Here is a 143,870-nt window from a genome sequence, read left to right on the forward strand (position 1 = left end):
AATAATTTAAATGAAAAATATACTAATTTATTTTGACATATGAATTGAATTCTTTCAAGAGTAAAATATTTATAATTGTTATAATTTATCATTTTCTATTTTTAAAATATTAATTTAATTTAATTTCAATTATACTTTGATAATTTATGTTAAATACATTATACGCTAAGGATTTTTGTTTTACTTTAAATGCATAAGAATTATGAATATATCCTCAACGAAATATACATAAATTAAAAAAATTGGTATTATTTAAATATTTTTGTTCATTCAAAGATTGTTGGCGCATCACGAGTCACGAGGCAGTGAGTCTAGAAAACGTCTGTACAAAGGGACAAAAGAGGTGGAAAATAAACGAAATGTATATCGTAAAGTAATTTGGTATAGCATACTTTCATTGCATATATCACGACTTTAATTATCAAATATATCAACGCACTGAAAATTTGATATCTAAAGAAAACGATTTTTTTTTTGTGAATTTAAACAAAACGATATGATGTTATACAAAATGAAAAATAAAATCTTAAAAAATTGTATGATGCACAATAGTAAAAAAAAAAAAACTTTTATAATATATATATAAACTGATTAATTTGTCACACAACCGCAATTAAAACATCTATGTCGCCGACAAGTTTGACAAGTTTTTTTCAGCTGAATATATTTTCCACCTTTTTCTTTTATTTAATTATTGTAACCTGAATTCATGGTCATTGTTCAATTTTTTCTTTCGAACTCTTTCCCCGAAAATAACGTTTGATTAATATGAGATGCTTTTATAAGCACATTAATTGACTTGTATAATTTATCTGTATATTAAATGAAATTGAAATGTAATTCTAAGGGTATTTTGCATTTTTAATGTATTCTCTTTAAAAGAAATGCATGTTATATATTATTATTATTTTTTAATTAATCACATCTTTTTTATCTTTTCATTTTATTTTATACCTAAAATTATCATATTTTCACAACTTTGAATACTTTTTTAGGAGTCTTGAGGGAAGGAAAATCAAGTAGGCTCTTGAAAATCAGTTTGTCTTTGGTTAGGCAAACAAAATTTTTGGATGTTGTTCCTAGTTATATTTTAAATGTTGTTTTACCAAATGTAATATCCACCTTAATTATTTTCTCGCTGTTTCCAGTGTTCTTAGATTATTTTTTTTCGTTTTATTAAAAAAAAGGAGAAATGCTATTTAATTCGTTATCATTTTCTGAAATCTGTAAAATTAAGAAAGATAAACATTAAATATGATGCCAGATTTATAAAATAATATTATTTTTAATAAATTTTAATAATTGAGAAAACAAAAAAATAATATATTTTAAAAAAATGTGTTAGAGTGTACGTGTTCCTATAATATTATATATATATATAAAGTTAATTTACAGTTTATTTAGTTATTTAGCTATTAAACGTATTCCATTGATATGAAATAGTCAGAACAAAATGGTGGAGAAAAGTCAATATATTTAAAACTACAGACGTGGCTATGCAATTTTTATTCAAGGCTACCCATAGATAGACAGTAATGTCTAAGGCATTTTTGGCATAATGGTAAGAGTTCTTATTTTGATAGTGAAAGATAATGAAGATATGTTATGGCGGTTCTTGTCTGTAGAATTCAACCAGCTAGCCTTTGACCAAACAACCAAACTAGAGAGAAAGTAAACCAATGGCCTATGTGGTTTAGAAAATAGGAGGATTCTAGGGTGAGGTAGTGATCATGCATGTGTTCTTGATGGACCACTTCAAAATATTTTTTTAACAATATTAATCAATATTAACCTTAAAGATGAATAAATAAATAGATATTTTTAATGTTGTTATTTAGTTCACCTCCTTTGTGAGATATTCTTCCTTTGAAAATTAGGACTCTCAAAGTCATTGCTCTCCACCTTCATGATTAATTGCCTCGTCGCTCCCAACCATGCATCTTCCTATTCCTTCGTTGAAGAAGCATACAAAAATAAATGGGTAATGAGAATGTGACCATCATGCTATCGAAATTATTGTTCTCTCCGCAATTGAAGTTGTTCGAAGATGTCAAGTGAGCATATTAAGTGGAAATCAACACAAACAAAAGTTGTTCAAAGAAATGACAAGTAAATATGTAGAATGTAACCGATAAAAAAAATGTTCATACTTCATAGTCTCTACTGGCGGAGAAGACAAAAGCATGATAAGAAGAAAAGAATGAATGCTACCAGAGTTTTTGACATAACTGATAGGGAAGCAGGAACAAAGACAAAGAAGCATCTAATTTTTGAACCTTTTTTCCTTTGGCTTCATAACCATTGTTGCCCCCACAACTTTCACTTTTCAAAACTTGTTTCCATGATAAAAGGGAAACACACAAAGAAAATTCCACTTTATTTTTGTGGCAACAACTATCATATCAAACGGGTTCGAGAAGCAAAAGTGCATGTTTGCTTCCAAATTTTTTTAATGTGATTATCCACGTCCAATTGAAGCAGCTCCCCCTAGCTGCTGCGAAAAATTTGAAATGGACGTGAAAATGTTTAGGAACGTGCATAAAAGACGTGCAATCAAACATGCTATAAGTATACATATTCTGAAAGAGAGTATGCTATCAACAGGAAGGGAAACTTTTGGGTTATGATTTGAGTATTTCAATGATTTCGATCACTGATATCACTCTTTATCCAGATAATGTCAGTTTATGATCTATATATTTAACGCACCATATATATTAAGGAAAGCTATTGATTGGTAACTTTCCAATGAGCTGATTTGTTTCAACAACTGATTGACAACGAAAGCTATTGTTTGGTTATAGCAGGGCTATGGCATTGAAGTGATCTGGTGAATCTTAATTGCTGGGTACAGTTATTATCCAATGAATTGAGGGATATATTGCCGTAGGACTCAGGAAAAGTTTTTGGTTCAGGTTTTTGTAGTTAGCATTTATTTAGGTCTTCTTTGGAGTTAAGTAGGTGCTAAACACGGTAAACTTGCTGTGTTTTGTTTGTTCTCTCTGTATATATGGGTTATGGTACCCTTGTACCATCATCAATATACCTTTTGCTTATTAAAAAAAACCCATATAAATTAAGGATCATCAATCAATTAACTCAAATACACTAATTTTGAAAAATAAATACAATTATAATACACACATAAAAAGGACAAAACTAAGAATTTCAAAGCCAAAAATCATTGGTCACTTTCATGACCACTCCATATTATCATTGTAAATATGTATTTAATAAAAATTGAAATAAAATTGATGATAAGGCAATTTAGATTATCCAAAATTACCATAGCATGAATAATGCATGTTTGGATTTATGTTAGATTTAGGTAACTTTTCACATATTTTTATGTTTAATAATTAATTATGAGTTTAAACTTGATTTTGGATTTAAACAATTTTAGATAATTTTTGTGTTAAATCATAATTTTATACAGGTTTTTTAATAACAAATAGTAACGTGCTTTTAGAATAATATCCCATCATAAATTACTTTACTTCAAACTCATTTTTAATTAAATTAAATTAAACACTCATCCAAATACACACTTAGCCATACCCTTAATATGAAATGATCTTTTTTCAATGTTGATTCTTGAAGTCCTTTGTCATTGTCCTTACAAAGTTGATTTCGTGATTTTTCTTCTTTAATTAAATTTAATGCTTAATGATCAACAAACAACTAAAATAAAACAAACTCATAAATAGAAAATGATATTTTTAAGTCCGATCCGTGGTTAAGTGAATTTTATTTGCACAGTAGTTTAAAATGTATTTATTGAGATACCAGTAACCACCCAAATCAATACGTATATGAGATTTTTGTAAAAAAAACATAGTGATGTGTCATTTTAATATTGGTTGTGTCCAATAATAATAGAGTGAGTATTTGTCTATCAATTTTTTTTTTTCGACATAGACTATCCATCACTACATGTTAAGAGACAAATTATATACCAACTATATCACACTATGTAAATCCAAGTACTTCAATATTCGTGCATATAAGTAGAAACTGAATCCTAACTAAGATCCATCCTTAAATAAAATTTACTTAATTATTTTTATACATAAGAATGAAAATATTATATGAAAGTAAAATTAGTATTCAATTAAATAGTCAAAATTTGAAAATGTGAAATATGATATATATTTATCTTTTATTTTAATAACTTAAAATATTTTAATAAAATAGTCAGGAAATATTCAAAAGTGTAACAAATATGTTGAGCTCTTTCACTCTTCACCAATAATAAATATGTTGGGCTCTTTTATTTATATAATAGATTGTGACTAATTATTATAATTTTAAAAAAAATTATAATAATTAATATAATGTTACAATGTTTATTTTGATAAATTCCTACAATATTTATTTTAGATAATTTCGATTGTGACAAATAAATTATGATTGATAATCAATATTATCTTATTATTAAGTTTGTTTTAAATTATGTTTGCCAATATATTTTTAAGTAAATATTGTAATGTTATGTTTTTAAAGATAAAAAATGACGAAAATTTACCCTAAAATTATATTTTATTTTTAATAAAACAAAATTTTAAATTTAACAAATTACTCAAATATAATCATAGGTCTAATAAAAAATTATTAACATTTTCCTCTAATAAAAAAAATTAACATTTCCGTCCAAAAATAATTAATGACATTTGCAAAACATGATATCTTATACATATTTTTGTCTAATGTAGTTAGGATGATCATGTTGGTCATTGATATAGGAAGAAAGTTAATGAGAAGATATAAAACTCTGGTGAGGAAATTACAATCTCTCATTTCAGGCAGTCTTTTGGGGTTTAACCGTGTACCTCTCACTTCTTCTACGACCATCATCTTCCTTCCTTCCTTCAATCGTTCTAACTCTTAGCAGCCATGGCGAGCACCAAAGTTCAGAGGGTTATGACTCAGCCCATTGTACCATTCTCACTTACTATTTTGCTTTCAATTTTATTTTTGCTGAAACTCTAACCTAACCTAATTCCTTTCATTTCATGGTTTTGTCAGAACTTGATTTTCAGGTTTCTTCAGAGCGTAAGTCCTCTCCCACTCTCATTCTGTTTGTTAATTCCTTTTGGGTTTTCCCTAATTTCCCGTACCCTAATCTTAATTTACGCAGAAAGCACGCATTCAGATTTGGCTATTTGAGCAAAAGGATTTGAGGATTGAAGGCCGAATCATTGTGAGTCTTATTTTTTATGCTTGTTTGTTACATGGGTGTTCATCAAAATTGTGTTTTCTCGACTTTAAAATGTCTTGCGAGGAGATGGAAAATCTTCATCAGGTGGGAAGACCTCGAGATGTTTTTTTTTTTAAAAAAAAAAAATTGTGTGAATACATATGTGTGCTGTGATTATCATTGTATTGGATTGTTAGGGAATTTAGTTTAACAGTGGTGTTTTGTTGTTCCTTTAAAAAATTTCTCACAGAAGTTTTCTAATCATACACTTAAATTTACCCAGTACTATTTATTCCATATTCTCAAAAAAGTGTGGATTGTCCTTATGCATTCTGTGATTTGAGCTCATATCTAAAACTTTGTGATCTGAAATTTGTTTACTTCAGGAAATTTTGTGAACTTTTTCTGTTCTCTGGGGGAATTAACTGTGGTAGGGTAGTTGTATACAGCACGCTGTTGTTAAAAATGTTGGTCATTTGAGCAATTGAGCTGTTAGTCTAAGGATAATGTGATTTTATTGTTTTTCAAATAGGGTTTTGATGAATACATGAATTTGGTTCTTGATGATGCTGAAGAAGTGAACATCAAGAAGAAGAGCAGAAAAACATTAGGTATGCTTCAGTTTCTCAAATTTTGTTCTATGTGTGTTTTCCGTTCATGCATTTCTGAAGAATTTTTTTTTTTAATCAGGGAGGATCCTTCTTAAAGGAGATAACATAACTTTAATGATGAACACGTAAGTGAAATTAAATTGTACCTTCATATTTCTCATGATTTTTTTTTTATATTTAGTGAAATAATTCTCTTACAATTTTGTCTTATTAATTCCAGGGGGAAATGATGAACACTCCTTGACAGTTGTAAACTATGTTCCTATCAAACAAGAAGGCATAATTATCTTTCCCTTGGGTTTGTATTCATCTAACAAACTCTCAAACCGGAAGCTGATGATTTTATGATTAAGGAAGTATAGTACCAATATTACAACATTTCCCTCATTTGTTAGCTTTCTCCTTTTATTATGTTTATTTTGTATCTTATTCAATCCTTTATAGAAGTTTGTTTGATCAATTTCTTTGGGATGTCTTTTTATTGTATTTGCCAAGGTTTTGCAAGAGGCAAATGTCTATTATGCTGGATATTTAATATTGCATTTTGATAACATTCACTTCTATTGATTTGGACTGCTTCCAAATACTGTGAGTCTGTGACAATTACTAGAAGATGACCTCAATTATCGAATAGTTCTAATAGCATTTATGGTGAGGAAGTTGCACAGTTAATATATTCTATTAGGCTATTCTTGAATTTTCCTACTCATCATCTTATTCTCTTAGGCTATGCTACAGTTGGTAGGAAGAGAAATGAAATGGTTGGGGATGTAATGGAATCTCATCAGTTGACATTGTTTAAATTCTTAAAAGACAGAACAGGCTGGTTGAACTCTATTGAGTCTATTCCATCTCATTCTACCCAATGCCCAATTTTTCTTCTCTAATTTGGGAGGACAAAGCTAACTCATTTATTTTGAATAATTATTAAATTATGCTTTTGTCCTTAACCCTGCATAAAGTGGGTAAGTGTTATCCCCATAGTTCATTTTGCTGGCTCCTTGCTTTGTGGCTTTATCATTATTCGCTTGTTCTGATTCTGATTCCTGATTCTCTTCTTCCTCGGCTAGGTTTACCCTCATTCCTTGTATGGTATATTTCCTCATTTGTGGATTTGTTCTTGTAATTTATCTCTCCATTCAAAACACATACATCTCTCTCATGTTTGCCTTTGTGTTTCTTTGTGTATGTCACCTTTGGCATAAGATTGTTGTGTTACCTATAGACTGTAGTCAATGGATCTTATACCAAATTGTTAATAAAAAAATGTCATGTGATTTGAAAAAATCATGACTCTAATCATTATTTGGTAGGCATGATTTAGATAAGCAACAATTGCAGTATAGTTATTTTGAGTCTCCATAAATTTCAGTAATGATTCCTTTCTGAGTTTGCATTCTGTTCATAACTCCATATGCTTGTAAATGAATTCTTGATGCATTCATTGCATTGTCTACTGTATTTGGGATATGGAATTTGTTGTCTCTACCCAATGCACTGTTTGGTTATCTTGTGTGATTTGTGTTCTTTTGGCATGCTATGGCATTTTGTGCCTCTTATTTGAATTTGAAACTGGGTTTAAAATATTTTCATGACATTCACTTCAAGTAATTGGTTCTTTTGAAAAAAAATATATCTTTTTGGTCCTTTCCAATTTTGGGGGGCATTGGCTTCATAGAGTGAGCTTTATTTTTGTGGATAATGGATATATGGCAGTACATCAGATATTGGTTTCTGTTTTGGGTTTCATGACTAGTTGTTGAGTGAACCCGCTACTGTTTACTCAGTCTTTATCTTCAATGTAAAAGCTTATTGTTATATTTATATAGCTTGATAAACTAGCTTCACTTTCTACCACACATTAAATTTAACAACCTTCTGGTTCAGGGTTTCAACTTTTCACCTCATTAAAACTCGTCCTTTTTTCTTTTCTCCTACTTGATAGATTTAATCCTATAGATTGGGATTAGTTGCTTGGTTTTTAATTTCTTCCAAAACCTTTAAAATTTTGGATTGATGTCTGGGAGAAAACCATTTTAGTTATTTCAAGGGCAGCTTAAATTGTGCATGCCAATATCAGTCTCCTTACATCCAGGGTTTTAAGTAGCACATTATAGTGCTGTTATAGTGGCTTTGCGGCCCCTGGCTGCTACAGGGGCTGCTGCCATAGCATAGCAGGTGAGTGTAGTGGCCCCCACAGACAGTATGGTAGGCGAAATAGCAACTGACAGGATAGTGACACTGTGGGACGATTCCAAAAAAGCCCTTTGAACAGACATTAGAGCCTTTTATTTGGGGTGATTTTAAATTTTTAAGGATTTCATTTCCAAAAAAATATTTGGCTTTTAATATGTCAATCCAACACTCTTTTCTCTGTTTTCTCAACCTCATTTCTTCTCAAACCTTGCTCGGCCTTTTTCTGATGAACTGCGTCTGGTGTCTCAACCTCATTTCCAAAAAATTATTTGGCTTATAATATGCCAACCCAGCCCTCATTTCTCTGTTGTTTCGATCTCGTTTCTTCTCAAACCTTGCTCAGCCTTTCTCTGATGACTGTGTTTGGTGTCTCTGGCAAATGCTTCTGCAACACTGGCACCCGCTAGAGAGTTCTGTTGTCTCTGGTGAGTGCCTCACTGCCTCTCGACTCTGTAGTGAGTGCAACTGTTTTGTTCTGTCTTCTCTCTGCAGTGAGTTGCTGCCATTGTTGTTTTTTATTTGTATGTTTTAAGACACCTATGACTTTTTATTGTTAATGTCATGAATTTTGAGTTTTTTTTTTATCATTTCTCTGAATTTATATGTATGTAGTATTCATTTAATAAACTATATAAAAATCTTCAGAACAGCAACTATCTGCTATCTTGCTGCAGTGTTTTTGGGATCAGCTGCTTGCTGCAGTGTTTTTGGGATCAGCTGCTATGTGCCGCTATCTGGCATTTAAAACACTACTTACATCTTTCAAATGACACAAACAGAATTATTCAGGAAGTGGGAAAAGTATCTTATGTAGAATCAAAGCTTAAACCAATGAATGATGGTATGAGTTCCTGTAGTTGTCTTTGCTTAAACTAAGGAATAGTATCTGATGCATCTTATTAGGAAATTTGACATGTGCAGTAAACTCAGGAAGGATGGTACGAGTTCCTGAATTTTAGACGAAGCTAGCAGATTCCAACTGAGACTTATTCCTGTCAAATTAGGCATACATTTTACAATTACATCTAAATCACACTCATTTTCTCGGTTTTCCGCTGTTATAAGATCGAAAGATCATAATCTTATTTCAACTGCCTGACTATTGACAAGTATTTTCTTAAAACAACAGTTGTTCCTTCTTGAATTTGTCTTTTCTTTGCTTGGTCTTCTAAACTGGATCCATCTGTTTCTTTACTTTTGTCTTGTGCTTCTGTGGCTTGTTGCCTTAGAGTCTTGGTTTTTATGATATTTTGATTCGTTTATCTCTTTCACTCAATATGTAAAACAGAGTTAGGTGGGAAGTTTATTTTTGCCTGCCAATGTTTTTAAATTCGATTTTAACAACCTGCTGAGAATTACAAATATGTATACTATCAAGACACTGAATGCCAACGGTAATAATTATTTGAGCTGGTTATTTTTGGAGACATCAATTTGCATTGGACTTTCGCATTTCCTTTCGTAATTTCATCTATTTATTTATGTTGGAATTTTATGTGCACTGTTGGTAATATAAGCACTTTTTTGGCATTGCCTTGCTTTTTGTTAAATCGTGACAATAACTGACGCATTTTTCTTCATTATTTTTTGAGCAAAAAGTGTTCATGTTTGCTTAAATATCTTTGAACTAAGTAATACATAAGACCCATAAATTTAGATTTTGTTATGTTTACACTTATTAGATAAATATAGTGGAAAATTTTCATTTCATTAAAAATATTCGAGATGGTAATTTATTTTATTTTATTTGTATTTAAATTTTAGTTTGCCAATCATCTTTAGATGGGCTTGATGTTGAAAATATTAATTTATGATCTTCGCTAATAGTTTGGGTGTGTTTGATTTTTTTAACTTAAAAAATTATGTTAAATGACTTCAAAATTGACCCCCAAAACCTTAAAAGGTTTGTATAACAATGTTTTTGATAAAAAGTTGATAATGTGTTCCTTTAAAACTTGAAAATTAACCCCAAACTTGGATGTATAAATTAAGGTTGTTGTTTCAGTAGATTAGTATGATAAGTAATCCATAATAGATCATAATTTTACTCTGTTAAATTAATCTTACATTAGTAGTGGTCTAATGGATCATATTTTTCATTGTTAGATTAATATTACATCAATAGGTCATTTCACTCGGGATCCCTCATCTCCTCTTAGCAATTGTTGTTTGTCGTTGGCGACGATTTTAGCAATGACATTTTTTTCCTTGTCACCTCAACCCTCATCTTCGAAGATCTATTCGGTGCTGATGTGAATCTCATAGATCTAAAATCATTGGAACTTTTACCTTCTCAATCGTTGATAAAACATGAATGGTTCATCAAATCCAAGATAAAACAACTCAAAATGCAAACAAATAATAACAAAATCCAAAAAATAAGAAGAAATCATCACAAGATCGAGAAAACGCAAACAAATTATAACGGCATCGAGAAACGCAAACAAATCAGAACAAAATCAAATCTCTCTCCTTCACCATCAAAGAAAGAGATGAATAGAAGGATGATCGCAACAAGGATTTCATGTGGGAGTTGATCTTGGTGAAGATTTGGTGGATAAAGGCATCGTCATTGTGCCAGCCGACGAGGTGGAGAGCCTTGCCAGGCGTGGAGATGGGACAGTGGTCAATGTGTTTGATTGCGGTGGTCGACTAACCAGGAAAGGGATTGTGGACAAAGGAATTTTGGTAATAATCTTGATGTGAATTAAATCTTTAAAATATTTGATTTTTTTGTTTGATAAATTTTACATAGATTTTATGGTTAAATGAAATTTAAATTTAAATTTAAATTTAAAAATATTTTAATCTTAATCTTTCATTTTAATCTAATGATTGAGATTAATCATTTTCATTCTCACATAAGATGGTCATTTTTGTGTGTGTATTGTGATCTTTTGTATAATTATTGTGGATTTTTTTACATATATTGGATAATACAGAAATATAAGCAAAAATAATTTATTTTGAACCACCTCAACTTAAAGACATTGGTTAAAGAATTAATAAATATAAATTATTTGTTGAATACTACTGTGTGTATTGATAATATTAGAAAATCGCTTTTCATTATTTAAGCACAGTCTTCTAATTATTAATAAACTAATTATTAATACAAAGTTGTTTTGGTGTAACAAGTAACTAAAATTAAACTATTCTTAATAAACCTAAATACTCTTTCTCCAACATTAGTATACCCAACTATATTGGGTGTTGCGATAAGAAAAGTGACCGCAATGGGTATTCCGTACTATAAAAAAGTAAACAAAAGGAAAATATAAATCATAACAAAGAGAAGAAAAAATAGATTATATTTATATATTTTTTTTAAATTATTGTATAAAGAGAAAAAAGAAAATATGTATGATAAGATAATTAGTGTTAATTAAAAATAGAAAGAAAGAAAAATATTGTAAAAAATGTTATATAAATATGTCAAATACTTATTAATGTTCTTAACGTATTAGTTAAAAGGTAATTTTTTATTATTAAAATGCATAAAATTATACTGTTTATAATCTTTTATACTATTTTATAATTTTAACAATAAATACTTTTTAACTAATATGCTAAGAAAACTTGTTTGCAATAACCTATAAATAAAGCATGTCAAAAAGAAAAAAAGTGAAGACTATATAGACACCGGACTATCCCAAGAAATAGGAATAAAAGGATATTTCTGGTCATCCCAACTCCTAAACGAGGGAAGGAATGGGTTGGAGCTATGGAGCTTTCATGTGATTAAGACACATCAGAATGGTGTGACTACGACAGGTCGCGTAAATGGGTATATATATATCTGTGGCCAACTCTATATAGGGCATTCCAATTGAACACAGAGCTGGTACTGGTAGCAATGCAATTGCAAGCTAGGGACCCTCGATCAATTATATTCACATTGTCGTCAGCTAACTATTTTTATGTCTCCCCATCACCAGACATGTGTGCTGTTCATCATTTGTTATTTTATACCCACTACTCCTACTGATCATCCAGTCATCCTCCACACATATCATATCCTACCTTTCACACTCATATACTATGCGTTGTTTTGTTTTGTTTCCTTTCTGTTGTTTCCTAAGTAGTACTATACTATAGTACCTTATAATTATATTCCTTATCTTGGGAAGTGTAACACATAGGACACGGTAACATTAGGAAAGCTGGTGTGCTGTGTCTAGTGTCCACCAATACCACACCTGAGTGGCTAGGTCAGATTTTTTTAATCACGCATTTCAATTTGTCACATATATTATGATGATATACTAATTTCGTAGTAGTAGTACAATATTTACAAATCCCCCTGAAGTGACAAGTTTGCTATCTACTGTCTTTGTGGGATATTTACGAGGCTATTATTGTTAGTGAGATTGTGTCGTTTTTTTCCTGGTGATGCACCACGGGCACGAATATTACTCTGTTGAGTCTAGTGGTGGGTGGTACCAGTTCTCGTAACTGCTTGCGACTAGTGGGGAATGAATGATTGCAGAGGAAAAATGAAATATTCATAATTGGAGTGCAGTTGCTGTGGCCAGTGAATATGATAGCTACATGGCTTAGGTTGAAAAATGAAACCACCCCAGAAACGAAATGACCCTAGTGCAGCCCCGCACTTTTCTGGGTTCTGATGCTCTTTCTTTTAGCCTCAGATCATGAAGTGATCGCCATGATCATCATATCTGGCCATGAAGGGAAATTGAAACTCTGGAGGTATTAAAGTTTAGAAGATCAGGTTTTGATAAACTGTCGGGATGATTTACCAAGGAATATTGCTCTTTATCATTATAAGTTAATGCCCGAGTTAATTTGTTCAATGTGCCTGCAGCGAATCTTTATATACATCGAGTCTTTAACTTTCTCCACCATACATCATGTGAGCTTTGATCATTCAAATGGAAAATGAAAACCTACCGTCGAAAATGAAAAAAAAAAGGTAGTATTGTAAAATTAAGTTATATAGTATAACACAAATATTATTCCTACAACATATTTCCACAGCACTATATATATATCACATCACTTATCTTATCAAAGATTTTCTCTCTTTCTCTTTTTATCTTTTTTGTATAAATCTTTGTTCAAATTTGTTGTTGAAAAATAATTTCCCACATTTATTTTTTTGGCTTTCCAATTCTTAATCTGTCTCTTCATGTTGACCAGAAAAACGACAACATGTCCTACGGCAGTTATTCACAATCTGAAGTGGTAGAAGCAAAGACTTGCCATTGTTTCTGTTTATTATTCTCATTCTTTATTCATGAGATTTTTAGTCTGCAACAAGAATATATATATCTGTATCATCGCCATGTTAGAATTAATGTCTCATGTGAGAGGCATATGACTTAGTAGGGACTAATAAATAAATAATTAACAATTAAGGGCTAAATTGTAATTGGGCTTAATAGGAGAAGTTTCTAGATTAACTGCTACTTGATGGGAGTAGTGGTTATAAAAGGGGCTTAATACCCATTAATGTGAAATAAGGTCCCCTTCCTGACCAGAAAGTGCTCTTTTCTCACCCATAGCCATCACGAACGGAGAGAGACAGAAAAGAAAGGCCAAAGGAAGTGAAATCCTATTTCTCTCATTTTCAAGTGCACCAGAGAAGATCCTATGGAGAAAGGTACACATAATTATCTATTATTCTTTATTGATTGTTTTGTGAGAACCATAAATCTCAAGATCCTGTTGGTTTTCTATAATTGATAATCTAGGAAACCCTCAAAAATTTTTACATGTGGTATCAGAGCGTGTGTTATGAAATTTATGATTCTCCTAGAATGATTTAATTTCTCCCAATCATGCATAAACCCTAATTATGAAATTTAGGGATTTTTAATTTATGTTACATGTATTTTCAATTACATGTTTTTGATAACGTGTCTTTCGTGTTAATTATATTTTCCGCTGCAAAGTATGAAATTCTAGATATATAAAATTTCATGAGAAGGAAAGCCATGAAAGCGGTATAATTTTTGGAAATTTTGTTTTTGAGAAAGAAAGCCAGAGTGATCTTTACTGGACTTCCAATTCATGTATTTTATTGGAATTAGAGATGAAAATTATATATTATAATAATAATAATAATAAATACTAATTACGTTTTGGAGAAAGCCATATACCGCTACGTAACCGCAAGTTTCATGTTATGGAGAAAGTGCCTATTGTTAATTCCAATTTTGAAGAGTGCTGCCATGTACGTTGCAATTTGGCCGTAAGGAAGGATTCTTTTTCGAATTTCTATTTGCAAACCCCTTTCTGCTATTTACAATCCCACTTGCCTATTTTTTTTTTCAAAAAAAAAAATGATCATTAAACATGATTAAAGGATTGAAAGTTTATGTTCTATAATTAAATTAATGTGAATGTTTTGCAATTATTGGTAGCATTAAAATATATGTATATACTATATATTTGCTTGAACGTATTAGAATGTAAAACACAAATAAATGCAAATATTATTTTATGGCCTAGAATGGAATTAATGGAATGGCTATGAATTGTTAATAGCAATAAGTATGTGCAGGCCATATATATTTGGTTGGAATTAAATGTATGTTAAATTTGTTAGTCACCAAAGTGGCCAAATTTGTAAGGTTATTTAATTCTAAATTAATAATTATTTCAATTACTCATAGAATAATGGATGCTAAATTATATGATTGTTGGCTTATGGGTAATTGAAATTCATTGTTATAAGGCATTTATGGATCGCCCAAAGGTTGATTAGTTGTTCTTATAATTAATGAATATTATTGTAGGCGATTTGTGTGTATCATTAGTTTTATTTATATACCCAAAGGAAATAGATACTACTAATTGGTGCATATTTAATTGTCAAATAATGTTAAAATTTTATTAGCATCATCATGTTTGTATGTTGTGTGTTGGTGTGTCACCCAAAGGAGAACATCAATATACATTGATTTTTATCTGAGTAAATTATATGTATGACTTGTGTTTCATGTACCAAAATGCTTATGTGAAGTTTTATTATGCAGTACCTGTTCCCAACTCATTGAATTCTCATGTATCATCTGTACCAATTTTTAATGGGCTTAACTTCTCTGATTGGAATGAGCAAGTCCAATTTCATCTCGGTGTTTTGGATCTTGACCTTGCTATATTGGAAGAGAAGCCTGCTACTATTACTGATGCTAGTAGCAATGAACAGAAAGCTCATTATAAAGCTTGGGAAAGATCTAATAGACTCAGCCTAATGTTCATGAGAATGACTGTTGCAGACAGTATTAAGACAGCGCTCCCTAAAACCGATAATGCTAAAGAGTTTATGGGGTTAGTGGGAGAGCGCTCTCAAACAGCTGATAAGTCTCTTGCTGGGACATTAATGAGTACACTAACCACCATGAAGTTTGATGGTTCACGTACTATGCATGAACATGTCATTGAGATGACAAACATTGCAGCAAGACTTAAGACCTTGGGAATGGCTGTGAATGAGAACTTCCTTGTTCAGTTTATTCTAAACTCATTACCGTCTGAGTATGGCCCGTTTCAAATGAGCTATAATACCATGAAAGATAAATGGAATGTGCAAGAATTGCACAGTATGTTAGTTCAGGAAGAAACGAGGCTTAAGAATCAAGGAAGTCACTCAATCCATTATGTAAGCCACCGAGGGAATCAAGGAGCTGGAAAAAAATTTGTAAAGAAACATGATAAAGGCAAAGGACCATTAAAGATCAAGGACGGTCCTGTGCAAATCCAGAAGAAAGCATCAAAGAACAATAATTGTCATTTTTGTGGAAAATCTGGACACTTCCAGAAAGATTGCCCAAAGCGTAAGTCTTGGTTCGAAAAGAAAGGTGAGCTCAATGCTCTTGTATGTTTTGAATCAAACTTAACTGAAGTTCCCCATAATACATGGTGGATTGATTCTGGATGTACAACTCATGTTTCTAATACTATGCAGGGATTCCTTACAATCCAGACCATAAGCCCAAATGAGAAGTTTGTTTTCATGGGGAATAGAGTGAAAGCTCCAGTGGAAGCGGTCGGGACTTATCGTTTAAAACTCGACACTGGACATCATTTAGATTTACTGGAAACTCTTTATGTACCTAGTTTATCTAGGAATTTGGTTTCATTATCTAAACTTGATATTACTGGATACTCTTTTAATTTTGGTAATGGATGTTTCAGTTTATTTAAGTATAATCATCTCATTGGTACTGGTGTTCTTTGTGATGGTTTATATAAATTGAAATTGGATGGTTTGTATGTTGAAACCGTTTTAACTCTGCATCATAATGTTGGCACTAAACGCAGTTTAGTGAATGAACGATCTGCTTTCTTGTGGCATAAACGTTTAGGTCACATTTCTAGAGAGAGGATAGAAAGATTAATAAAGAATGAAATTCTTCCTGATCTAGATTTTACGGATCTAAATATTTGTGTGGATTGTATCAAGGGAAAACAAACAAAACACACAAAGAAAGGAGCCACAAGAAGCACTCAGCTTCTTGAAATTGTGCATACAGATATTTGTGGACCTTTTGATGTTAGTTCTTTCGGAAGGGAAAGATACTTTATCACCTTTATTGATGATTATTCACGTTATGGTTATGTCTACTTACTGCATGAGAAATCTCAGGCAGTGAATGCTTTGGAAATTTACTTGAATGAAGTAGAAAGACAATTAGACAGAAAGGTGAAAATTATTAGATCTGATAGAGGTGGTGAGTATTACGGAAGATATGATGAAACTGGGCAACACCCAGGTCCATTTGCTAAGCTCCTTCAGAAACGAGGCATTTGTGCGCAATACACAATGCCTGGTACGCCACAACAAAATGGTGTATCAGAAAGGCGTAACAGAACTTTAATGGATATGGTTAGGAGTATGTTAATCAATTCAACCTTGCCCGTATCTTTGTGGATGTATGCTTTGAAAACTGCCATGTATTTGTTAAATAGGGTTCCTAGTAAGGCAGTTCCAAAGACACCTTTTGAACTGTGGACAAATAGGACACCTAGTATGAGGCACCTGCACGTTTGGGGTTGCCAGGCAGAAATAAGAATTTACAATCCGCAAGAAAGAAAATTGGATGCAAGAACAATCAGTGGATATTTCATTGGTTATCCAGAAAAGTCAAAGGGGTACATGTTTTATTGTCCTAATCATAGTACGAGAATTGTCGAAACTGGAAATGCAAGGTTCATTGAAAACGGTGAAATCAGTGGGAGTACAGTTCCACGAGAAGTGGAAATTAAAGAAGTTAGAGTGCAAGTCCCTTTATCTTTTGCCTCTAGCAGTAAGGTGATTACTACTTCAGTTACTGCTACAAACAGTAATGAAGAAGTACAACACAATGATGAGCCCATGATACATAATGAACCCATTATGGAAGAACCACAGGAAGTAGCATTAAGGAAGTCTCAAAGAGAAAGAAGACCAGCTATTTCGAATGACTATGTAGTATACTTACATGAAACAGAAACAAACTTAAGCATTAATGATAATGATCCAGTTTCATTTTCACAAGCTATAAGTTGTGATAATTCTGAGAAGTGGTTAAATGCCATGAAAGAAGAGATAGATTCCATGAAACATAATGATGTTTGGGACCTTGTAGAATTACCAAAGGGTTGTAAGAGAGTTGGTTGTAAGTGGGTCTTCAAGACTAAACGTGACTCTCATGGCAACCTTGAACGTTACAAGGCTAGACTTGTTGCTAAGGGATTTACTCAGAAAGATGGCATTGATTATAAAGAGACGTTTTCACCAGTCTCACGAAAGGATTCTTTCAGGATTATCATGGCATTAGTAGCCCATTATGACTTGGAGCTACATCAGATGGATGTGAAAACTGCCTTTTTGAATGGAGATTTAGAGGAGGATGTTTATATGGACCAACCAATGGGATTCTCAGTTGAAGGGAAGGAACACATGGTGTGCAAATTAAAGAAATCAATATACGGTCTTAAGCAAGCTTCCCGCCAATGGTATTTGAAATTTAATGATACCATTGTTTCCTTTGGATTTAAGGAAAACACTGTTGATCGGTGTGTATATCTGAAGGTCAGTGGGAGTAAGGTTATGTTTCTAGTCCTGTATGTTGATGATATATTGCTTGCAACTAATGATCTTGGTCTTCTTCATGAGACTAAAAAGTTTCTTTCTAGTAACTTTGAAATGAAGGATATGGGTGAGGCAAGCTATGTGATAGGGATAGAAATATTCCGAAATAGATCACAAGGATTGTTAGGCTTGTCTCAAAAGGCATATATCAATAAAGTACTAGAGAGATTTAGGATGGAAAAGTGCTCAGCATCTCCCGTTCCAATTCAGAAAGGAGACAAATTTAGTCTCGCACAATGTCCTAAAAATGATCTGGAACGGAAGCAAATGGAAGCAATTCCGTATGCATCAGTTGTTGGGAGTATTATGTATGCTCAGACCTGCACTCGACCAGATATAAGCTTTGCAACCGGAATGTTGGGAAGATATCAAAGTAATCCAGGAATGGAACATTGGAAAGCTGCAAAGAAAGTTCTGAGATACTTACAGGGAACAAAAGACCACATGCTTACATATAAGAGGTCTGATCACCTAGAGGTGATTGGATATTCAGACTCAGACTTTGCTGGATGTGTGGATACAAGAAAATCCACTCTTGGCTTTGTATTTCTCTTAGCCGGAGGAGCAATATCATGGAAGAGTGCAAAACAATCAGTTGTTGCTGCATCCACCATGGAAGCTGAATTTGTAGCATGTTTTGAGGCTACAATTCAGGCTAATTGGCTGCGGAACTTTATTTCAGGGCTTGGAATTGTCGACAGTATTGCTAGGCCGCTGAAAATGTATTGTGATAACTCCGCAGCAGTATTCTTTTCTAAGAACGACAAGTACTCTACGGGTGCTAAGCATATGGAATTGAAGTACTTTGCCGTGAAAGAAGAAGTTCAAAAACAAAGAGTGTCAATAGAACATATTAACACAAAGCTTATGATAGCTGACCCTTTGACAAAGGGATTACCGCCCAAGACATTTATAGAACATGTTGAAAGTATGGGCATTATTGTTATTGATGATCATTAAGTGTAATTTACCTTATGTAATTTTGCTGACACTCTGAGCTCAATTATGATATGTTTCTGATTACCTGTTCTCTATGTTTGCATGCATGTTTGTGTTAAAGTAATGTTAACAGGTTTTGTCTTGAATGAAGACATTATGTTGGACCAATTATGTACTCCTAACTAATGGTCATATTAAGGAGAAGACTAATTTGTAGTACATGGAAGGGACTATGTCGATTAGATGATGTACAACCGCCATGACTCGAATTGGTTCCTATTCTTAATCATGAAATTATGATGTACCCAATGTGTAAAACAATTTAGTCAATTTTTAATGCGCATTATGTTAGTTAATCTATTTATTTATTTAGTCCATAATGTTTATTAATGTCACATGAGCCAAGTGGGAGAATGTTAGAATTAATGTCTCATGTGAGAGGCATATGACTTAGTAGGGACTAATAAATAAATAATTAACAATTAAGGGCTAAATTGTAATTGGGCTTAATAGGAGAAGTTTCTAGATTAACTGCTACTTGATGGGAGTAGTGGTTATAAAAGGGGCTTAATACCCATTAATGTGAAATAAGGTCCCCTTCCTGACCAGAAAGTGCTCTTTTCTCACCCATAGCCATCACGAACGGAGAGAGACAGAAAAGAAAGGCCAAAGGAAGTGAAATCCTATTTCTCTCATTTTCAAGTGCACCAGAGAAGATCCTATGGAGAAAGGTACACATAATTATCTATTATTCTTTATTGATTGTTTTGTGAGAACCATAAATCTCAAGATCCTGTTGGTTTTCTATAATTGATAATCTAGGAAACCCTCAAAAATTTTTACACGCCACACTCATATATCGTTAAACCCACTAGGATTGGCCTAGTGGCAGGTTATGGTGGGGTTAAGATAAAATATACGAAGACATAGATTCAAACTTTAGTGTGACTATTATAAAAAAAAAAAAAAAACTCCAGACTAGTCTAGTATCTTATTCTTTGTGAAAAAACTCAGGCAATCCAACTTGCCGTTGCTTCTAGATTTGGATTAGCCAAGGCAACTAATTGGAGTCTGAAAAGTAATAGCAAGAAATGGTGCAAGTGGAACATATATGAAGTTAATGTCATGATGCATAACATTATTAGATTCGTGTGCCATTGCAAGTAAGAAAAAAGAAGAAGTAGAGGACAGACCTTATGTGTCAATGCCGACACGCTCATTACCTCTCGTCAAATTTGGAATCATAGACGGGGCCAGGATGCCACCAACAGACCATTAGTGCTCTTCAGACTCAGCTTATAATTATGTTATTATATTATTCTTTTGAGTTTTGATTGCCCAATGTTCTTTACAACCAATTTAATAGGCTAGTAATAAGAGTTATTTTACGTTGTGAAACTGATTTGGATATTTTGGGTTGCAAATTTTGGGCACACAAACAAGCCAGGCAAGCATGTTGGAGAACATTGTTTAGTCATAGTGGTGGACTAGGACCCTGTCAATGCTATTGGTTAACAAAAATAATTAGTGACACCTTCATATGACATAATAATAAGTCATGTGATAAAAAAATATAAAACATTAATTAAATATTTAAAATGAAGAGATATTTATCAATTAGATTTAAATAAATTTTTATTCTTTAAATTTGGATTAAGTTTGCTTTTAATTTCTCAAATCTTAAAGTGATTTTTTGTCTTGGTGATACAATAGTGGTGGTGACAATGACGGTGATGGAAGTGGTAATATTGGTGATGTCGGTGGTGATGGTGACGCACGTGGGTGGTAGCGATAATAGGAGTGACAACCACTAATGAAGATATTGGTGATGACAATGATGATAATACTGATGATAATAATAATATCACGAGCGTGATAATGATTGTGGTGGCGATGACAAATGTGGTATTGATGGTAGTGACAATGACGGTGATAGTTACTGTGTAAATGGTGGTGGTGATGAAAGAGGTGATATTAGTAGTGATGACGGTAATAGTGACATTGATGGTAGTGATGATAGCGGTGTTTTTTAACACTAAACCAAATTCACAAAATCTATTTTCTTAATTTTAAAGATGAGTATAAAAGTATTTCAAAAATGATTTAAAATCTATTTTAACTTCATTTTTTTCAAACACATTTTATTTTAAAAATTATATTTGAAAATAAAAATAAAAAACTTGCAATTACACTAAGACCTTTAGTTTTCTAAGTTGAAAATAATATACTTTTGGTCTTTATCAGCCACAAAAAGAAAAAAATTACAAAATGTACGAAAAAGAAATACAAAATATGAATCAAAAGCAAACTATTTCTAAATTAGAAGACTAAAATAAATTATTTTAAAATAAAGAGAAAAAAATATTTTTAAACCTATCAATTATTACTCATTTGTAAATAACTGCCTTGTTTCAGCCTCTCTATGAGGTGAGCTCAACCGAAACTACCATATGTTCAATTGATAGGAAATTTGCATCACATCAAAATTTACCTGAACACAGAGAGATTCTTACTTATATTATATATATACTAATAATATTCCACTATTTTACTAAAATTAGAACTTTTTAACACCACATAATCATACGTATGGTTAAATGACAAATACAATATTGTTGAATTAATTTTTGGATGATTGCAAAATTACACGAAATATTTCTCTTAAATTTATTCTAATTCTTGTCCTAATCATGCTGGGTTTGGTTCTCTTTCAACGATATTCTCCAATTCGGCTTGATTCCCGAAGACAAGGAATTAAGTTTTGGATCAACGAGGACGTCACTGGTGAAGCTGTGCACTGTGAAGAAGCAACCTCGTATTTGTTGAATGAAGCGGCTAAATTTTCTTAGACACGCTAGGATTAAGACTTGAAAGCAAAGAACAGTTACAGATCGCTTAACGCCACTAAAGTGACACTTCAACTTGAGTTAGCAAATTGTAATAGGAGAAAAAAGAAGATAAAATTTGGAACTGTATCACCCAGTTACTGCCACCTTGTCAACCTATTTAGTATTCCTAATGGCTAATACATCCCTAGTAATTAACTTTTATTTTAAAGAAATGTTTGTTTCAAATTGTATCAAAGCTTTATTTATGCGAAATTGAGAATAAATGTCATGTAGTAACTAGTAATAATAAATTGTAATAATTAAGGAAACATGCATTTTAACAAATTTATTATCTGTAACTTTGTATTTTTATCAAAATTTAAATTGACAATTAAATTTTAAAATTCATAATTATTTATTTGATTTTTATGTTTGTATTTCATTAAATTCAAACAGTTAATTTTTAAGTGATCCTTGATGTCGGACTTTATTTTTAAATTAAAGTACACACTGCGCTTTAGAGAATCTTAATAATTTTTATTTAACATTGGTTTTAAAAAAAACTTAGCTTGATCAATGTTATTTTTGAAAGAACAGATAAATAAAGTAATGTAGTTTAAACAACCCAAGATAAAAGTATACTGCAATTAACTTTTTTTTTTTGAAGTTTAAGACATATAGTTCTTGAGTTCTCATTTGTCCATTATGGCCAAAAAAGCCTATATATATACCAATAAAATCAGACAAATTAACACTCTTAAGAGGGATAATGATTAAAATTTAACTAGATCAATACCAGTACCCGAAATCACAGAATATCAATACTTGAAGTGGAATGAGGAACCTTTTTCATGTTAGATCAATCAAATTACGAGAGAGAGAAAGACATAATTGTAATTAGACTCATCAATCATCATTATATATTGACTTTATTAGTTTATTTTTATGTATTTTTTATTTGTCATATTACTGATTGACAAGACATAATCCAAATACTAGCTTGAAGTGTACGGCTTTCAATGTTTCTATGTTTCTATGTTCTACTATATGCAATTAATCAATCATTGAATTCTACGCCTGCTTTTACTGTGATAGTCAATAAAGTCAATAAAGTTTCTAATAAAACGTGACAGCAGAACAACTCTTCCATCTTAAAAATGTCGTTAGTACTTTTTATTTAAGTTGGCTGCTAAAATAATAGTGCGGCAAGCAGAAGATATTAGTTGTTTTTTTTTTCCTTTTTAAGTTTTTTTTAAATCCATTCTTTTCTGCTTTAATAAATTGGTCTATATACTCTCAAAAAAAAAAAAATTGGTCTATATAATTGAAAAGTCAAATAATTTTGTGGTGTTTGCTCCTATTGATGATAGACCGGTCTACACGGAATACGAACCGCAACACTCTGCATAGCTTGATCTCTTTGCCATCTAAGTTAAGGATCGACAGTGATTGCGGTTCCGGCATCAAGAAACCATGTTTATATTGCCAGCAGCTTAAAGATTGCAAAAGTTGAAGACAAAATACTTTTGCACATTATTTTCTACGTATTTTTACATTATTACACTTTATATACATATTATATATTATATACTAGTATATTTTTTTGGCACATATTGGATTAGTATTTTTTACAAGATTATTGGATTATTATGTAATATTCAAATAAAAAGTTGTAATTAATACAGAAAGTCATGATGTTGATCCCTTTGCTTCACAATGTCATGGCACTCCCTTTCTTCCCGGGTCATTATCTGCTTTTTTTTTATAGTCAGTATTGCTTTCATCTTTTCCATTCCTTATTTATACTCATAGTGATGGTGTCATATACTCATATTTTGTTTTTAATATATATATATATATATATATATATATATATATATATATATGAGTGATTAAATTTATCTTCATCTTAATCATTTATTTTTTTAAAAATTTAATAATAATGATCATATACTTAATATAATCATTAAATTTAAAAAAAATAATAAAGAATTACTTAAGTTAATTATTTCTCATATATATATATATATATATATATATATATATATATATATATATATATATATATATATATATTCTCGAGAACTAACGAAGTCCTCAGCAATTTATTTAAGGATGTATTTGAAATTTACGCATTATTTAGATTTTACAACATGCCAGCATCTTATGCAGTATTACTCAACACATTGATTCAGATGATGGTGGGATTCATGAGTAGAGTGAGAGAGGGGGAGGGGGGAGGAGGATTAGTGACTTGGTGGGAACATGGCAGTGACATCCTCCAATTTTAATATCGGCATTTATTAGTGGGGATCAGTATCAACAACTTCCTTACTTCTCCCTCCAAGTTAAGTTGCTGTTCTTCAAAACAAGCCAAACCCCAACATGACCACTGCACCTAATCAACTTTTACTTCGCTCATTGTTCAAACAAAACAAATAACTATTTGCTTTTATTATCCTTTTTAAAAGCGGTCTTATTGAGTGATTTTCTTTCTCTTTTTGAGGTCTTTAATTTGGTGGTTTTGCACCTTTCATTTTTTTTTTGTCGTCTTGTCTCATAGTTCAATTCTACAAGTTTAATTGAATGTGTCATCACATCATATATGACAAAGAAATAATATATATATATATATATATATATATATATATATATATATATATATAAACAATGAAAAAACTCGAATTTGACTGAAAAAAAAGGACTTTTTCTTCTTAACTTTATTGAAAAATATTTGCATATTCAGTTAAATATAAAATAAATCCTTAAATTCAAGTGGTTTTTTCTTCTTAATAGTGTGCTCTACGTATATAATAATTCAGGGATACTTCTTTTTGTTGTAGATATAATTTCATCTAAAATAATTTAAAATGATTTTGCTGGAACTTAGGCTTAAAGAATCAAAATAAAAACTAAAGACCGACAATCATTGAAGAAATTGAAAAGGATTAAACACTTTACAACTTTCTTTGTATTGTGTTCTCCAAATAACAACTCTTTTTCAAAATCTCTAAATATGCTGTAGTTTTGGAGGAACTTTTTTTTGGAGAATTAAATATGCATATAAAGGACTAAACGAGTGGCATTCACTACCAATATAATAAATGTGATTATTATGATTATGATCTGCGACTATGTGCACGGCATATGTACGGATTAGATTTTCCCCTTAATACAGTTACGGGTCAGATTTAATGTACTAATTAATTAGGCAGCTATAATATTTTCAAGAGACATCCTTTCTAAAGCAGCTCACGACAAAGAACATCAATAATTAAGCATGTAACTTTTTTGTGTGGTTCCTTTTAGAATTTAATTTTATGTATTCTGATGAGCACACACATATGTTTAATTAGTTTCTTCGTGCATATATATACATTGTATACCACTTTATTCATCTAATATAATAGGTGGGTGTGCGCATTTTCTTTTATATAGTATCTAGCCAAAGTGATAATCAAATCCTACGTGTTTAACTTAGAACATCTTCGTTAAGATTAAACAAAAGCTTAGCAAAGCTAAAACAACAAAACTATGAGATTAGGGGAACGGCCAAAAGTGAACATTTTCCTCCGAGAAGGGAACAAGTACTCTTCACTTGATTCCATTTTGTTTGCGTTTTATGTTGTGGCAATAGATTTCAACATTTTCCCATTCATTTCAGTAGGTATCTACAACTTTATTAGTTAGGCTTGCGACACTTATGCCCTCTGATTTGGATGAATTAATTTATATATAATGTCACATAAGTATGGCCCGTGCCTAAGCGCCCCAGTGCTTCCACTAAAATTCCTTATCCATTGTTTATTTTATTATGTATCATAAAAAGAACCGTCAACTAATTAACGTATATAATAAATAAAAAGTTGAAATTATGGCCTAATCCCTTTGTTTAACCTGTGGATTTGGACACCTCAGGCTATATTAATTAACAATTGGTTGAAATCAAAGGAAAGATGACTGACATGAAGGCATCAAGGTTTGGGTGTAATCCCACTTTACATAGAATAATCCAGTAATATATATGCAACTACTGGATTCATTATCAGGGAGGTTTTATTTGGAGCAATCAGTCTCTTTACAAGCTCTGTTTGTTTTCATTATTTATTTTTATTTTGATGAAAAGAAGTATGACTAATTGAAAAGTATATGATGTTTGCGTTACAATGATACCCAATTTTATTTTTATTTTTTGAAAATTGACAGGTTTGCCACGCGAGTTTATCCTATATTTTTTGAAATAGCTAGAGATGGAAATGTAGGGCTATAGCCTATAGGCTCTGAATGTTGATGGCAAAGTAAAACTAACTAGAAAAAACGACGTCGCTCGATCTCATCCTCACCAAAGAAGCGGAAAGCTGTAAAGCATAGGTATCATTGTCATTTCCATCGTTAAGCTCCTTTCAAGCTTTTTGAGTAAACTTTGACTCCTTTATCTTTTCGTTCATAGTATTTAAGACCTTGCTATGATTGTCCACAAGTCCATTCCAATTGATGAAATTTGGCTTGATCATTTCAGATTTGAACCTTTGCACGTCTTATACTCCCTTATCTATTTAAACACAACTAATTCGATCTTTTGGTGTTTGAAGTTTGCATTAAATTAAAAGTTTTGGATAAAGTACTGAAACTACAAGCCACCAACTTTGCCCTCCCGTCATTTTCCACTTGCGTAAAGGCTTGGTTGATACTATTGAGCCAATATTTATAGAAGCATAATAATCAATTTATAATTAACCAGCTCATTAAATATTAATATCCACGTGAGTTCTTTAAAATTATTATGATAATGCATAACATATTAATTAAAAGTATAAACGAATTAAAAGAGTTTAAGTTTCATGGAATGTTAGCAGAAAACTTTCTTACACTGTTACTTAATTAATTTTGATATCTACAAGTCAACAACTGCATGAAATGTCAAATTTATTAATTAAATAAAGTGACAAATATATTCAAATATAAATGATAAAAAAATATATAAACTATTTTTTTATATTAATAGCATTAAAAATTAATTTTGTTAAAATAAAAAGTATAAGAGGAATGTGTTTCACATATTAAAATTTTAAACAAATTAATTATATTTTGTAAGAAAACAGATTAATTATTGAGATTGAAATTATAACTATTAATTATTAAAATTAATCCTTTCATAACCAAACTGGTCACACCAAACCAAAATATAAAGATGTTAAAGTGTATAAATAAAAGTAATAAAAAAAATAAAATCAAGGGTAACAAAATAATCTATTTATGCATGATCCAACCCATTTGTGTAAATTTCAATTTATATCTAATTAATACTTAATAAATTAAAATTGATCGAAAATATTTTTAAAATTTAAATTTTTCATAAAATTATTAAAAAGTTGACACCTATTTTTCATTAATATGGGTGTTCAAAGGTCATTTGATTTTAAGGAATAGAGAGGAACCAATCCAAATTATTTGAACTTTTAATGAAATTTAAAGGATATATTAATAGGCTTATGAAAAAATATTAATAGGTCTATTTGATACCCCTCAATAAAATATTGCTTTAAAAATATTTAAAATTAATAACAAAATAATTTATATGTAATTTTTAAAAAACGTTTGTCACTAAAATTTTATCAACTCTATATTAGTGATGAAAAAGTAACTTTTGTCATTAAATTTAGCCACTATTATATTGATTTTTTTATTCTGTATATTTATCATACAAATAAGCCTTAAACTAAATGTAGTATACTAGTAATATATAACTGGCCTGATTGTATAACTTCTACTACTTATAATAAGTAAAAAAGAAGAAGAGGAGAAGTAATTAAAACTTCTGATTTTGTATGGTCCCATGTAAAATGAGTTTAAAAAGACTAACGTTCTATTAATTTAAGTGACAAAATCTTTTTCCAAAGAAAAACTTTGGATTTAAGTCTCAACTATAAATGGAAAAAATAATAGAAATTTATTTATTTATTTTTACTTGAGTAAATTTTTTATTAAAAATATATAAATAAAAAATTAAAATTAAAAGAGGAATCTGCATCATAACTTAAATGTATAAGAAAAATATAAATATATAGTTAAATTTAGAAAACAAAGATCATATTTTTATAAATTTTAAAAATTTAATAATATAAGTAGTTGAAATTTCAGATAAAGAAAAACTTAATATAACAAATTTAAATTAATTAACTATGAAAAATTAGGTTAAAATTAATGTAATAAATATTAAAAGTAATTAATGATTTAATTTTTTTAGAAATTCTTAATGATAAAAATACATTGTGTCATTAAGAGGGAGAAAAGTGATATTAAAAATAATAGACTATAATAATGGTAATAATCATGGTGGTGGTTATTAAGATAAAGGTGATAATGATTTTAATGATGATACTTGTTGTGAGATCTTAACGTAAATTAAATCTTTAAGATATTTAATTTTTTTAATAAATCTTATAATTTTATTATTAAATTTTTAATTTAAATTTAAAATATTTTAATTTTAATATTTTATTTTAATCTAACCGTTGAAATTAATTATATTATTCTCATATTCTCATGATACACGTCATCTGTATAGATATATATACATTTAAGATTAAAAAAAATATAAATTTATAAATGGGCAAATTTTTTATTGTTCCAATAAAATATCAATGAATATTTGATCATTTGATTCTCTAATATAATTAATCCATCTTATCCATCCACAGGTTTTAAGACCGTACGTCATAAACTAATCATGAAAGTTAGAAGGGAAGATATATATATCCAACTGTTTCAAAGTCAATCGATTAGCGAGATAAAATTTCACTTTTTTATGTGTTGTCTTGGTAGAATTTTTATTTCGACGCTTACTTTAGGTAGTGGGTTTTTTAATTACTGATAATAAAAGAGAAATTGTATTTATATAGTCTTTTGTACAGTGAAATAAACGATAAAGAAAACTAAAAAGTAAATAAAACGTGCAATATAACAATTAATGTGATAGAGATAAAAAAAAAAAAAAAGAACTAAGGAGATAATGTTATAAAAGTTGTTGTAAAAAAATATTACATGAAAACTCTTGTAAAAATATACTAAAAAAGACAATATGAACCATTCTAAGAAAGTGACATACGTGTAGTTCACTTAATCATGATTTAATAAATGTAATTAGTGGGATTTGGTTTGGATTTATACGTCAAATCCATTCTCAGCTCAGCGCATTAATTTGTTTATTTGGCTTGTTGTTATCTTATTGGTAGTGACTTAGCTAGAATAATCTTAGTGGGAGGTGAGTAAGTGAAGATTAAACAGAAATAAAGGGGGAATGTGGAACTTATACATAAAATAACATAGAATTGAATATGTGTTTAGAGGAAGTGTCGTATATGGGAAAAGAATATCGTAGTATCCCTGTTCAATGTTGTCCTTGGCGTGTACGTTGGGTGGTGGAAGGTGACGATTGAGGACTCTTGAAATGGGGCCCAAATATACCTTACACCTCACCTCAGCTGTTTCAATGACTACTTTTTGTTAGTTTTTTTACTGCCTTTCCTGTTAAGACAAATGATAAGGTTTGAAATTTGCATTCTTCAGCTTTACTATCGTTATTCTCTTTTATATATATATATATCCTTTAGGCACTAGCTTTTGGAAAATAATGCAAGTTACAAGCATGTGACGAAGATGGATAGATGATCATTAAGCTACCAAGAATTGGTTTGAAATTTGATCATGCTATAGGTATATATGATCCACAAATCACAAGACAAACATAAGTTTAAAGGTGTGCATAATGAATGGGAAACCTAGTGCAAAATGTGTGGCAGGCAAATCATATATAGTGGAGGAACGGGGTGGAGGGCGATTCAATATTGTTCCAATTTTTTATATTTTTTTTTATCTATATGTCCCTCCAAAACAAGAGGTCCATGTCACCAACCAATTTAGGGCGTGTGGCACTCCTTGTGAAAGATCTTTCATGATCCGAGTCATTATTTTTTGCATTATTTGAAATGCATTATTATTACATGAGCATCTCTCTTGGTTACGGTTGTGAAATATGCATTAATTCTAGTTGGTTCCATTATGTATATATATATATATAGGTCATCTAGTCATGTCATTTGTTAGGTTGTTAACTGAAAGCTGATCAGCATTCATGCGTATACAATAAGTATAGCCGAAAAAACAGAAGGCTCATTAATTCAGACAGAATGGGAAGAGGAACAAGAAACTACGTGGGGAGACTGCATACACATCAGCAACAAACAACTACTTCCGTCTTCCCTGTCTGAATCTCTTGTTATCAATTCAATTACTCATAGTTAATTATGAATATGAAAGACTACATTAGTTGAATTTATCTGTAATTTAAGCTAATTATATAAGAATTAAAAATTGTTAAATAAATTTAATTATTAAAAAATATGCAACTACAAAATAAAGGTTGATTGGAAATATTAATACTTCTTTTTAAAAAAAATTAAAAAGTTTAAATATTTTTTTTGAAAGCATGTAATATATTTTTTAAAATATAACAAAATTGGTTTTTCAATGCGTTTCCAATACAAAATTATTTTCATTGGGAGGTGGAATCTAACTTTTTTTTTGGAAATTTTTTAATAAACCTTATGAAATACCAAATGAATATCAAAACATATTACGTCAGATTATCAAGAGGTTTTAAGGAATACTTGGATCCATAGAATTTAATCAATACGCAGCGAAATCTTGCAGCAGTCATGAACAATTGGTTTAATGACCTTCCTCAACCAAATCATCTTCTTCCTTATGAGACTTTCATTTTCTCTTCATGGGGAGAGGAAGAATTGTTTCTTGATTTGGTGTCTTAGGGACCATAAACATACCTTAGGTTTTAACCTATTAGGGTTCTCATTATTTCTTAATGGACTAAACTGTTCGCTCATTAAGCCTATATTAATTTTCTATTGACCGTCTAATCGGCTCATTGAATTAGATCCCATTATAAATAACTAATATAAATCTTATAATATAATATATAGCCCATATTAATTAATTAGGAATTATAAAATTCTTAACATTTTTTAGTTAAAAATATTATTATAGTAAAAATATCATATTATTCTTATTAGATCATTTGATATGACAAGCAATTTTTTATATAAAAATACATGTTAATTTTTTTATCCCCGGACAACTTTACATAAACATTTATAAGAATATTTATTTTTGTCATTCCTATGATTCATATTCATGAAGAATATGATTCTTACATAAGAAAAAAACTTTCCTTGTATCAAATACCCTTTAAGTGTTTGTTTGTAGTGATTTCCTGTTTTTTTTTTAGTTTTAGATATAATTTTCAAAATAAAATACATTTAGCTAAAGTGGAGCTGAAATTGGTTTTAGCTCTATTTTAAAAAAATTACATACATTTTCAAAAAACAAATTGTGAATATAATTTTTAATTTTAAAATACATATTCTAGCTACCTTTAACAATAATACATCTTCTTATGTTATCACTATCAACATTATTATGATTATCATTGACATTATTATTGGCATTAACGTTAACATTGTCATCGTTATTATTAACACTATCATCATCATCACTACTATCACTAATTGTACTAGCAATGTCCTAACATTATTTCTACTATCATGTCATTACTATTGTTGTCTTCATTATCACACAAATACACTTTTAAATTAATTTCAATAGGATAGATAACTTTCAAAGTGGTTTATCTCAAAATTACAAATTAAAGAAAAAAAATTAAAATTAAAATTTAAAATATGATAAGTTATTTTATCACTCAAAGAAATTTATGTTTTTTAATCCAAGTTCCCATTTACTTTTTTTAAGTTTCAACCAAGGATACATTTGAATGTATGATTAATATTTTTTTTTAAAAAAGAGTATAGCTATATTGGAGTATTGATGAGGGGACCCTCCTTTTTATATTTGTTTTTGTTTTTAAGTCAGCAGCTTTTTGAAAAAATGAAACCGTTACCACCTTTCGACCCACTTAATTTATTAATGATACATTGATACACAGATTTACTCACACACCAAGCTATGAGAAATAAAATAAAAATAAAAAAATAAAAAATGGGGAACGAAAGATTCCGTGAGGAAGGAGTACACCGTGGGCACTCCCGTCACGGCATGCATGCGCCCAGCCGTTTCGGGACGGATGGCGTTTATTTAAGTACAAAATGAATCTTCTTCAGTTCTTCTTTATTAATCGAACGGCTGAAACAGAATCTCCTCTCACTAGAGTAGAGTAGAGTAGAGCACATACGATTTATCCCATACTCATCAGGTGCTCTACACATCAACAACCTTACCATAAATCCATATTGGAGCCCTATCTTAATCCATATGATGTCACATGGTCCTATGTTGCATTACATTTTTCAGAAAATAATATAAGTATAGTATATGTTGTAGGGTACGGCACCCTAGGCCGCATCCCAATTAAATGGTTCAATTAGAATTTTGAAATACATGGATAAAACATCCTAATCCCAAACAATTAAGTATGGGAATCCCTTTTTAGATATCATTATTCCACGTTAAATTCTTAATTGCCAAGGAGCAAATCACAAGGTTCCCAAGTCGGAATCTCCATATCCAAATTGAATTTACAATTCCGATATGCGCTCAAACGAAAGTAAGACATCTAAAGCCTAATTTGAGGCATTTTGCTTTATGTTTATCTAAAGATCATGTATAAACTTTTATCAGATTACAATAACCCAATCTCGTGAAACATGCATGCATTTGTACATTATTTAGAATTAGAATGAGGTCACACAGTTACATGTCCTTTAACAACTTTTTCATCATATAAATTCGATCAGAAGAGGAAATTCGCCACTGTAATTCTCGATCTTATAATCTGTAACCGATACAAAGTATTAATAACTCATTTAAAGAATTAAAAAAATACTATATTATTAATTCTTGCAGCCTTTTGGGTAAATTTTTTTTTATCTCTCTTCATTATTACATATATTAAAATTCATATTTTATAATGAGAGAATAATGAATATCCATGTAGCAGCATTTGATTTCTTTATTTTTGTGTTTGTTTGTTGCGAAACATGCAAGAGGATCATATTCTCTCCTATTGTGAAATTGACATGACCAGTTCACCCCTGAGTGCGCGATGATAATCCTATCCTCTACGGGGAAACTCATAAAAGGTAGAGCCCACAGAGAGGAGGGGGGTGGGTCCCACAGCTTCTTCCTACTCAAGAAAAATGACGACACTAATCACCTATCTCCCCATAATCAAAACCTCTCTATAAATACCTTTCCACCCCACCATCCACCTCCCAACCCAATTAATCTTTCTTTACAATTCCTTCTCTCAATAATTCTCCTCTGTTTTTCACAAAGCAACATGGCTGCATACAGAGAACCCATGAACATGAACATGAGCGACAGAGCCCCGGTTTCTCCGCAGCAACCACACTCTCCGTGGCATTCCCCGGTTCCGTACTTGTTCGGAGGGTTAGCGGCGATGTTGGGTCTCATAGCCTTCGCTCTATTGATCCTTGCATGTTCCTACTGGAAGCTCTCAGGGTACCTCGAAGGGAACGGGGAAACAGAACGGGACCTAGAAGCTGGCGAAACGGAGCAGGACCAGAAACCTGCGAAACCATACGAGGAGAAGATCTTGGTGATCATGGCCGGGCAAGAGAAGCCAACATTCTTAGCAACTCCGAGTGTTTCGAGTTGCAGCACTAGCAGGTCCTCTTCCTTCGGCGACAACACCAGCACGTGCACCTGCGAGGAGAACCGAAAATCGCTTGAAATGGCACAGGCTGGGACTGGGACCACCGAAACCGCACACTCCTCGTCGGATTAGAACCCTTGATCGGGCCAAACATGGCCACCTGTTGGGGGGTTTTGTTTTGTAGCCAGGTTGCTTTCGTGAAAAAGCAAAGCTCGTGACACCCGGGTGTCTCTCTAGGTTGCATGTTCAACAATTGGTGGTGATATGGGAATTCTCTTTTCTTTTTTCTTTTCTTCTTCTCTTTCAGTTCTCGTCTGTACATTATTCCGGGAATGTAAATTCTTTGAGGTGGAATTGAGCCCTTGCTGTTTCACAAATCACAATTTTGTTTTTTTTTTTTTGGTTTATGTTTTCTTCCTTTTTACTAGATGAGATTTGTAAACCTGGAACAAAAACCGAGGGGAGAAAACAGAAAGAAAAAAATGGGGGACAGAGAGAATTTAACACTCAGAGTAGTTTTTCTGATTGATTTTAAGACGTGGAGAGGTGGTAGATGTTGTGGTGTCGAGTTAAGGAGAAGGTAACGTGTACAAGAGAGTGTGGGAAAGTGGTTTTATTTATGTGTGATGTGTCTGATGCGGCGAGAAGAAGCTGTGATTCAATCAATGCAGTGGCTGCACTGTTTGTTCCTCGTGCCACTCGCCTAATAAGCTTCAGTTTAGTTCCTTCTATTTATTCATTATTCTCTTTTTTTGGTGTTTTTTCTGTTTCTGTTTACGACATCCCATTCTCAATTTCCGGGATAAAACGGCCCCTGGAAATGCTCAAACAGCCCCTAGAAATAGAATCATGGTTTTGGCTTGGTTTCATTGTTTCAACTTTCCTTCCAAACAAAACATTTTACATAAGTTACTCGTCCCTGCCCTGCGTCTGAAACGGTTTTAGTATTATGCTCTAGATTTTATAAGTACTGCAGTTTCATTATAAAAATAAATAAATATAGGTGAAACATTTTTTTTTAATTTTTTCTTTTATTCATTTTAATACATTCTTTATTTTTTTTTTCTTGTGAGTGTAAATGTGCCAATGTGGTATGAATAATATTTTGGTAATGAAATATACTTTCTTCTTATTTATACTAGACTGCTTTATTAGTTGTCGTGAGGTCTAGAATAACCTTTTCATCGGGGTCCTTTTATTGATTGATATTCATTGAAGTATAGTGGGGTAAGGGTGACGGTATTGTGGGTTTAATGTATGTCCATAGCGTGTCTCCAAAATCATGATAAACACTAAACAGAATTGTTGGTATTGGTACTTATGAATGTGAAGTGGAGTATATCAACTAGTATTACTCGTACAACAGTTTCTTTTTTATTTTATTTTTACTTTTTTCTATTATCTTATTATTTTTCATTGAATTATATATATATTTTTTCTATTTATATAACCTGAAAAATGGGATGTACATTTTACCGTTTTCCTTTCTATTTACAGCAGTGCAAATTATAAAAGAAAAAATTGCCTCTAAAGGTGAATTTTTTTTTACCACTATTTTCTTCCCTTAAGATGAGATGAATTTCTTTTAAATTTATTTTTATCAATTCTTCTGTTATATTTGAGTACATATATATAGAACCGTGCAGTTATGTGTTTTTTTTTCAGTGTGTGATGTTCAACATATGCATTCACATATTAGACTATTCCTCAATAATTTGATTAGGACAGGAAATATTTAATCATATCTAGGGACTTTGTAGATTGACAGGAGAAATAATCTAAATAAACTTAATAGTACTATAATAGAAATGGGTGCTTTGTATTTAACGCAGTTATACAGGATTATCTGCTTCATAACAATCACCACATGCCAAATAATAAAGAATTATACAATTTAAATTATAATTGTTTACAGCACGTTCAATTTTTTTTGTCTGTTTTTAATTACATCATGTTATTGTACTACATATTTCTTTTTATTCCTTTTTATCTCTCTCTTTCGTATAAAATGTTACACAAAATTAATGTAAACCAACATTTTTCAATAAAAGAAATCTCTATGGAGTACAGGTTATACAATTTTATATGTATGATTAAAGATTTAAAGTAATTAATACTGATATTGATACCAGCACTTTTCAATAAAAGAAATCTCTATACAGTACAGGCCATACAATTTTATATATATGATTAAAGATTTAAAGTAATTAACACTGATATTGATACGGATGAACTAAGTGACAAACACAAATACGTGGTACTTAATAGTATTCCATAAAAATGTTAATGGTAAAGTGTGGGGAGAAAAATATATAAGAAACATAATCCTTTAATTTTTGTAGGTTTTCGACCAAAGCAAAAAAGAAAATATAAAGGAATCTCTGTACAATAATGCGGAATAGGTGAGCTGAGTCCATTCTTTCCTATTCTTTCCCTCAAGCAACTCTAATACTTGCCAAGTGTATGAGGGCACTTTGTCTGCCTCGCTTTCGTTAAAGCAACACCATAGACATTTTTTTTTTAGAGTTAATTATGTCACAAGGTAGTCTTAAAAAAATGTTATTAGCTAGCAATACTCTTGCATATCCATGAAAAGAAAAAAGATAAAAAGATGATGACAACGCTTCCATTGTTGTTTGACTTGAGCTTCTATACTTTTTTTCACATAGAAAATGCGTCCTCAATTGCATAGTGTAGCGCACCATATGCCTTTAGGGGTAGACCTTGATGTACTCGTTGACCAAAAATACTGTTCATCTACTATCTTCATGGTCTAAATCATGCACAGGCTATTTCTTAAAAATATATTTATAATTGTAAGCGACTGAGTTATCCTTTGTATCAAAAGTAAAACCATTAAACTTCTCCGGTTCATCTTTCAGTTTACACTGGCCGCAAGATGTTCAAGAACTCTACGAATTGAAATTGAAATTAAAACCAATACCAATATGCACCAGACGATAGCAAAGATATGTTCCGTGTGTTATTAAATTAGGTTCCACAATAAGAAAACACACACACATAAAACAAAATGCTTTAAAGTTGACAAATTATTGCTGTTGTCATATTTTGTTAACTGTATTGCTCTAGAAATTGGATTTAGGGAAAGGAAAATGCTAATTTTAAGTGATATGGCGTGAAATGCTAACAATATTATAAAGTATATCCATTTCCCGAACCAAGAAAAACTTTCACTGTAACATTTTTCCTCCTTTACAACTTATGGAATTATGGAAATTCGTCTTTAAAATTCAAAACTATGATGTTACATTTCACCCTTTTCTTTTTCATGTTGGATATTTTACACTTTGCCCCTTTCTCCGTATTGTACTCAGGATATGATGAAATTCTTCAATGGGCTCCACTTTTACCTTCAAACATATGCAGCATCATTGGATCAATGTCTTCTCTTTGGGAGGGTGAGTTTGTTACAGATTTTGAATGGCTATGTTTTCCTTAGGTTGACAGCCTCCCCCATCTCTTTCCACATATAAAAAATTGTATGATTCAGTCATTGAACTTAGGCTGAGAAAGAAAAGTCAGTTTTTCAAATAATAGACATTAATTTTATAAATATATTTTTTGAATGTGAAGTTGTTTTTCAAAAAGAAAATTGAGGAAAAAGGTGAAAAGCTGCATATACCTACCAATGATGAAAGAAATTAAGAAGCTAATTATCTTTTTTCTCTATATATGTATAACATTGCAATTTGAAGAGTTAGGGTGAAAGAAGCAAAACTATATCAGAGGAAGTAACATCTACCAATGACAATGACAACTTATTGTTATTGGGATAAATATGGTCCTATGCGGCTAGCTGGTCTAGCTTGTATGGTCTTCAAATCGAATAACGCTCATTGTCGTTGTTGAGGCTTTATTGACATTGATACAACGAAATTGTCTGTATTAATAAATCTTGCATTATTAAAGGAAGCTATCTATATGGTATCCATAGAAAGAAAACTTAAATTGCATATCAAAAATACAAAGAAAATGAAAATTGAAGAATATCTTGTTGCCGTATATAGAGCTAGCGTAAAAGTCATAGAGGGTAAAATTTAGTAAGCTAGACATCAATATTGATATCATAGACAATAATTTTAATCTTTATTTTTGTATCCGTTACACATCTACAAAAATATATGAATAAAATTAATAAATCAATAAAAATATATTAATTAAAAATTACTATAAGTCAATTAAAATTTTACTCTTAAATAATCAAAGCATAACATTAAAAACATTGACCCATATTATTAAAAAAAACAAACATAACATTAATTCATCCAAACTTAAGTCATAAATAATCAATATTATAAAAATAATCATTCAACGTTCAAAGAAAAGTTATTAAATAGGTATAAATCTTCACTATTAATTTAAAGCATTAAATATCACAAAATATTGATTCACAATTGAAAATTCATCTTAAAAGAATTTGTCAATAAAGTCATAAATTTATAAATAAAAAAAATACTAACTCAGTATTTTTAAATAAAATATGAAACAAATTTAATATAAAATACATCTTAAATTAAAATTCATTATTCTATGTTGAATTATTATTGATAGTCATCAAGTTAGAAAAACATAATTATTAATTTTTTGCAAAAGAATATGTATATAATATAGATTATTTACTTTAAGTAACATATTTTAATTATATTAATATATGATATGTGTGGGACAGGACAAATGAATATCATAATTTCATACACAAAAGTTAAAGATAAATATTTATTTTCATCTCCAACCAATAGATAATTACTTTTTCCATTTACTAATATCTTTCTGAATACCCATAGCATCTGCCTCCGGTTTGTCATCTTAATCCCCTCTTTCCTTATCTATAAAGATGTCGTCATGTAACTATTAAATTCATTTAGTAGTAATTCTATATATCCATATCCATACATGTAATTGAGCATCATCATTTTCCTCACTCATCAATGTTGGTTAATATCTGATTGGTCAATATGTATGTATTTATGAGGGGGACACCAACTTCCTCTCACAATAGCAAAATGTGATAAAAGCAACTATATTTGCATACACCTGAACAGCTCAATGCAAAATGCGATTACAGTAACCTCCATTAGGGTGAGCGCCCCACCTATTCACTCTAATATGGGCCAACGTAGTGCTACTAATCATGGTGTGTCTCACATCCTCCATGGGATGGCCTAAGTCAAAGTAATTAACTCTGATATTCACATTACATGAACTCAATTTCATTCTTTTAACAATGTTAAATAATTGAAGAGAGATTACATCAATATTCCAATATATTATAACGAAATAAATCGATTGGTTATGATGTCTGGAGATTCTTGTGGGGGTGCGGTTGTTTGTAAAGAGAAAAGTTGTGAATTCAACGAGGATGAGGGTACGAATAATTGTGAGTTGCCCATTTAGCTACTTGATGTCAAATCAAAACATTCCCAAATATAAATCATGTCAACAGACAGTGTAGCCAAGACTTGAACTTTAATTTGTTTACGTTTATTTTTTCCCTACCACGAGAAGAGTCACAACTCTTTGGGGGGCTGTGTATATGGGTAGATAAGGCCAGTGTCAATGATTAAATAAATGACTTCTCACCTTAATTAAGGTTTTCTTGGTTATTCTTCAAGGTGGTACATTTTAGAGGTAGCTGTTGAAGCTTAGTGCATATTCATATGATCATAATTTATCAACATCACATGTGGGTACATTGTTACGCTGTGAGAAAGTGTACCCAACTGTTTCAAGTTATAATAAAATAAATTAGAATATTGTTCTCAGAGATATGTTAATTATATGTCGTTATTTTGTAATTACTTAAATTAACACATTTTCATTTAGCATATACGAGCTTTAACATATTTTGAAAATATGTGTCCTTAATTAATTTATAGTTATTTATGGCTGATTATCCTATTATTAGTATTGTTAATTGTGGAAAAGCTTCAAACAAAAATGACTATTATTATCATTATTATTGTTGTTAGTGATAACAATAAAGGAAAAATAAAAAGCTAAAAACAATTAAGTTTTAAAGTTGTCATAATCTGTGTTCTAAAATTCAAGAAAATGTTACATTTAATTAACTACTTTCTATTACAATTTATTGTTATTTTTTAATTAAATTATATAAAAATTATTATTATGATTATTACCTCCTCAATGTAAAACATTTTTGTAGGTACATTTAGTGGAAATTTATTTCATCTTCACATCATGTTAACATGAGAACAAAAGGTTATACAATAATGATGTAAAATAATGTTACATTGTTATTTAATAATAAATCATCATGTTTGATAAATTTATTAATTTTTAAAAAATTACCTTAAAAGTCACACCAACAACTATTTATAATTAAATGATAGTATAAAAATATTTTATACAATAAATTATTAACATTAAACTCTATTAATTAATGAAAATGATGACAAAATAAAGTAGTCAAATCTTATTAGACATCTATGAAAAATATTTCATACTAACAATATATATAAATTAAACTTTATTTTTTATTATTTAGTGAATATTTTTAAACAATATGGACACACTTTATATTTAAAAGAATCCACATAAATTCACAAATGATCAAACTATTAAAAAAATATTTATCCAATGGATATGATTCACTTGATAACTCACACTAAGCTTGTAGGAGGGAACCTGAATTTCACAAAACACGTCCTTAAAGAGGGATAAGAAATTTTAAATATAACTAAATTTCAGATTAAGTAATAATCTCGCAACCAACTCAAAAGATTGAAATTTATTAAAATACATAATGATCTTGTCATAGATACAAACTCTAACTACATTGATTAAAGGAATACTTTAATATTGCTGTAAAAAAAAACTTTAATATATCGTTGTTAACTTAAAATAATAAACATCATCATGGTGATTTTTTTGGTTATTGGGATCCAAAAATATCATGGTGCTTGAAAGGTTTTTCGACCCATCCTGATATGCTGAGTGTTTGTCTTTAGATTCAGCCGGGTAATGGGCCTTGGTAGCAAACTCGATTTTTTTATTTGGCAAATAAAATGCAGCAACCCTCATGTCCACCAATTTATAGCCATGGCATGGGTACCTCACACCCGCACAAACCAGACCTTCATCCTGGGTTGATGGAGAAATGTAGGACGGTACAACACAAATCTCCTCTTAATCATAAAATTCAGGCCTGAGGGTTGAATGTATAAGAATTATTTAAGGTGTGTTTGGTTTGCATTTTAATTTTCTGTTTTTATTTTTTAAAAATTATTTTTATTTTCAAAAGATTAGAATTTGAAAATATGTTTGATTTTATTTCTTGTTTTCTGTTTTCAAGAAATAAAAATATCACAAATATGTTTTCAAAAGAAAATGTATTTTTAGATTTGTTTAAAATTACATCTCTTGCCACCGCATTTTCATTTTATCCAAAATGAGTTTCTTGGTTTTAATTAAAAACGAGATTTTATTATTTTCAGTTTTTGGTTCGTTTAAAAAAATATTTTCACCGAAAATATTTTCAAAAATCTAACCAAACACATTCTAATTATATTTTTTTCCAATAAAAATGAAAATAGAAAACAGATAAACCAAACACCTCCTTAAATAGCTTGAAAGTGAGCCTTTTGGTCCAAAATGGTGACAAATATCATCTTGATAAGATCTGTTATCAAAAATAATTTGTGTTAATTGTTGAATATCCGAAAGGATTACTTTTTTAGTATGTCGTTTGGAATTTGGAATGGGATGACATTAATAATTTTATAAATTTTGAAATTCAATGACAGAGATACCAAAGAAAGTTTTCTCCGCAAATACGTAAAAGATGAAATTAATCCAATAAAATACACAAACATACAAATGTAACCATATCAAGTTTGAATGTCATTTAGTAATGTTGGTAGATCACCGAAGTTGACTAATATTTTAATTTTGTGCCGCATACGATTTCAACTTGAAAAAAAAATCTGAATTTTTAATATTAGCAAAAACTTGCACTTCGTCCAATTGGCATGTTAACACGAGTTTGGTTTTCTTTTTATATTATTTTTCCAAATTTGCCAAGAAGGAACTTGAGATCAAATATCAAAGCTTACAACTTCGTATCACATCAAGCTTAAAAAAAAATTAACTAACTGGGGAAAAGTTTCCGAGTAAAATAAGTCATGAAAAAGTAAAAGACTTGATGTCAATTCAGTAACTTGTGACCCTAGATGAGACTCGAGAGAAACTTGTTTAGATTTGGTTTGGCTGTAGTAACCAATGTTATCAAGAGGCATTACAAGTGATCTCATGATACGCGTGCATTTTGCTAAAATAAAATAATGGCTTAAATATATTTTATTTAGTATTTAGTATTTTTTTATTTTTTTAATCTTCGTAAAATGTATTTATTTTATTTTTTATTCCTAAAACACTTTAGGTAATATTTTTTCACTATTTAAAATATTATCTAAAGTATTTCAAAGACAAAAAAACAAAACAAATATATTTTGTAAGGATTAAAATAATTTTTTTATATGGAAGAAAATAAAAAATATTAAATGCTAATGATAAGAATACATTTTAACCTAAAATAATAATAAAAGAATGAATTGAAGGGAAGGTATTATTTTGGAACAAAATGATAAATGAGGTTAATGCCAGTAGTAATGAGAGCATAATCTTTTTTCTTGTAATAAATTATGTTTAAGTAGTAAATAAATAATTACCAAATGATTATGTCAGTGTTCTTGGACCATTTATAATTCTAAGGTTGTGTTTGATATACACTAAAATACAAGATAATAAGAATAATGCAAAATAAAAACACAAATAACATTTTTTTTATTTCCTACATCATTTGATAAATAATGGACAACACATGTAAATTAATCTTATTTTTTTAAAATATCTAATATTAATTCTCTTAATACAATTTACATCAAATTTTAAAATGATTACAATGATTAATTACTATTTCTTTGGTTATTAAAGAGATGAAAGTAGGGATACATATTCCTTGTTAAAATTAGGATTTTGTTTGATCTTCATCTACTTGATTTGTTTTTTCCCTTAATCCTTTTTTTCAAATCCAACATAGAATAAAAATATTTATCATGTTCAGTAGCATAGTATTGAAAGAATCAAGTGAACCCTAAATCTTTCTTTTACTACCTATGATTTAGACATTTATACTTTTTCAGCCAAGAAAAATCTACAACAAACTGAAATCAATAGGATTCAAGAGTAACAAAATTATATATATAATAGTTTTTGTGGGCGTGAAGATAATAGTCTTTCATCCAGACATGCGTTTCATTTACATTCATGACGTCATTGTCTCTTCTTTTTTTTTTTTCTTTGAGAAGATCAAAGCCGAAGAAGTAATTGGTTTCTTCAAATGACCTAGATTTCCTTCCAAATCTTTAAGCCATGCATTTTTTTATGTATACTCGTTATATTGCCTCCACGTAATAAATCTCATGTTGATTGTATAGGGATGATAATGGGGTGGGACAAGTTTGACTATACCGATCTCCACCCCCGCAAATGTCAGGACACGTTCAGGTTTATAAAAGACATGGTAAAAAAAATGAAACTCAACCTTATCTCCATCAGGTTGTATCAGATTCAAGGAAATTCATCTCATGTTTATTTTTATTTGTTTGTTAGATATAATTTAAATAAATCATAGATTAAGTTAATAATTATACTTTAATTCAAATAATATATATATATATATATATAAATTATTAAGTAATAAATAACATAAAGATATTTAAGAATTAAATGATATTTTTAGTGAAATGTACAATTTTTAATTTTATTATTTAATTAGTAATATAATTATAATCTTATTTATTTAAATATTAAAATAATTATAAAAATAAAATAAGAAAATAAATACATGATTAATAATTACATATTATATATAATAATAGAATTATATATAAATGCATAATTATATTACTAATAATTATAAACATATAGATGGCGGTTGGGTATGATAGCGGGTGAAAGATCTTATTTTTCGTAAAATAAATAAAAAGAGCTTTAATTAAAAATTAATAGAGTTTTTAGAAGTTAAATAAATGAGAGAAAAGGGTTTTGGTTAATTAAAATAAGAGTTTTATAGTATTAAAAAATAAATAGAGTAAAATGATGTTCTAGAAAATAAAGTGATGTTTTAATTGGTTATTTAGTTAATGAAATAGTAAAATAGAGTTCTTTTTTGTAAAATAATAAAATAAACAAAATAAAATAAATAATAGACTCGGAGTATCTTAACTATAAATAGAAATATATTATATCAATTTTTACATTTATGATATGTTTTAGCTCTCTATTTCTCTCAATTTCGTTCTCTCTTCTTCATCTTTCAAAATTCTCTTTTTTTCGCGTATACACCTGAACTCATTCCAGTAAAACTTTGCTCTCATACTCTTTAACCGTTGGAGCATCCTGAAATTTGAACACCTCCCTTGGAACTCATTTTCGCACATTCTCATCGTTAGGATTTGCAAAATAACACCTGTAGAGAGAGCAATGTCTCTCGCACGGAGACAATGAAATCGAGGTTTCGATCCCTTCTTGTTCTCTCTAACACTTAAAAACTCTAACAGAGCAACCAAAGTAAAAGCTTAATGAATTTTAGAGAACCACTAGAGACGTCGCGCTATTAGACTATACATGTGAGCCCGCTGAGAGGTAAGGGATGAGTTACTCACACTTGGGGATTACAATTAACATGTGTTGGGATCCCTAGAGGATAAATTTTGGGTTATTTTGGATTGTTTTATGAATTTCAATTTTGTTCTTATTTTTTTATTTGCGAATTGATTGTGTTTGATAGACTAATTGATGTTCCAATGTGAAATTATTATGAATTTGGTATATTCTTGTGTTGAGTGTGAAACCTAGAAATTAGCGTGAATTGATGAAATTAAATAAGGATATATTTACCATAAGAGAGAGTGAGATATTGTTTATTTTATTTTTTTCCTTTTCGTGCTTTTTAGGATTTTTTTATATATAGCTTGAAATTAATATTATAATTTGAAATTAGAGTAGGCTAACAGAATGAAATTCTCGATTATTGTTTGAGTTTTAATATTTAGTATGATTTTATATAATGTTTCATATTGTTATTCTTTAAAATTGGCCAAAGTTTATTTAACTATAAGGTTCTCCAAAAGTTTTAGTGAATCCTTGGTGTAATTTTGTTTGACTATATTTCACTTTGTAAATTCATTATTAGAATATTTGCGTGTTTAGTTATTTATGTACTCAATGTGTTTATATATGTAATACTATTTGTATATTATGAATTGTGATTGAGGTTGACTATAAGTAGCAAGTTGAGCATGGGTTAATTTGTGAGATACACGTGAACATGTGATGGGGGATTGTGACGGGGAGGTATTAAATTGTGAACATGTGATATGATTGTGAATAAGTATGTGGTTAATACTTGATGTGATTAACATCTTTTTAAAAACTAAAAATAAAGAAAAAAACCAAAACTCAAAACTGATTTTATTTTTTAAAAATTTCAAACTAAAAAAAAAGAAATCACCCCAAACAAGACATAAAGAATTAGAATAATGCTACTTCGTATCTTGATTGATTTCCAGATGATATTAATGAAGCTATTAATCATTAATAGCTCAATCAGCTTCATTCTATTATTTAAGTATTTAAGAATAGACGTCTAGTTAAATTCACATTAACTTGAATTCTTATACGTATTTATATTTATACATGCTTATGTACACCATAAAAACGTATACATGCATAATTTTTAATTTGTTCATAAAATGAGGAAGAAGAAAAAAACAGTTTAGTGGAATTAACTCCCTGTAGACAAATACTCTAGTCCTGAGGAATTCGAGTACAACTGTTAAATAAGGATTCTTAAGGGCATATTATCTTATGTTACAATTAGTCAATTACACCCATATTTGTATATCTATGATTTTAAAAAGTGCCTGTTATTATAATATATATTCCATCCCCTTTGTTATAGTTGTTCAAGCAAACTTAATATGAAAAGTTGAGTTAGCCGGCCAAAGTCGTTCGGCCGGCATTAATTACATGTGTGATTTGAGAGGACCAAATTCAACCACTGTAGTATACTTTAAAAAGAAAAAAAAAAATCATTTGGGCACAAGCTCCTTAAGTTGAGCACTTCATTATTCCATAACATTGTGCCAATTATGGGATCCTCCATCAGTTGCTGCGGCTCGGAGAGGGTAGAAGAAGTGTATGTGAAATTACGTTTCTCCGTTTCTGTTTTATGATTTCAATGTTAATTATGTGAATTAGTTATTGGCTCTCATTTTAGTTGTTGGCATGATCATCAATCTTACTTGGCCATCATAATTGTACATGTAATTTTGTATAGACCAACATCATTTGGCGTAGTTCACAATTCATGGAGAATATTCACATACAAGGAGTTGCATGCGGCCACCAACGGATTCAATGATGATAATAAGCTTGGTGAAGGTGGTTTTGGAAGTGTCTATTGGGGAAGAACCAACGATGGTCTTCAGGTAAAAATAGAAATCATAGCATTCATTATTGGGTTTGTCAATGACAGTGCAAAATTCATTATATATGGCTAACTCTTAATGGCAGATAGCGGTGAAGAAACTGAAAGCAATGAACTCAAAGGCAGAGATGGAATTTGCTGTAGAAGTTGAAGTTCTTGGAAGGGTTAGGCACAAAAATTTGCTGGGTCTTAGGGGTTATTGTGTTGGAGATGATCAACGGCTCATAGTCTATGATTACATGCCAAATCTCAGCCTGCTTTCTCATCTGCATGGCCAGTTTGCTGTTGAAGTGCAACTCAACTGGCAAAGGAGAATGAAGATTGCAATTGGCTCTGCGGAAGGCCTTCTGTAAGCTTCCACCTGACTCATTCAACAATTTATTTTCCTCATCATTAAACATTTAACTGAATTATATTGACTAGAATAAGCTTTTACTCGCAGTATGATGTATCAATAATACATAAGTATATAACAATAAAATTATCTATTGGTATTTGGTATGATGCATCATACTATTATTAGTCACTGTAAATTAATAATTAAGAGACTTTATAATCAAGGCATGCTTGGTAGGAGTAAGAATACTTGAGAATGAAGATACCATCTATATATTCAGACATACTTTCTGTTAACACACAATTAAGGTTGCATTTACCCTCCGATAAAGTACCCAAAAATTACAATGGCTAAACATCATTTCTTGTGAAAGGGTGCATGCAAGGGGGTTCTCCGCTCTAGCCTCAATGGGCAATTTTCACTTTTGAAATACCTTATTCTAAATGATATATGAGCATACGACTTCTTTTCAGCGAATATGACTGCAAAATTGACCTTACTTTTGAAGTGCTACATCTATAGTAGCATGAATAGCTTGTGTGGCATATATAGTAAATTACAATTTAATGTAGCTATGCCTGTTTGAAATTTTAAAGTTGGATGTTATTGCTAGGTACTTACACCGTGAGGTCGCACCCCACATCATCCATAGGGACATCAAAGCAAGTAACGTGCTTCTGAATTCAGACTTTGAGCCTCTAGTTGCAGATTTTGGGTTTGCAAAGCTAATCCCAGAAGGAGTTAGCCACATGACTACCCGTGTGAAGGGTACATTGGGATACTTGGCACCTGAATATGCCATGTGGGGAAAAGTCTCCGAAAGTTGTGATGTTTATAGCTTTGGAATTCTTCTCTTAGAACTTGTAACCGGTAGAAAGCCCATAGAGAAGCTCCCAGGTGGGCTCAAAAGAACAATAACTGAATGGGCCGAGCCCCTAATAACCAACGGAAGGCTCAGGGACCTTGTTGATCCAAAACTAAGAGGGAACTTTGATGAAAACCAAGTCAAGCAAACAATCAATGTGGCTGCTCTTTGTGTCCAAAGTGAGCCCGAGAAACGGCCCAATATGAAGCAAGTGGTTAACCTTCTGAAAGGGTATGAATTTGAAGAGAAGAAAGTCACTGCCATGAGAATAGATAGTATCAAGTATAATGAAGAATTATTGGCACTTGATCAACCTAGTGATGATGATGATCATGATGATGCAACAGCTAGCTATGGTGTTTTTAGTGCCATTGAAGTTCAAAAGATGAAGGATCCATACATGCGCGGTGATAACAAGAATATAGGCTAAAGCCCAAAGATTATATATATATATATATATATATATAGAGAGAGAGAGAGAGAGAGAATTTATTTGTTTTGTGAAGCCTTTATATCTATTGGTAATGTAATCAACTTTCAACTTCTAAGTATAATTTTCCCGTAATGACTAACTATTCTATCTTATTCTTTTAAAGCTAGTTCTTGTTTTATAGAATCTTTCATCAAATTGATTTTTCTCGATTCTCCCTCGCAATAACCGGGACAAAAAGATATCAAGGATGTGTTAAATTCTTATGACATAATGTCTTATACCATAAATTTGATCATTTTATATACATAGGATAAGATAATAATGTATGATCTAATAATTAAATTGATAAAATTTCATTTTCTTAAAAGTTATTGAAAGTGTTATTTTATAGAATTTAGTATCTAGTTTCAATGCAAAAGGATATTTGGAGAAGGAAAAAAACAATTTACTTACAATAAAAGTATAAATTAAATATAAAATATAATTATTTAATATTTTTAGTGTAGAATTCAAATTATTTTAATTATTAGTGAATTTGTAAATATCGTAATGTATTTAATATTTATTAAAGAAACTTAAGTTTTGATTAAAATCATTAAAGGAACTTATAACAAATATTTAAATAATCAATTAACTCTTTTTAGAATCCCTGGAGGGTATCTTGAATGATTATGACTCTTCATGAAATGGTCTGTGACTCTTCATAAAAGAGTGAGTTGAATCATTGTGATTGTTAATGAAAAGATATGTCGCTTCTCCGATTTCCCTATAAACATGTCTTGGGATTATGTTTCAGAAACATTCAAAGGCATTCAAGTGTACAATAAGAACATTAGAGAAAAATCAACAATGAGGGGTAAATACAATAACCTTATTTTATTATTTTGATGTTCAGATACCTTGAACTAAATTAATTTTATAATATAAGGATCAACAGACTCAGAGTTACGTCTTTACTTTTGCTATGTAGAAAAAACAAAACGAAGTGTCTTTATGACGTGGGGATTAGATCAGCTTTTTTGAATTTTATTTAATAGAAAAATAACGATAAATTGGTAAAATGTGGCAAGCATTAGTGACAAAATAATTGCAACATGTGTTGAATTTAGATCAAACTTGTACGATTATTTGTTCTTTATTTATAACAACTTACAATGACTCTTACAATGAAGTATGTCTTTACAGTACTCTGCAATTATAAATTCAGCCATAATTCTAATTAATGTCCTGAAAATTTCGAATCAGAGTAGCAATGGTTTGATGTTTGAAAAGAAGATGTGTTAACGAACTTGAACCGAATATCTTTTCTTGCTTGAAATTAAGGCATTCTTATTATCTTTCAATTTTCCCCCCAAAAAAGTAAACCACATGAAGTGTAAGTTTATGGTGAAATTGTTGTTTAGTGTGGGGTTTGAAAGATGGATTATCCATGTCTTGGCAGTTCCCTAATCCAAATCGAGCCTCGCCTTCACACCTCCACCGTTAGGTATGGCAATCCGTTGTCACGTCTTATGTTATTTGGATGCTAGCAACATATTTGGATCCTATCTATCTGAATTGCAAAAATTCTGTCATTTTAGCTTAGACTATATAAAGTTTTGTCAAATCATCAAAAGATTAACTTCGTTACACATTTCTTTATGCGTTTGGGATCCACTTGTACATTAGTAGTACATTTTAGCGTCGCTTCAAAAAATTGAGCAACAAATAACGCAATTCTATATGGTGTGAACGTATTAATTGATTCTTACATGAATGTTGTGACTTCTACGATGTAAAGTCCACTTTTCTTTTTTTGTTTTGGTAGCAACCCCGATTTTCTCTATAGCCAGAGTAGCATCACATGCCACTTTCCAGTTTTTTATACTTGAGTTGTAAAATCGGCATTATTATTTAACGAATCTTGAAGTGAAAGTCGAACATGCTTATTCAGAAGAGGCGATTCTTATTCAGAAATAGCAATAATTGGATGTAGAATGACCTTATCTTCCTTGGAAGGGAGAAAATTATAAAGGAATCCATTCTTCCATAGCACACTAGAAGGCCTTCTGTTTAAAAAATTTCAATTCAATATTTTTCCAAGTTAACGAGAATATTCTTATGAGTCCCAACTATTATATTTGTGATAGATTTTAACCTCATCCTGCTATTAGTATTATATCTACATAACAAGGTACTTTATGACCCTCTAAATTATGTTGTGCGTGACAAAAATAATGAAGATTATGTGCTAACCTCACAAAGTTTGATAGTGAAATAGGGGAAACAGTTATACGGAAATGTTGCCACTTCATCCATCAGAAAAGAGAAGTCAGTTAGTGTCCTCTCAAAGTTTCATTGATGTTAAAGTGATGAGTGAAGCTCTTCTTTGTGGAGATTGGCAAATAGACCAATAGCCTTTCCTACCAAATGGAAGTAAAAAAGAAAAACAAAAACAAAAACAAAAGAAGAAAAGGTACCTTTGTTTACTAAATTTGAAGGGGAGCTTCATTTTTGGCTTACATAGCAAGATAACTCAAATACGAGCCCACCACCTTTGCTTATAGCCCAAAGCACCCAACTACAACACTTAATTGTCACCAGAGAGAGAAATAGAGTCTAATCAGTTTTCCTATTGCCACTCTTAATAAAGGCTTTTTATGCTTCTCCAACAAGAATTGGACATGAGGTTGGCCGTTGGCCTCACACCCCTAACTGAATTTAATCATGGTCTTCCTTACTTACACTACTTATTCTTAAGCTGAGAATGCATTCATTCATCCGTGTGTGACAAGAACTAGCAGAGCATATAATTCCATTTCTCTGCTCACTCTCACAACAGTGACTGAACCTGTTAGCCAAAGTTTCATTTGAAAATGGTACTTCCCTGCCCTGCCCAAATACTAGTTGGCCTCTCCTTAGACCCAGATGACAGCAAGGAGCTTCTCTCATGGGCAATAAGAGTTCTAGCCAATCCAAATGACACCATTGTGGCTGTGCATGTTCTTGGTTAGTCACTATTTTTCTACCCAAATTGAAAATTTTCAACTCATTTAGTCTTTAATTAGTTATTACTTATTACCTGCATTATCACTTATTCTATTCAATGTTTTTTTCAATAAACATAAGATTCTAAATTCATGATTGACGATTTCGCATAGATCAAACCATCTATATGCTCATGCTGTGAACGTTTAGTGTTGTAATAGCCTGCAAGTTTGTTAAATTACAGTTGCTGCGGATAAGAAGAAGCGTGTCTCAGTCAGAAGAAGGCAATCACAACTTAGGCAGGCAAAAGCATATGTTATATCTGTGCTTGGAGAATTTGCACAGTCCAGTTGGTCTAAGCAGGTAATTCACCAGAATCAAATATATGATTATAAATGTTCCTATCTATAAACGCAGCAATTTTTTTTATATTCTTATATAACGGTTAGACTACAACATGCTTGCTACTAAAGTCTAGAACCAAATAAATGCTCATGAAAAAAACATTATCAGGTTAATTTGGAGGCCAGGGTGGCACTCAATTCCACAGTTGGTGAAGGTTTAGTGGAGGAAGTCAAGTCCATCAATGCTGACTATCTTCTTATCCGTGGCTCAAGAAACCGAACAAATAAGTACGAACTAAGTGATGTAATAAGTAATAACAGTTATTATTTTCTTTATGAACATCATGCACGACAAACCTGATTTATTTTTATTTTTTTCTTAGAATTGGAACTTCTAAAGGAATCACCAAGTATTGCTTTGAGCATGCACATGATGGGTGTACAATGGTCTCAGTTGGGAGACGTACAAAGGCAGATCAAAATGCCAATTCAAACTCAACACGTTTTCAAGGTAATTCAATTCTCAGAAACAAAGTAACAAAATACAAATTACAATGGATAACAAGTCCCTTAAATAAGAGATACCTTGTATCTTTTCACTAGCAGATAAAAAACAACCAAGTTCAAGATGGTTTAAGAAGAATAACCAATATGGCAAGGGTGCCTCCCCTATTCTGGAGGATTATATATCAGGAACCAAGGCTCAGAACCGTTCACCAAGAACAGTACTAGATGGTCTAGAGGGACAATCGAACAGCACTGAAGATGATACTTTTAGCACTAGGGTCTCAAGCACCACAAATACCCCATCATCGGATTCTAAGAGGCGATCCAAGATAAGAAAACCACAGTTCCCATTCAGGTTCATAGTCTCATTCCTTGCTTCACCATTTAGAAGCAAAAACTTTAGCATATCCAAAAATGAAAAGCGTCAGCCTTTGTTGAAGTGCTTCAGCTATGAACAGATTTCCAATGCTACCAAAGACTTCCACCAAGGTATGTTAGTTTTTTTGGACAAAACTTAGATACATTTTCTGAAGTATCTTTAGTGTCATTCTCCAATCAGAATTAGACTGTGACTTCAATAATTTGTGTTAACCTTTAATGCAAGCCTTTATTACATGAACTGCTAAGATGATAGTCCAATTCTGATAGGAGAACAACACTTAAAACACTTAAAGAGTCCTAATTTCTTTTTTCTTTTTCATGTTTTAAACAACAGATAATTTGGTTGGACGAGGTGGGTACTCGGAAGTATACAAAGGTGATCTTTCAGATGGACGAACCATTGCTGTGAAGAGGTTGGCCAAGGACAACAAGGATCCTAACAAGGAAAAAGAGTTCCTTATGGAATTGGGTGTTATTGGACACGTCTGCCATCCTAATACTGCAACTTTAGTGGGCTGCTGCATTGAAAATGGGCTTTATCTGATTTTCAATTACTCTCAAAATGGAAATTTGGCAACTGCACTGCATGGTAAAAGAGCCTCGTATTCCAATTCCTTATTTTATTTCATTTTTCAGCAAAGTATTGTTTGTTATTGAAATCATTATCAGGTAAAGCTGGAGATCCACTAGACTGGCCAATCAGATACAAAATTGCCATTGGTGTTGCAAGGGGCCTTCATTATCTTCATAAATGTTGCAAACACCGAATAATTCACCGTGACATCAAAGCTTCTAATGTTCTTCTGGGTCCTGATTATGAACCACAGGTATATTTAAATAGAATAGTAATCAAATCCAAACATTTGGAGTTGGTAGAAACAACATTGTTTTCACGTGATTCAATTCAATCAACTTACACTTTAACTTTTTGAACGTCTATATTTAGATTACCGATTTTGGGCTTGCAAAGTGGCTTCCTAACAAGTGGACTCACCATGCTGTGATCCCCGTGGAGGGCACATTTGGATACTTAGCACCAGAGTACTTTATGCATGGAATCGTGGATGAGAAAACAGATGTTTTTGCATTTGGAATTCTACTTTTGGAGATTGTAACTGGACGGAGACCTGTTGATTCTTCAAAGCAAAACCTTCTCCTATGGGTAATCATACCTTTCATTCCCTTATAGAGAGTGTCACAATTCACAAATGTTGTTGATTAACAAATTAGGAAGAGTATGCACATTCTTCCAGAAAATTTTAGCAATGCAAATATAGATGGTAGGGACACATTTGTCCAGCTGGAAAGGAATAATATGACAACTTTTGTAGAGATTATTGTGAGAATTTTATGTTATTAGGGACTAATGTGTCACATGCTAAATTTTTAAGGAATGAATGTGGGAATTTACTCCATTTAAGAATTATTACCAAACGATAAACATACCTGTATAAATTGGTTAAGCAAGACATTAATATACTTTTGCAATATATAGGCAAAGCCTCTGATGGAATCAGGGAATATTGCTGAGCTAGCTGATCCAAGATTGGAAGGCAAGTATGATGGAGAGCAACTCTATAGGGTAGTGCTAACGGCTTCATACTGTGTGAGACAAACTGCCACGTGGCGTCCCCCAATGAGTGAGGTGAATGAACAATAATAGTCATGTATGAGTTTCTCATTCACCTAAATGAAGTTTCTCATTTCTTTTCTTCTTTTTTGATTTACACAGGTATTAGAGCTGCTAACTAGTGGCCAAGAGAGTGAGGTTGGAAAGAGCTGGAGGATCCCAAAGTTCACTTCTGATGAATTGGATGATTACTCCATGGTTTTCGGATATGATGTACCCTCAGACGTATCTTTGGAGGATTATCTGTGAGAATGAAATGTAGGGTTCAGTTTCAATTTTCTTTTCCATACTCTATATCTTAGGTTTGTGGTAGGAGTGAAGTAATAAGCATTAGATCAGAGGCTTGTTCTTTATTTGCGTAACTTATCATATGACTCTCTTTTTTGTTGTTTATTTTGTACACCTTAGTCTAGTCTGTCTTGGTTGAGCAAATACGAACTTTTCTATTTTTTTGGAGTTGAAGGGGAGGATTATAATTTTTATGAAGATTTTAGGGAAATATTGTTAATACGAAAGACATTCTTGTCTGTGCCAAGTTGTTGGTATAAAAAATTTAGTTTGTCTTTGTTTTGATGTATGCTATTTGTCTGAAAAAAGCATTCAGTGGAGGTTTGAAACTTGGAATAGATTGGCAAATGAAAACAGACCACATAATTTTTGTACAGTTGTCTTTCCTAATATCCAGCGTTTCGCTAAATATATATACAGTTGTCATCCTGTTTATTTATAATAAAAGCATGATCACGTCTACCTTAGATCTTGTTGTAAGAAAAAAAAAAATCACAAAAGACAGAATATTTAGAACGAGAAAACGGGATTTGTTATCGAATACAAACATGAAATTGTTGTTAGGTCCTGTAAAAGTATAAGTTAAGAGTTTAATTTTCTTATGCATTTTTATTTAATTAATCATAATGTTAGATATGATTTTAAAAATAATTCCCTTTATATATATATTAGAATATTTATTTTAAACGAAGGCAATTCTAGAAATTATTTTTTAATAAGGATATTTATAAGATTTTTTTAGATGTTTTTATCAACATCTTATATTTCTTAATATATCATTTTCATCTTTATTTTTAAATTAAATTTGTATACTTTTTTAAAAAAAATGTATTAATAATTAAAAATAACATTTTATCTCAATATAGATTATTTATTATAAATCTGAAATATAATTTATATGTTTAAAATATTTTTTATTTTAAATTTAAATTATAATATAGCTTATTAATTTAAAAATATTTTTATTATAAATTTTAGTTATATAAAATAAATATTTATTTTTATATTACACAAGTTAAAATATTAATTATTATAAAACTCAATAAATTTAACATACATAACATTCAATCATTATAGGACAATGTAATTTTTTTTCCTCCGGTATATTTAATTCAAATTCATAAATTAAAACTATTTTTTATATTTCTTGGGCCATAGACATTCATTTCTTATTTACGTCCAGTTATGTGGTCACTGTATTGGGCTCAAGGTCATTGTGTTGGGCTCAACCAAAAGATAGAGAAAAAAGCTAAAGCAAAAAATAAAACAATAAACGATTTTTGGTTTGCAGCTTTGCACTTTGAGCGAAAATTTTAAGATGAAAGTCCATTCATTTGGCAACGGTAAGGAAGTTGAAAGGCCGTTATTATTAATTTATAAATTTTTTTAAAAAAAAAGAGGACGTGATTTATTTTCTTTTAAATACTAATAAAATACTCTTTTTTTAAATACTAATAAAATACTCTGTAAGTTTAATGATTAAATTGTAAAGGGTTAAACTGTTTTTTTTTTCTTAACCCTTGGTTTTATCAAAGGAAAATCTTAACAATATTTTTAGTAACATTACAAAGTATTCTTAGTCTCTTACACACTTCAAATTTGAGACTAATAAGTAATCTCATTTTAGGGGGACGAATTTTCAACAACTAATTTATATTCATCTTATATTTCTCACCAAAAAAAAAAAGCATCTTATCCATTCGACAGTATAAAAATCATGTCAACCGTACAAATACCTTCGGGACACCTTTAAATTGGTTTGTTTTTTCCAAAATGAAAGAGTAATTTAACATTATTCACTAGTAATTTCAATTCATACAATTTACTTTATTTATTAAATTAGAGTATAATTTTTTTAAAATATAACTAAACCTCTTAGTTTATTTTTTCCTCAAAGACACGAGTCACTCTTAATGTTTTCTTTCCAATTTTAAACTTACGTTATTATACACCCATTATGAATACTTTTAATCTATATTTTTAAGGTTCTATTTAAATAATTAACCATATTTATAATTATAAAATTTTCATCTTAATTTTAATTTTATTTTCTATATTATTTAAAAATTTAAATATACGTGAAAAAAATGTATAAGATTTTTTTTTTGTCCACCTATGAGATAATTGGTCAGTGTACCTATAAATGAAAATAACTTCGGCCAACTTAAACTCAAGCCAGCAAATAAATAAATAAAATGCAAGAGAGCATAAAACAAAGAAAAGGAAAGGACCACATCTAACATCTACCTTTAAGTTTGGATTTTAGTCCACCCCTTCTTCACACAGTAACATTGGAAACCGAATTGAAAGCACAAGGAAATCAATAACACATAAAGAAGGTTGAAAATGAAGGTGCCTTGAATCCAAACACAATCCCTTGAATCCATGTCCCTCAATGGAAAAGTAACTTTCTTCAATCCTCACCAAGGAAATAACCATTCCAAAATGAGATCAAACAATTACATGAAAGAGGAGGAGACCAATAGACCAAGCCCTAACAAGTTATATATTTTACTAGATTTGTGGAGTCCCAACTCCCGAATCAAGATGTGGATAAGTTACATGTTGCTGTCGGGAATTACTTACTATGCATCTATATTTTGTTTTACATGTTTTATAGTGTTACAGTAATGTTATTGGTGTTGTGTTGTGTTGTGTTGACTATGCAAAGCGTAACATAACATTGTGGGCTCCTCTATAATGGGATTGATGATGGACACAAAAACTTGAATGGACCACACTGGACAGTGGTACTGCAACGAGACAAGTTGGGCCACAAGGGGATGGTTTGGATAGGTGGCGCACGTGAAGGGGGCGTGGGCTGGGCCCACCCTGTAGCCCATTTGACACTGACCCCACGTGAAACAAGTAACCGACACCTTTTCGTCTTCATTGTTCTATCCCATATTCAGATAAAACGCAGCCTGCCACTATCCATATCAGTTTTCAGTTTTCTTCAACAGAGAGAAAAAAATATATATTAAAAAAATTGGTTGCTTGATGCTGATAATTGAATGAATCCCAGTTGTAACCAGTTCCCCCAAGAATTACATTTTCGTCTTCAATAGGACGTCAACAATGTAGTAATAAACAAATATTTTTTAATCTAAATTAAAATATATATTAATTAATAACAGATAATCACATTACATTTTCTTTTTCAAAATTATCCTTAAAAGTATTAGGACGTATTATCTCTTTTTTCACTTAATTAATTCGTAGAAAGAAAATGATGATTTATGCACTTTACCTTGGTAATTTGTGACTCGTCATTTTTCACGATCCACACAAGAGAAAGAAAGAGTTTATCTGATTAATTTATATTATTCTTTGTTTATTAACTAAAAATCTATAATATACTTCAGGACATGAAACTTTTGGGCACTTATTTCCTAGTTTATATACAATTTAACCTAAATTTGGCTTAGTCAACTGACAGCTTCTGAGAATCGAAATGTGGAAGCTCATTGGGCGTATTCCCCCCCTCTTTTTTGTAAGGAAAACCGTGTTGCATTATTCTCTTGAGTAACAAACAAGCACATTGACCATAGTCTGAAGATGATGTCGTTACTAATGTTTTCGAGTTTAAGAGCCAAGTTCAGAAAATCAAAACAAGGAAACAGTAGTAGTTAGATTGATCAATCAACGCCACTTTGATCCTTTCTCACAACTACAGGCATCGGGCATAAATCCAATGGAGGAGCCAAGTCCAAAAGTTAGTGGGGACAGCGATTAATGAAGGACAATTGCATTATACTTATACTGTATGTATTTATAAAAAAAATAATTGAATTATAGATTATTTTTAGATTATTATCTAATATTTATTTTCTTTTTCAATTAAGTATTTGAAAAAAAATTCAATTTTATTTTACTATTTATCATTTGTTATCTTTCATTAAGTAATGACATGACAGATGAAATGTCGCATCATCACACCTTATCACGAACACCTCATTATCATATTATCACATGACGTGACAATGAAGTATCAGTGATTAAGCGTGATGACATAACACCATGTCTGTCACGTCATCACTTAATGGAATAAGACTAAGAACAAGTAATAAGTTGAAGCATAAAAAATTGTCAGATAAGTATTTGTCAAAAAATGAATTTTTAAGTAGTAATTTGAAAATGACATATTTTTTAGGTATGAAAAACTTATTTAAATAATATATGATTCGTGTTTTGCGATCTATGTGATTAATGTACACGTGTAACATGTTATGTCTTTCATTGCTCTCCCTTCACTATTCTTTTGACCCAAAATATATATCTCCTCATTTGTTGGTTCTCTTTTAACTTTATCCAAACATAAATGTACACATAACTCTTTAATTTCACCTTTAATATCATCTTATTAATCTAGTTTAATTGATAAAACACAATAAGTTGATAGATGAGTTATTGTAAATTTTAAATGGTGTTTTTTTTATTCCTACAAATAAAAATATCTAATTAATTTAATGTATTTCTTAGTTTGATGAGGAATTATCTTAAAAATATAAATAAGATAAAGTTTTTTAAGTCTATATAAAAATAAATTACATATATGTTCATTAAGTTATTTTAATTAATTTTTAATTTTTCAAAAGTTTATAAATATTTGATCAAATAAAAGTGTTTGAGAAACGATTTTTTTTATTGACTTATAAGATTTGCTTTTAAACATAACTTAAATTGACGATTACCATTTTTATTTTTATTTTCAATAAAATAATGAAATTTATCATTTATCATTTTATCTGAAATTAAATTATTTATTTTGATAAAACTCCTCCTTATCATTTGTTAACTAAAAAAATATTTTACAGATTGACTTAATTAAATTTTTTGTGCCTCGAAAGTAGATTGTTTTTATATTATTACATAAAAATTCATTTTTTGTCAAATAAACTACTTGAAAAAAATTTGTTTCAACTTCCATTAAGTGATGGCATGACAAATGGAGTGTCACGTCATTATCATGTCATTGAAAGTGATAACATGACAGTGAAATATCTATGACAAGAAATGATGACATAGCACTTTGTATGTCATGTTGTCACTTAACCGCAAATAATAAAATAAAAATGAAATTTTTTCAGGTATTTGATTGAAAAAAATGAATGTTAGATAATAATTTAAAAATGACTTATATTTCAAGTATGAAAAACTTAATTAAGCAAAAATAATTCTAAATCTTTAAACACCATTCTTGTATTAATCCTTCTATTTATTTTTATTATAGTATATGATAAGTATTTAATGCTTTTTATATTTATGAAATATTAAATATATTTTTATTTTATGATTTCCTTATAAAGTACTCTCTTCATTTTAAAATAAGTCACATTTTAACCCATAAAAAATCATATATGCTAGTTAGTTTTAAGGTTTATTAGTTATTTAATGATTTGTGTAATTTTGGGTTAAAAAATATTTTTAATCCTTATAAATATAAAAAAAATTCATTTGGAGTTCCTATTTTAAATTATTGATTTTTAGTTTCTCATTTTATGAAATGTGTCTTGTTGAAGTCAACTACTAATTCCAACAAATAACATTAATAATGATTTAATTTTTTACAGCAAAAAACCATTACAAAATATGAATTATAGATTACAAAAATGTGGAGGATTTTAATCACCATCAAAATCACAATATCACATATCAAGAAAGATAATCGTTAAATATGATATAGGATTTATAATTTTTTTATTTTTAATAAATATTAAATAATAATAAAAAGTGTATTCAAGGAAGTTTGCTATTAACATTTCTCTTAAACTTATTTATTAACTAATGTTATGTTACCTTAAAATTGAGATGTTACATTTTACCTGGATCAACCAGAAAAAAAAAATGATTAAACAACTATGTACTTATTCCCAAAATTTCTCGTAGATTTTGTTGGTAAATAATATATAAATATTTCTATTTAGGAGAAGAACATAAAAGTTTAAGAACTGATGTAAAAATAAAACTATTTAATGAGATGTATATATCAAATGTAAGTATATATATATATATATATATATATATATATATATATTCTGAACCTTATAATCAACTACCATCCTATTGTTAAAAAGAACTACAATTCCTATAAAAAGAAATCAATAGTTCCAAAAAAGTTAAAGGAAAACAAGCCGGAATCTCAATAGTTGTATTAGTTGACTTGAAAAGTCTTCAAACGTGACTTTGCCCGACACACATGTTATCATATTGAAATGATTTTATTATAGATTTTCCCTGGATTTATATTCAAATAATGAGTATTTGAAATAATATTTAAAAAATGTTTTTAATCGTATTAAAATATAAAATTGAGTATAGTTTTTTTAAAATCACAAGTCTTATATAAAATTAATTTTACACTTTTTATATTGGTAAAAATAAAAATAGCGACTCATAGTCTCCGTCTTCTTAATCAATTAAGTTATACCTTATTAGTAAATTAATTTTATGCTAAAATAATTTTTAAAAAATACTTCTAAAATTAATTATATTATTATATTATTTTTTACTAACAATAGTTAATCTAGTTGATAAAAAAATATCTTATATATCTAAAAGTAGTTAGTTTGATTGTTGCAGTTAAGTTAATATGAGAATTTTATTGATAAATAATTTATAAGTATTGTTAAAAGTATTCTTTGAGTCCTTTAGGCTTATTTTATATTAATGAATTCTCAAAATCCAATTCACATAAATTTTTATATAAAAAATCATATTATTTCTTTAGACTTTATTATGTGTATATATATTTTTGTTCAGAACTCCAAATTATTGAGTAGAGGTTACAAAGAAAAAATTCACCTAAATCACAATTTGAAACATTTTGAATAAAAAACCAAACAGACACTAAACAAGATACCAACCTACCCAACACATAAAACACTTTTCAAATAGATTTTTCCACGAAAAACGTGATTCTCCTGTCACCCAACGAGATACTTAAATTATAACGTAAGTGTTTACTCTTTTTTTTAAAAAAAAAAATATATGCAAGTCTGTAACAAGTCAAATGAAGGTCGGTGTTACTGTTAGTTTCCACCTTAACAAATTTCAAAACTTATCGAACTAAAACTTGTGATTTGCTCTTAATTATTTATCATTAATAATATTTTTATTTTTTAAGACCATCGTTTTGTGCAAGATACTATAAGTCTTCACTGATGCAAATTAAAAAAAATCAATAACTAATTTTTACATACAGATGTTTATTTCTACTCAAATCTCAATTTTCTCATACTTTCAAACTAAAAAAAAGTTGAAATCCTTTACTTTCAAATCATATTTTCTTATACTTCAAATTAATATATATATATACACACACACAGAGATGTTTTATTCTCAAAGAATGCATGTGTCTTTTTTATTTTTTAAATCATAAGTTTAAATATTTTTTAGTTAATTACACTTATATTTTTATAATTTTACTTTTTAATATGTTTTCAAACTATACATAATCAATTACATATAAATGTTTAAAAATGAACCTTTTCAGTTTTTTTTAAAATTTAACTTTTAAATATTACTTAAATTTTAAATACTTCTATAATGATACTTACTAGTAGTTGAATAAGCAATTATTAACAAACATCTTTAAGGCATAACAAAAAATATATTATTCTCTTTGTTTCAAAATTATATATTTTTAGAATTTTTTATTTACCACGAAACTATTGTCATTTTACAAATTCAAGGTTTGGTCTGTTTTTTTAGTCATATCCTCATTTATTGATTTCGTAGATGATTAACTTAAAGTTATTTTTACCAACTAAATGAAACAAGAGAATATTAAATAATAATGTGTTTTAGTAAAAGTATAATTATTTTTTAAATCAACTAATATCTCTTAATTGCTGAATGTTAATGAAAGACATAGACATCAAAATTTCAATTATAGACATAAAAAAACTGAAGACAGTAATTTCAAAATAAAGACAAGATATTATAAAGGGAAATACTTAATACTTATTTAAAAAATAATAATAAAGATATCAACTAATTGTGAACTAATAACCTCAAATACCTTATAAGAAAAACTTGCTAAATAAATACAACTTCAACCTCAATATGAAAAAAAAAAAAAATCAAAACACGAGCCATGTAACGAGACACAAACACGTACACAAATATAACATGAACTCAGACACATATATATTGACTGTGCCTAAGTTTGTATTTGTTTAAATTAATAATCAGAATATATGTGGTTAAGAAATCGACAAATAGACAATTTTTATTGGAAATTACGTTGATATTGCATTGTAAATCACAAAAGATTGGATTGTTAAACTTTTCAATAAAAAAAGTCCACTTTTGATTGAATAATTCTAAATCCTCCAGTTATTTTTATGGTAAATTTTAAATGGGCAAAACATTGAATATTCTTACTTTTCATACAATATTTACCATAAAAAGTAATAGGTGCATTTTTAGGAGGATATAACATTATTGATTCTTTAACTACTGTCCTTGGAAAATTAGTTAGCATTTCCCTTTATATACTTATCATTATATCAATAAAATTTGTTAAATTTTATGATAAAGATTCTAAAAAAAATATTGAGAGAGATCATCACACAATTTTAACACTTTGTTTTTTTTATAATAAAAAAGAAATCTAAAATAAGATGATGAACTATTGAACTATGTTTTTCACCTTCAAGGACTACTAACCCTAAAATAAAAAATAATAATTCAACAAAACAATAAATAGTTTATTATACACTAATAAACAATATAGAGTGTGAAAATGAAGATGGAAGCTATATATAACAACAAATAATTATGGGTTCACTATTAAGTTATAAATTGAGAAGATATATAAATTTATTGACATTGTTATTGCATCAAAATCAAGATGAAGGTGAAAATGGAAGACAGGACTAGAGCATGAAAATGAAGATAGGAAACACAATTAAAGTATGAAGATGAAGATGGAAGGCACAAACAGAGTATTAAATAAATATGTCAATTTCGGAGAAGGTTGCTATGAAGAGGAGGTGAAGATGAAAATGGAAGCCATGGAGACGCTATGAAGACAAGGTTGCTCAAAAACAATGAGATGAAGATAAAAATGGAGAAAGAAATATGAAAGAAGTCAACCAAAACAAAAACAAAGACTAGGAAAATTGAGAAAGTGAAGATTTTTGTGACTATGTATGTAGAAAGATTTTCCTAACGTACCTAAAATCGCATTTTACTGCTTTCAAAAGGTTAAAGTTGATTCTGATTTTTATTTACCAATTGAAATTGTTAGTACTGATCTTGTTTCTTTTCCTATCCAACTAATTAAGAGTATGATCTAAATTTTGGAACCATATTCAAGTCATGTCCTCAACTCAATGTGTTATAGTTATATTTTTCTGTTTTAGTTTCAACACATGAATAATGTATCCAACTCACATCGTATGCATGTTGTACAAATGTCGATGTTTGACACTTTGTTAAGACTTTCAGACACTCAAACACACCTTTAACATGTAATGTTTGTGCTACACATGATTATAACCACACATACGAATAAATATTTTCCCATCTTAATCATATCCTTCCTTCGTTTCCTTTTAATCCATATTTTATTTTAGGCTCTTGTTAGTAAGTGGTAGATTATCTTTTTCTTTTTTACATTGACAACAATGAAATTTGAATTGAAATCTCATTCAAACTTCTCATCACTAGGATTATCCTAGTGAGTAATGGTAAATTAGTGTCTTTATTTTAAAATAATTTGCTTCTTTATTATTATTTGAAAAAATGAAAAGGATATTATTATTTTTAAATATATAATTGTCTCTTAGAATCTCTCTCTGTATATAAAATTAATAAAATGAAAGAATAATCATTAAATCTAATTATACTCTAGGAATTAAAATGCTCAACAGTAATTGAAATGTTAACATAAAAGAGTAAATAAAGCACAAGTATTTCTCAAACGAATATTAGGGAATCAAAAGCCGAAACTTGGCTTGGTGTGACCTTGGAATGCATATAAGGAGTTGATAAAAGTAAAACAAAGGCTTTGATGATGATCATCATGTATTAAAAAAGTGATATATATATATATAGTTGGGGAGGACAGCCAATAGGAATGGGGAAAGAGATCCGTGATCTGGCTGATCGAAAAAAAGACACTTTAATACTAAGAAAGACAGAAGCAGGCAAGGCAGTGAAAAGAGTTTACAGTACAGGTTCTAATTCTACACGAGGTGAATATGGAACAGAAGCCCCCTTTAAAAGTAAACGGGCTTTTCTGGTCGATCGAGACAAATCTTCACAATAATCTTCCCATCGCGCTCCAGCTAAGAATCGCGTTCGTACCGATTCGATTCTTCACCTTTTTTCCCCTAATAATCCCACAGAATCACTAATCATTATTCTAAGATTTCCCAACACTATATTCATGCACCCATCGTCTCTTCTTCTTTTTGATTAATTAACTAAAACGATGGTACGACACCGTATGGAGTGTCCAGCATGAGCGCCGCAGCGCCAGGGCTATAGAGACGCTCCACATCCGAGTCAATTTCGGTTCGTTTCGCGAACCGGCCTTTTATCCTGGGCCGGGTTTCCGCATAAGCCTTTCGCGATGCGTATCGAATCGTCTTCTCGAATTTTCGGTTCTTCCTTTTCTCTCTGTATCGCAGCACCCTCGCTTCCCGATCCATCCCACACAACTGCGTCGCGCCTTGTCCACCCGACACCACAATCCCACTCGAATACGACATGTCCGACACTGTGTTCCCGTCCGGCACCACTCCGACATCAAGCGACGACGAAGAAACCTGTCACGTAAATTTATTTATTTTTAAAAAACCATCACTAAAAAAATAATTTTCGTCTCTAAATTTAAGTTGTGTTATTAGTACTTACGCTTTGGCTAAGAGACTGGGATGGGTAGTTAAAGGAGGAGAGCTTCGAGCGGCAAAAATCGATATCGAAGCAAGTCTCAGATTGGTGGTGGTGCTGGTGATTGTTGATGGGGGGAGGGGCGAGAGAGGGTTTGGTTTGAACTGGAACGACACTGTCGTTTACGGCGCTGTTGTGGTTTTGGAAGGAGTTTGAGTAATCAAAATCGAGGAAGGGGTCCATTTCAGAGAAGAATATCTCCTTGGACTTGATTTCGGGGGCGTCCATGAGTTTGGACCCGAAATTGGGGTTCGGGATGAGCCAGGCGGCGGAGTCGGAGTCGTCGGGGGCGAAGACGTCGGAGGCAGCGCCATCGTCGGAGGGGACGACGAACCCGAAAGAGGCGGTGGCGGAGGCTTTGACGATGGATTCCGCGGAATCGAAGAAGGGCTCCACGGGAACGCGCTCGTGGCGTTGCGCGAGTGGGTTGGCGGAGTGGATGTCGGAGTCGCACGTGACGCAAAGGGCGGCCGCGTCAGCCTTGCACGTGACAGAAGCGGGTGCCTGCTCGCACACCTCACACATCCACACGCGCTCGTGGCGCGACGCGAGTTTATTCGCGCAGTGAATCTTGGAATCGCACGCGATGCAGAGAAACGCGGAATCGAGGTGGCAGAAAAGCGCCGCCGAAGCCAGCTTACAGGAGTCGCATGGCTTCTTCGGCGGCACACTCCAGCCGCTCCTGAATCCCTTCAAGCCTCCTCTTTCAATTCCCATCGAAAAGCACTTTTGAAAAACGCGGCTAATGGTACTAATCCTCTTATTGCGAGGAGTGGAAGGAAAAGGATTAGCGACTTGAATGTGTTTGGGGAGTGAGTGAGTTGATTTCTTTGGGTGCGGTTTTTCTATTATCTATATCAGTGACTAGTCGTAGGGAGGAAATCTAGGTGATGACGAATGAATGCGGGACACGTGGTGAACTCTTGGCCACATAAATGGTTCGCTCAGACCAGCAATATTGGAATAGATATGTATTGCGGACTAGTAGTTGTCATCGTGTTGTGTCTGTGCCGACGTGGGCCCGTCACGGACATTATGCAATCACACCTTCTTCTTCTTTTTTTATGTGCTTTCTTTTTTATTGTATATTAGTAAGAGAATAGAAAGAATTAAAGAGTATAAATTTCTTTTCCATCTTGTTATCTTTTGGAAAAAAAACGAAAAGAAGATAAAATATTTTTTGGTTTTATTATAGATGGATTTTCTATATTTTTTTTACTTTTGAAAAATAATTTTGATTGACAGATATAAAATAAATAAATTATATTTCACTACTCTCAAATAAAAGTCATATAAACTAAAATTATTTAATATTTTTACATTCTCATAAAATTTTCATAGACGATAAATTTATTGATTTCATAATATCTATCTTAAATATGATAGTTATCACAAAATATTTTACACTAATATCTTCTTGAATATATCTAATTTTCCCGTTCTATGAATGAGAGCCTCATACTCATCGATCGAAATATCAGGAGACGCAATTGGGAAGGGGCGACGACATGTTAAAGTTGACACGAAGAGGCAACAGCAAGCCCACATGGGTAAAATGAGATGTAGGAGAGAGAATGCACAAGTTTGAAGTGTGGATTTTAATTGATATTTTTGTTTATGCAATTGCTTAATATGTTCTCCAACATTTTTCTTTTAAGTCGATGCAAATTATACTGCAAGTAAAATTAATTTGTGGTACATACCAAATCTAAAATATTTTTGTCAAGTTCCAATTTCCTTTCATCTCCTACTGATGTTTGTCCATTTATATCCTGAGTTCATAAGATTTTGACAGAATTTTAAAAGCTGACACTTTTAGATATATGCTTTTCTGGAAATAAAATATTTTGAGATTTGGAAGCAGACAATAGCCAATTATAGATGTATTCATCTCATGTGGATATGAAACATTGTTTCTAAACTGTAAAGAAGCATGGAATCAAACAATTTTAATCCAATATAGTAGTCAAACATTTACGTAAGATGCAGTCTTTATTTTTATATGGGAACGGATATTGATCATTAGAATGTTCTAGATAATTAAGTACTTTATTTTTTATTTTTTTTACGAAAGATCATCAAGCACCTTTTTTTATTCAAGAGATACTTAAGTGCCTTGTTTTTAATTAATTTATAAACATTCAAGATTTTTTTTTAAAACATTCAAGATACATTATACACAGAGTTTAATGTCCTCTAAAAAAAATACATAAAAATTAATGGTCAATCACTAATAATGTAAAATAATTTATGATCATCATCTAAGCACAAATCACTGCTAATATGATTTTTAAATTAATTATTATAAAATTTAATAGTTTTATCATATATGATAAATAAATTTGTTAGTGTATAACATTTTTTTTCCTTATACATATTATGCGAATGGTTAAATGATGCCTTTAAAATAATTATTAAGAAAATAAAAGTGAAAATATTAAATAAAATATAAAATATAAATACACTTATCTCTTTTTGAACCAATCACCTAAATGTTTTTAAGGTATACAAGGTCTTAGTTTTTTTTTTATCCAACAAGGTCTAAGGTTCTAAATTTATTGTTTATATATATATATATATATATATATATATATATATATATATAGTTTCGTAAGAAGTGTTTTGTTAAAAAAAGACTTTCTAAATTTATAAAAAGTAATTTATGATATTCTTTTAAATTATTTCAATAAATAAATTTCATAACTTATCTAAAGATACCTCTAATCATTTTACCATATCATTCAACAAGATTTAAGAAGTCACCACTGAAGAAGCTGGAGGGTGAGGAAGACATGAACGGGTGTCCTATGACTTGTTCAGTTTGCAATTTATGCATATATTAGATTTCTATTTTATACTTTTAGTTTGTGGTCTGACAAATAAATTGATTTTTTCACACAATCCCTTTAGTCAATGATCATTCCCATTTTTTGTTATATATGTTTAATTAACTTAGGATAAAAATAAGTAAACATAAAATTTGACCTAACTTGTTTATTACCAAATAAGCATTAGATAAAAACTTATTTTTTTATTAAAAAACTGTTTAATTAAAAAAGCCAAGCATCAAACTTTTTACATGATTTTGAAGACAAACTTTAATTTTTCTATAAATTAGAAAAAGAAAATTAAATATACCCTTATCGCTAAATGAGTTGATCGATTGATGTAAAATTATTTTAACTTATCTAACAATTTAGGATCCAAATTTTAAATATTTAATCACATTAAAATATTAAAAGACAGCATTACAATTCATAATACTTTTATTTGATTCAAATAAGATTAACTGCATAGAAGATACTGATAGTTTGTCAAAACTAATTTAATCATTCTATTTTAGAAGTACGTCAAAGTTCTTTTCGCTAAAGTTTCTCTTTATATATCTTATTTCCCGTTCTCCTCGGTAATAGAAATCAATCTTTCATTATGAATGTACACACATTTCTACGTGACACGTTAAATGGAAATAAATAACCTAATAAACGTATCTTTTTTATTTTTTGAAAGGTAATAAACGTATCCTATTTGCCTCTTTTGTTATGTCATACAATAGGGGCACGTAGAAGATTAATTCTTATTTTTATGATAATTACCATTACGACACTGGTATAAATGCGTGGTTTATATATTGGAAGGTAGTATAAAATAATTTGAAGGAGGTATACAGAGAAAATATGGTATTGTGGGAATCATAATCATTGCATCCAAGGCACTATAAGCAAAGTCAAACAATGCGAGGAGATTGGAAGTGATCTGCTCGTGGGGACCGTTTATCTTTTTTGTTTAGAGAGTGGCAAAAATAGAAGTATTAGCCTTAAGCGGTGTTAGAATGGAAGATGGCCGGGTTTAAGTGCCAATGTTTTTTTTATACTACAGAAAACTTTTCTTTTTCGATGGGTTACTGGAGAACCTTCATTAATTTTACTTGGGAACCTTTTCAAATAAACTTATGGCGTGATTTCATTTGGCTCTTGAAGTTATTGGTAAAAGAACAATTGTTTGAATACTTACACAGGCCGTTTGTTACCAACTTTATTGCAATCAATTTTCCTCCTCCTTCGTAACCTTACTCGAACCAAATTCAAATAGAAAATATAGACAACAATTAAAATCAATTTTCCAAGTAACACACCTTTTGATATATTTATTGCTTAAATTTGTTTTGAATTTGCATGGGAGAGGCTCAAAACTCATAAAAACTAGTTAAATTAGTTAATAGTCCCATACATTGAGGGGATACGTGCACAAAGTACCGAATAAAAACTAGAAAATACTGTATCACATAATGATCCTATGAAGAGTCACGGGAGATGAGAAAAATGTATCAATCAATCGTACACAAAAAATGACACAATCTATTAGAAAGAACAATTATATAAAAAGAAAACACAAATTAATAAGGTATGAGTTATTCTCCATTTTATCATTTCTTAGCTCTTATGTGTCAAAAGTCCAATGGGTAGTTTTAATGATCAATGCTAAGAAATAATTATGATATGCAATATTAAGATGATTTATATACACAAGAAGTGTTGAAGGAAATTGATCAATGGCCTTAAACTCTTATTCCAAAATTTTGATAAAACGATAGTCACTGAAATCAATTTGTATAAGAAAAGACTAGACCCATAGAAGAAAGAAACAATAGAGGGAAGGTCTCATAATGCTCTGTCGCCCCTACATCTCGTGCTCTTCCTTTATATTTTTTCATTTTCTTTCACCTTCAACGACTTCTTATGCTTTTTGTTACTTCGTCTTAGCACACACAATGTTTCAATACGTACCTTCTATCATTGTACTACCTCTTAGACAAACTACAAAGTGACAAACATCAAGGATGTCAAGTGCTCAAATAATAAGTTGGTCATTAGTGACAACAAAGGGAAGTGAAACATATTGAACAGAAAGAAAGCCTAAACATTTCTTCAGTAAAGAAACATATATAAAAGATTGGGTGGATACAAGCCCCAGGCACTAAGAGCAATTTATACGCAATTGGTCCCAATGTGATGACTCACACGTCTCACCCTAAAAGGTATAAAATACCCGACTTCATTTTTCTTTGGGTAGAGAAAGTGTTGTCTATAAGGTTGCAAGCGAACAAAGACCTAAGTACCTAATCATCAATTGCAAACTCCATTTTAGGTAAGATAAATAGATATCAAGATACACAGGAACTGAAAATTAGGTACTAGGTAAGTTGTGTTTCAGGGCGCGCTAGAGATGAGTCAATTAGCCAACTATGATTATACGAAAAAATAAATGCCAACAGAGTGTTAAATCCTTTCAAAATCAAGGTGACACTCCATTTTTTTTTTTTGTTTTTGTAAAGGAAAATTGTCAACAAGACAGTTAGTTATTGTTTTGTTACGTTCTGTTATTGCTGATATAGTCTGTCAGTTTTATCTCTTGTTAAGTTTGGTACAGTTTGTTGTAGTTTATTATTGCTGATATAGTTTATTAGTTTTATCCCTTATTATTACAGTGTATAAATACCCCTCTTGTAATCATGCATGGTATCAATGAAATCACTCTATACTCTTCTATCTTATTCATGACCACAAATCCTAATATGGTATCCAGAGCCTTCTCTCCATGGCTTTTGAAACTTTCTTCAATCCTTAAACGTTTCAAATTCCGATCTCGATCAAACTTGATGATGAAAATTTTCTAGTGTGGCAGCAATAAGTTCTTGCCACAATTTGTGGTTTGAAGCTCAGTAAATATCTTCATGAAGAACACGTTCTAAAGAAATTTGAGTCCAAAGAATATGAAGAAGTTGGTATGATGAGTGAAGCTTTTCTCAATTTTAAACAACAAGATCAGTTACTTGTTTCCTGGCTCATTGCATTGATGTTAGCACCAATCCTCACAAAGATGGTTGGTTTGGAGCAATCATGGCAGATTTGGAAAAGATTAGAAGTCTATTATGCGTCTCAGACTCGTGCAAAGGTAAAAAAAATTAAAGGTACAATTGCGTATGATTATGAAAGATAAGTCAATTTCGGAATATTTACTTGCGATCAAGAAAATCGTAGATTCACTAGTAGCAATTGGTTTTGCGATTTCTAATGATGATCATATAGAAGCGATTTTAGATGGCTTGCCTGAAGATTATGATTCTTTTGTTACTTCTGTTACATCGCATTTAGATCCATACACTGTTGACGATATTGAGGCACTTCAATTGGCTCAAGAGGAGCGTTTTGAGAAACACAAGAAAGCTTATTCGAATCTGATTCTAGCTAATACTGCTTATGGACCTAGTTATTCTTCTGGCAGAGGAAGAGGAGATAATTCAAATTTTAGAGGAGAATATAACAATCGCAGTGGTAGATCCAACTTTCGTGGTGGTTACAATTCCAATCGAGGAGGAAGATACAACAATGGAAGAGGCAATGACAGATCGAACTGGAGACAAAATTCAAATAATTCTTGGAATCAGAACAATAGACCACAATGTCAAATTTGTGGTAAGCCTGGACACTTAGCAATTGATTGTTGGTATAGGTTCAATTATAATTTTCAAGGTCCTCCTCAAGAAAATCACAATTAGTATCAACGTTTCTCTCAATCTGATCAAGCATTCATGTCAACACCAACAACTGTTATGGATCCTCTCTGGTATCCAGACAGCAGAGCAAGCCATCACATCACCAATGATGAGAGCAACTTTTTTGTTTAGACTGATTACACAGGGAATGATCGAGTAAAAATTGGTAATGGTTCAGGTTTGCTCATTAAGTATATTGGAAATTCTAAATTCTATGATTCTGAGTTACACAATCACTTTGTTATGAATCAGTTATTACATGTTCCATCTATTACAAAGAATCTTCTTAGTGTGTCACAATTTTGTCGAGATAATCAAGTATTTTTTGAATTCCATGCTAATAGTTGTAATGTCAAACAGGAACATACCAAGGAGACTCTTCTTCAAGGCAAGTTTAGCAAGGGTCTTTATGTCTTTCCCAACCTTCAGCATCAAAACCACATTTCTGCTTTCCATTCTACAACAGATTCTTCATTCACAGTATTGGAGCTTTGGCATTCAAGACTTGCTCATGTCTCTCTTAAAGCTGTTAGATCAGTACTTAGTTATTGTAGTATACCATGTAATCATTCAACTACTTCTTTGCTTTGTCAATCATGCTGTATGGGGAAGGCATGTCAGCTTCCTTTCTTTACTTCTCAGTCTATTTACGCTAGTCCTCTTGATCTTGTTTTCACAGATATTTGGGGTCTAACCCCCTTAACTTCTTCTAATGGATCTAGATATTACATAATATTCGTTGATGCATTCTTTAGATATACTTGGATGTATTTGCTTCAAAATACATCTCAAGCATTTACTGTTTTCCTTCAATTTAAATCTCTTGCTGAAAAACAACTTGGCACAACTTTAAAAGCTTTACAATTTGATAATGCAAAAGAGTATCTCACATTTACTCCTTATCTAACTAAACAAGGGATTCATCACATATTGACTTGTTCGTATACACATGAAGAAAATGGTACACCTGAAAGAAAGCATAGACATTTGACAGAAACTGGTCTCACTTTGTTGGCTTCAGCTTCTCTTCCTTCAAATTTTTGGGGAGAGTCATTCAACATTGCAGCTATTATAATCAATTATTTTCCTTCACCTGCCCTTAACAATATGAGTCCTTTTGAATTTTCTTTTCATAAAAAGCCAGATTATAAGTTCTTGAGAGTGTTTGGATGTGGTTGTTATCCCATGTTACGACCTAATAATAAACACAAACTTGACTTTCGGTCACACATGTGCCTATTCATTGGTTATAGTTCTCAGCACAAGGGTTATAAATGTCTCTCACCTTCTGGAAAATGCTATATTTCTCGACATGTCATCTTTCATGAGTCAGTTGTTCCTTATAAACTTCCTGGTAACCCTTTTGTATCTGTCTATTCTCCTCCTTCTTCCAATTCTACCTCCTCTAATGCTTTACTTGTTTTATCTCCTACTACTCATAATTTCCAAAATGATAATGATACAACTTATTTATTACCTAATGTTTCTTTATAGTGTGATATTACTGATTCTTCTGTCGTAGCTGTTTCATCTCCAATTGCAGGTTTTGTTCCTCAAAATACTCATCCCATGACAACTAGAGCCAAAGCTGGTGTCTTTAAACTGAAAACTTATGCTTCTTACAAGGAAGGAAGCTATGATCACACTGTTGAGCCACATATTGTAAAGGAAGCAATGGCCAAGCCTAAATGGCTCAAAGCTATGAAAGAGGAACATGACGCACTTATCCGAAATGATATATGGCCCTTAGTGGATCCACCTCCTGGTTGTAAGCCTATAGGCTGCAAATGGGTGTTTAAAAGCAAGTTTAATGCTGATGGAAGTTTTCAAAGGCACAAGGCCAGATTGGTAGCAAAAAGGTATCATCAAAGAGAGGGGTTTGGTTTTAAAGAAACCTTTAGTCTAGTGATTAAGCCAGCAATGATTAGAACTGTTCTGTCCCTTGTGGCTTCTCAGCACTGGCCTATTCATCAAGTGGATATCAACAATGCCTTTTTGCATGGAGACCTTCAAGAAACTGTATATATGACTCAACCACCAGGCTTTGTTTCATCCAACAAACACAAAGTATGCAAATTGCTCAAAGCTCTTTATGGCTTGAAACAAGCCCCCAGGTCTTGGTTTCACAAACTCAGTTTAACTTTGAGGTCCTTGGAATTTAATTCAGCCAAAAGTGATATTTCTTTTGTCATGTGATTTACACCTATCTCTAAAACCTATGTGCTGGTGTATGTTGATGATATAATCATCACCAGCTCTTCTTCTTCTGAAATCACATCTCTTATTGCTCATCTTAACAACAAGTTTTCTTTGAAGGACTTGGGTCCTTTTTATTTTTTTCTTGGCATTGAGGTTAAGCATTATTTCGATGGCGGTATTCTATTGTCTCAATATTAAATGATAGATCAAAAAATAAAAAACAGTTAAATCATTCGGTTGATATTAAAAACATAATATATATCAGATGTATATTTTTTGGATACATATATAAAATCAAATGCATATTAAAAGTGTATACATTACGGAGCAAAGAATATAACTATTAATTTAACGCTTGGAGATACAAGGTTTAGAGCAAGAGATGCTCCCAAATATGTTCAGAGCGTGTAATTAATCTGGAAACGTTTGATTTTTAGGTGAAAAAGTATTTTTGAGATAAAAATAATTTTATAAAAAATCATAATTTTTACTTTTATTTTTATTTTATTTTTATCTGTTAAATTTACATCGAAATACGTATAATATTTGTAATTTTAATCCAAATATACGCTATTTTTCTTTTCTTCGAGTATTGCTTTTATAGACTTATTAAAGAAATGCTGATTTTTTTTAATGAACAAATGTTCATGATTAGTAAACGAGCTTTAGCTTCTTCCTGTTGTGAGTCTTGAGTAATATAATTGATTATGCATGTAAGTATAATTATTTTTTAAAAATGTGTTTTGATTTTTCTAAAAATATTATAAAATTAGATTACGAAAATAAAATCATGTTTAAGGATAGAACCGTATTGTTAGCATAAATAACTATATAATTTGTAGTAGTAGTAACATAAAAGAGTTATTAGCAAGAGAAGTCAACTCTCTTATTTTAAGCAAGGACAATACGTGGTGGATGACCTCATGGGCACATTTTTCTTTTAACAAATTACTACTATCGAGTTAGTGAATAAGAAGGGTCCAGAAATAGATAAATTAATTTATTGGAAAGTCGGTTCTGACATGCTATCTTAATATACTCACTTCTAAGTTAAGGATTAGTATAAAGAAAGAAAGTTGAAGACAATAATGGTGACACACCATAACTTTAGGTCACTTTCTTGGGCGGTGGCATGCATGGTGAAAAAAAGAAAATGGCGTACATAACGACAAAGACAGAAGGAGCTTGGTGGCGATGACGCGGGGTTAACGGCAAATATAATTGCGGGGGTGATAACCCCCCAAACGTGAGACTCCAAAAGCCTACGTTCGTCTTCTTGTGACTTAGAACGCTACTTTCATTCCATAAAGGCCTGCTTCCTCTTCCCTCACCCAAAGGGCAAGCACACCTTTCGGCATTAGTTGCAACTTGATGACCATTTCTCAATCACCACGTTTCAATTACTTGGCCCTCATTGCGCTCTTTATTAACAAAATAAGTTCTAGTATAAAATTACTTTATATTATTTTTTAGAGGTAAGAAATTCGATACAAGTAGGGATAAATTCAAAGATATGATTATTAGCATGAAATTGAAACGCTCTAACTAGAGTGTAAATTATTTGATTAACTTGCCTCCAAATAAAACCACTTTAACGTTTTGCAATTGAGAAATCAAATGTTTACCTTTTTTGACTATGAATCCTAGCTTAGAAAAGTTGTGGTTTGGGTTTGCAATACATAACCTACCAAATAATTTTAAATTGATATTTTTATGAGTATTTTATATTTTTATTTAGGCTTAATTGTGAATTTGATTTTTAAATTATTTTAAAAAAATTCTATTTGATCCTTAAAAATAAATCAACTTGTTCTCCAAATTTTTAGAAGATTTAATTTGGTTATCAAATTCTTAAAAATGAATCAATTTTGTTTTCAAAATTATAAGAATTTGAGTATCAACTGAATCATTTAAAATAATTTTTGGGATCAAATTGATTATTTTTAAAAATTTGAGAGTTAAATTGATTTTTTTAAAAATTTGAAAATCAAATTAATTTATTTTTAAGAATTTGATGACCAAATTAAAAATTTAAAAACAAAATTGAATTATTTAAAATAATTTGAATACTAAATTGATAATTAAACCTTTTATTTAGTTACTATAAAATTTATTTTTTAATTGATTTACCGTATCACACTGATAACATATATAATCATTAAACTCTTTAAAATTTTACTCGAGATTAATCTAATTTCAAAAGTATCTTTATATGAGTTTAATAACTATCTATTGTATAAAAAAAATTAGACGGTGAATTAATGAAAAAATATTGTTGATATAAATAATTATTATAAAAATTAATAAATTTATTATACATAATAATTTATAATACAATAACAATATAAAACTATACAACTACATAATTTATTTTCTCTTTTTTTTTCTTTCTAAACATCGCATAAGAAATTATATAGACATATTCTGCCAGTGGTGTATTTTACAGTTACGACATATGCAATATATAATGTACGTATGTATAGAACATAATTAACTCGACGTGACTTTCTAGTAAGTGATAATAAAATTTTATGTCGCGTTCAGCGATAATAAATGCATCTGGTGCTATTAAGAAGTGATAGTAAAAATATTATTAATTTTTTTTATCAAATTTAAATTAAAAAATTATTTTTTGAATATTTAAAATCTAATCACATTTATATAAATGAAAACATACGTACCCTACAAAATTGTCAATAGTAAACCTTCGATCTATCATAACCGAACGATTTTTCCTTATTCAAATTTCTACAGATTAAAACAACACAAGTGAAATGTAAGAAATATTTAATTAGAATATACTGAATTTAGGTTAAACCTTTGATTAATCATATTATTATATAATAAATTTGTAGAGTTTTGTAATAATTATTTTAAAATTAATTCTCATGACAACTTTTCATTAGATAATAATATTAATTAAATTTCTATGCTGACAGTATATAAAAATTAAATTTATACAGAAATTGTAAAATAAATTATTAGAATACAGTTAAGTTATAAGGACCATGTTATTCTTTAGCTCTCTTTTAAAAAAGAAAATAAGCAATAACAGCATCGACAACCACTTAAAACAATGAACCAAAGCATATAATCATAATCTTTACTGCAAGATCAAGAGTTATACATTTAGGTAGTCAAGACAACAATAATGGAGTCCCGCAAGGAATGAAATTGAGCATACATATGTGGATACAAAAGATCCCAAATTTGAAACATTACATCAATCATTTATTCTATAATACCTGAATTAATTTACAGTCACCCCTTATGGATAGGTTATGCAAGAATTTATTTAAATAACAAAAATACATGATATGGTTCCTAAAAGGTCACATGAGACGATCAATAAATCCCATACAAATGAATCTAACATCTACGGATCTAGAATATTTTTTTTCAGAAATAGTCTAATATTTTCTTAAAAAAAAATTATATAAATTTTATTAAAAATGATAATAAAAATTAAAGATAATAAAATTTAAAAGGATAAAATGGGTAAAATTAATATTAATTTATTCTCTCTTTTATCTTTTATAACTATTCACATTAATCTTATTAAAAAAATTTATCTTGTGTGGATAACATCTATTTTTTATGAGGCTAAAAAAATATTTATTTAATATATTCAAGTAAAAAAGATTACTTTCTGGAAGCAATTATTCCCATTACCCTCCATGCAGATCCATCACTGCGCTCACCGATTCAGAGGTTTTATTAGTAACATGGTTCAAAACTATTTCACATCTTATTTACATATATTTTTTAATTCAGATAAAATAACATTAAAAAATATTTAAGAAAAAAAATTAAACTATAAAAAGTATGTGCAATTGAATAAGATAAAATAAGATAAATTAAGAAGAAAGCAAATTTTTAACTTTCTTTTCTTTTAGTATTTTCTTATCAAACAACTTACAAATTTATCATATTTTCTACCTTTTTTTAGCTTCCTTCTCTAAACTAACCAAATCATAATGGATTGATCCAACAAGGCAAAAATATTCAAGTATAATTTATAAAAGAAATACAAGTATTCATTAGTTTGGGCCCTTGATGGACCGATGGTCGTTTACAAGTATATGTGCATTAAGTTTGGAATTCGATGGCCCCATTCCAAGAAACCCACCCCAACTCCTACCCATATTCCCCGGTCCCCCTTCCCCACACACATAGTAAATAATAATAACAACAATAAGAATATTTTTTTCCTTAATTATAAGATTTTTTTAAAATTTATTTATCTATTTTTATAAGATTTTTTTAAATTTCTAGATGTATTAATTATTTTTTCTCTTCATACATTTACTTAATTATTCTCTCTTAAAACATTTATGAGAAACAATTAAGTAAATAGAAAGATAAAAAAAAATAATTTTAAAATGATAGTACAAATAATTGATAAATTTAATCTATTTAATTAAATTAGTTAAAATCTTCTTATAATAAAAGAGAAAGGGAATAATAAATATTCTTCGGTGATTTGGATTGTAGCAATTTCATGAGAATTTTTTTAGAGTGTAAACATGTTAAAAGTATTGACGTGCTTATGTGTAAGGATGCTAGAAAGAATTCATAATCATCTCCTTTCTCCTTAACATTTTCTCTCTTTTAGAGCGAAATTGTATTTTAAAGCAAAATTGTAATATTATTTTGTATATTTTTATCCATTCAAATAACATAATATTTATTTAATTTTTCTTTATTTTCTCTTCTCTTCAATGATTTTTCTTATTTCTTTTAACTTCCAAACAAAGTGTTAGTTTTTTCTTTGGAGGAGTATTCCAATTTTTTCTTCAGTCCATAGTTATGATTGAAGCTCGAATTAACAAGCCAATCCTCACAACTTATATTGTTCTTCCAAAACCTCCCATGTCCATGTAGCTATGTATCTATATAGTTGTTTCATGTGTTCCGTTGGCCATTTGGATAACCGCCAGTGCAACTAAGTTGTAGTCGTAGTAACTGTCATTAGTTCTATTTAGACCAACATGTTCGATGTACATGAGACCCTATATAGATAAGTTTCTCTCCATCAAGGTTTTAACTTTTAATTAACTAGTGGAATATGGATGCAGTTTTACTACAAAAAACACTTACTAGTGACACGAATCATAGCAATGAGAAGAGAAAGAAACTACACGTACGGTGATTTCTTTGAAGGAAATGCTTGTTAGTATGAATACGTCTGATACGGAGACCTCAAATAAAGGCTAAAAGGAAACTGCTTTTGATTTCAATAAAAAGTCTTTTATTTTTTTAAATCCAATATCTATTCAACAATACACAAACACGCGGTTCCGTTTTGTCATTGTGCTAAATGGTTTGTACCATATAGTAATATGTTCTATAAAACACTTTTCCCAAAACATTAAAAACTTCCTAAGGCATGATGTATATGTCAGAATTCATGAACTGTCTCAATTAGATTTTGCTTCATACTTCACGATCACGAGCCATCTTAGTTCAACTGGTTCATCTATAGGCTCATCATCATGACTAAGATATGGAGTTACACAGTTCGCAAGTTTCATTCAAAGGGAATTCGAATCATTAAACTAATTTCATGTTTGATTGAATTGATTTCAAGCAGATTCACTATTAAGCAAATTGATATGGAATAATGGAAGAACTCTTAACTACTGTGAGAGCATTAACATGCTTAAGTCACTCATAACTTGATGTGAATATCTCAATTAATGAAACTTCTCATTATTAGTTTCAACAATTGTACAAAACATATTTTAGTTGCAACAACTATTGTTCCCCCACCTCACTTTTCTTTTTTGCTTCCCTCCTTAAGTACATGGTTAGTTATCAAAAACTCTCCAGTGATAAAGGATGGAGAACTTCTTTTACACCAAATCATTTTAATTACATTATTGCCATACTTTTGGTGATTTAACTGCTACATATGTACATGCATTAAGGGGGCACCTAAAAATTGAATCACAGGCTCACAATTTCTGTGAAGATTCATTTCTGTAGGCTGAGAAGCAAACGACTATCCCAATGCACATTCGTCAATGACAAAGCAGTAACTGCAATATGGTTTGAACTCAGCCCTGCCATTTCAATTTGATCTGTCTGAGATCCATGGTTTATATATCTGTCAGGCAATGTCAAGGCTAGCCACTGCACCAAATGAAGAAACTATCAGTTAATACACTATGCACAATCCATCTACATACAAAGAAGGGTAACAGGAAAAAGAAGTAGCCATGGTGGTGTAGTGGTTAGATGCAATTTTCAACCTTCATGAATGAATTAGTGTTCGATGGAGACATAAGATGAGTTGGATGGTTAAAGGAGAAAGGAAGAGGTAAAAGGTCGTGGGTTCGATTCCTAATAAAAACTAACATTTGCTAATAAAAAAAAGGGTAACATAAAAAAGTCCCACCTTGAGATTACCATCTAGAAGACCATTCAGGCCTAGAAAGTGAGAAACATGAGAACCAAATCCTCCAATGGATCCCTCTTCAACTGTGATAAGAATCTCATGCTCTCTAGCGAGTCTCGTCATCAAATCTCCATCTAGAGGCTTACAAAATCGTGCATCGGCCACAGTTGTTGAGATGCCATGAGCTTCAAGAACCTTAGCAACTTCCATACAACTTTGGATCATTGTTCCATAACCAACAAGAGCGACCCTACTTCCCTCCTTTAATATCCTGCCTTTACCGATCTATATTTTAATTGTAATTAGAAAAATGTAAGCTTATTTGGAAAAAAAAATAGAACATTATGGAAATTTAAAAGGATTAGTTGGAATAAGCATTGGCGTGCCCTTATTGTTGGGTAGAAGAATGGTACCTATGCCATTCCCTCTTGGATACCTAAAGCAACTTGGCCTGTCATCTATGGCTGCAGCTGTGGCTATCATGTGCATCAATTCAGTCTCATCTGATGGAGCCATGACCACCATGTTTGGCAAACAAGCCATGAATGTTGTGTCAAATGCTCCACAGTGAGTTGGACCATCAGCACCAACTAGGCCAGCTGCGTCTAACGCAAATCTAACTGGAAGCTTTTGAAGATCCACATCATGTGCTACTTGCATGCACCATGCACAAAGCCAAAGTGTCAAAGGGGAGTTATGGATACCACAAATAATTTCAACCATGTAAAGAAAAAAAAACTAGTTTGGAAAATGAAAAAAAAAAACTAGTTTGGTTTAATTCTCCAAAGTTTCATAACTTCTGACCTGATCATAATTTCTTTGTAGAAAGGAAGAGTAAATTGCGCGAAAGAGGTTGAGGCCCTCAGCAGCTAGGCCTGCTGCAAAGGTCACAGCATGCTGTTCTGCTATCCCAACATCAAAACATCTTTCGGGGAAGCGCTTCTGAAACAAGTTAAGCCCGGTGCCCCCTCCCATTGCAGCATGGATGGCAACAATTTTCTCATCAACTTCTGCTTCTGCTGTCAAAGACTCCGCAAAATACTGCGTACTAGCTTTGGATTTCAACTGCTTCCTCGACTTAGGATCAAATTTCACAACACCTGCACAAAATAGAATCCATTAAGCCAATTGCATTATGTTAATGTTATGTAAACAATCAAGTACAAGTTGAGAATAGTAAAAGGCTAGTAATATATAAGTAGTCACTTAATTACCATGCATCTTGTCAGGAGCAACTTCAGCTGGATGATAGCGTTTTCCTTTCTCGGTGATTACATGAATGAGAATAGGTCCAAGTGTTGGCATACCCTTCGATGTCATGGCTATCTACCGGGCCAATGTAGAATAGCCCAAGCTCTTCAAATAAACATGCACCAGCACCACCTGCCATCCCTCTAATGTAGGAATCTAATTTAGATGCAAATTCATGTGCTCGGCTTCCAATTTGCTTCGTGATTCCCTGTTCATTGGTCACCAAATATTAGTTCTATTAGAACTACATCATCCGCATGATATTTTATTAATATTGTATACATATCGCATTGTATTTTATTAATATTATATACATATGTTTTTAGGCCTATACTCTATTTATTTACAAAAAAAAAAGGCGTGTACTTTATATGCATTACGAAAGCAAGGCTATTGCTTCCTGAACTTCCCGCTTTATCTGCTGGAATGATGAATCAAAAGGTAAAATTATATTTTGGAATGTAATTTTTATTTTTTATTTTACTTTTGGAATCATCATTTCAAAAGTCAAAAAAACATTCCAAAAAAAGTGGAGGAAACAGCCCCGAAGCGATTTGAGCTTGGGCCAATAAGTGTATGTCCATGATGCAACTAAAATAGGCCCATGAAAGAAGTTGAAGCTTCAAAATTCAATTCATGAGCCGAAATAGACCTCGCGTAGTTAATGGAACTTAGAATTAGTATTCAGTCAGGCGAGGGCTCTACTAAGAGCTCCAACCGGTGGAGCTGGGCCATCAATGGTTGCAGTGGGAAGGGAAACTTGTTCATTGTCATTTAAGATTAAAATAAGATCAATTGTCCACACATTTTAAGATCAATTTCTTGAATACTAATTTTATAAAATGTTAGTAGTACTTCATTATAGAATGCTAAACCCAAATTGTTCGTTTGTCACTTTTGTGATGAGATCACAATGAGAACCCTAACTTCTTATCCTCGCATTTGGGATGAAGTGATCGGCATTCGGGACCGTGAACGTCTATTTCTCACGTACGAGGACGCATACATTTTCATATCAAATTGAATAGAATTTCATCAACCTTTTGATTTGTCGTTAAGGTAGACATGCGGATTAAGAATTCTCTATCTCTAACATTAATTGGTTCAGTGTTCGAGATTAAGATTTTATTTTAGAGTTATGACATTTTGTACATCTTACTATTTTAAACTCGTATTTTATCGTAGCTACATTGAATAATCATTTTCATTTTTATTTTTCCTAACAATATGAATTAATAATTTTACTTGTATGATTTACATATCTTGTATTTCTTGAAATTGATCCAAATTAATTTATAATAGATTGTTCAAAAGTAACTCAATTAAGGTCCACTTGAAAGAGTTTATGTACAATATATTTAGACTAATAATCTAATAAATTATTTTCTAAAATGGGTCTCTTCTAAAATTAATCACTGATACGGGTTTATTTTGACAATGGACCAAGTTAAACCACAAGTTTGACTTACAAATTTATTGACACATCAATACTTTTTTTATAATAAATTAATAAATTACGTTGTACAATCGAGTTAGCGGGTTGGATTTGGTTATACTCTCCCCTAAGGTTTTAAAATATTCCTAGAATGCAACAAACTGTGTGCTATATTTGGATAAAGAAAAAAAAAGTGTAGAAAAAGTAGAAGGAAAGAAAAATAATAATAAGTTAAAATTTTAAGCTATTCAAATTAAAAAATCAAAATGAAAAAAAAAACGTGATGTTTAATTTTTTTTCTAAATAATATATTATAAAATTCATTTTATTTGATTGAGAAATGTAAATTATTATCTCTCTCTTTTCTTAAGTCATTTTTCTTGTCTTGTGAAATGAGAAAATTATATATGAAATTTGATATATTTTTTTTTCATGCTTAATTATTTCTCACGTTAACTAAATCAATGAAGAGACAGTGATTCTTAATTGTTTCTCTCTTAGATGTTTTCTTTCCTACGTATGTCTTGACATGTTTTAATTGATCGAAGGTATGATTGGACGAAAGGAAGAGAAATAGAAGAAAAAAATGAATAATGATATCTTTTTTTATTTAAATAAAATAGAAGAAAAAAAGTTTGACTTTTAGAAACAAATTCAAGAAAAAAATTGCACTATTTCTTTCATGCATATTTCTCAAATTTCTGAATACCAGAAAATGCATGAGAAATCCCCTAGAAAATTTCGGAAGGGGATTTGATCAACTCATTTTTTCAAAAAATAAATTTAAGATTCAACCACCCGACATTACACATTTCACAGGAGCTCTTCATTATAATATACTAATTCCGGTCAAATGAATATTATTGGATTCAATTTTTTTCTGAAATTTTCTTACAGTGATGTGAAGAATAACTTATATAAATTATAAACTAAAGGTTTATTTGGGATAGTTATAAATTTTTAATTTTGATTTTCAAATATAAGTTTTAAAATAAAACATGTTTGACTAAGATGGAACATGTAGATTGCTTTCTATGTGACTTTTTTTTATAAAAATAAAATTAATTTTTTAAAATAAAAACTAGTTTTAATTTTTTATTTAGTTGTAAAAAAAATCATTCAATTCTTTAATCTCTAAAAAGACTCATTTTATCACTATCACCCTTCTTCGTGAGTTTCCGATTCGAGTGAGACATCTGATAGTGATGGTTTTTTCATATGATAGAATATCCTTATTTCCCTACAATCAACGTCCAATTTTTTTGGGTGATTAAAACTCTGTTCCTCTACAACAAAATTTCAAATTTAATCTTGCGAATATAAATAAACATTAAGAAAGTTTTGCCCCAAATTAGTTATGAAATCCGACTCAACTAAGTATGAACCGAAATTTACTTTTAGATAGCAGAAATTTCAAATCCAAAAAGAATATCATATATTGTCTTCGATACATTTTACATTAATGAAAAATTTGCTACCTTGATTTACATTGTCAACAACAATGGCTGCTCAGTCCTCATCATGTCACCAAAGAGCTTTGAAGGTTTGCCCTCATCAGCCGTTATGTCATTGACAAAACTACCTCATGTAATCATCGATACGTCAAGCACATTAAGAGTAAACCCATGTATCTCAATTACACAAGATTAGACTAGAAATTTTTTCTTAGAAACCATTCAGCTACTGCTATTAGAGGAGCCAAGAGACTAACTTAAAAATATAAAAAGGAACCAAGAAAAAGACAACCAATGACCATTGTTCATACCTTTTTAACTGTAAACACAAAACGGAATAAAACATGTGTACGAGCTTTAATAATCATATTATTATAGCATCATTCACAGTGAAAGAGATACCAAAATACGCATTTCCACCTTCCTTCTGAATTCAATCGTCCATTTAATTCGTTGAAACTGACACCTTTAGCCACCTCCAGATTTGAGTGTATTGCTCAACCTATATAACAAGCTCACATTAATATTTGTAAGGTATTATTTTATGTTATATCAGCTACAAATGAAGCTAGAAGCAGTGCAACACTAAATATCTCAGTATAATCAACATCCGCAAATAAGAATCATATAAGCAAAGGATACAAATCTGTATTCTTGAAAGATCAATGAAAGATTGCACGACATATAAGTTTCCATTCATATTTTCTAAACCAAGGTGAACTTGCCTTTATATTTTCAGGAAAAAATGAAAAGGAAAAACAACATGCCAAGTTGATGATATTCTATCAGACAGGGTTCTCTATTAGCAACCAATGAACTTTCAATCTTACATATTTCACAGGAACTCTTTATTACAATAATTCCATGTAACTCAACAGTCAAAATTCATCCATTAGAAACAACACATTATTCTATAATTACGAAAATAAGATATCCATAAAAATATTGTTTTAATTTTTTCCTTTTTTGAAATAAAAAAAGTAAGAGAAAAAGAAGGGGACATAAGGAGGAAATGACATCCTCAAGATACAGGAAAGAAACAAAAACAAAAAAGCAATAATATTGCAAAGGTACCTAATTATCTATGGATATTTCAAATCATAATTCTCTTGAAACAGCCTTCAATTTTATTTGACTTACCAGTCAAGGCCCTCAAAAAGTCCTTCTCCTTTTATGGCAGAAGTTTTAAAAATAGCCCATTGGCGATTTTTGATCTTGTGTAACTCTAGAGCCTCGGTCACTGCAGCATCATCAAGTGCACCAGGAAGGTCCTGTATAGCGATTTGCAAAAATTCAGATTCAGAAGGTATATGCAATACCTATGTACATATGCATTGCATATAATTAATTAAGTACAACTTGAATATATGCTTTTTCTGTTTTGCATCATCTTAACCAGCAGTCACACATTTTCTAACACACCCTACTATTGGTTAAAATTTATTGAAAACAACAAAATAATGAATAGAGTTCATTATAATAAGTGAGACATACAAAATTTTGTGATTTCCAATAAATTACAACCAATAATAATATGTTTAGAAAAATGTGTTTGAAAATCTGTCGCTAGCACTTTTCCTTCTACTATTAGCTTCCTAAGTTTTTTACATGTTCTTTCCTTCTTATTGTCCTTGTGGGAATATTAGAATCAAAAAATTATAGAACAAATTCTGACCTGCTTGTTTGCGAAAATGAGAACAACTGCACCTTTTAGTTCTTCCTCCTGGAATACAGGTTCAGAGAAAACAATTAGTATTAAGTATTATTTTTGTAAACCTGAAATCGCAATTCATAGGCAATAACCAGTGACCAAGGAGAATAGAGAACAGAACAAATCATGTGTATAATAACTTCACAAATACATTTTAAAAAATGAAATTGAAAATCCATTAATTTAAAATGATAACTTAAAAAAAATGAAAATTGAGAATCAACGAGTGTATACTTGTATGATATTTGAATCATGAAAACCACTTCAGAACCTTATTATAATTTCTAAACCTTCAAAAACAACAAACTCTTTTCAAACTAGGTGCAAGTGGCTACCTGGATCAAACCACTGAAATCAATTAAATCCCACTTCTTCACAAGAAAGGCCATTTAGATCTAAATCATTTTTTAAGGTTCACTAAGTTTTTCTTGGTCTTCCTCTTCATCTAATTATTGGTCTACACTCCATTCATCTGATCATGTTGACTAAGTGGAGCTTCTTTTAGTGATCTTTTCACATGTCCAAACCATCTTAGACATGATTATATATAGCATCTGTTCCTCAATAGGTGCAACTCCTACTTTCTCTCTAAAATTCATTCATTCACAATCTTATGTTCTTATCTTTTCTTGTACGACCACTCATCCATGAATCAAACATTCTCATCTTTGCAAAACTTATCTTATGCTCTTTGGCACTTTATTGCTTAATAGTATTTAATACTGTATATCATTGATGTTCTTATTTATGGCTATATAACAAAAGTTTCCTCATAGCATTCCTCTATTTCATCCTCTTAGCAATTGCTGAAGCTGCACATCACTAATATAGCCTAGAAGTGCAACTTAGTGCCACCACTCTCCCACAATATCAACTACCTATCAGTGTTCTGAATGACTAGTAATGTAAGAGTTTACACTCCAAACCTAGATTTGTTTTGTACACGTTATAAGTGGCATGTTCACATTCACACTTTTCTCATTCTGAGTCTTCATAATACAATGATAGGCAAAATAGTTATATGAATATATAAATGTAAAAGTAAATATAAATACACAAACAACACAAATCACTAATTATGGCTATATAACAAAAGTTTCCTCATAGCATTCCTCTATTTCATCCTCTTAGCAATTGCTGAAGCTGCACATCACTAATATAGCCTAGAAGTGCAACTTAGTGCCACCACTCTCCCACAATATCAACTACCTATCAGTGTTCTGAATGACTAGTAATGTAAGAGTTTACACTCCAAACCTAGATTTGTTTTGTACACGTTATAAGTGGCATGTTCACATTCACACTTTTCTCATTCTGAGTCTTCATAATACAATGATAGGCAAAATAGTTATATGAATATATAAATGTAAAAGTAAATATAAATACACAAACAACACAAATCAAGAATGACAAATACCTCCAAAATTGCATGGAACTCCTCCTTAGCTATCACAAGCCTATCAACGTCACTTGAATCAACAACATAGATTATTGCTTGAGTATTTGGAAAGTAACACCTCCAATATGGCCTATGGACAAAAAGTAAAAAAACAATCAAACAAAAAAAAGTGGGAGAAATAAATTGACATTACATCGATAATCTATAACACATAATGGTAATACAAAGTGTGTGTACAAATTTTCTTTTACAATTTATTCTTGAATTACACACTGTAACTGATCCCATTTTCTATTCAGCCTCTCTCTCTCTTCCTCTTCTTTTAACTTTCCCATATGTTGTTGTCCCAAAGTCTTCCTCTTGTTTTACATCAATAACAACAACAACAACAATAGTCTTATTCCACTAGGTGAGATCAATTACATGGATCATACGATGTCATTGAGCTCAATTAAATATCAATTTCTCAAGAATTTTATTTCACTATGAGATTCCATTTAATAATTTCCTCCAAATGTCCTTAGTTTCTTCTCAACCCCTTTTTACAAGACAAAAAACCACGTCATCTTCTTTCTTCACCAATGCCTCCGACAGCCTTCTTTTACACATATCTAAATCACCTTAACCAATTTCATGTCATCTTTTCACAATAGGTGTCATACCAATATCTTACACATTGCATATCATGTCCCTTCTTGTCTAACCACACATCTAAAAGCATGGTAGCCTAGAAGTTACAGTGCTTGCGCTTCAAAGGTGTCTACTCGGTAACTCCGCCTAGAGTCTGGTGCCTCTCCATTTACTGGAAGTACTAGGTGGGCCCCACAAGAGTGTTGTGTCTTTCTCTCTCCTACTGGATGCTTCCAGTCACTGGAGAGGATCTCAATTCCTCCGCCTATGGTTTCATAGTCAGTCCTAAGACTAGGTAAAGGAGGAGGGTTATGTTAGGTCCTCAACAACCAACGTAAAACTTCTAGGCTGATTTAGTTTTCAGTATGTTAGTAGTTCCATTATCATGTTATCACCAAATACAGGTAAACAACAATATGGGAGTGTTGAAGGATTCTGACAAAAAATGACTGTGCATGAAGAGTCTCTAGTAGCCAAAATTGTAGTACAAAATTCCTTGACATGCTAGCTAATGGCAATTCTAGTACATCCTTATATCAAATAGGAGTGATAAAAAATTACAAATTAGTGTGACATTATAACACATCAAAAGTCATCCGGTACTACAGGTTAAAAGTAAGAATGAAGCCAAAGTGTTTACCTGATACTTGTTTGCCCACCTGTATAAACAAATGTTTGATATTAAAATTAGAATTAGAATTTGAAAAAAGCCCTCCTATGTTATAGCATATTAAGTCTCATGCAATTACATGTTCACATGCTTGTAAACAGAAATGAACTATATTTATGGTATGGAATCCTAACAAATTATCTTTACGCAACACATCTAAAATAGATATATATCAAAAGAAACAGGAAACAGGAAAAAGTTAATGTCTAGGTTTTTATCTTCACTTGGACTATACCAACATACAAAAATGCCAAAAGATAAAAACATTTATTGCCAAAGGAGGACAAAATTATGCTAACTCATTTATGTATTGCACTTACCCAGTTGTAAAACTAACATAGGTCAAGTCTAAAACAGGGTCAATGCATGCTTGTTTGTATTTAACATGAGATGGAAGAATACCATGCAGTACAAAAGGGAAAAGTTGCAGAGGGACTATGGGAGAGGGGGAATTACGAAAACTAGATTCCAACGTTTTAAAAGCAAGGGATCAAATGAAAAACTCATACTATTCAGAAAGACCAAAATACATTTAAACGCTTTAAATTATGTTTTTTGCTTGTATTTGATTTACTTTTTATATTATTAAAAACTAATTTTCATTAAAATTTATTTAATGAGTATTCAATTTGAACCTTGCTCATAGAGCACGTTTGTAAATTGCAACTATAACATGGTCATTTCTATGACTGTAACTCTAATGTTGGTTTAAGATCTGTTTAGTTCAAGCATAGGCAGTGAAAACATATGCACAACAAGTACAAAATTATACAGAACTTGCTGAATCATGGTCGTTACCTAAATCCCAGACTTGAAATTTAATGTTGTTATACTGCACTGTTTCGACATTAAACCCAATTGCTGCATCAAGTAATCAAATACATCAATCAGTCACTATACAAAAAGATATATGGAAGAGCATAAATATCATCCACGCAGTGGAAACATATATCTACATTTAGAGAGAGAAAAACAACTGATAATAACAATTAACAACACGGCATTCAAAATTTTGTCTACATTTTGAACCAAGGAACATACGGAACAGCTTTAATAATTTAATATAGACACAAGCGATTATACTAAATAATAAATATAAGCGAGCTCATAAAATTAAATCAGATATTAAGGAACCTAAAATTCAAAATAAGATCGCTCGGTAGACGGTAACTTCCAAAACCAAAAAAAAAAAAAAAGTTAGCAGCGAAACGAACTGAAAATTAAAGAAAAGAGCAGACGTTAAGATTCAGGTAAATGTAAAAGGAGATCGAGTACGAACTTGGAATGGTGGAGACAACTTCGCCCATCTGAAGCCGATCTGAAAAGGAAAGTAATAAAATCGAACGAATCAATTCGAGAAACAGAAAATTCAAATCGGATGGTGAGGGAGAGAAGCAGAGAGGTAGGAAGCGTACAGAGAATAGTGGTTTTGCCGGCATTGTCGAGGCCGAGAACGAGGATTCGAGCTTCCTTGTTACCGAAAAGAGAGGAAAACAATTTGGTAAACACTAATCCCATCTTCCGATTCGGCACAGGGACGCTCGCAGTGCAATTGCAATTAGCGCATAAATCAGTCACACGAGTTTCCTTTCTGAATGAAAATGCGATCGGATCTCAGAGTAGAGCAGAGCAGAGCAGAGTGGTTGAAGCAAACGAAGAGAAGTGAATGTGAGCGTGAATCTAATCTGCGTCCATAATGGAATGGAAGGAATTCGAAAAGCGTAGAAGAGAGCAAGATCGATTGGCGAGCTTTTCTGAGAGAAGAAGCGAATGGAAAACAGAAAAAAAAAATAAAAAAATGAACGACGACGAAAATGAAGATAGATATCCCTCGCCCACGCCCTCCACCTTTTGGTTTTGGGATCTCGCTCCCTATATGTTATGCTAATACCTTACCAACACGCTTTCAACTCTACTCTCATTTCGCGCATTCAGCCAATCAGGTTTGGGCCTGGGCTTCTCCGTTTCATTTCCAAGATATTCTTTTGGAATTGCTATTGTCAATCCACGATTTGCTATTTTCATTCCCACATGTTCACTATTTTCTACTATTCCAAAAATAACCTTCTAAGAGAAATATGATTCTATCGAATTCGTTATCCAATGGAATCATATATGTTTCAGTTTTTTTGTGAAAGTTTTATGAGAAAAACATTGTAATAAGTTGTAGATATAAGCTTTTTTTTAAAAAAAAATAAAGAATTGTAGATTTAAGTTACTTTTTTTAAAAAAAAATGGTGATACTTAATTTAATCAAGATACAATTTATCCTTTTTAATACTAATTAGTATCATATAGATTATCTTGTTTAATTAAATAGAGTTAATTACGATAGAAGTTATCCTTTATAAAAGCAATCAAATACTAATTTGTATTGCAACAATTCTATTATTATTAGAAAGATAACATGTGTCATTATTATACAAAATATATCATGATTTTGCTTGTATCTAAACTCGGATACATAATCGAATCGTGATTTCATTATCTATCTTATATATAATTTTATTGTATATTTAGGTTTAGATACGAAATAGAATCACAATTTTGTCAAATCTAAAAGTTAAAAATATAAAAAGCAAAGGTGTGAGGGGAAAATAGGGAAGAGGTGCGGAAAATCTGGGAAAAGGGGCATAAGTGTCTTTTTGTTTGTTTTTTTGAAAGTAGGGGATGAGAATAGTGTCTTTATGTACATGGACTTCTATGAAAAATTATAATTGTCTCCCTTAAAATTGTCCACCCACTATCTACCCAAACACTTGATCACTTTTAAAGGTATAGTTTTTTTTTTCCTGAAAAAAGTAGGTATAGTTAATTTGACAAAAAAAAGTAGATATAGTTAATTACTATCAGATGTAAAACAAATAAAATTCATGGACACTTTTCTTGCTGTCTACACACCTATTTTGGGTGTTTTTTTTTTATAAATAATAATTAAAGATTAAATTCATCTACGAAAATACAAAACTACAAATTGACCCAAAGGTATGGAGATTAAAAAAATATTTTTTTATTAATTAAACTACAAAGTTAACTTTCCGTAATGACCCCTTCTAAACTCCGTAATTATAATTCGATATAAAAAACTTTTTAAAAAAATTCCTAGATTTTTCTCTCTCGATCAAGTACAATGAGATGAACCAAACCCTTTATCATACGAATCTTTGCACTCGGCAGTAATTTCAGTATGAACGGTCAGCATTGTAATTAAAATTAATTAACTCAAGCATGCTCAAAACCAGGGAAGGTATGCATCACGTAATTTTATAAGTTCTATTTTATTAGCTACGTAATTTTATGCATAAGCTAACATGCACTTTTGGCTTTGTAAGACCTAGCAGATATCAGAAAGCAGATTTATAAAATGTAGCAGCAGAGTATTAATAAAGAAAGTACATTCCTCCAACTATGATCATAACTGAATATTCCAGATATAAAAAATGAGTAAGCATATGCCACTGCATCTCACACTTTGATCCTGTCTAAGAATTGCAAATAAGTGAAGAAACTTAAATATTGACTCGCCTCAAGAGTTTTTCCATCAGGGGCTATATCCCTGTCGTGGAAGCACCAAAAATCGACACCGAGTTTGCTTATGAACTCAAAGTTAGCTCTCACTGTGTTAATTAAGAGAATTTTATTTTGTGTCACAAAGAAATATCTGAATATGAAGTATATCATCTGGAGAGTCAAGAATTAACATACTTCGTCTTTTAGCCATTTTTAATGAATTGGTACCATCTTCCCATGGCCAATATTTGGTAGGTGCGCCAAATGGGTCAGCACTCAGCACCTGTTTGTATGCCAAAATGCAACGCTAAATCTGAGCCAGTCCTGCAGTTATTATATAAAATAAATTCAAGTCAAAGGCCAACGGGTGTTGGTGATGAAGTATAGATAAAACTGACAACTTGTGGGAATATAAACGAAAACCAACCTTCATTTTCTTCCCAAGAATTTCCTCCTCAGCATTATACCATTTAAATGAAAGTGGACTCTTACTTGACGGACCCTGAAAATTTAATTTTTGCACCAATCAGGATTCACACAATACATAGAGGAACAAACAGTCCCCATTAAGAATTCTCAATTATTAATTTTACGTCAAGATCTTGATGCAAAACAAAATATGAAAACTAATTAAGTTGAGGAAGATCAACCTCTTTCTCTTCTTCTCCTCCTTCATAAAAGACAGATAATATTTCTTTCGTGCTAAGGGAAATGAGGCATTACCATGCAACCCAAAGCCCCCCAGAATTAATATTCATTAGCAATTTTAAAGTTCCAAAAATCTGTAGTAGTTAGAAGGATCTTAAACTATCAAACAAGTTAATAATCAAATAAAACCTCATTTCCCTGACTTCGCTTCATTTTCATTTCATTTTATTCCATTGGTCTCTTACTCTCTTAGCACGGAAAATATGCCATTACAATCCTTGTGTGACATACATAGATAAATTGTGACAAACAAGTCTACCTCATATTTAATTTTGGGAATGCCAGGGAAAAACTCCCCTTCCCATTCATCTGAATCGCCGCATTTATCCGCATCGTTAGCAGCGCAAGTTTGAGGAGCACCAATCTGCTTGCCATCAAACAAAATAAATTGTATTTACATATCATGATCCAGAATCGCAAGTAATATTAAATAAACAATAATAGAAAGAGTACACAGTATTAGTTACTAACTTTAATTTTAATTATCAGTTTTGTGAAAGTTTATCAAATCTGCTGAAACAAAAACCTGCTGTGCCGTCACAAAGCGAAGATTCTGTAGATCTATGTGCCGCTGATAGAAAAAAACAAGATGCTAGATGGTAGTTATAACTTACAAGTCAATGTTACATTACTCAAAGTCAATGGAGATGATATTGTTGACTGCCACCATTTGCTTATTGGCCATTTTTAATTTTCCTTTTCAGCTATGAAGAGCCAAACAGTGAAGATAGCAAACTTCTTATATCTGTTTGAAGATGGACAGAATCCATGTCTCTTTCATTTTAGTGAAGTTCACGGAAGTTTGACAAGGATGAAACAAAGTATATAAAAAAAAAGTTCACGTAGCAAATTTTTTGCTATACGTATTTCTTCTTTGCTCCTTTTCATTTATCTTCTTGATGGAAGCAATTTTCTTCTTTTCTCGATTTTCTTTTCTGTTGTTCTTTTTCATTCATTAATCTCTTCATTGTAAAATAATAATAAATGTGAATAGTATTTGCATTAATTCAACGAGTTAACATGTTGTGAGCAAATACACTACTATTTTATCATTTATTCTCTGCAGGGCTTGTGCCACCCAAGAAACTGATGTCAGTTCAAAACTTTATGTCACGAGCTGTCGTCAAAACATGAAGGATAAGTGAATCTAATAACAACATTTGAATTCCTGTTCTTCTGTTTTTATTTTTTAGTTTTTTTTAATTTTATATTTTTAGTTTCTTGGGAGAATTAGAGTTAGGGAATTCTTGGAAGTGGTTTACAATGTTCAAAAAATGGTTAAAGAATTAGCAATATATTGACTCAATCAGGTACTTACTAGATCACTATGATGAATAAGTGTGATCACTGTAGTGAGCTCACAATTTTGAGTGAACCATGGAAGAGAATCAAATATGCACCGGTAATATATAGGCCTAGGCTAACCGTATTTCTATTTCAACCGCGAAATTCTATCAATTATCAAAGTAGAAAAGTATTACTTTAATATTATGTCCAACACACAACAAGTAAACATGTATAAACAATCTCATAATCTGATCATATTCCTCTTCACAACAAGTAAACATGTATAAACAATCTCATAATCTGATCATATTCCTCTTATTAGGTAATCAACACTTCCACAAATAAAATTATAAACACCCACAAAAGATCATGAGAACACAACAAAGATTATATCGTAGGAAAAATAATAACAAATACAAAAATTTATTGTGGTTTGACATCTCTTACCTATGTCCACGGAACCGTCTCAAAACATTATCATAAAAATAATTATAAAATTGTAACGCATCTCAAATAGTGTATCTTTCTTGTAAGTTGAAACAAAAATAACTTATAATCTATCCATTTAACTAAGGTTCATCTAGTAAAATACAATCATTCACTTTATATTTAAGTCACCTAAACCTTAGTGATAAAAATCAAATTCCTAATATGTATGCACCTTATGTTTTGATTTGAAACTTAACTCTACACCTCTGCATACTGTTTCTCTGCTAGGCCATTTGTTTGGATATTAATTAAAAAAAAACAAGTAATACAACATAAAAACAAGTAATTCCTCTGCATGCTGTATCTATAGCAGAATTTTGTCTGCAGCCGAAATCTTGATTCATCACATTTTTCTCATCCTTGATTTTTGTGCAATAGCCAAACAACGGCTGAGATTTTGCAGGATGTTTGGCTAGACGAAAACTCAACAGGCAACAACAGAAGATCGAGGTGCCAAATTAGTATATGAAATTAAGCACTAGTCAATTTAGTTATTGATACTACTATTATAAAAAAGAAAATGTGATCCCTAACTTTCATAATTGTTTATCTATTTAATTTTTGAAATTGCCACACCAACCAATTTGATCCTTTATATTACAAAATCAACCAATTTAGTCTTGAATTTGAAAATTATTGTCAATTTAGTCTCTGGTGTTCAGGATCAAAATGACTATAGTTGTCAAAGTTAGGGATCAAATTGATTGATACCTAACATTAACGACTAAAATTTCTTTTCTCATAATTTTAGAGATATTAAATTAGTAATGATTGTAATTTTAGGAACGAAATTAATGGTTTACTTGGGGGGAAAAAGTCTTTCTATCAACGAATGACAAGTACATGAAGATGTTCTGAAGAATACAATATCTTCAATGCACTGGTATGACGCCTAGTTGGTAGTATATTGGCTAACATAGGCCTTCTATTTCAATCCTGTTAGTCAATTAGGCTGCCAATAAGGCATGATTCATCAGTGGAGTAACCCTTACAGGCTTGCACCATAAAATTAGCTACCAAGACATGTTTAGTCTTAGTTTTATCAATGTGGTCTAATTTCCTCTCCATGCCGTTAGTCACTATGTATGGCAAGCCCTTGCGTGGTATCAGACATTATAACCTTTATCAGTTGACAAAGAAGACTGCAGAGTGAAGACACTAGTAAGCCCTATCATTACCAGACATAAAATATTGATTAACACACGACACTGTGGACCCTTAATTGAACTAAAACTAAGCTTTGGGAAATCAAACACTCAAATGCTTTGTAGCATCATCCATAAGAATTCACCATACCTCTTAACATGATAATAAATATCAAGCAAAACACTGACATTGTCACTTCTATGAAAATCAACAAAATACTTAAGAATGTATTTTTTTATATAAAAATTATAACGAATATGATAATGTCACATTGAAACAAACACACTGTAAAGACATGCAATGTTGCACTGGTTGAGACTACCGGAAAATCATAAGATTTGATTTTGAGTACTCTGCATAACTATGTACAGTGATATCTTCGGCCAAATGATTTCACTCTTTTTTTTTAAAAAAAATGTGTTATATAAATTAATGATTTGTTTTTTTCTGTCTAAAGTTTTGTGAAATTCAGTTATTCTACTCAAGTATATTCACTAAGGACCACAGATACAAATATTATGAAGTTAGTAAACTCTGTTACATTAGACATGTGGTCAACAGAACGGATTTCAGTTGTGACATACAAATTTCATAGACAAGTTTGAAAACCATTACTTTGTTACAGTTACACTAGACATGTGGGTGCTTCGGGACTTGAGTTGCGACACGTGTCACGTGGTTAATTCTAGAACATACTATGGTGGGCACCAACATCCCAGAATAAGGACAAGAAAACTCACGGGCAAAACAGAGACCTGGCTCACGGGGGAAACCTTCAATCATCGATCATAGAGCATAATCTCTGGCCATGCCATTGCCATGCACATATTCTCTCCCACAGTTCACATGCGTTTTGCTGACGCTCAATATCTCCACAACACAACCACAATCTGGTCACATTTAGAAGTATTAATTAATATTAAAATATTAAGCACACACTTATCAATTGGCGATTCTTCCTCACGGACCTAAACCGCAAGTGGCCTAACTCCCCTACAACACCATAGCTAAACTCCAACCACATATTCTTAAACCAAGTTCACATATATAAATTAAGGTACATAGCTCAAAATTTTGTGCCACACACCAACCCAAGTGCCAAAATGAAAGCCCATTTGGTCCTTTTCTTGCTCATGATTCTTGTCACCTTCACTAGCAATGTTAACACTCTCTCGATTAATCCCAAATCTAACTCTTCAATTCCTCAATTGACCCAACAGAAAAGGCCTGACAATGAGACCATATATAGGGTGTCAAAGCAGCTATGTTGGGGTTGCATTGCGGAGTCACTAGAGTTTTTGTTCAGGCACAACTTGGTGAGAGCAGCCAAGTGGGAACTTCCACTGATGTGGGACTTCCAGCTGGAGCAATACGCGAGGTGGTGGGCTGGTCAAAGGAAAGCAGATTGCAAGCTCGAACATTCTTTCCCAGAAGATGGTTTCAAGCTTGGAGAGAACATTTATTGGGGTAGTGGCTCAGCGTGGACGCCAAGTGATGCTGTAAGAGCATGGGCTGATGAAGAGAAATACTACACCTACGCCACTAATACCTGTGTGCCAGGTCAGATGTGTGGCCATTACACTCAAATAGTATGGAAGAGCACCCGAAGAATTGGATGTGCTCGGGTTGTATGTGATGATGGAGATGTCTTCATGACTTGTAATTATGACCCTGTGGGCAATTATGTTGGAGAGCGACCCTATTAGATTCTTATAAACTATGTGTGCATTAATTCATGTGGATAGATTGAAACTCTAGTATTACATAATATGTAGTGCTAGCTTATGTGAGTGTCATGAATTTACTAGCTAGTTTAGTTTAGCAGTGAGTATGTGCGAGTGTATGTATATAGTACTTGTGGGAGAATATGGGATTGGTTTTAATAATTACCTAGTACTTGGAACAATAAATAAAAGTACCAAGAAGTAATTAAAGGGTACCAGTAGTTGGAGATCTGTTGCCTGAGGTTAAACTTTGAGTCAAGTGAAATAAAATATTTATCCTCCCATGTGAAATGTATCTGATTGTCAACTATGCCAGCTTGAATTGTCTGATATGCATGGAGTTATTTGACTTGTATTGCTCCGCGCCATTTTTGAACCTTTAATTTATTATCCTGCGGTAGTTCATTTGGACCTGTATAGATGCAACTTAAAAAATAAAAGGCGTTTGATTAAAATAAGAATAAATTAGACTCATGTGTGTCTTTCTCAAATTATATATGATATTTCTTTTTTTTTTTACATGACTTTTATTCATTCTGTTAACATCGTTAGCTAATATTAATTGAAACATATGAAGAGACGAAATTGTCATAACATCTTTGTTACATTCGCATCTCCTGTACTTTTTTTCTTAAATTGCACTTGATATTTCTTCTTTTTTTACATTATTTTTACCTCCTTCTGTTAATGTCGTTAATTAACATCAATTGAAATATGTGAGCAGACGAAATTACCCTAACATCTTTGTTAATTAATCCTATAAATGGATCTTTGTTAAGACAATAACAATTTTTCCTTTAATATTTGATTCTTACGTCATTGTTGCTAACATTTAAAGAAGATCTATCTCTTGATTGAGACATTATATCGAACACCTAGCCATTAAAAATAAATATTTCAAAGAAAAAGTTAAAAATACAAATATAAGAACAAAACACTAAAATTTGAAGTAAATAACCATATTCAATCAATAGGTATTGTTGGGAACACATAAAAGTCATATGACTAGCATGTGTCTACTTTCCATTAAATTATTAAACGAGATCTGCGTGTAATGTGAGCTAAACAATTAAAAAAAAATTTGTAGGATGCAAAAAAAAGGATATTGAGTACAATTTGAAAAAACAAAGGGAATGCGAGTATAATCTACTTTTAAAATAAAGGTAAAATGATTTTTAACTCAATTTTGAAATAATTTTATTAATTAAAAAATATATTTTGGTGTTTACTTAGAAAATCACACATTATAAGGTTGACTTAATGGTAAATAAAAAAATTGAAAGTTTGAATTTATACTAACAAAAATAAACAAACTAATAACTAATATTTGAGGATAAAAAAAAAAACAAAAACACACGTTATTTGAGTTATAAAAAATTTCGAAGAACAAAAAGTAAAAAACACACAAGTTATTATAATTAAATAACAAAAAATGTGTCAAAAATTACCTTTTAAATTCAATTTATATTTCTTAACTTATTTTTATGATATTAATTTATATTTGAATATTTATATTTCAAAATATAAAATTCACAAATTAATTATTTAATATAATAATAAAAATAAACTAAATTACATTTAAATATTAAAATGATATTTTGAAAATAATTAAAATAATAAATTATTATTCTATATTTTAATATATATATATATATATATTAATTATATTTTTAGTAATAAATTTTGATATATATCAATTTATATAAAAAATACACATTTTGTAAACATATATAACATTTATTAAATTTAATAAATACATTATAGCTTTTTTATTTTTAAGATGATAGTTATAAAGTTCAATAAATTTATTATGTATAATGATTTATAATTAAATGATAATGTGAAAATTTTCACCATCTAAAAAAATTATTATTTATTCATAGTTTTTGTATTTATTAAATGTCATAATTAATATTACTCCTTTTGTTTTATTATAATTGTCGTCCTAGGTTAATTTACACAGATCAAGAAAAAAAATATGAAAGAGAATAATAATTTTATAAAATTAATCTTATATGGATAATGCATTTATAGTTTTTTTTAATATTAATATTATAAGATATAAAAGTAAAAAAAAGGTAATTAATGTTACATTTAAAAGTTAAAATAATAATTATTTTTGGACAATTTTTTTTCTCTCTCACATGATCATTATAATGGGACGAGGGAGTATACTATATATTAAATGCTATATTTATTATAAGTATTTATATTTAATAAGTGTCCCAAAATATTAAATACTATATTTATTACATATAATATATAGTTAAATTATTAATTTTTATTATAATTATTTATTAAATTCTATATTTACTATGAGTAATTATATTTAATAAATGTCCCAAAATATAAATACTATATTTATTAAATATAATATGTAGTTAAATTATTAAATATAAAATGATTATATACATTTATATATTTATTATTTATTAATCTTATAATAATATATTTTAATTTTAATTTTAAAATGTATTTAATAACCAAATTTTCAGTAAATACTTTAATAAACGTATATTTAATAAATATAATATTTAATAATATCATTTAAGTTAATCGTATATTCCTCGCGGAACCAAAATTGCAAATTATCTAATTCTCTTCAATGAAAAATTTATTAGATCCTTTAATAATCACTTTTGTCCACGGTTCCTATTATTGTCTACAAAATACATATTCAAATTTTATAATAATCTTCAGTCATCTAATAATTTTTCCCTTCGCTCCTACACTAGTTAGATTTCTACCCCATATTCTTAAACCAAGTTCACATATAAATTACGGTACACACATCCAAATTTGGTGCCACACACCACCCAAGTTCATGCAAAAACGAATGTCCATTTAGAATTCTTTTGTTGTTCCTTGTAGTCACCTTCATTAGCCATATTAATGCTTTCTCAACCAGTCCCCAATCTAACTCTTCAATTCCGCTATTAACCCAACAAAAAAGGCCCGACAATGAAACCGTATATAAGGTGTCAAAGAAGCTATTATATGGTTGCACTACAGAATCACTAGAGTTCTTGTTTAGGAACAACTTGGTGAGAGCAACCAAGTGGAAGTTCCAACTCGAGCAATACGCAGTGTGGTGGGCTAGCCAAAGAATAGAAGATTGCAAGCTCAAACATTCTTTCCCGGAACATGATTTCAAGCTTGGAGAAAACATTTTTTAGGGTAGTGGCTCAGCATGGATGCCAACTGATGCTATAAAAACATAGCTTATGAAGAGAAATACTACACCTACGCAACTAATACTTGCGCACCAGGTTAGATGAGTGACCATTACACTCAGATAGTGTGGAAGAGCACCAGAAGTATTAGATGTGCTCGGGTTGTGTGTGATGATTGATAGGGAAGCAGAGGTGCAACAAGCAACTAGCAAGAAGCCTAGTAAAGACAGTAACAGAGGGGTGCAGCTAGGAGGAAATCTGCAGGGATCTTGTTGTCGAAGATGAGGAGGCAACCATAACCGAATCCATTGCTTGTAATCTTTTTCCCTGGCACAGAATCAAAATTTTGTTGGGAGTTTCATTATAAACACGGATCATTGTAATAAGCAGATTTATGAATGAAAATAGCAAAGCTTCCCTTCCTTCCTAGCTTTCTGGAGGTACTGGCCTCGAATCCAGTTTATCTTCTTCTTCCTCCTCCTTGTATCTGAAGGTACTGACCCTCAAAGTCAGTAAACAAGCCGCTGCACGTAACAGATGATGGAGATGTATTTATTTGTAATTATGACCCTGTGGGCAATTATGTTGGAGTCCTACCCTATTAAATTATGATAATTATTAACAGTTTTCTAATAACATATTGATTAAAAAATTTAAAATAAAAATATTTTTATTATGAGACAAAAAATTATGCTGAACTTTTTTATACTTTTCTATAATTTACCCTGTGTGCTAAGTTAGCGAAACCCTTAGATTATTATGTTATTAAATTATTAAAAATGACATATTTAGCATACATGTAATAGAAGGGACCAATCATTGTAGTTTGGACCAGAATTGAACTTGGGAGTTAATTGGGAAATTTCACTTGCACCTTCTCTTTTTTTCTCTTTGCACTCCGATCACTTTATTGATAAAGGAGATGACTGCAAGGAAGGTAGGGGAAATGTTGAGAGAAAACAGAGGAAGAGGAAGAGGGAGAAACAAGAGGATGCCGGTCAAAGAGAGAAGATAAAGAGAGCATAGCGAGGAAAAGAAAAAGGAATCGAAAAGAAAGAAAAGTGTATTAGATTTTATTTTTTAAAATGAGGAGGTATGAAAAGAAAAGTACAAAAAGAAATGGCCTAATTGTGAAAACTTTCGGGGGGAACCAACCGAACATAAGCCCTAGGAAAATGTACTCATACATCCACACTCTCTCTCATCTCACTTTCACCTCACTTGTTATATTTATTATTTTCTTTCTCTACCTTATTTTTTGTTCTTATCTCTCTTATTTCAATCCTAATCCACTCCAGTCCATTTTATAGAGTATATGAATATCATAACTCTTAAGTAGTAACACAGCCCATAAGCTTATGATGACACCATAGTACGACACAAATCTAGTAAGAAGCTCCACCCAATGAAAAAGCTTTAAAATGCTTCGTGGGATTTGTCGATTCTTAACATCAATTATTCCGAATTCCTACACAGCCTTAAATAAATAAAATCCCCAAAAAAATGAAAAGGAAGCATATTAGACATTTATACTTTATATTAGATTAGACAAGCAATAAAAACAAGGATACAGAGTAGCTAGCGAGACAGAGCCACAATTAAACCCATGCACATGGGCACATGGCAATCAGACAATAGTAATATGCCAGCGGAGAACATGGGTAGCTACTATGATCCTATTAGAACATTATTGACTTGTCTCACTTCTTATAATTAATTTTCAGTAAGGTCTTTCTCCATAGTAGTTCCCAGGAGGATCATAGTTGCAAGTCATGAAGGTGCCCTTACCACCAGAGCAAACAACGCTAGCGCAACCAATTTTTCTGGTGGTGCTCCACACAATCTGAGTGTAATGTCCACACATCTGTCCATTGGCACAAGAATTGTGCCAATAATTGTACCATTGGCGCTCTTCAACCCATGCACTAACAGCTTGTGCTGGCTTCCACCCCGTGCCACTGCCCCAGAAAATGTTCTCACCGTAAGGTCCGTTGGAGTGCTCTAGGGCACAATCGTTGCGCCTCTGGTTGGCATACCATTGCGCGTAGTGTGCTAATTTGGAGTCCCACACCAATGGCCGCAGCCTCAGCACCGCACGTGCCGCGTTCTGGGGGATGAGGAATTGGTTTGCAAAGCTTCTTGGTGGCTTTTGGGTGGTGGTAGGGACAACAGTGGCATAGGTTGTTGCGACTAGCAACAGAAACAAAGCGAAACAACTTAGAAAATGTTTTGAGATGCAATGCTTCATTTTGAAATGTGGTGTTAGAGATTTGAGGATGCATTATTGCTTGGACCATGGGATGTTATATATAATGGTGGGGGGAGTGTGAGAGTGCCTGCATTGTCAACTGTCTTGGCCTTGGTGGCATCCATGTTCGTTAATGATTGCCTTTTTTTATATATACTTTTATGTTATAAAAAGAAATGTTGTTATTTGAAACGATCGTCCGTTACTTAGTTTTATTCTTTTCCTGAAATTTCATTGGCCGGCTAGTAATTCTTTTCCACGTTTGTAGGCCAAAGGAGTTGAGATTCCCTCCTTTTTTCACATGGGGATACTCTTTTGTTCTGCCTGATTGGATAATGTGTCGTACGATTTTTATTAACGTTTTGAGGAAATTCAGCTCCATCGTTTGAAGTAGGGATACTTTCAAGTTAAAAATAAAAGTAAGTTACACAAATCATTTATAAGATTTCTTATAATTACCTAATACTTTTCCTTCTTTTAACCATTATTGTAAGAATAGGGAAAAAAATAAGTTTAAATATATTCTTTTTCTTTTAATTTAGTTTTTTTTGTTCCTGTATTTTTTTTTCTTTTCGTTTTAGTCCTTACAAAATATGATTGTGTTGTTTTTTATTCTTGTATCACTTTAGGGAGAGCTTTGAACAGTAAAAAAATATTTTAAAAAAGTGTAAACAAATATTATCTAAAATGATTTAAGGATGAAAAAAACACATTTTGTAAAGATTAAAACAGACAAAAATTGTAGGGACAAAAAAGAAAAAAGTACTAAATTGCAAAAAAGAAAATGTATTTAAACAAAAAAATATATATTATATGTAATTTAAGAAAAAATTATGCAAGTGTAATTTGCTCTAAAATAATAATGATGTCCAAGTATATTACTATTTTAAATATTTAGAGGAAAATATTTATATTGATAATAATCATATTCAACTTAATCAAATAATTGAACACAAGTGATTAATGTATTTAAATTAAGGTTGAATTGTTTAGATAATACCTAAGTTTAATCATTGACAGAAATAATTCTTGATCAAATTTTATTTACTTTTCAGTCAAATTCTAGATTAGTCAGAATACATTTCTCCCAACAAAGCCAAGGATTAAGACAAAAAGAATAATCATATTTAATTTTACTCTAGATTAGTCAAGTTTTATTTCTCCTAATGAAAGAAAAGATCAAGGCAAAAAAATAATCATATTTAACTTTAACAAAATTGTTTCTCTTAGAAGTGTGAAAAATAGTTATAGTCTAAAAAACAAAATGATGATGTCATTCAAATCATAGAATAAAAGGTTTGACTATAGTTTTGGTTAGTCTATCACAGTCTTATTTTTAACTAAACAAATCGATTAACTGACGTGATGTGATATGGTTGAGATATAACCTTATCTTTTAAATATGCGATCATGAGTTTGATTGTTAACTTGTGCTCTTTGATATGAAGGATACCTTGATATGTGATTTATCATTTTTGACATAAATAATTTGGCTTGACATGTGATATAATATATTAATCAATTGATTAGTTAAAGGGATTCATTGTGGCATGTGAGATTAAATTACACAATTTATTTATTGTTTGTTTAGTTAATTAAATTGTTTTGCCCACCAAAAAAATCTAATTAAATTATTTATTCCGTTTTAATCTTATATGTCGTATTGACGATTTTTAATACATTATAAGTAAGTATCATGTGTATTGACAAAGTTATGCACTATTATTTCAATTAGCAATTAAACAATAAATAGTAAAATTATTCAATCTATTTAATTAAAAAATTAAACAATTTGATTGGTGTAAGAGTTACAGAGAAATTAAAATTGCACATACAACGGAGTAATGAAGAAATGAGAAATGTAGTTAGGTCAAAATAATAATAATAATAATCCTTGTAAACAATATCACACGCAATGTGTGGAGGGGATGTATGGATGTTATTTTACATCATTTGTAAATGCCTCGCTCCAAGTCCAAAGATTATCTTGAGGATTAAGAAAGAATCAAGTGTTTAAAAAGTGATTAGCTAGGAACATGAGTATTCAAAGTAGAGGGGACTTTCGTAAAGTAGAGAATTGTCTTGTGCCTTCATGTACAATATTAACGCCTTGATCCTCGGAGTCGTAATTCCCGCCTCAGTTCTCGGACAAAGAAAGAAAGCAGACCCCGCCATCTAATCATTGTTACTTGTGCATTAATCAATTATACATCGATCCCCTAATTCCCGGGAAATAGAAACAACCGAAGAATTATGGAATTGAACAAAGAGAATTTTGAGTGTAGCTCAAATACTACTATTGATTATGCAATTAAAAATAAAAAGGATTAGCATAATTAGTGTAAGGTACTAATGTGTTTGACTACACGTCCAACTTACAAAAGAGATTTATTTCAGTATGCATGATTTGTTGTTGGTGAATAAATTCATTTACTCGGTAAACATTAGGGCCATTTTGTGTACCATAGTAACTAAAGATGTCTCACATCTTCAAAGTATAAAGCAGCATCCAATGAAACCGAAGAAGAATCTGTATTCTTTGCATGTTATCCTTACTTAGTGTGTGTTTGGTTTGTGGGTAACATGAATTCCAAGAACATTCAACGAAAAAGTATGTGAAAAAGAGTTTCAAAATGAAGTAAGTTGAGGACTGTGAGTGATACATCAAACACGCTGATATTATTTTGGATTGCTGGCCTACTAAAGTAACCAGTACTCACTTAAAAAACAAAAGGTATCCTACTAATCTTTCCCGCCAAACAGGAGTCTATAAAGAGTAATTAAATTAGCCCAATCTACAAATATAGTAACCGTTATAAGCCAGCCCATTGGACTGAGCTAACCAACCCAAATGGACTTCGTTAATCCAAAATGGGAGGACATTCCTTTGTGCTTCAGACATTTCTGCACCCAGCGCTTTTTCTGTTTTTTTGAAATTACCCTGGTAAATTTACGGACCTGTAATGCATATGGATGCATTATGGATTCTCAATTCGTATCCATATAGTTTATATGATTTTTTTTTTAATTTTTAAAAAAATATGTTTTACAAATTAGTTTAAAATTAATATCCCAATTTTAATATGTGGCTTTCAAATTTCTAATCAACTAAACTAATAGGTTAATTATGTTATAAAATAATTAATGTTGCTATATATGACACTAATCTTTTTAATATATATTTAATACACATATAAATTTAGATAATAAATTTTGTGATAATTAATTTTTATACATTAAATATATATTAAAACAAAATTAATTGTTATAAAATTTATTATATAAATTTGTACATTAAATATACATTAAAAACTTTAATATTATATATAATGATATTAATTATTTTATAATATAATTAACAGTTAAAACGTTGTGTTAATAACCTAAAATTCATTAATGTATATTCTTCGTCAGCGCACAAAACAATGTCAAAATTGGGGTTGTATTCAAAATTACATGGAATCTAATTAACTAATTTGTTTAGAAGACTTAAATCATAAGTTTCTATCAAGGGTTTGGTCGAACATTGTTATTATTAATTCTTAGTATGTTATTTTAATTCCTACGAAAAAAAAATCATAAATTTCTTATCACAAGAATCAAAATCAAAAGAAGTTAGTTTATGTTTCTATAATTTACAACAGTTAATAACCGTTAACATTTGAAGATTTATACCTAAAATTAAAAAAAATAAAGCACATTTTTTAAAAATCTTTTCATCAAATAAAGGGGGAGAAAACAAAGTCTCTTTACTGGTAATTATTATTTTTTAATGTTTGTCAGAAGAACCGCACCATTCTCATCACACATAAATACTTATTTTACATTATTTTATGTGACTGCATTGAGGTAAGACTCCCCTAAAGATCAATCAAGTTCTTGAGTGGAAGTTAGTTATCAAGAAAACAAATAGATACTTTACATGAACTTATAAAATAGTAACAAAAAAAATGTTTTTTTTATAAGCATAACAACAGAAAATGTTAAACGTGACAATATGACAAATGATCTAGAAGAGAAAGCAAAAATGTTCTTTTAAGAAGAGTGTCAAAGAGATGTGAAAAAAGAAATGTTAATGATACACATGACACTTCATTACTAAAAAAAAAAAATCATTCAACATATATTTATTTATTTTTCTGTTTTTATCACATAATATATCTTATTATATTAATTTATTATTTCCCTCTTCTATTTTTTTGTTGACTCTTTAGATGTTGATAGACATATGTGTTCACAAAACATTACTAAAAAAGACATGAGGTAAAAGAGTGAGTTATTATGATTATTATTAACCAGCAAGGCTCGTCTCATTAGCTGAAAAAGCAGGATATCGGTATTTAATTAACACTTTACATGTTAATTTGATTTTACTCACTAATTTAATAAATAAATAATTATTAAAAATTATGATAATTTTTATTATATTAAAAATATTAACAATTAAAGTTTTTACTTTTAATTATTTCTTTAACCATTATCTTTAAAACAATGGTGAACAAATCCCACATTAAATTTGACTTCGAAGCCTGATGTTACAACAACACATGGCCTTGTTTGGATTCTAAAAGGGAATCTTGGAATGTACAAGAACAAAAGGGAAAGGCTTCTTGTGTGCTCAGAATTCCCTCAAACACGCGTCAATTGATGGATGGTAATGGTATATACTAAATTAAATGTCCCGTATATACTTTGAAGCTTTAAGATTTAAACATATCCTCACATGCAACTTAGGAAAAAGACTTGAGTAAAAAAAGGAAGGAAAGAAAAACTTCAATAAAAAGGAGAATGAGATAACTTCCAGGCCAAATTTCCTATTTTTGTGTCGAAGTTATATATTTTTAGGGTGCTTCGGTTAGATGCACGACCAATAAGTGAATACAGCAAGGAAAGGAAGGTGGTGGTTCAATATGTTAACCATTCCAAATAACTAGCAGAAAAGTAGAACCACCGTTCGTCTACCTCGTTGTTAACAGGTAGTCTCCGCAAGAGCACATAAGAATTAGGTTGGACTTTGGAGGTTATTTAACGGCCTTGCCTCAATACTCTCTTTCATCAAACACTTAAACATCATCATGCATATGATATGCTATTGGCTCATAAACAGTTAAGTTAGTTACCACTTTCCAACAAAACACATGCATGTTTGTTTCCCTATGTTCTCTATAATGGCCTATTATAAACCATGTACCATAAAATTGTCAAAGGCAGGAGAAGAAGGCAACAATAGCAATATTTTGTATAAGCGAAGAAGTGCATAGTTTGTAACCCTAACCCTAGCCACCATGACTGTCTGCCCTACCGACGACCGTCATGTGGCCGTGTTGGCGTTTCCCTATGGCACACACGCAGCTCCACTCCTCAACCTCGTGCGAAGAGTCGCAGCAGAGGCTCCCCAAGTCACGTTCTCGTTCTTCAGCACCAAGAGGTCCAATGCCTCCGTCTTCGCTGGCCTCAACGAGGAGCAACTTTTCAACATAAAGCCCTATGAGGTGGATGATGGGTTGCCAGAGAATTATGTTCCTTCAAAGAACCCCAAAGACGCCGTCGAGTTCTTCGTCAAGTCCATGCCAATGAACTATATGACCTCCATGGATGAAGCCGTGGCGAAGACAGGGAGGCACATCACTTGCTTGGTCTCTGATGCGTTTTTTTGGTTCTGTGCTGACTTGGCTGACGAAATGCATGCAAAGTGGGTTCCTCTGTGGACCGCAGGGCCTCATCCTCTCCTTGCGCATATTTCCTCCAAGCATATCAGGGAAAAGTTGGGCCCCGAAGGAGGTATGCATATATATATATATAACATTTTCCCGCTCATTTCTTCACATCAATGATTAAAAAACTTGATGCAATTTTTTTTTATAAACTCAATGCCATAGTTTAATCCATGATTCTAAAGTGTGGTCATGACCACAATTGCAGTCGTAACATAATTGTTTTTTTTCAAGTCATCACTATAACATCCCAACAACAGTTATGGTTACATTAATCGCATTTGTTCGTAATTTCTTACCATGTCGACAATCTGACCATAACAACAATTTAGGACTATGCTTTAATTAAAATTAGAATTTGATGATGTTAATGTTAAATATTAACATAAACTATAAAGGCAAATCTCTAGTTAGAAAATAACGCTTACATATCTACAAATTAGAAAACAAAGGCTGAGTTGATTATTTTCTCTTTAGATTTCTAAGCTTGACTAGATATATGTGTAATGCTTATCGAGGCTATATATAAAAAAAAAGAGTTATCTAACTTAGGCTAAGTAAAAATAATGTTAAACAATTTCATAAGAGATGATTGACCCAGTTTTCTTGTATTCTTTAAGATGGTTGGTTACACGTATTAATCACACCAATAATATATATAATGAATTTGTTTAACTCTATTTTTATTATTTGAGGTAAGTTATACAATCACTTAAAATAAATTTAAGCTAAATAATATTCAATTTATTTAGGAGTTAATAAGAATAATATATTTGTCATGTATGTTTTGCAGTCCGGGAAAACAAAGAAATCGATTTTCTTACTGGTTTCTCTGGGCTAAAGGCTTCTGATTTGCCTGGAGGATTAACCGAAGAGCCAGAAGACCCTATTTCAATGATGTTAGAAAAAATGGGAGAAGCATTGCCGCGAGCAACCGCAGTTGCCATAAACTCCTTCGCTACAGTGCACCTTCCTATTGCACACGAGCTAGAATCCAGGTTCCACAAGCTACTGAACGTTGGTCCATTCATTTTGACAACGCCACAAACTGTTCCTCCAGATGAGGAGGGGTGCTTACCGTGGCTGAACAAGCAAGAGGATAGGTCAGTAGTGTACCTTAGCTTTGGAAGTTCAATAATGCCACCACCCCATGAGTTGGCTGCAATTGCAGAAGCCCTAGAAGAAGGTAAATATCCGTTTATTTGGGCTTTTAGAGGCAATCCTGAGAAGGAATTGCCACAAGGGTTCTTGGAAAGGACAAATACACAAGGGAAGGTTGTTGGGTGGGCCCCACAAATGCTAATCCTAAGACATTCAGCGGTTGGTGTGTGCATGACACATGGTGGGTGGAACTCAGTGCTGGATTGCATAGTTGGTGGTGTGCCTATGATTAGTAGGCCATTTTTCGGAGACCAGATGTTGAACACTGCAACGATGGAACATGTGTGGGAGATTGGGGTGGGACTTGAAAATGGGATTTTCACTAAGGAAGAAACTCTGAGAGCTTTGGAATTGATCATGTCAAGTGAGAAAGGGAAGATGATGCGGCAAAAGATGGATGAACTCAAGGATTTTGCAATGGCAGCAGCGGGACATGAAGGTGACTCTACGAAGAATTTCTGTACTTTTTCAGAGATTGTCACAGGTTCAACTTATGAGCAACTACACGTGCAACAACATGGTTTTCGAGGTATCCGCAACAAAATCGCAGGCGCATTTGCTGCCGCGCATTCCAGATTTACTCGTCGCAATAATCCAAAGCATTAAGGTTTTAGAAGCTTTTTGCAGGCACAAACAATTGCAAGGTTGAAACAATTAAGAATATCAGTTTCGAACCTTGGATTTTGTTCTCTAAACGGTAGCTTAATGAATGCACACTTACTTGGTTTTGGTAGTATATATTTGAAGGGCTCCTGATTGTATTCCTAAACTTGCAAATCAACAAAATAATAATGAACTTCGATTTTCTCCACACTTTGAAATCTTACAATATTAGTTGTTTATATATGATGTATACAAATTTGAAATTAGAAAATCTAGAATGATTCTTAAATTTTCCATGTAAAGTAAAAGAAAAAAACTTATTTAGTGGATGCTGAAAAAAAATATCAGTAGTGAATTTTAATTAAGTTCTTAGAAGTAAGTAAAAAAAATTAAGTTCTTAGAAGTAAATCTAAACTTGTCTATATTATACTTATAGATACCTCTATTAACTTGACATTTGCAATATATCAAGCAAGTTTGAGTTCTCTCTTAGATATCCCTTCTTCTCCTCTAACAAAGTAGTATCTAGAGCTTAGTTTGATATAGAGAATTGAGAGAAACATTAAGAGCTTGACATATCAATAAGAAAAGTTGTGTAAAAAATGAAAAGGGTGCCTTATCAACATGCCCTTGCTCTCATCCATCAATGTTTGGATGATTCCATGTTCTAAAAATAAGCCTCTGGAATTACTTCAAAACTAAGAAGTTTGGGAGATTTTAGAGACATCCCTCGATCCAAGGCATTAATTGCCAAAGTAAAGAAGACAAGACTTCAATATCACTAAGGGCCAATCATTTTAAAGCTTTGAAGATGAAGAGATCTAGAATCAATTTCAAATATCGCTCAAGAGTAAAGACGGTATAAATATGGAGATAAAATATAAGATGTTTGTGTGATGGAGAAGATTCTTCATTCCTTAATTTTTCCTTAACTTTGATCTTTGATTATGTAGCATGTTTCGTTGAATAAAAAAGAAATTAACTCCAAATACCATTAAAGAATTGACTTCATATGGTGTTTCAATCATGTGTTAATGTTACAAGTTAATATTTTTTAGGTATAATATATTTATTAATATCATGCCAACATATGTTAGACAGACACATCATCTATCATGTTAATATGTTAGTATTCATTAAAAAATTAATAACATATTACTAAATTTTAAAAATATAAAAGATTAAGTGTACGATAAAAAAAAATTAAGAATCCATTACACAATCATAAAATTATAAGAAGCAACATTAGATTTAAGGCTTTTAAAAGTCAAATATTTTAAAGAACTCGTCTTGTAATGGGCCATCTCTATCCCATTATTTTGTTCTGTTGTCCTAGAGTTAATTAGCGCCATGTTCCTCTCGTCTTGGGCCTGTTGTGGCTATATGTATTAACAAAGACACAGTTGAAGTTCCTACTGCTGAGAAAGATTCCCCCAGTCGCTTTTTTTATATGTCATGAACCAAAGGGAAAACTGAATGTGTTATTGGATGAAGGAAATGGCACACTTGGAGTATGATTTTAAAATAATAATAATCCTCCTAATTAAAACCTATAGACCTAGCAATCCTCAAAGCATGTAAAATGCCCCAACTCCCAAGAGATTGCGGGTTTCTACACCAAGAACAGTAGAAATAAGAAAAAGGATTGTTTCTCATAGCTTATATATTCAATGATACGTAAGAAATTGCATTAAAATTTTGTCATTTTACTTTTCACTGTTTTTCCCAGATATTGGTTAATAAAAAAAGTTAAGTCCAATTGGAAAATCAATCATATTAATAGAAGTATAAATTTGTTAAAATTAGCTTTTGATACATTTTCTATATATAAAAAAAAACCTACAACCATATCTTTTTAAAACAAATGACGTAATTAAAATTATTTTATCAAAATAAATTGACATTATTAGGTTGAGTTTAAAAAAAATAAATGGTCCCATTACTCTAATTATCTAATTAATATCTTTAAATCTTGACATATTCTTAAGGCTATACTCTATTATGCAATATTTTATGTGGATCTTACAAATTATCTAGCTTATTTTTTCTGTGTCTTCCACAGATATTAAATTCGTATTTTATAATTTATAGGGGAAATTTTTATATTATTTAAATTTTTAATATATTTTATTTAGCATAAATTTTAATAAATATATATTAACAGATATGTCAATGAATATTTAAATATATTTTATATATACATTTGTAATGAATTTGAAAAAATTTAAATTATAATATATAATATTCAGTAAATATGTATAATAAATTAATGTTGATTTAAATTGTTTTATTGGACAATTAATTAAAATTTTACATGTGTATGTTTCATAATAGAAAATAAACTTGTGTGAATTGATTTAAATTTCACTTGTGCAAATTTAAAAAACACCAAAAATGACTTTTTGTTAGTGTGTTTAAGTAAAATTTATTTTTAATGACAATTGTTATATTTTAAAATATACCTATAGGATATTTTTCACATTTGTCTTTTATCAACAAAAAATATAGTATATCAGTTTATACTATTCTTATGTATTATTATAATTTATTTAAGATTTTATAATTGATTCTCTTTGAAATAAAATAAATATAAAACATGTATTAATTGAATTATTTTAAGAGAACAAATATAAAAATGTCACATGACATCCCTCTATAAAATAAAATTTTCTTTATTTTTTTTTATATATATAATAGATATAGATTTAGTGAAATAGTGATGTATAAATAATAGTGTTCACTATTCTTTGCCACGAATGGGTATTTGTAAAACTATAACTGTAATTTTAATTATAAATGTATTATTACTTTCTCCACAAAATAAAGTTATATTTTACCAAATAAAAATACGAATAAAATCATACTATAAACTAGGAGTATTTAATAAATGACTTTGTAAAAAGCTTGTTAATAGAATGAAATATTTATGTGCCCCAAAAAACTAAAACAGTGTGTTTTTTATTTAATATAATGTAATTTGTTTCCTTTCACACGGGCAAAAAGATCTTCAAACTTATTCCCCAAAGCTCCAAGAGTAGAGCAAAATAACAAAAATGACCATGGGTTTCATAGAAACACGTAACAAAACCACATTCTTCTCCCAAAGGTACAATTAAAATATTTCAACATTTTTATAAGCAGAATGAGCGACATATTCTTGGTCGAAGAAGATATACATAGTACCCAGTAGACTTGCAATTTACATTCACGTTCTGTTTGTTGACAGAGAAAATAGCATTATGCATGCATAGAAAAAGAAGAAGAAAAATCTCAAAATGTGCATAACGAAGTTTCAATACTTCTATTGTCACGAAAACAAAACCGAGCCATAACTATCTATATAGCCATGCCATACATAGTTATGAACAAATTGTAACTAGCTAGGAAGTTCGTAGGAATCTTTATTTAAAACCTAACTTGACATTTCTGGTGAAAGAGCTAATTGTATCTTTGATATTTCTGTGAGAATGCACATTAGGTAATAATGTTAATCTAATTATACAAAACAAACAGAAGCACATGATCAACTTTAGGTCCACAATCTTATCATGAACTGATTAATTGCTTCTTTTTGTTACTACTACCCACCCATACAGCTCAGAAAAGCCAGCTTTTATTCTCCCTACCAACCCTAACCTTTGATACATATAAAGATTACCAGCATAACACAGCAAGAGGATGAAATTCTTGTTATAAATTCATATATTTATGAGTAAATCTCGCAGAATCGCTGGAATATATATAGCTTGGATCAAATGCAATTTTTGGGGACCACATCATGGATAAGTTTCCCAAATCCCAGTAATTTAATTGTATATTTGAGATTCTCTTGAACTATGTATGTGTATTAGAATCTCAGTTGGCAAATAAAGAAATGGAACATTATTTAAAGCTTGAGGAATATACATATCGAGTGCTAATATGTGGTTGTTCAGAACAAACTATATAGTAGTTTCTACTACATTAATTACTCAGACATTGATTTACATTATTATATATCCATGACGTTCTTTACAAGAACTGTTACTACTCATTCTTCCTCTTTCCACATCTTATGACTAATACAACAGATATGCATAATTAACCAGATCGGAAGTTAAATCCTTGTGATCACTACAGACTGTAACCCAGTTCATAATCTTGGAACATCCCTTGTGGTAGAAGAGCTGGAGTAGCAGATGAATCCCAGGAATTTGAGGATACTGATTTGGTATCAGAATCATTGGACCACCAAATCAAGCTGTCCTTTGAGCTATTCATCTCTCTGAAACAATCAAATCCAGCCATATCATGATCTTCGTGTGGCACATAGCCCATTATTCTGTTGTTGAGAATGTCATCTAGTTCAGTCTGCAGTGCACCAAGTTGCTGAAATCCCACACTATTAGTCTGCTCATGAATAGCCTCAGATCTTGGTGCAAGGCTTGAGTGCATTGGATTCTTACTACTCCCAGAAGCAACAAAGGGAACTCCACCGTTACTCAAAGGGATATTCTCCAAAAGATGAACCTGAGGGTTATTGATCTTTGCACCATCATGTTGAGGCTTGCAGAACTCATCTTTTTGTCCTTGTTCGACATGTGGGGAATTAGGCAAAGCATTTTGCATCACAGGGCTAGAGCCATCATTCAAAGACTGCAGGCTCTGGATCATCTTTTCTTGGAAAGGATGCAACTTGGGCCACAGCGCAGGGTTGTTGTAGAAAGAGAAAGGGTTTTGAAGGCTTTGAAGTTGCATGTGCAGTTGGAGTCTTTCAAGAGCTGAAGAGCTTAGGGCATTTGAATAAGAATTCTCCTCTATTCCATTGTTTGTGTCTTTTGCGCTTAAGTTAGATTGTTTGCGCCTCCCGAGCAGTTTCTTCTTCAATCTAGTGTTCCAATAGTTCTTGATGTCGTTATCTGTCCTTCCAGGTAACTGAGCAGCAATTATGGACCACCTATACACATAGATTATATATGTTGGAACATGTTTAGTTAATTTCTAAGAATATTAATTAACCAATGAAGAAGAAGAAAACATGTGGAGCTAGCTAGAGAGATTCTAGTGACAAAACAAAAAGGACAAACAATTATGTTCAAAAACTACAGCACAGGCTCGTAGATAGAGATGGGGGGTTTTGAGAGAGAAGGACCTGCTTCCAATGCTAATGTACAGGCTGCAGATGATGTTGTCTTCTTCTTCAGTAAATCCACCATGTTTGATATTAGGCCTCAAGTAATTTAACCACCTAAGTCTGCAACTCTTTCCACATCTCTTGAGCCCTGCGAATTATTTGTATCCATCAATAAGGTTTGAATTAATCGATGATTATTATACTAACCAAAGTTCACCTTTCCAAAGCCAAACTAAATAGTATTACTCTTGGACTCAATAAATATATGCTCTTTAAGAGGAATATTAAAAAAATATATAAGAGAGATGAGTTTACCAATTTTCTGAGGAAGAGCAATCCAATTGCCACCAGTTCCATTCTTTTCAATGTAGGCTTTGAGTGCAGCATCCTCTTCAGGAGACCATGGTCCTTTCTTCACGTTGGCCTTGTCACAGCATGGAGCTCTACCCATGTTCTTGTGTTGTTGTCTCTCTCTGATTAGATTTCTCTTTCTGTTTTTTTTGTTGAAGCAAATACCAACTTTGCTAGCTAGGATTGTTGGGAAACTACGGCGAAGGAAGGGTATGATTTATAGGTAGGGAAGTATGGCTGATGTGATTCTTAAAAGGACAAAAAGTCTTACACACCTCACCCCCTCCATTCCCTCACTAGCTATTTTCAACTCCATTTTTTTTCTTCTAGGGTTTACTCATCTCTTTCTCTGTCTTCCTTTTTGGATTAGTTCGGTCACCCGCGTTTAATTATGCATGCAACAGGACAAACGTAACATAAAATTTCTCTTCTTTTACATAAAAAAATTGCACTGCTTTTTCATAGGTCCATTAGTTTAATACTTGAATCCAATGCTACATGTATTTGATCAATAGAAGGCTCCATCTTCTTAGTTTGTCGGCATTATCCTTGAAAATGTTCCATTGTCAAGCCATCCCAACATATGTTATTATATTGATGGGAAATGTACTGCTAGCTTCCATAGGTAATTAATATTCTTAAAATAAAATTACCCTTTTGTGTAATTAATTAACTGAGGAATTCTCGTGGAAGATGTGCGAAGGACATCACACAAATTGCTTTGATTCAGTCAATAACGTGATCATATAATAAAAAGGAAATACATTTCCGAAGAAAAAAAATGAGTCTTCTGATTTATAATTTTAGTAGCTAGCAAGTATGGAAATTAAGAATATGAAAATGTTGCACTATATGGTATCAAAATTCAAAAGGGCAAAAAAATAAAACGGAAACTAAAGTTGCAACGTTCTTATTTTTCATTTTGGGCGAACAATGACGTCGCAGTTGCATTTAGTCAAAAACAAAATGTTGCATTGCTCATGTGACCAGCTGAGGACGTATACTTCGGACTTTTTACCCTTTCCCTTTCTTCTCATCAGTGTTGGAATATTTTCCTTTGTAAGTCAGCCGTGAATTTCAGATATCCCATGTGATGGTTGCCTTAAAATTGAAATTGAAATACTATTGCGACAAATTTAGTGATACCGAGGGAAAGGTTCTCTGAATATTTAAGCCCTACATAAATAGTTAGTGATATATTTATTTCTCAAGGTTTCAATATTATAAGCATTATAAAATGTTAAAGAATTGAAATTTTAGAGACCAATATATTCATGTTGACGAGCTGATGATGAAAGTTAGAAAAACTATAGTCAATGCCTTGACAATGTAACCATCGTTTGCTTTCACCACAAAATCATAACCAACTGATTCTTATTTGAAACCTTGCACCAATAAAAACTGCCATCTTTTCCATCACGACAAGATATTTCTAATACGAAAGGTCATGTCATGTTATTATTTGGCTCTCAAGTGTTAGCTTGAATTCTTGACATGATATATCAATTAGATGTTGGGGAAATTCGAGAGGTACACCTGTGGATCAGGAACCACTGCATAAGGAGACCTGACATCACATCCTAATCCCAAAATCTTAAGGCTCACGTTTATGAGACTTCTCCTCACTTATATGGTACTCAATCTTTTCACTTCTATCCGATGTGAGATTTCACCTCACACTTGTGACTTGCTTGCGATACTTGTATACTCGTCTGAGCCGGAACCTTGTCGAACCATCAGCTCTGATACTAATTGTTGGGGAGCTTCGAGGGGTACACCCGTTAACCACGAGCCATCACATAAGGAGACCTGACACCACACCCTAACCCAAAATCTCGGCTCAGGTTTATGGGTCTTTTCTTCACTTAGCTCAACCTTTTCACTTCTATGTGGGACTTCACCTCACACTTGTAACCCAACATTAGAGACCTAAAATTATTCTTTAACATTAATTTACAAAGTAAGAAGAATATTTATAAATTATCAAGTGGTTTAGAGAGTTCGAATGTTGCTTTATTTAGGTATATATAAAAGACAAGATCAACTGACATTAAGTTTCAAATCATTATTATATCTACAAATTTAATCAACTTTTTTTTTGCAAATTACAAACTTAATCAATTCAACTATTCATATTATCTTTTAACCCACTAGTGATTGGCTTAGTAATGAAGTTGGAGTAGATGCATATAAAAAAATTGATCTTATCTTTTTTATTTTATATATATATATATATATATATATATATATATATATATATATATATCAAACTTTATATAATTTGGACATCCTTGATAGAGATTTGGTTAATTATATTTTAAAATAATATATTAATTGTTAAAATAAAGCAAAGTACTAGTTAGTACACATATATATGAGGAGCCTTAGTAATATATTAGCTAATATACTTTTTATAATATCTTTTATAAATAATTAAAATTTATTTAAAATTATAAAATCAAGAGTGGGGTTCATTAAATAAAAAAGTAAAAACTAATTTTTATAATTTTTGTTAAATTTTTTGTCAATATGTTGCTCATATTCTATTTCTTTTAAAAGTATAAATTCTTATTGATATATCCAAGTTACAGAAGATCAAGATACATCATAGCTCTCCAAAGAAAGGCTCTCCTTTACCAGCCTTGGAGCTCGGGATTGATTGTGCAATAATGTAGCTATGAGATTATAAAAGTAGAAAATGAAAAAGTCAAACATTTGTTAAATTAATTGATATCTTATTTTTAGTCCTTTTTTATTTTTGGTTCGGAATTAGTTGGGTTATCATCAACAAACAAAATCCCATTTCAATTTATTTGGTATATTATTTTACATTTCTTCTTTGTTCCTGTTTGACAAGTTGGGTAGGACGTTAAAGACAAAAGGAAACTGTATCAAAATAAGAAAAGAAGTAAAACCAAACAGAAAGGTCTTTGCAATTCAATATTTTTCAGAAGAAGCACCACTCATTGACCTTGGTTTCCTAATTTAATACTTCATCTAGTGGTTTTTTTTAATCAATAAGCAGGAAAATAAAGGTCTGGAACCGCACTCACTTAGAAATATAACAAGGAGAAACCATCAAATTCAAAAAAGCACTTAGCTCCTAAATTTATAAACATTAATATCTTTATCATCGAATAGTCTCGGATCTTTGGGACGAAGAAAACATGCTTCTGCTTGTCTTGCTCCTTAACTAAGAATCTTTAAATTGACGCTGTATTTCTTTTTTTTTTCTGTTCTTCAAGAAAAAAAAAAGGAGAAGCGAAATGGGGGGAAAAGAACAGTGCATTTCATCATCGAGAAGACCAATCTAGCGTTGTTAATTAATACAGTTCTGATCAGAGGATAAACATGGAAGACGAACCGAAAAATATCTTGGTAATTATTGGTTCTGCCTTAATTTATTAATACACACGTTAAGGATCAATTCTTGAATTATACAGTACTAGTGTACTACATTATTTATGTAAGCTTTTTTTTTTTGCATTCCTGAAAGGTACTCCTTAAATTTTATTTTATTTTTTTACTGAAAAATGGATCCTTAAATTTTATTATTCTTTGGTTAAATTGAATTTATAAACAAATTATGAAAATTTTCAATCTCTTTGATGATATTTTCACAATTAAACCTGATCTACTCTGAATTTTATTTTGTATGTAATAAATATTGGATATATATATATATATATATATATATATATATATATATAGATAGATAGATAGATAGATAGATAGATGCAAGTCGATCGTTTCATACTCTTTAAAGTTTATACTAGTTTCTAGCCAGTGTAAAAACAATCTGGTTTCACAATTTAATTAGTTTGATTTGCAACTCAACAACATATATATGTTAGATTACATTTTCAAGCTAAAAGTTAGCATTTCAGGAAAAACAATGGGTATACAGAAAATCATGGTTAAAAAAGGCCAATGTTAAGGGTCATAGTTAAATAATTTAAAGTGAAAAAATTATTAAAAAAAAATATATATCAACGAGCTCATAGTTCATACGGTCCAAAGTATCTTTACTGTGGTGTCCTTAATGCTAGAGTTTCTATCTTTTTTACCCAGTTCGATTTGTTCCTTAAATTCACAACATCTCTCTCTCTCTCTCGCTCACGTTAGGAATGTTCTCTTGAGAAGAAACGAGGTAAGGTAATGTAGGGAATTGGGGATTGAAAACTCACAACACAACCTTAATTTTTTGTGATCAGAAGAAATACCAGCTAAGCTATATTTCTCAACACGTTTTAAGAGCACTTTTATTCCAAATTAATTACCTGGTTTTGCTTTTGGTACATGATTAGCTTTTATATATGCTGATCCAGGGAAATATAACTTTGCTATCATGACACCTGTGATTCACTTTGTTTAATTTATTCTCTTAATTAGTAGAGTTAAGATAAGCATCAGAACGAAAAAAGTCATTCTAATTGTATAAAAATAACTAGGGATTCGCAGAAAGATCACACTTTGTATATGTCGTCACTAGGGTTGACAAAGATGCTAGTAGACTTGGACGCCAAATATTTGTTTATGCCAACAGAGTTCAGTATCAATTCTTCTTTAAAATGACACTAATCACTAATTGCAGGAGTCTACGTATACGTGTGATCGTACTAATAAATAATTAAATAATAATCAAACTGTGATTATCCATGCTTCATGCACTTTTTGTAAAATATTTACTAACACGCATTATAAACAGACCTGGTTACGTTACTTAGTTCAAATTGATCTCTAATCGATCCCTTTAATTTCTCCAGTCACACCCAAAAAATTTCAAATTGTTTCAACAATACTGGCATATATAACAAACCCATATATATTTGATACCTGGATCACATAATCTAAACTTTTCAGTGATATGGACTCTTAAAAGTAAAAGCCTTAATTACTAAATGCAGAATATTACAACTTCAAAGTTTTTTAGTTTTTCTTTTTTTTGAAAGGATTCAAAGTTTTAGAGTTAAATCTCATTATAATCGAAGTGGAGTTTATATTATATTAAAAGAAGGAGATAAGCTACTCCCCTTTAGAAACCAAGTCTTAAATTTTGTATTAATTAAAAATGAAAATAATTGCATCACTGTATGCAATCGAGTAATGCTACACAAAACAAAAATTAATTTACTAAAATTTACTGAGTAGGTAATATTCGACAAGTTAAAGTGGTCAAAACTACTTCAGATCTACGAGTCAACAGCAATCTCAATTATTCACTATGACAAAGATTTTAAATGGGGAACGGGGCTTGTTATATGATATTGTCTTATCCGTTTCATATTCATATATTAAATTGTTGTAACTAACTAAAATGATAGGCATTTTTTGATGCTTAAAATGATAGCCATTTAACTAAATTTCTTTCATTGTAAAATGTAAATTGTTACGTGAATGCTTTTGGTGGTGATTCATCGTGTAGAATATAGACAAGTGTAAGAAGTCAGCCTACTTTGACTTTTATACAGAAGTCTACTCCGCGTGTTAGGTACTTAATAGCAGTACGTACTAATAAAGGGCCCAATGGAGTAGATGTTGATTGTGTCACGGAATTTGACCTTGTGGATTTTCTTCACATTGAGAGTTGGTGATGCTACAGCATCTTACTTAAAACTTGATTATATATAATCATGGGCAAAGTCATTATAATCCTCTAATCGAAAACCAATGCAACGATATTTACTTTAGATATATGTTGTATAGGCACAGAAAATTAATGGAGTCAACGATGTTCAATTTGTGATTTTGTCATTTAACGTGAAGCTTTGTTAAGTGATTCATTTGTCTTGCCAAAAAAAATATCTAAACAACGTTTTTTCATGTTGTTCGTCACTGAGGAGTTATGAACATGCCCACGAGTTCTAACTAAGTAACTATCTTATTCTTGAATAAGAAATGTTTGTCCATTGCCTTGATGAAGCATAGAGGAAGAAAAAAAAATCTAAATACTGTTTTAAGCGATGAAACAACACCAAAAGAAGAAAAAAAAGACATGGAAATTGAGATGAAAAAATAATTTAGAAAACTAAATTAAACGAAAAAAAAGGCATTGATAAAAAAATTAAGAATTAAATTAAATAAAAAAAAATTAAAATTCCAAAAATCTTGATTAAATTTAAAGAATAAAAATTATAAATATTTTTATTTTAAAAAAATATCAAATTTATTTTACTGTTATTTACTCACTATTTTATATAATGAAAATTTAAAAAATAGATAATATCTTTAATATTCTATAAATATTTACAAAAATCTCACAATAAATAAACATAATTTAAAATAAACTTGAATTTGATGGTACATACGTTACCATTGTAAGTAGTAATGTTCTTGTATTTCTCCTTTCAAACATTTGTCTTTTTTTAGTATTTATTTTATTGTCTTGCTAAAATATGTGTCTTTAAAATTATCAAGTACTCGATTATTTTGTTGACCGGTGGTACAAGGACATTAGGTCCTTCCACCTTCTAATAAGGAAGATGACCATCATTCATTGTAGATTATGAGTCATCTCTCATACATCTATCTACAGTTGGGAGGCCCTGTTTCTACCTTGTGTTGAGTGATAATGTTGCACCTGACTAAATGATGGCCATGCTCGGGTTTAGCTTCAACCAAGCACATTTTGAGATTAAACAAGGGTATGTTTGTCCTACACGTATATGTATCTCTCTTATGAATTGAATGACAAACAAACTTTCATAGTACTTATTTATATTCGTTTTTTGTAGGCTATATATTTAAGAATTTTGTGAAGAACTTGAGGTGATGCTTGGACCTCCACACAATGCATATTAACAATTTAAAAAAAAACAATTAGTGCAATGGGGTGGGGGGGAAGAAATGGACTGTAAATAGGAAGCCCTTTTTAGAGAACAATATATTGTCTTCCAAGAAATCAGTACACAATTAATTTTCATAGGAGAGACCAACGTATACAATAAACTAACCCCTACGCCTCAAGTTGTATGGAAAAATTACCTTTATTTATACAGCTTCGAGAGCTTAAACACATCTTTAAGTATGCACATTCATCATGCCATTTAGAATATGGTCTATCTCCTTTCAAAAAAAAAAAAGAATATGGTATATCAATATGATAAAGCAATTCAAACAAAATATCGATGATAAATTGAATTTGTTCCATCAAAATGGGAAGCACAATTCATCATTATCCTTCCCATGTGAAAGCACAGGAGGCATGTCGTTGGTTGATTTTATGTACACATCTCTCCAGAAGGCACGGTTCATTTGTGATGGTAAAGCCACAGCTATAGTTGTCATCACCCTGATCACGTGTAAAACTGCAAAAACTAAGTAGAGAACTAATAAAATTACACATTATCTGAAGAAAATAATTTTCTGGCCAGTAACAAAATAACTCACAGAGTGATATATGTAGCTTTCTTCAGAACACCAAGCTGCTTCTGGGAGAGAATCCATGCTATAGTGCAAGTAACTGCACCAAGGAAAATACCATTAAAGGCAACATTACAAAAAACATTTTTAGACTAAACCAAGGCATGATATTACGATACAAGCTTGGATAAGCTTGAACACTCCTTTAAATTATTTTTTCCCTTTTTAAAGCTAAGCTTGTTGGTGCCTTGAACTGGAAGAACCATGCTTCACCTTATTTCCCTTTTACCAATTCTAGGCTACATACAACGTGAGAAGGTCAATTAACTTATTCAAGATCAATTGACTATTTCAAATTCATTGAAGCAGCCATACTCCTCAGCTTCTTGGAAATTTCTGAAAATGATGGCCTTTCTACTGGATCAGAAGCCCAACAACTTTCCATTAGAGATTTCCACTCAGGATCACACCATGTTGGAATTTGAGGACGTAAAGAGTTGTTGACAATTCCTCCTGCAAACAAAGTACGACAATGGTGAATATTAATATATAGCCTGTTCTTCTGAGTACCAGAATATTCAGAACGCATTTGGAGCCACATATGCCCAAAGATCAAGACAATTCCATCTTTATGTCCATAAAAACAGCCAAAAGTTTTGATTCATTCTCCTGTCTACCCGTTACCTGCAACTTTATAGCAAAGATACTTCGGTACAAGTTATATACAACCTGTTCCCATCCCGTTCTAAGAAATTATGTTCCTTACCGACAGTGGAATGACATGACATGATATGACAGTAGTCCACCCAGGTACAATTCAAGTAAGCAATAGAGCTAAAGTAGTCAGAAACAGACCAAAATATCATCAATGGTACCTGAACTTCAACTTATACAAATAATATATTACAATGTTTTCTTCTTCTTTTTCTTATTAATTCAGAGAAAAATTACAAAAGAAAGTGAGGAAGAGAACGACTGAATAGGACTGCCAAAAACAAAATTGCAACTCATGCCAATGTTATATTGCTCGAATAAATTATATCTAGATTCACTCCTACCACAGTTGAAAAATTAACTCCAATTAAGTATTACAAATCAAATTTAAAAGCAGTCAGTTGGCGACTTCCTGAGAAAAAGGGTACCAATACTCTTACAAGCACATTTTAACATGAATATAAACAAATAGAATAATTTTGCAACATTAAATGGAAGAATAATATGTAGCAAGACAAATTGCTTTATGCATTTTGTTTGTTACTTGGTTCTCACCTATTATTGAAGCACAATGCATATCAGCATAGGGTTCATTCCCTGTGAGTAATTCCCACATGACTATACCGAATGAGTAGACATCAATCTGCAGCACAAACAAGTATAGATGCAAGGAAAGATCATCAGAAAAAAATGAAAGGAGTATTAGACATGTAAAGACAAACAGCTATCCCAAGAATACCTTCTCTGACACCATATTGCTTTTCCCACTAAGTAGCTCAGGAGCCATCCATGGCAAAGTCCCCCGTACTCCACCAGACACTAGAGTGTGCTGTTTAACCTTTGATAAACCCAAATCACCAATCTGAAAAATTACACAAATCTCATTTCAATCTCCGCTAGCAGGTTGCTTTTGGCTTTTGTCTGCATCAGTGTATGTGTATGTATTCTTATGTGTACCTTGCAGATAGGCCGTTGAGGATCTCTCATATTGACCAATAGATTCTCACATTTCAAATCAAAATGAACAATGTTTTTTCCATGCAAATACTCCATCCCAAATGCAGCATCCATGGCTATAATGAGCCTCTTACGACGATCTATTGTTCTGTTAAATTGCTCAGAATAAACAGCATAAATAATACATCACCAGTCCATGAGGGTTTTCATATGGAAGGCTGCACATTTGAGTGCCTTAAAACATATTAAATATTGATGAAATATAAGCCCATGCATGCATCAAGTTACCTATCTTTCTTATGCAAGAACTGTTTCAAAGATCCATTAATCATGAACTCTGTGACTGTTGCTAAAGAACCATCGGGGCCATCACGAACAATGCCATAAAAGGAGACAACATTTGGATGATGCAATGAACTCAACATCAACGCCTCCTTCCAGAAATCTGTGATCTGGGACAACAACCAGAATGAAATCACTAGAGTTGGGTATCTAACAAATGTTTCAAATATGCTACATTTAAGCCTTTTTATTTGTGATTTCACTCCTCTTTTCTAAATATATAATGTGGTGTGGGAAATTCAGATGTTTATTTCATCCTACACAAAATGAGTGAATTTCGATGTAGAACAATGACACTAACAACACATCTCTTAACAGGGCTATCCCATAAACCAACACATCTCTTAACAGGGCTATCCCATAAACCAACACATCCCTGAGATCAATCCCAAAAGCAATTCTGTATTATGCATTTCTAATACATTTAAAATATTTCTTGTGGAGCCAATATTCAAAGTAACTATTTTTATGGCGGTGAAGTTTTTGAGCAAGAGATTTGTGACTGAGATTAGAAAATTCTTATTCTACAAGGTATAAATCTACAGTTACTTAAACAAAAGGAAAACAATTAGACACAAATAATACCAATCTTGCTCTTTCAGATGGCCTTCCAGCAAAACAACTGGCTTTTATTCTCTTAATGGCAACGTCAGAACCTTTCCATTTCCCATGATAAACAGCTCCATAGGTTCCAGAACCAAGCTCACGGATCTCCTCCAAATCATCATTGTTAATAGTCTGAAAAATGATCAGCCTACCATCAGATCCTAGACGCATGTGGGAAAAGGAAAGCCAGAAAAGACCTTAAAACATGAAATGATGAGAACATAATGGATGAGTAAGATGGAAAGAAAACCTGCAATCCATTAGCAAATGCTTCTTCCTCAGCCCTTGTAGACTCAATTTTATTAGTATCTACATGGTCATTTTCAGAGTCCAATTCTAAATCACCATGAGCATTCTACAAGACGAATAAATACATATGGTAATATAAGGCAATGCAACAACACCTCTCCTCAATAAAAGAGAACAAATTCACTTTTAAATTTTGAAAGAAGGAAATAAAACCATTTCATCCTTACCGTTGGTTCTACTTCATTTGTTGTTTCATCTTTGGTATCTGAATTGTGATTCTGAGAATTGGCAGGCTCATCAGCTGCAGCTTTCAATTCCTCGGCATCTTCTAATGCAGCCTTTTTTACAGAAGCAATCAACTCAGGCAAGAAGCTGAATTGATCAACTAAATGTTTAGAATCTTCTGGAACAGAAGGGTCCTTATCAGCCAGTTTCTCAACATGCACGCAGTCTGCTTCAGGTTTTGACTTTAAATTATTAGACTCAACAGAGGCAGCAGCTTCACATGCATGCTCAGCAATTTTATTTTGCTCTGAAGAAGATATAGTCTGTGCGCCAGGGTTTTCAACATTGTCCTCAATTTTTATCACTATTCCTTCACCAAGCAAACTATTAGATTCAAAACTCTTTGCTTCAGTCAAATGAGTATCATCTCTTAAAACCTGTTGATTTTGAACCATATTAAAAGATGATTTTGGCAGCTGCAAGGGTTCCAAGCAGGTACCAGCATTCATGTCCTGTGGGGGATGAATGGTATCTACAATATCTGGGTGTTGATTTTCTTGACCAAGGGGCACTGGATTCAGAGCATGTGCATATGGATATTCTGGGATGGCTGTACCATCATGTCCTGTTAATTTCTGTGAGGAATCAACCCAATGATTTTGACTATCTGGTCCAATGAAAAATCCTGTACTGCCCTCTCCCCTGATTAATCCCACATTCATCATACCATTCAGCGGCTGAGGTGAAGTAGCAGCCTCATAAGATGGTCCAATATGAACAGGAACTGGAGTGTTTCTCCAGAAACCAGGTGGATGACCACGGGGCACAGCGTAATTACAATCTAATCCATAAGGAGAAGGTGAATTTCCATACTGCACATTGGACTCTTCCAGTGGAGGAATTTGGATAGGTGGTATAGAAGTCACGGTTTGGTCAGGGAACAGTTCGGGCCCCAATTCAGGTCCAGCCTGCTGGTGAACATAATTGGAAGACAAGTTATACCCATCAGTCACACTACCATGCCCAAGAGAGAAATTTGCAACAGGAACATCACACATTCTTCCAGATCCAGAGACATGTACTCTTGATTCCTCAACCCGAGCAGTTGGATGCTGCAAGCCCCATCCTCTCTCGTGATTCTGAGTATCATTATAAACAGACCTATGATCATTATTAGGTTCATTGGGATAGATTGCCGGATGTAACTTTGCATCAGCATTCACTGTGAAAGTATCCCTATTTGGTGGGGGGCATTCTGCACATGGATTAGCAGCTTGTGGAAGTCCATTACTTATATTAGAATGCTCCATATGTGGTTGACCTCTATGAAAACCCATGCGACACTGCTCACATATACTGTTCCCATCAACAACATGAGGACTATGAAGAATATTGCCTGGAAAAGCTGACTTTTCGCCATGTGCTGCTCCAGTCGGCACCCACATAACATTTTCAGAATATTGCAGTTGATTGTCATACACAGGATGATGATTTACGTGATGTCGCACATACTCTTCCGACACTCTATCAATGCACTTATCTGGTAACTCGGGAAATGGCACTCGGTACCTTGTACCAGAAGGAGAGGATGGAAAGTCATGGAGACCATGGTGCCTAGGGGAGTAATAGGCAGGATTCCAAGGAGCATCCATTTCATTATACCTCTGGCCCATAGATTTCGGGTGCTGGACCGTGAGATGATGCATATTATACGGCGACATAGATAGGTCCCCACTTCTCTGACTATGAATCCCACTTTCCACACTGATTGGACTATAGAACTGATCAGCAACCACATGAATATCCTCAACAGGACTCATCATAGGAAACTCCCCTTGTTGCAACCTCCTAAAGTCAGAACCATCGTTTAAACTATTCAATGCATCAACATACCTCCTCTCAGAATCATCCCCATCAATGAAATGCGAGGAACCATCCTGCTCAGATTGCGAAAACAGAAAAATCCTGAGCCTAGTGAATCCATCCCCTGACCCCAACTTATCATACTCCTCCATCATGTTAACCACATCATCATCATTGACAACAGAGACTAGAGCATCAAGATCCTCATCAGGCTGCTGGTACTTCAACACAGCAGCCCCATCATACAGCTCTCTCATCTTCCCCATCAACTCTTCATAGCTAATATCCCTGTGAACACTCACAATTCGTGTCTCGCCGCCTACATAACGCAGCTTCCCATCTTGGGGGCGAGGCATTATGCTCCCCAGAAAGCTGCACAAGAACTTAACACGCCGGTTATCTTCACCGGAACCGGAACCCGAACCGGTGGCCGGCGATCGAATTGGACTATCCATGATGAATCCTTGCCTATAATCAATTACACTCTCACACTGGCTCAAGCATTGAAACCCTTTATTACACATGAGCACCACTCACATCATCACATCTTACAACTCCAAAGTTTCACAACCTCTAACAGGGTAGGCCCCCACCCAATAGGTGAGTCTATGATTTCAAATTACGTTGAAGATCAGGAACAATAAATAAATCAATAAATAATAAATAAATAACAAAAGGGCCAATCACATTTCTGAGAACAACCACGAGGCGATTGCAGAAACAGAAACAAAAGAATCGAAGCGAAAGAAAGAACCCAAGGCCACCACTTGTGCAGATCCAAATTCAGAGAGAACCATCAGCGATATCTGACACGGCTAATAGCGCGATGCCCAGATGGCAAAATTCAAAATTTATCAGTGTAAAAACGACCCAATGGAAAATAATTGATTGGTTTGAACAGAGTTGATGGTTCTCTCAAAGCCACTATCTTTCGCTGTTTTTGATGTTTTGAGATTGCAGAAGAGGGTCCTGTCGTGAGATTAGGAGTGGAAAGGAAGAAAAGGAGAAGAGGATGAAGAGAGAGATTGAGAAAAAAGGAAGGAGGAATTGAAAGGGTAGAAGAAGAAGGTAGTGGTGGTGATGAGAAGAAGCGCCATGAACATGGGAATGAGGAAGAGAGTGGGGGCTGAGGTTGAAGGTTGCGATTGCATTGCAAGATGCGATGGGTGATTGCCATGTAGAGTACCACGTGGCACTCTCTCGTAACGGTATTTCTTGGCATATTATTTATCTCCCTCGCATATGCCCTTTCGTCTTACGTTCTCTTGTGCATGTGACTACCTCACCTTCTAATTTTTTCTTTTTTTCTCCTTCGTCAATTGAACTCAATTCCCCCACGCCACCCACAAATTGTGTTCAGAAAATATACGTTTTTATTTTATTTTTTCTTTAGTTAATTAATGAATTGAGAAATCGTGGAAGTAAGAGTGTGCTTAATTCAATTTGGTTTGGTTTTGGTGAAGAAATAAAATTGATTTGAATTTGGAAAAGCATTTTAATGGATTGTTTTGATTTATATCATGGAGTTGTTTTTTGCAATAATATATCATGTAGTTGGAAACTTATAAATAGTTTTAATTTTTTATTTAAAAATATGAAAAGCTTTTAAATTTATCATAAAAATACATAAGTTTATTGTAAAAAAAGTAACAATAATCTTTAAATTTAGAATTCTAATATTTCAAATCTTTGGGCATACTTATCAGTTTGGTGTAGATTGAGTTTCAGAAAATACAAATTTGAGAATCAAACCAATAGAAATTAGAAGCAATTGATTTGATTTGAATTAGACTTAATTGTCTACAAAGATAAATCAATTTAATTTGATTGATTAGGTTTTTTTTCGATCGGCAAAATATATATATATATATATATATATATATATTACACAAGTCATACAAGCATTCACTTTACAAAAGTAACAATAGTCCCCTTCCCTTTACAAAAGTTATACATACTATAAATCTCCTTCCCAGCACTCGCTACATAAAATTGCAGTGTCATTAAAGTATCATCTAAGAAACAGATATTATCAGATGAAACACTTAATTCAAGCCAATACATAAAATTCCAAATGAACCCGGCTCATTAACATCCAACTGCAACAAGTGATTCAACTTTGCATGTTATTTCCCTAGTATAGATTCATAATAGACTCACCCCTTAACACCATAGTATGATAAATTAACTCAGCAGTCAACCATATTATGTTGTCCCTATATATTCATAACAGCATCCCTCATATATGCCCCCAAAAACCATCTTCCACTCTCCATCGTCAAGCTACATTCCTCCAACTCCTTTCGTATTTTATGTTTTAGCTTCATGAGTTGGCCCAGTTTAGACATCTTACTCCTCTCCCTTAACACCTTATTAGATTGGGTTGTTCATATAGATGGGTCACTGATCTGAGTCCCTCTTTCCCCATCCACAATTCACCTTTTTTTGATTTTGTGGTTCTTTCAAGTCAGAGCCCTCTCCTATGTCTTTACCTTCTTTTTTCAATCCCACGCTCCCTATATTTGAACCACTTTTAATTTCTCCGTGCTTTTCCTTTCCCATATCCTCTTTTCCTCCTGATTGACGTTTACCAAAGTTCTCATTTGCCTCCTTTACCACTTATATGAAATGATCTGTTATTGTCCCCTTCCTCGAGACATAATAGTTTGTCGTGTCCCAGATGTATGAATAGCTGTTTGAATCCCCCCCCCCCCCCCCTCCCCCTCTATCAACGACTCTTTTTTTTCTTTTAACCCTTCGATACTTCTCTCCAAATTGTACAATGGATAATCACGGTGTTGTGCCATTGAGCATAGTACCATCTTCTCCTCCGAACTATCAAATCATGACTCACGAGGACGCAATGAAAAGATCTAGGAAAAATTATAAAATTAATCTCCCATTTTATTTTAAATTTTATCTTTTGGTAAAATTATTCACGAATTTTATTTTCGTACTTAATCAAATTACACAATGTTGGTCCCTTCCACGATGTTGGTTGTTACAAAAGAATGTTAGAATGTTAACCGACAAGTGTCACGTTCTTAATGGATGATCACATGTCATGTTATGATTGATTAATGAAATGAAATTAATGATACATTTCATTTTTTATGGAGTTGATATCCTATCACAACACAACTGACCGTCATCATCCAATAAGTAAACATCCAAGTGTGACACATGACAGTCAATCCTATGTAACAATAAACATCCAATTGTGGACTTTCGGGGATCAACATTGCATGATTTGATTAAATACAGGAACAAAATTTGTGAATTATTTTACCAGGAGATAAAATAAAGGACCAAAAATACAATTTTGTCAAAAATCTATTATGGTAAGTAGTTCTTATGCTATATCATATAATATAAACAATACGTGGAAACATTAAATCTATCTTTTTTTCTTGCCAAAATGCAATTGAAATAAAAAAAATTAAAGTCATAATTTTGTTTTATTTTTAATTCATAAAATACATAATTATAATTAAAAATAATTAAGATCATTATAATAAATATTTTTTTAATTAAACCCATCAATTAAATTATTAAATCTTATATAAATTTTAATTTTAATGTTATATAATACAGTAATCAATTTATTAAATGTTATAAAATATTTATTATAATTACAGCAATTGTAAGGTTGTCACATAGTTACATACTACATCACAACACCATATCTTTTTTTGTCAAAACCAAACTCATTAAATTCAAGAGTTTACCTAAAAGTATGAAAATTCTATAGATTCGATTCATATTCACTTCATATAAAAATAACAAAATACCTATAAATAATATACCAATTAAATATTTTAACAACATAATAAAATAAAATAATAAATCATAAATTTCACAACACTTGAATAATTAAGTCTAGTAATGCATTACTACTAAATAATAACTTGAAAATGTTATAGTAATTGTAGAACATTTCTATCAAATTTTATGTTGCTAAAAAATAAGAGTTTAATATTATTAGAGGTGAGAATTTTTTAATTTAAAAACAACACACCAAATAAACACTAAATAGACATAAAACCAAAAATTACTTACATCTTGATTTAATTTTTTTTAACTTAGTGACTTGTTGACTCACGATAAACTCGAGAGTCTACCGAATTTAATTAGAGTCTACCCAAAATCTATTAAAGAGTAAATTTATACATGAATCAACTCAAAAAAAAAAAAAACTCATAAATTCGTAAAAATTAACAAGTTAATTCAAGAATTTGATAACCATGATCAAAATTATTATAAAATTTAATTCATTCCAATATGATTTCGTAATATCCAAGCCCAAAATCATGTCTGACTAAGAATTATGGGGCTACGATTCCTACGAAGGAGGGTTCCAAGAAGTCCAAATAAATCCAAGGAAGTCATATGGTACAACTTAGAACAATGATGCTATCCAAGTATCAAGCTCTCTATATTTTTGTACAATGTATGCTAGCAGTAGCAGCTGCCTATTTGATTTTGAGAAGTGTGCGCAAGGCGTTCAAGGTAGTAAAAAATAAGATACCAGTGAGCCTGTACATAAAATTTCTATAAGAATTTTAACAACAGTATTGGTGATTATTTTTCCTTGTATCTCTGAAGTCTGAACTGTTCAATGTCTAACCTACCACCCAAATTGAAAACCGATATTCGTCAAACTGGTAGTATTTGGGCCATAATTTCTTTCTCCATCCCAATATCTTTCATCCTTGAAGCATGAATATTCAATCTTCGCAAGGAGCACCTAATTGCAATTGACAGTTTGAGTCAAAACATTCTGCAAAGCTATGACAAGGCTTGGGCCATGGCGGAACGGTACGAGAGCTGCTGTTCATAAAGGCCACGGAAGATCTTGTATTTGGCATCATGGTATTTTCTTACCTTTGGATCCTTGGATGGATGAATGACCTGCCAAAACTCATGGAAAAAAAACTAGTAGTAGCATCGGTTTTATTTTGTTAACAGAAACACCAGGCCTAACAAAAAAATGCAAAATCGGTAATAGTTTCACATCGAACTGACCTATTGTATATGCAGAGTCGGTGATAAATGATTATTTCTTAAACATTTTTTATACCATAGAGATATATTATATATTTGAACTAATACTACGTTATTTATTCTAATTTAACTACACATTTCAGTTCCTAATACTTCCACTACATGTAATTTAATGAAATTGAACTTGATTTCTAATCTGAAAATAAAAAACTAATTGTACTTTTTTTATTCAATTTTTCAACACACAAAGCAAGGCATCCACACCTGGCCAGCTGCATTCAGGGCTTTCATGGCCTCGCTAAGGCTATGATATTTCCTTGTAGCAACGGCACCCAGAATAGCAGCACCCAAGAGCACAGGTTCACTTTCCCTTGGAAGAATTATAGGGGAACCTGGGAACATTATAAACAATATTCATTATTATTGAAAAAACTAAATATCAAATAAAGCTTCAATTATCATCAATGTCACTCCTTATCATTAGAATGCACAGGAAGTTCATTCAAACCAAACCTTAAACTGTGGATTGGTTTGTAAAATACATGGAAGAGTGAAGTATGATTTTTTTCTAGGTTGACCATCAAACTAGATACTGGCATAACTTCGCTAATATTTTAAAACTGGAGTACACTTAATGTCATTCTTTACATAGAATAAGGCCGATACAGAACATGTGAGACAAAGATATGATTATCTGAGTTCATGCAAACATGCTCCCCACCCCACTCCTCAACACATACCAATAATATCAGCATGTTCCTGAATAAAGATAGGATTCTTTGAAAGGCCGCCACACGCAAGTAATGTGTTGATCTGCAAGCAAGGGCAGAACAGTTATGGTAATAAAAATTCATCAACTCTGCATCAACAAACAAGTAATGACTTGGGAACATAACAGGGATATATAACAATTATACTTATCATTTTTAGCTACTTGTAAGGATACTACTAAAATGATGTTAATAACCAAAATATAAAAGATGGCCCTTAAATGACCGACAGTAGACCAATTGTCTCACGTGCCAAGGGTTCTTTTTCTTCTTCTGTAATCCCTTTATGCTTTGAAGCGTGTATAAAAAACAACAGAATATCCTTTGCTTTTCACTATTTATTATTGGGTTCCTATCAAATGGCATATACAAAAGTGAGCACCATAGATTAACTCCCTGGCCTACACTATAATCTGAGCATTATGCAACAAAAAATTGTATTGCAGGATTTATCTCACTTTCCAGAATATGTTTTCTAAGTGTAAGTTAGAATCAATTCTTAGGCTCATGCTTAAAAGCTTAAAAATTTCAATCAAGTATTTCTTTGAAACTAAAGGCAGAATATGATTTTATTTATCTCTAAACTTGTCAATGCAACCAGTGTGCAACATACTTTCGGCAGATCCTTACTTTGTGACCATGAGCATTGCAATGCTCTACAATGTGACGTGTGCCATATGCAATGCCCTGCACAGTTGCCAGGTAAAGAAGAGCCAACTGTTTGTCACTTGTGTCAAGTGTCAAACCATAGATGACTCCTTTTGCTTTTGGATCTGCAATGGGAGACCTGGACCATAATATATATCAGCCTATTATTTGAAGCCACTATGGCATGACAGGAGGAAAGCTGTTGTTCATTGCCAAATACCTATTCCCATGGAAGTCAGGAAGAACATGTACATCTTTAGTCAAGGCTGCAATAAAGGATAGGTTCAGCTCAACCATCATTGTTTCCAACATCTTGTTCAGAAGCTCAAACAATGAAATCTCTGAAATATTACATAGAGAATTAATCTTGTTAAGACATTTCTCAAAATCAGACTTGTTGGCATAAATATTTAGTATATTCCAAATGAAGAAAAAAACTTACTTTGGGAAGCAGCTTGATTTGCAAGGCATGCAGAAGCAGCATGGTTTTCAATTATATGATCCAATAATGCACCAGTAGCACTCTGTCCACCTTCTGTTAGCCAATATTCTGGTACCATTGCTGAAAGTTCGGATAGATAAAAAATGCACCACAACATAGAAGATGCAAGAGAAGCAATGATGAGTGTTTTAATCAATGTTAAATGCAATAGAATAAGATGAAAATTAAATTAAACAGGTTATTCCTTCAGGTGATCCTGTCAAATGTAAACTCCAACTTCATTTATTACTTATGTTTTATCCCAATATCATATCAGTGTTCCACAAAAAGGAACTAATCACAAGTAGCCACACAGATATCTTTACAAAGACACAAACATTAAGGGGGTTAACAAGAATACAGTCACAAAAGTATGAAATATCAATGATAAAATGAGACAAACATTCAATCCAAACAAATACACTCCAGATCCAGGTTCCAACCAAAGCAAATTTAATCCATGAATTTTCAACCACAGTCAAGAAACTTCCAAAAAAAAAGGAAGGAAATTTTCATTTCTCACTTTAAACTGCCTGAATTGCCACAATAGATACCCCAAAAGATAATCAATGGACCACAATTGTTTCAAATGTGTCCAAAAGAAAAAGGCACACTATCATCCACAATTGAGATTTAATTCATAAAATAGAGAAAATAGTATAGTGTACCTGACCAAAATGGACCCCAAACCCCAGGAATGAACAATTTGCTCCGCGATACAGCCATATGGCATGTAGAAGTTCCACAAACTAACACCATACGGTTGCAAATTGCTTCCTTGTCATGATCTGAAGATACAGAAGTTCTTTTAGTTAAGAAATACAACTGTTTTACCCAAATCTTACAATCATAATTCACAAGTGTATAGTATGTGATGACAACCTGCAGCTTCTGATTGTGGCACACTTTCAATTACCCCCACACCACCAGCATGAGCATCAATTAATGATGTCCCAACAGGAATTCCTGGTACGAGACCCAGTTCCTGAAAATTTCAACCCATCAGAAGTATTAAAAACCAGCCACGTCAAAGAAGTTTGTTACATCAAACTGAACCAATCTCCATAGATGGAAGAAGGTTGTTCATTTTTCAAACTAACAATGTATGTTAGCTTTGTTAGTGAACCTCAGAAAGCACCAGTTCAAACTTCAAAATAATGCAAAAGTTCTTGCCTTTGCTGCAGTAGGAGTAAGACCAGAACCCAAAGGATGGCCAGGGAAAGCAACACTTCGTCCTGTTATTATGATTCACTATCAAGTTAAGCAGTGGGAAGACAGAACCAGCAATGAATGGCACAAATATAGATGAATAATCATAAGCTTACTGACACCAGTTTTCATCAGATCAACTGATCAAGCATGAGAAAAGACAAGAATTCTTCAATAAATGTTCAATTAACAAAATTCAAATTGATCATAAATAATCATATTGAACCATAGCATTGTTTCTCCATATTGAACTTCCAAAGGGAGAAAAAAATTGAGTTCAATATTAAAGCTAAGGTGAACAGACAGAGTTTGCAGTTGCACAAAATATTCCACTAGATTATTTCGTGGAATTAAAAAACTGCTAGACAAGTAATAAAAATTTGATATAATCCCAGTTAAAGAGGTCATTAATTGAAAAAAAAAAACTTCTAATTTGATACATTAGACAGAAAAAATTCATTTGCACATAAGGAATACAAAAATATGTAGCATTTACTCAAGAGGGTGGGATCCATTTACAGACATGCACACACAGGATAGGGATCCATTTACTCTAGAAATAAGTTTCATTAAAATCACTCTGTTTAATCCATCTACTGAAGTAAAATTTAAAAGTTCTTATTAAGTATATCAGGTCTATAAAATTTTATACAATTTAAAAATTATTTGATAAGTCACCAATTAACTTTATTTTAACGTTTTGTGTATTTTGAAAGTATAAGTAAACATTGACTATAAAATTATATACCTATTAATTTTATCTAAAATTTGGCATGGATGATCATCAAGATAATATCACATGATTTAATGGCTAGATTTCTTAAATTCATTATATAAAAAGTTATTGGGAAAAGTGTCCATGACTTACACCTACAGTAACTGAATTCCTTCCTCCAAGTTTTCATATGCTTTCCCCTAATAGGTTAAACTTTTTGAGGTGGCTGTTGACATAATATCAAAAGCCTCTATGAACAAGCAAACATGTTTGAACCATTCATCTAGAGCTGTATCCACACTTCAAGTCCAACAAGCACATGCATTAGTTAGTTCTTAACAAGGCAAATGTTAATAAGATGAATACCTATCTTAGCATGATGTCCTTCAATAAGATCACCCAAACCAATTTCCTCCCAAAAATCATCATCCCATCCACAAGCTTCCATGTCTCGAGACTCTTTATCATTGACATGCTGCATGTGTGCATGACCCAGATATGTCCATTTACAAACTGTGGTGCATAGACTACGAGTATCATCACCGGTTGCCCTGAAGAATTACTTAAAATTAATCCAAGTGAAGTGTCACTAGACTTAAACACAAACTGATCTTGGACATAGAGAACACTTCAACTACATAGAGTACCTGTATGACAACCAATCGCTCAAGTCCATCCACCTGAAAACCATTGACCAAGATTCTTGCAAATTTTCTTTGACCCATAGAAGCTGAAAAGTTAGATTATATCAGTAAAAATTCTTAAAAAATTACATTTCTAAATGTTGATCTTCCATTAATTTATTAAAACATTGGTTGAGTGGTATTTTCATGTGTGTTGTAATATCCCTAATGTTAGTAATGTAATCAATGAATATTAGACAACACACGGTGAGTGTAGTTGAATGGTGTAGCCTATAATTGAATGGAATCATGATAGGTGGAAACATTTCAACTCTTCATGAAATGGTATGATTTGAATGGATGCAACTCTTATTGAAAAGATATGAATGAGCCATTGGAACCCTTCAGGAAAGGGTAGGTCCTCTCTCCACTTTCTCTATAAGTATATGTTTCGGGACATATGGTAGAGGCTTCTGATCTGCATACACTTACCCATTGAGTTAGAAAAAGCGAAAAAGGAGAGCAAAGAACATATCTTACGAATCTAAGAAATCTAAGGCATTCAAGTGAACTTACATTGATCAAGAAACAATGGCATCAAGAGACAAGTACCATTGACCTTTCCTAATATTTTTATGGTTTCCTAATTTGTGTAACTATAATCAAATTAATTATTTATGATGTATGAAAATAATTATAAAAAAATTATGAAGCCATAATAGAATCAGTAAAAATTGCATTATAGCAAAAAATATAAATTAAAATGAACTAATAATATATTATATGAACAAGCAGATTGTGCAGAACTTGACAGTTTAGTAGTTTCAAAAGGTATATCCTGTGTTATATAATTCTTTTACAGACAAGTTCATTTAAACATTATACTCCAAAAGTTCAAACAAGAACTCAACGATACAGATAACAAGGGAATCAACAAAATAAAAAGTTTGAAGAGAAACCCTTTTTTTCTGTTGAAGAATAATCAGTCAAAAGATAATCTACAAATCCTATCAATTGTGCCTAGCTGGTCACCCACTCAGATTAATCATCATGTTCCGAAACTTATTCCAGTATGGATGGCAAGTCCCTGTCCCAGTTGCAGATGTTCTATTTAAAACTTTCAGTGATCATTGCCATCAACAGATATGCATCCAAAAATTTTACAACAAAAGGCATGTAAGCCAGAATGCTTACAATATAAGTTACTAGACAGTATAATATGTAAAGTGACCAGTAGTGAAATAATGGGACTGGTTTAGATAGTACCTTTGGTGGCTCCATTTCAGGTGAAACAGCTGCACCACAGTACTCCAATATAGGTGATTTAGACGAATTTATCCTTTCAGCTTGTTCTATAGCTCTATGATCCATCCAGACAATCACATTTCTTCTTGAATCACCACTCCAAGAAACCGAAACAGGTGAGCTGTCAGAATCCACTGCAACTGTCATAATCCATAAACAATCAGTTACAGTTACTTCACATAAAACTAAATATCCCATGTTGTAGGGGGGGGGGGGGGGGGGGGGGAAGTAACAATTTCAAAACTATAACATACCAAGAGAACAAGTAGCTGCAAATCCCATACCCTTTACTTCTGTTGATGCAACTTTAGCTTTAGAACAAGCTGCTTTTACAGCTGCACAAACTGCAAGCCATATATCTGTAGAGGATTGCTGTTTAGAACAAAAAGATGAATCTACATTATAAAATCTATACATTAAAGAATTGAAAGTGGAAACCACCAATAAATATCTAATTCAACAGGAACCAAATGTAAACTTAAAAAGCATCCCTTCCCAATTTGCAAAATCAGCATAACATATGAGCAGCTGCTCCAGTAGAAATGAAGCGAAAGATTATTCAGATTGATTTGAACTTATAGAGACAAGGTTCCATCAGGAAACTCTAGCCATCCGAGTAACTTTAGTATATACTATAACCTCACAGAGCACCAGACGCACAAATTTAGGACTGTTTATACCCTTCATTTGCCAATATATAGTAACAATAAACAAATCCTGACCACGTTCCCATTAATTTTCATAACCAAGTACCAACTAAACATGGTATGCAATTGTGTCATGATATTTCTTCCAGATGTGTAATTGATTATTATAACACCAGCTTCATCCTTTGGGTAATCATTTGGATCTGCTGAAAGTCCATTTGCCCAAGAAAAAAATTACCTCAACACAGGCACCATCTTTCCATATCTGTATTGGGCTGCTAGATGAACCAAGAAGCTTTCCTTCCTCGTCAAATAGACCTGTATTAGTATCACCAGTAAAAGGACCAGATCATTTATACCGTTTTGTCACATCTAATGACTTAAAAGTTTATTAGCATATACATACACTGCCTGCAGCACAATACTACAGAAACATAGTAAGTTTAACAAAATCTACCACTTCTATTCAAAGTTCAAACTGAGGAAGGTAAATATGTAAAAATAGTAGCTGTTTGAATGAAAGCAATAGGAAAAAAAAAAGTAAAAGAGATATAGCTTTCAAAAATACAACAGCAACAACAAAAACCTTATTCAGCTGGTGAGGTCGGCTGCTTTGAAAAACAAACAAATAAAAATTGAAGATAGTTAAACAAGGATTAGGTTATTTGCATGCGGTTCTAAGTTCAAACCATGTTGTCGCTGTTGTATAACAAGAAAATGAGAATCGGGTTGTTTAATACAACCATTTGAAGTGCCAGACTTAGTCTATCTCTTATTCTAAAATCTATACTAGAACTTGTCATTGTCAATGTCATATCAATTGGCCAAAATTTCAAACATGCATGATAGGAAAATGACGATAGGACCAGCACTGTGTAAGAGTTTATTGCTCCTAATGCTAATTTCATTTTCAGCAGCTACCAATACGAACGAGAAAGCCACACATTGAAAATCGAACACCGTCAAGCTTCCAATGAATCAAAACATTACAAATCACAATTCGTTTCAGCAGAAAAATCCAAGAGATAGGAACAATATGTGAAGGGTGGAAGCGAACCTGCACGAGCGCTGCCGGTGCCGACGTCGACGCCGAGGAAGACAGAGCGAGAAGGCTCGTCGGAAGAGGAAGAAGAAGCGGCCATTTCGACGGAGAGAGAGTGGGTATCAGACCCTTCTTGTTATCAATCGCGTCTTCTTTGTCTCTATTTATTTATATCTTTGTTTTGCTTTTCCTATCTAATATCGATTATCAGCATTCGTCGATCATCACTGGTTTTAATTACGAATAATCTCATCTCTGTGTATGGTCGCGAATTTTATAGTGTTAAATAGTTCTTGAAGTTAAGATCAGATTCATTGATCTCATGTGTTTGCAAATTATTCCCAATTAAAATTAACGAGGCGTTTCCTAGGAAAAAGTGTTTTTTCATATATGAAAAGCATCGTTCTGAAATTTAAAAATTGATATAAAATACGTAAATAATTTTTTCTTTTCATTTGAAAAATTTGGATTTCTATCATTTCCTTAAAAATATTTTTGCAAATAAATAATTAAAATTCATTCCCAAAAAGTCATAATTTTCTGACAATTCTTTTTATTAATTACATGTCAAAACATTAAAATTATAATTTCACGCTTTTAAGATTCCAAAAAGGAAAAAACTTTTCATCTCCCTGAAGTTAGACTTTAGAGGGTTTGTTGCTTTGTTAATAACATTATTTAACTAGTGTAACACGTGGGTATTAAATTTATAGTTTATATTTTGTTATGTATTTTTAAATTTTATATGTGAGTATATATTAATATACATATATGCATGCATATAAATGTTTAAAAGATACATTAACAAAGTTAAAAATATTATTTTTTGACAAAACATAGTTAAAGATATTAATATATATATATATATACATATTATTTTGAATATATAAATATTTATTTTCAAATATTATCTTTATAAATATATTTCTATTTGTATATAATTTATATTATATTTAGATATATATATATATATATATGCAATATTTAAAAAAATAAAAGTTAATATCAAAATATATATTTTTTTCATATAGAGAGAGAAAAATGACTAACATGAATAGATAATATAAAGTTGATATTATTTCTCTATGTTGTCACCATTGCATTGTTGAACATTACTTTTCATAAACCAAATAAAACCCTTGCCCGTGCGGCCATAACTTTCATCACCAAAACCACGCCTCTATTCCAACCTTCCACCTCATCATTGCGGCAAGGGTCTCACTTTTTTCCCCTCTTATTCTTCATTCCTTTAGTATGTGTTTGTCTCAATTAGACATGGCAAAAAACCCCGTACCCGTAGGTATCCACTCAAATTCGTTCCGACTTTGACGGGTAATATCTGAGTTGACCGGGTATGGGTTCGGGTTCGGGTTTTTCCCGATAACCAAAAGTCGGGTACGGGTACGGGTATGAGATTACTAGACCCGTCCCAATCCCGAACCCGCCCCGCCACTTAAAATATTTAGAATTTTTGCATAATTTAATTAAAAGGCATATAATTTTTATTACTAGTTAATTTTATTTTAAATTTTTTACATAATTTAATATTATTTTCTTAACTATTTATGTAGACACACGCGTTATAATAAATTTATTGATATATAAGTAGTTAAAAATAAATGTTTAACAATCAATTTATTTTTTTCTAAAATCAATTTTTTAATATTTTTTTACAAAAAAAAATATTTTTCGTGTGGAATGAGGTTGGGGATACCCGACGGGTATGAGAATGAGACAATAAACTCAAACCCGTGGGGTATCGAGTACGGGTATGGGGATATATTAAAGAGTCGGGGTGAGGGATTGGGGAGACAATACCCGTACCCGACCCGCCTCATTGTCATGTCTAGTCTCAATGTAGATAAATAAGTACGGAGATAAATTATATATTTTATTTTGAGGTACTCATACATCTTATACTTTATTTTAATTTAAAAAATTATCTTTTTATGTTTGTCATTTAAACTATTTAAACTAAACACACCTTAGGTTATTGTTTCTCAACAACTTTTGTATATTATAATCATTTCATACTTTAACCTAAATTTATGTTTGTTTCAGTAAATTTGTGACACAATATACGCTCAGTCTCTTATTCCTTTCCTTTTCTCTCTCTCGATCTAATGCCTAATAAATTTGTTCATACTAATTTTCATTTTTAACATATTTTAATTGGATTATACTGTTATTTAAATATCTTATAAGAAAAATAAGAACTTGATAAATAGTACTCACATGAATAAATAGAAATCATAATAGATAAATATAAAACTTGACATTCATCTATTTTTAAAATATTTTAATTGGATTGTCTTGATATTATATTTGTTATGTCAATATGCTTTCATGTTATATCATATGCTATTTTTTTAAAAATATTTTCTTAATATTGTGTTTACAGTGGTTGTTCTCTTTTTATAACTAGGTGTATTAATATATATTTCCATATTAAGATCATTAAAACATACACTCAATATCTATATTAGTTTTTAAGAGACTTTAGATATCTTGTTTATTTGCATATGGTAGCTGCTTGTATACTGCTTAATGTTGTTACCTCTGGCACCTAGGTGATGCGTCAATATCCTATATAGTTACAAGTTTTAGTGAAACATTCTTGGTTGACTTTGGTTGCAATATCTTCTGGTGTTAACTTAGATTTGCATGATTGATTTGATCTTTAGGGAGTAATATAACGCATTAGTGAGGCGATTTGATTGTTTGGTTGTGAATTATGTTGGTAAAATTTAATAGAAAGATTGGTGAGGATGAAGATTTTGAAGATGAAGGATTGAGTCTAAGTTTGAAGATTGGAATTTATAATTTCAAGAAATAAAATAAAAAAAAGTTGAGGATGGCTAAAAGCCGTCGTTATCTTACATTAATCTTTTTAAAATTTAAATTCTAATGACATTAACAATAGATTAACAAAAGGATCAAAACGGAATAATTCGAAAACAACAAAATAAAATGAGACTTTTAAAACATAAGGACCAAAATGTTTTTGGAACACGTCATATGCAAATATACACATGGAGAGAAACATATAATAGAAAAAAAATGATAGATATAATTAGTATTTGATGTAACAAAAATAAAGAGATAAGCACGCATGAAAGATGTCAAAAAGATGCCTAGACATTACAACTATTATAAAACACAAGAAATTGTTTGGTTGTGAAAGAAAAGTTATTATTTAAGGGATTTTTTTTAAACATGAGTCCCACGTATATTTTTCTCTGTTTAATTCAAATATTCTTTCTAATTTCTCTTCCACTCAACCAACCATATCATAAAGGGCAAAATTGACATTTAACCTAAGATAACTAGGGGTGTTTAAAATCAAACAAAACTGTTTGTCAAATCCATCCCAAAAAACTAAAAAAATGCAACAAATGTAAAATCTA

At 31.4% G+C, this 143,870-nt stretch overlaps 12 protein-coding genes, 1 long non-coding RNA gene and 3 pseudogenes across 20 annotated transcripts; 7 read left to right on the forward strand and 9 right to left on the reverse strand.

Annotated features, from left to right (window-relative positions):
* The first annotated feature begins 4,719 nt into the window (after positions 1 to 4,719).
* LOC114381150 (small nuclear ribonucleoprotein E-like) lies at positions 4,720 to 6,420 on the forward strand. Its single transcript, XM_028340334.1, has 6 exons — positions 4,720 to 4,935; positions 5,026 to 5,052; positions 5,138 to 5,200; positions 5,730 to 5,808; positions 5,888 to 5,933; positions 6,029 to 6,420. The coding sequence occupies exons 1-6, from the start codon at positions 4,894 to 4,896 to the stop codon at positions 6,036 to 6,038; spliced, it is 267 nt and encodes an 88-aa protein (XP_028196135.1). The 5' UTR covers positions 4,720 to 4,893; the 3' UTR covers positions 6,039 to 6,420.
* Positions 6,421 to 33,161: 26,741 nt separating this feature from the next.
* Positions 33,162 to 34,315, forward strand: LOC114382784 (protein GLUTAMINE DUMPER 3-like). The gene has a single exon (XM_028342398.1). The coding sequence runs from the start codon at positions 33,245 to 33,247 to the stop codon at positions 33,710 to 33,712; it is 468 nt and encodes a 155-aa protein (XP_028198199.1). The 5' UTR covers positions 33,162 to 33,244; the 3' UTR covers positions 33,713 to 34,315.
* Positions 34,316 to 45,308: 10,993 nt separating this feature from the next.
* On the forward strand, positions 45,309 to 47,886 carry LOC114382807 (PTI1-like tyrosine-protein kinase At3g15890). Its single transcript, XM_028342430.1, has 4 exons — positions 45,309 to 45,821; positions 45,963 to 46,113; positions 46,199 to 46,461; positions 47,063 to 47,886. Exons 1-4 carry the CDS (start codon positions 45,775 to 45,777, stop codon positions 47,742 to 47,744), a joined length of 1,143 nt encoding a protein of 380 aa, XP_028198231.1. The 5' UTR covers positions 45,309 to 45,774; the 3' UTR covers positions 47,745 to 47,886.
* A 2,477-nt stretch (positions 47,887 to 50,363) lies between these two features.
* On the forward strand, positions 50,364 to 54,153 carry LOC114382806 (probable receptor-like serine/threonine-protein kinase At5g57670). 2 transcript variants are annotated; one of them, XM_028342428.1, is made up of 10 exons: positions 50,364 to 50,735; positions 50,959 to 51,077; positions 51,228 to 51,346; positions 51,442 to 51,569; positions 51,662 to 52,054; positions 52,281 to 52,535; positions 52,616 to 52,773; positions 52,893 to 53,108; positions 53,442 to 53,591; positions 53,679 to 54,153. In XM_028342428.1, exons 1-10 carry the CDS (start codon positions 50,603 to 50,605, stop codon positions 53,823 to 53,825), a joined length of 1,818 nt encoding a protein of 605 aa, XP_028198229.1. In that variant the 5' UTR covers positions 50,364 to 50,602; the 3' UTR covers positions 53,826 to 54,153. The 2 variants fall into 2 exon arrangements, with proteins under 2 accessions (XP_028198229.1, XP_028198230.1); XM_028342429.1 differs by having other exon boundaries at positions 50,365 to 50,735; positions 51,665 to 52,054.
* On the reverse strand, positions 52,552 to 52,974 carry LOC114382808. The gene is made up of 2 exons (XR_003660290.1): positions 52,864 to 52,974; positions 52,552 to 52,756 (listed from the first exon to the last, which is right to left on the reverse strand). It is a non-coding gene; the product is annotated as an uncharacterized LOC114382808 (long non-coding RNA).
* Positions 54,154 to 63,802: 9,649 nt separating the features above from the next.
* LOC114382165 (zinc finger protein CONSTANS-LIKE 5-like) lies at positions 63,803 to 65,604 on the reverse strand. Its single transcript, XM_028341397.1, has 2 exons — positions 64,734 to 65,604; positions 63,803 to 64,645 (listed from the first exon to the last, which is right to left on the reverse strand). Exons 1-2 carry the CDS (start codon positions 65,484 to 65,486, stop codon positions 64,301 to 64,303), a joined length of 1,098 nt encoding a protein of 365 aa, XP_028197198.1. The 5' UTR covers positions 65,487 to 65,604; the 3' UTR covers positions 63,803 to 64,300.
* A 13,598-nt stretch (positions 65,605 to 79,202) lies between these two features.
* On the reverse strand, positions 79,203 to 81,401 carry LOC114381694 (annotated as a pseudogene).
* Positions 81,402 to 83,990: 2,589 nt separating this feature from the next.
* On the reverse strand, positions 83,991 to 90,361 carry LOC114381920 (ADP-ribosylation factor 1-like). The gene is made up of 8 exons (XM_028341148.1): positions 89,890 to 90,361; positions 89,754 to 89,792; positions 89,273 to 89,335; positions 88,445 to 88,463; positions 87,193 to 87,304; positions 85,740 to 85,787; positions 85,205 to 85,335; positions 83,991 to 84,566 (listed from the first exon to the last, which is right to left on the reverse strand). The coding sequence occupies exons 1-8, from the start codon at positions 89,990 to 89,992 to the stop codon at positions 84,533 to 84,535; spliced, it is 549 nt and encodes a 182-aa protein (XP_028196949.1). The 5' UTR covers positions 89,993 to 90,361; the 3' UTR covers positions 83,991 to 84,532.
* A 1,578-nt stretch (positions 90,362 to 91,939) lies between these two features.
* LOC114381695 lies at positions 91,940 to 93,377 on the reverse strand (annotated as a pseudogene).
* Positions 93,378 to 96,657: 3,280 nt separating this feature from the next.
* LOC114381919 (pathogenesis-related protein PR-1-like) lies at positions 96,658 to 97,691 on the forward strand. The gene has a single exon (XM_028341147.1). It carries the CDS (start codon positions 96,718 to 96,720, stop codon positions 97,318 to 97,320), a length of 603 nt encoding a protein of 200 aa, XP_028196948.1. The 5' UTR covers positions 96,658 to 96,717; the 3' UTR covers positions 97,321 to 97,691.
* On the forward strand, positions 97,629 to 100,878 carry LOC114381696 (annotated as a pseudogene).
* A 1,137-nt stretch (positions 100,879 to 102,015) lies between these two features.
* LOC114381247 (pathogenesis-related protein PR-1-like) lies at positions 102,016 to 102,803 on the reverse strand. Its single transcript, XM_028340463.1, has one exon. It carries the CDS (start codon positions 102,757 to 102,759, stop codon positions 102,232 to 102,234), a length of 528 nt encoding a protein of 175 aa, XP_028196264.1. The 5' UTR covers positions 102,760 to 102,803; the 3' UTR covers positions 102,016 to 102,231.
* A 4,861-nt stretch (positions 102,804 to 107,664) lies between these two features.
* LOC114380936 (flavonoid 3-O-glucosyltransferase-like) lies at positions 107,665 to 110,440 on the forward strand. The gene is made up of 2 exons (XM_028340070.1): positions 107,665 to 108,540; positions 109,267 to 110,440. Exons 1-2 carry the CDS (start codon positions 108,045 to 108,047, stop codon positions 110,238 to 110,240), a joined length of 1,470 nt encoding a protein of 489 aa, XP_028195871.1. The 5' UTR covers positions 107,665 to 108,044; the 3' UTR covers positions 110,241 to 110,440.
* A 3,656-nt stretch (positions 110,441 to 114,096) lies between these two features.
* On the reverse strand, positions 114,097 to 115,922 carry LOC114381460 (transcription factor MYB36-like). The gene is made up of 3 exons (XM_028340722.1): positions 115,666 to 115,922; positions 115,369 to 115,498; positions 114,097 to 115,173 (listed from the first exon to the last, which is right to left on the reverse strand). Exons 1-3 carry the CDS (start codon positions 115,799 to 115,801, stop codon positions 114,351 to 114,353), a joined length of 1,089 nt encoding a protein of 362 aa, XP_028196523.1. The 5' UTR covers positions 115,802 to 115,922; the 3' UTR covers positions 114,097 to 114,350.
* A 6,631-nt stretch (positions 115,923 to 122,553) lies between these two features.
* Positions 122,554 to 129,217, reverse strand: LOC114381175. Of its 3 annotated transcripts, none has more exons than XM_028340365.1 (9): positions 126,159 to 129,217; positions 125,933 to 126,037; positions 125,662 to 125,814; positions 125,023 to 125,186; positions 124,735 to 124,882; positions 124,517 to 124,639; positions 124,333 to 124,420; positions 123,091 to 123,576; positions 122,554 to 122,992 (listed from the first exon to the last, which is right to left on the reverse strand). In XM_028340365.1, exons 1-8 carry the CDS (start codon positions 128,541 to 128,543, stop codon positions 123,410 to 123,412), a joined length of 3,333 nt encoding a protein of 1,110 aa, XP_028196166.1. In that variant the 5' UTR covers positions 128,544 to 129,217; the 3' UTR covers positions 122,554 to 122,992; positions 123,091 to 123,409. The 3 variants fall into 3 exon arrangements, with proteins under 3 accessions (XP_028196166.1, XP_028196164.1, XP_028196165.1); XM_028340363.1 differs by having other exon boundaries at positions 122,554 to 123,008; XM_028340364.1 differs by having other exon boundaries at positions 122,554 to 123,017.
* A 3,047-nt stretch (positions 129,218 to 132,264) lies between these two features.
* LOC114382259 (FGGY carbohydrate kinase domain-containing protein-like) lies at positions 132,265 to 140,767 on the reverse strand. 5 transcript variants are annotated; one of them, XM_028341546.1, is made up of 15 exons: positions 140,479 to 140,766; positions 139,660 to 139,739; positions 139,059 to 139,146; positions 138,736 to 138,914; positions 137,494 to 137,576; positions 137,213 to 137,397; positions 136,096 to 136,157; positions 135,805 to 135,907; positions 135,591 to 135,710; positions 134,884 to 135,003; positions 134,662 to 134,782; positions 134,424 to 134,580; positions 133,764 to 133,836; positions 133,288 to 133,415; positions 132,265 to 132,930 (listed from the first exon to the last, which is right to left on the reverse strand). In XM_028341546.1, the coding sequence occupies exons 1-15, from the start codon at positions 140,561 to 140,563 to the stop codon at positions 132,808 to 132,810; spliced, it is 1,707 nt and encodes a 568-aa protein (XP_028197347.1). In that variant the 5' UTR covers positions 140,564 to 140,766; the 3' UTR covers positions 132,265 to 132,807. The 5 variants fall into 5 exon arrangements, 4 of the variants coding, with proteins under 4 accessions (XP_028197347.1, XP_028197346.1, XP_028197349.1 ...); XM_028341545.1 differs by having other exon boundaries at positions 139,029 to 139,146; positions 140,479 to 140,765; XM_028341548.1 differs by having other exon boundaries at positions 139,029 to 139,133; positions 140,479 to 140,763.
* Positions 140,768 to 143,870: the final 3,103 nt, after the last annotated feature.

Source organism: Glycine soja, chromosome 13 (genome assembly GCF_004193775.1).
Source record: "Glycine soja cultivar W05 chromosome 13, ASM419377v2, whole genome shotgun sequence".
NCBI classification, from domain to species: domain Eukaryota; kingdom Viridiplantae; phylum Streptophyta; class Magnoliopsida; order Fabales; family Fabaceae; genus Glycine; species Glycine soja.

Excerpts from the sequence above, each read along its gene's own strand:
- LOC114381247 (XM_028340463.1), bottom strand. The coding sequence starts at position 102,759 with ATGAAGCATTGCATCTCAAAACATTTTCTAAGTTGTTTCGCTTTGTTT.
- LOC114382259 (XM_028341545.1), bottom strand. The coding sequence starts at position 140,563 with ATGGCCGCTTCTTCTTCCTCTTCCGACGAGCCTTCTCGCTCTGTCTTC. Across the intron at positions 134,783-134,883 it reads AAATCAAGCTGCTTCCCAAA|AGATTTCATTGTTTGAGCTT; the intron begins GTAAGTTTTTTT and ends GTAATATTTCAG. Across the intron at positions 133,837-134,423 it reads GCAATGCTCATGGTCACAAA|ATCAACACATTACTTGCGTG; the intron begins GTAAGGATCTGC and ends CCTTGCTTGCAG.
- LOC114381150 (XM_028340334.1), top strand. The coding sequence starts at position 4,894 with ATGGCGAGCACCAAAGTTCAGAGGGTTATGACTCAGCCCATT. Across the intron at positions 4,936-5,025 it reads GGGTTATGACTCAGCCCATT|AACTTGATTTTCAGGTTTCT; the intron begins GTACCATTCTCA and ends TGGTTTTGTCAG. Across the intron at positions 5,201-5,729 it reads GGATTGAAGGCCGAATCATT|GGTTTTGATGAATACATGAA; the intron begins GTGAGTCTTATT and ends TTTTTCAAATAG.
- LOC114381460 (XM_028340722.1), bottom strand. The coding sequence starts at position 115,801 with ATGGGTAGAGCTCCATGCTGTGACAAGGCCAACGTGAAGAAAGGACCA. Across the intron at positions 115,499-115,665 it reads TGCTCTTCCTCAGAAAATTG|GGCTCAAGAGATGTGGAAAG; the intron begins GTAAACTCATCT and ends AATAATTCGCAG. Across the intron at positions 115,174-115,368 it reads TACATTAGCATTGGAAGCAG|GTGGTCCATAATTGCTGCTC; the intron begins GTCCTTCTCTCT and ends CTATGTGTATAG.
- LOC114381920 (XM_028341148.1), bottom strand. The coding sequence starts at position 89,992 with ATGGGATTAGTGTTTACCAAATTGTTTTCCTCTCTTTTCGGTAACAAG. Across the intron at positions 89,793-89,889 it reads CGGCAAAACCACTATTCTCT|ATCGGCTTCAGATGGGCGAA; the intron begins GTACGCTTCCTA and ends TTTCCTTTTCAG. Across the intron at positions 85,336-85,739 it reads TCATTTTCGCAAACAAGCAG|GACCTTCCTGGTGCACTTGA; the intron begins GTCAGAATTTGT and ends ATCGCTATACAG.
- LOC114380936 (XM_028340070.1), top strand. The coding sequence starts at position 108,045 with ATGACTGTCTGCCCTACCGACGACCGTCATGTGGCCGTGTTGGCGTTT. Across the intron at positions 108,541-109,266 it reads AAAGTTGGGCCCCGAAGGAG|TCCGGGAAAACAAAGAAATC; the intron begins GTATGCATATAT and ends TATGTTTTGCAG.
- LOC114382784 (XM_028342398.1), top strand. The coding sequence starts at position 33,245 with ATGGCTGCATACAGAGAACCCATGAACATGAACATGAGCGACAGAGCC.
- LOC114381919 (XM_028341147.1), top strand. The coding sequence starts at position 96,718 with ATGAAAGCCCATTTGGTCCTTTTCTTGCTCATGATTCTTGTCACCTTC.
- LOC114382806 (XM_028342428.1), top strand. The coding sequence starts at position 50,603 with ATGGTACTTCCCTGCCCTGCCCAAATACTAGTTGGCCTCTCCTTAGAC. Across the intron at positions 50,736-50,958 it reads TGTGGCTGTGCATGTTCTTG|TTGCTGCGGATAAGAAGAAG; the intron begins GTTAGTCACTAT and ends GTTAAATTACAG. Across the intron at positions 51,570-51,661 it reads AAACTCAACACGTTTTCAAG|CAGATAAAAAACAACCAAGT; the intron begins GTAATTCAATTC and ends TCTTTTCACTAG.
- LOC114382165 (XM_028341397.1), bottom strand. The coding sequence starts at position 65,486 with ATGGGAATTGAAAGAGGAGGCTTGAAGGGATTCAGGAGCGGCTGGAGT. Across the intron at positions 64,646-64,733 it reads CCCAGTCTCTTAGCCAAAGC|GTTTCTTCGTCGTCGCTTGA; the intron begins GTAAGTACTAAT and ends TTTACGTGACAG.
- LOC114381175 (XM_028340365.1), bottom strand. The coding sequence starts at position 128,543 with ATGTGTAATAAAGGGTTTCAATGCTTGAGCCAGTGTGAGAGTGTAATT. Across the intron at positions 125,815-125,932 it reads CATTTGCTAATGGATTGCAG|ACTATTAACAATGATGATTT; the intron begins GTTTTCTTTCCA and ends ATCATTTTTCAG. Across the intron at positions 125,187-125,661 it reads CATCTGAAAGAGCAAGATTG|ATCACAGATTTCTGGAAGGA; the intron begins GTATTATTTGTG and ends TTGTTGTCCCAG.
- LOC114382807 (XM_028342430.1), top strand. The coding sequence starts at position 45,775 with ATGGGATCCTCCATCAGTTGCTGCGGCTCGGAGAGGGTAGAAGAAGT. Across the intron at positions 46,114-46,198 it reads GAACCAACGATGGTCTTCAG|ATAGCGGTGAAGAAACTGAA; the intron begins GTAAAAATAGAA and ends TCTTAATGGCAG. Across the intron at positions 46,462-47,062 it reads GGCTCTGCGGAAGGCCTTCT|GTACTTACACCGTGAGGTCG; the intron begins GTAAGCTTCCAC and ends TGTTATTGCTAG.